This window comes from Mustela erminea, chromosome 4 (genome assembly GCF_009829155.1).
Source record: "Mustela erminea isolate mMusErm1 chromosome 4, mMusErm1.Pri, whole genome shotgun sequence".
Classification (NCBI taxonomy): domain Eukaryota; kingdom Metazoa; phylum Chordata; class Mammalia; order Carnivora; family Mustelidae; genus Mustela; species Mustela erminea.
The window spans coordinates 1841718-1982356 of NC_045617.1; the positions used below are offsets into that span (position 1 = coordinate 1841718).

General features: G+C 56.6%; 1 protein-coding gene, 3 long non-coding RNA genes and 2 pseudogenes across 6 annotated transcripts; 4 read left to right on the top strand and 2 right to left on the bottom strand.

Moving 5' to 3' along the window:
• Positions 1-22216: 22216 nt before the first annotated feature.
• LOC116587950 lies at positions 22217-35599 on the bottom strand. The gene is made up of 2 exons (XM_032338486.1): positions 35517-35599; positions 22217-26039 (listed from the first exon to the last, which is right to left on the bottom strand). The coding sequence occupies exon 2, from the start codon at positions 23826-23828 to the stop codon at positions 22752-22754; it is 1077 nt and encodes a 358-aa protein (XP_032194377.1). The 5' UTR covers positions 23829-26039; positions 35517-35599; the 3' UTR covers positions 22217-22751.
• LOC116587952 lies at positions 26023-28433 on the top strand (annotated as a pseudogene).
• Positions 35600-39411: 3812 nt separating the features above from the next.
• On the bottom strand, positions 39412-44194 carry LOC116587957. The gene is made up of 3 exons (XR_004284715.1): positions 43109-44194; positions 41620-41945; positions 39412-39548 (listed from the first exon to the last, which is right to left on the bottom strand). It is a non-coding gene; the product is annotated as an uncharacterized LOC116587957 (long non-coding RNA).
• A 5469-nt stretch (positions 44195-49663) lies between these two features.
• LOC116587953 lies at positions 49664-70110 on the top strand. Of its 3 annotated transcripts, none has more exons than XR_004284711.1 (3): positions 49664-50054; positions 67123-69749; positions 69838-70110. It is a non-coding gene; the product is annotated as an uncharacterized LOC116587953 (long non-coding RNA). The 3 variants fall into 3 exon arrangements; XR_004284712.1 differs by having other exon boundaries at positions 67123-68868; positions 69149-70110; XR_004284710.1 differs by having other exon boundaries at positions 49703-50054; positions 67123-68528; positions 68680-70110.
• Positions 70111-82069: 11959 nt separating this feature from the next.
• Positions 82070-82978, top strand: LOC116587954. Its single transcript, XR_004284713.1, has 2 exons — positions 82070-82107; positions 82536-82978. It is a non-coding gene; the product is annotated as an uncharacterized LOC116587954 (long non-coding RNA).
• A 13-nt stretch (positions 82979-82991) lies between these two features.
• On the top strand, positions 82992-83705 carry LOC116587915 (annotated as a pseudogene).
• Positions 83706-140639: the final 56934 nt, after the last annotated feature.

A 140639-nucleotide genomic window follows, 5' to 3' on the forward strand; every position in this document is an offset into this window, starting at 1 on the left:
GTGTAGACCCCGTGGGGAGCGGTTGTTCTAGTGTGTTCGGTGTTGTGCCTGGCACCCGGAAGACAGTACGCAGGCTCCGAATGAGCACAGGGGGTGAGTCATGATGGACGTCATCTCCGGAATTAGAGAGGAAGCCTGCATCCTGACCCAAAGTCTCCTGTTTATGGGACAGCTCTGTGACCTGGGCCTCTGGCCTCTCTCGACCGTGGTGGCTGCTGCCATTCCACAGGGACGATACTTTGCGGCTGAGGTCACATGTGCTCCCAGAGCCCCTGTGTGCAGTAAGGAAGGGGCCGCCCGGGCTGGGAAGCTAAGCAGGAGGAGGGGGTCCGTGCCTGGCGAGGTCCAGGAGAAGCGTTTGCACCCTCGACCCCAGGGAGGAGGACCACCCGCCCACACCTGTCGGCTGGGCCTCCCAACAGCAGGGAGCCCAAGGCGCCAAGTCCCTGGTGGCCCCAAGCCGGTGGCCTGCCCTGTCCACGAAGGCCCGTTGGCCCCGTACCGCGGGGTACCGCACGTACCCTCACGTGCGAAGAGTGACTGCGACCGACTCCGCTATCGGCCGTCTCGTGACATGAGCTGCGCTTCCTCCTTGTCTCCTCTGAGCCCGTGTGCGTCTATGGCACTGGGCAGCCGGGGGTGCCGCTCCTCACAGACGCCCCTGGAAAGACCGAATTCCGCAGGGTATGGACGGAGTCAACACGGCATGCTCGCTGGGAATGTCAAGGGTCAGGACGTCGTGTGCAGCGCGCCGTTTGCTCATTGAAACTGACTTTTCTCTTTAATTTCCGTCATGTCAGGTGAACCCTCTCCATCACCGACGGTCACAGAAGGTCAGACAACACCCACATCCCCTGAAACCTGTCATCCTACTTCAGTCTACAACCGACTCTGGAATCGGGTCTTGCTTGCCTGGTTTTCTGCGAGTTCCTAATGGCGACTCCTTTGTGAACCTGACGTGCGCCCTCGATAGCTTTCCCTCGGGATGCGGAGCAGGAGACTCCTTGTCCTCCACGCCGGCTGGCTGTGCGCCTCGGCTGTGGTGCAAAGTGCTGACAGTGTGTGAGGAAAGCTCCAGCTCAGCGGCATGTGGTGCAAAGGCCCTGGGGCAGCGGCCCTGCAGGGGGCAGGTGGAGGGCGCTAGGGTGTTGGCTCTGGAGTACAGTCCCTCTCGGTGGTTCGGCTTGTCGGTTTGTGAAGAGCTTCCGTTGGGGGGAATCTGCAGTGAATGTTTCTGTCATTCTAGCCGGACAGAGACGGGGACCGGAGCCACAGGGAGGCAGATGCCCCTGAGCCTCCGTCCCTCAGGCGGGAAGCCGGCAGGGTCACCTCAGCCCTCACCTGGCGCTGCCGGAACAGCCGGTGGGCGGGTTTGCTGCGGGTCACCTGTTCCCTGGGAAGGGCCTTCCAATTCACCTGTTCCTTGTGGAACAGACTTCCAACCCTGGGAATGGATTCCTGACCCACTGTTTCCCTGGGAGTGGCCTCCCCAAGTGCTGGGGAAGAGGCCGCCCAGCTCAGTTCCGATGGCTCCCAGCCGTTACAGCATAACCCATGGACTGGTTCAAGGCTTCTCTCCCCTTTAATCCAAAGGACACACCCTTTTTGAAAATAAAACTTGTGATGGGGCCCCTGGGCGGCTCAGTCAGTTAAGCGTCCTACTCTTGATTTCGGCTCAGGTCATGGTCTCAGGGTCGTGGGATCGCGTCGGGCCCTCTACTCGGTGTGGAGTCTGCTTGACATTCTCTCTGCCTCCCCTCTGCCCCTCCCCCAGCTGGCGTGCGCGCTCACTAAATACATAAAATCTTTTTCTAAAAAAAAAGAAAAGAAATCTTGTTATATGTGAAAAAGCAGTTATACACTGGTTCTGAGCCTATTGGGATATTTCCAGACTTGGTTCCCAGAGTGTGCCTTCAGGACAGGTGGACCCAGGGATGGTCCTGCCACACGAACCCAGAGGGTCCTTGTGTTTCTGGGTCCTGACACTGTGCCGGCCTCTGCCTCCCCCAACACGGTGGTGTGATTCCCTAAGAAACACATAGGCAGCCTCCGGGGGCCTGAGGTCCTACGCGCCACTTGGAACACGGGGCAGAATGGGACACGGGCCTGTCTCCTGGTGCCTCCCTCCCAGAACCCGTGAGCCCAGACGTCCCCTCCCCGCCACGCTCCACTCTGCTCGGATGGATGGGTTCCCAATCACCTCCTGCGCCCTCGGCCCCCACCTCATACCTCATCCTTGTGGATGGAGGCTGGACCTCGGGGCACATGTCTTTGAAAGCAGCTTCGTGTGAACAAACTCTTGCAGCAGGCGAAGGGCTCTGGGTGAGGCCCGTGTCCCAGTCCGTAACGCGCCAGTATTGTCGCCCTGTCTGCGCGCTGGCTTGGGTCCCTCCCGTCTGTTCTGCTTTTGTGGGACTGGGGTTTTCCTAGATGCCCGTTTCCGGTTCTCGATGAGCTCCTAGCTTGTAAATCCGGGGCCGCGGGGACCCGAGTGCCCGACCACACCCTACTGCGCCAAGTGTGGAGCGATTCTCTCTGAACGCGACGGGAGAGTTCTGGGGGTTCCCACGGCATTCGCACAGCTTTCTCGGGTCTGAGTCCGGAAACTCAGAGTGGCCAATGCAAATCGCCCCAACCTCTCCGGGATTTCTCCCACCAATGGGAAAGTCCTGGCTTTGGGGTCAGGATGACCTGCTTTGAGTGTCAGCTCCCATATTTTTGGCCAAATGTCTCCTCTTCTGAGACCTGCTTTCCTCCCCAAGTCTTCCCACGAAAGTCAGGACTGACCCAAGCAGTTGGGGCATCGGGCGAAGGCCCTGCGCTGCCCTGCCTGGCCTTGGGGGGCAGCGGGAAAAGTAGACGCTGTTCGCGGCCCTTGTGCAGATGCCACGGGCTCTCTCGCTTGGCCTGTTCCTGGGGTGGGGCCACAAAAAGACTGTCCAGGAGAAGGTGCGGACAGGAAGGAAAGAAATATCACGGTGAAGCCTGGCGGGTGTTCTCCGGGCTGTTGGCCGGGAAGGTGCTGCCGGGACTAATGCTGGTGCTCTGGGTGTCGGCCGGCTGCGTGCTGTGCTCCCCGGGGCTGCAGGCCAGCAGCTGGGGGTTGGGGTGGGGTGGGGCACGGCCTCTGGGTCGGCTCTGGGGTATCACTACAGCCATTCAGGTGCTGTCTCTGGAACGTGGGCGGCTTTCCAGGGGATTCCCAGAGCCTGCATTCCCCAAATGCATTGCTGGTGACTGTCCAGATGTTTTAAGCTTTTGGTCATTTTTGAGTTGGGGCGTTCTGGTGCTGAGCCCTGCCATGACCCTGTCGGTGTGCTGAGGGTGTCCGGGGGCCGGGGGCCAGCCCAATGCCAACTCTCTGTAGACCCATCGAGAGGGATCTCCTTACCTGGGACTGGGATCTGAGAGGCCTCTGACTTGCTGTGGCCATGGGCAGTGGGCTGCCCGGGCCTGACCAACTGTGTACTCCCCCTCCCCGTGGAGCCCTGCACCGGCACGGGGGGCTCAGCAGCTGGAGCCCGAGCCCCAGGGAGCCAAGCCATGCCCGGCACTAGTTCCAGCTGAGGGGTCGCTGCTCAGCAAGGCCCCCGGGCTGACCCCGAAGCTCGGATGCTCCCCCAGACCCCACCTAGAACTGCCCAGAGGGCTCCCAGGTTTGTGAGCGGAGCCAGGGCTCGTCTTGGGCTCATCTTGGGCTCGTCTTGGGCCTGGTCACTGAGGTTTTCTGGTTGTCTCCTGCGGTGGTCGCTGTGGCGAGGGACGGACCGCTCGCTGGTAGAGCATTTGGAAAGGATGAAATGTGCAAAGTGGGGAAGTCGCCCTAAAGCCCGCTGCGCGGAGAAAACGGCCGTGAACAGCTCCGTGCGCGGCAGGTTTTGTACGCGTGTTTACAGCCAGACAGAAAGCAAACGTCTCCTAACGGGCGGCTGCTGTGGGCGAGGCCGCGACCCCTTGTGCTCTGGCTGCATGGGAGCCCCGGGGCCCCTCCGGGCCCGACTTTGGGCACCGGGTGGACGTTTGTTCTGACCGCGTCCGTCTGCCGCTCTGCGTTCTCCTGCTGTACAAGCGGGGCACTTCCTTCCTTCCCGTTTCTCTGATTTCTCTACTTGGCTTTTATCGCATTTTATAACCTGCCTTTTCTGTGAAGTTCATGAGCTACACGGAAGACAACACAGTTTGGGCCGGCCGGTGCGACGCGACGCCCAGGCCCGACTCCCAGCCGAGTCCCTTTCTGCTTCCGGGTCAGCGTTCACTGTGCGTCCCCCGGCCTGGGGCGGGGTGGGCCTGGCCTGCAGGGGTGCCGCAGTCGTCCTACAGACTCCGCGATGAGGGGGCTCAGAGAGGGCCCTGAGGAGGGACATCGGATCCACAAAGCGACCAGGAAGTTTCTTGCTCTCGGAGGAGCTTCTGGAAGTTTCCCGAGGTCTGTCTTCAAACGCAGGAAGAGAACGGGGTTATCTCAGCGGGTGGGTCAGCGGCCCCAGCGGGAACTCCGACTCGGCGGGGGGTCGGGGGCCGTTCGTGGGTCCCACCCTCTGGCCAGACTGGCCGGGAGGCCCTGCTCTGTGCCGGAGTCTCCTGGGCCACCAAGTCCCCTTCAACTCTGGCTGCCGCAGGTGCTCTCAGCAGCTCTAGGCCTCGTCCTGTGCCCAGCAGTGTCTGGGGAAAGACTAGCGGACCATCCCCAGCTGCTTCCAGACACCGGGGGAGAAGCCCTGCACATCCTGCACATAGTACCTTGTGTGTCTATGGCCACAACAGGCCCAGAGCCCCTGGAACTTGTGGCCAGGGAGGGGCTGGGGGGCCCCTGTGTGGGGCTGAGCTTCCCGAGTGTGTGGGTGTGCGGGAGCCTGGGGCACCTGAGGGGGCAGGCAGCACCGACCGATGGGCTATGCACAGCGCCGGGCTGTGGGCCTCCGTCCCCTCCACCACACCCCGCTGGCCGGGCCCAGGGGGCTGCCGCACTCTCGGCCCCCACACTGCGCTCACAGGCCGTCGTGTCGACACACACGCTTGCACATACTCAACACACACTGACACACATGCACGCTCATGCGCTCAGAGTCACGCAGGCTGCGGCACGCATGTTCACACGCACTCGCACGCCCACGCTCACATGCGTGACCCACACCCCGGAGGCCCAGCTGAATTCCTTTTTTTAAAAAAGAACTCTAAGTACCGAGTGTAATTTTTAAAGGAACTCCAAGCACAAGGCTGAGATTGAGATCCACAAGCCTGTCTATACAGGAGTGAAAATTCGTCCCTTTGAGGTTTGAGGATCCCGGTTTTCGTCCTTGAAAAGCGACTCCGGACGGCCGCGCTCTCTTCGGGCACGTGGTGCCGCAGAGACCAAGACCATCTCGGCTTGCCTTTCTTGGCGCGTCATTTTTTTCTCTTCCTAAGAGCTTACGGCGCGTTGGCTGTCGCCCCCCCGCAGCCCGGGGATTCGGGACGGGGAGGCTGTCTGTACCCGTCCCCACCTCCACGGAGACAGATCGCGGCAGGATCCGTAAGAGGCCTGAGAACTTAAACTCCAATGTGCTAACCGTTCCCAAGTAAGACATTTTAAAGGAGAGACACTGAGGTAAGCAGATGGCCGTGGGGTTTTCTGTCCACCCGGTGACGCAGAGCGGGAGAGGTGCCGGGGCTGGGTTCCCGCCAGGGAAGGTCAGGGTGGGTGGGGCGGCCGGGCTGAAGCGCGTCGGGCTCGAGTTTATGGTTCCAGGACGACGGGTGAATGGATTCCGACCATGAAAGGAAATAGGTGGTACTTTCAGCTACAAGAAACAGAAACTCTGACTCAAAGGCTTTAAAAGAAAAAAGGAAATGTATTCGCTCACACACCAGGAAACGGGAAGTGTGGGGCGGGCGTGGACGTGGATGCCATGAATCAGTGGTTTAACGAGGCTCCGCTCTTCCTCCGGGGCTGGGCTGCCTTGTCCGAGGCCGAGGGCAGCTGGTCCCGGTGGTCAGCCGGACTGTCCCCAGAGGAGGCGCCTGCCACGCCCAGGGGCTCGGAGGACGTCCTGAGTCCCAAGCCCAGCCCAAGGCCCCGTGGCCCCGCCCACCAAGGCCCCCACTGGGTGTGTTGCACACCAGGGCGGGGACCCCAGCCCCGGCTGCCCAGCGTACTGCGCCCCCCCCCCCCCCCGGGGAAGGGAGCCCAGCAAAGCGAGGTTAGCAGGGCAGGGAGGGACAGAAGGGGAACAGAATCACAGTGCGACAGGCAGGGGAGAGACAGGCCTATGGAGAGTGAGCAGAGGGTTGGCACAGCCCCTGTGTTCTCCGTGCTGGAACCCAGAGAGCAGGGGGTAGGCGCTCCGGAAAGTAGGCTCTGGGAATCCAGACGGTCCGGGTTGGGGGTCTCCTGCCGTCTCCTGCTGCCCCCGCCCGCCTCAGGGCCACTTGTCAAAGCCTGCGTCCCGCAAAGCAGGGTCTAAGTAGGTCTGCCCAGCATGCAGGAGGCTTCCTGAGTGCAGCCCTCTGCACACCGGGTGGGGGTGGGGACGGGCAAAGGGAAGGGCGGACACGGGCAGCACAGGCTCCTGTGCACGAGCGGACATGTCCCTGGCAGGGAAGGGGGCCAGGTGGTGTGGTGGTCGGTAACCAGGGGGTTCTCTCGCACCTGCTGGGGGCCTTCATAGGGGACGCCGAGCATCCTGTGTAAGGGCTGCTTCTGGCGGTGGGGCCGGGAAGGGGACATCTCCCTCCACACCGCCAGACCCTGCTGCGTGGCACTTCCCCAGGATGGCCCCGGCAGGTCCCGGAGGCCAGCGCCTTCCTCACCGTCCCCAGCTTCCTGCTCTGCCTCCCCCGGCTCTCTTGGCCTCGTTCCCTTTCTCCCGGCTGCGGCTCCGGCCAATCATGTCCTCCTTGGCCTCCTCCCGGCACGTCCGGCGCGTCTTCCCCCAGACGCCCGCAGGGATGTGGCCGGGCAGTTAGAGACGGACCCGCAGCTGTGTGAGCTAGTCCCTTGCAGACGGCTCCCCACTCAACCCTGGCCTGCACGCAGCCGGGCTCCAGAAACAGCCTCCGTTCCCACCTCAGCCCAGCGCAGACCGGCCCTGGGGCCTCGGGAAGCTTCAGAGTCTCTGCTCTGTGACCCGGAAAAGGGGAGAAACTAGTCCTCATCTAAAGGCAGCCCAGCGGGCGCCCATCTTGATCTTGACTGTGATGTGCCTGAGCCCCTCCAGGCTCCACGCGCAGGGCAAGTCGCCCTTTTCCAGACGGAGAGCCGACCTCGGGAACCCTGCAGGGAGGGCCGTGGGGATCAGAGGACCCTTGGTGTCCACTGCCGGGCCTGCTGGAAAGGAATGGCTAGTAATCCTAAACCCTAAAAAAAGAAAGAGAGAAAAGAAGACAGAATCTCTAGGGTAGGAATAAGGCCACTCACCCTTGGAACGGCGGCCTAGAGCGGGGGCTGGTCCGTCAGCTGGAGGACACTGTAAGAAAGACAGACGGTAGTGTGACGCTGCGAGACGGCCGCCCAACGGCGTGAGCCCTGGACCGGTGCTGGGCGACCACATGGGTGTCCTTGTTGTCTACTCGACGCACACACATCCCCAGGGGCCGCGGTGGACGTCCCGGAGGAGAAGTGAACAGTCTCGTTAGTCTTCTGGATCGCAGTAAAAGCAGCTTGTCCATAAATGCTGTGAAAAGGGCCGTCAGTGCTGGATTTCTGAGTGTTCTATGAGCGAAACACCCCGCAGCGTTTCTTCAAGACTGATTCTTTCCTGACACAAAGAGAAATCTTTGCCAAGTGGGGGTTTCGCAGCCCACACTCTTGCTTCCCCCGAGAAGACCAAAGAAATAGAATAAGAAGGAAGCGAAACCGGTGCCGTTTTGCTGGGTAACAGCGGAGTGGAGCGGAAGGTTCCGGGGCAGAGACTCGCGGGCCGTCGCCTGAGCTGTCCGGGAAGCCCCTGCTTGGAGAAACCTGCGAGGAAACTGCACCGTAAAGAAACGTCCTTCCTTTCTGCTTCTTTCTCTCCGTAAAATGCTTACAGGCTAGTAAAGAAGAAAGAAAGAAGAGAAGCAACGGAAGGAAAATACAAATTTCCATGAGATCCACGGCCCCGCCCTCGTCCGGTCCACGAGCCACGGTCGGCGCCGCGCGAACGCCGTCTTGTTTTGCTTCTCCTTCTCCGTGCCTCACTGGACACAAAGCCCACGAATGAATTCTCTCGGAAGTTGAATCATGTTAAGGACGCCTGGGGGGCTCTGCTGGTGGAGCGTCGGCCTTCGGCTGGGGTCACCATCCCGGGGTCCTGGGATCAGCCCCACGTGGGTTCCCTGCTCAGCGGGGAGCCTGCTTCTCCCTCTGCCCCTCCCCCTGCTCGCGCACTCTCTCGCTGTCTCACAAATAGATAAAATCTTCAAAAGCCAAATCGGATTCTGTTATGCATGTGACTGTGTGGACCTTCTCTGCTGATCCTCGTGTCCAGGACACGGTGCTCCGCGAGCCCCGCCCCCATGGGAAGATGCAGGGTGGGCAGTGTTTGGGGGCCTCCCGCTCCCATGGGCCCGCTCCGAGGGCAGGGGAGAAGCACCCCGTGAAAGCAGCGTCCTTCTGCAGGGAACCCGGAGCACCGGCTCGTCTGCGCGAGGAGACCCTGCACATGCAGCCCTTAGACGTCCCTCCTCTCCGGGGTTCTGGGGGGCTTCTCAAGGCGCAGTGTCGGGACCACCCAAATCAGACTCTCGGGGGCACCGATTTCCAGGCTGCCTGTCTGACCCACCGCTGGTGATCTGGGCCGAGACTCTGGAAGTCCGTTTCCAGAGGATCCTCCGGGCCCACGCCGGGAGCACGGGTTCCGACGCTGCGGGGTCCTCCGACTCTCTCCGACGATCTCGGGGCTCCGCCTCTGTGTGCTCACGGTGGCCGTCCCACTTCGGGGCTTCTATCTGCCGTGGTGTCCCTTGTCTCCTCCGGATTTAACGTTCTTTTATCGAAACGGTCCGTTCCTCTTTGTCCCCCTTTCCCTCTGAGACGACACGTTACAGCGTCTGTCTCGTAGCCTTTATGCCCAGCGAGTCTGTTCCGCCCCAGACTGAAACCGTACCCAGCCCGCTGGGACCCCGCGAGCCCGGGGAGGGCTGGCGCGCTCGCCCCCGCGGCCCTCCTCCCGCGTTCCACATTGCCCTGCGGCTCTCGATTTTCAGCCCCAACGGTTATTACGCGCACCCCTGTGTGTACAGATCTCATGGCTCATCGCTCCTAGCAAAGTCCGATTCCGGCTGGTTCTAATTCTCTGCTCACGGGTGAGAGTGTCCGGTCATCGGTAGGGTTCCGAGGGGTCCGCGCTCTGTCCGTGCTCTTTCTCCCTTCATGTGCAGCCGTAGTGCAGCTCAGTAGCTGCCCGAGAAACTTGGTGGCAGGCCAACATTCAGTTACATAAAAGTCAGGTTTGCAGAAACGTCCACAACCGGGGACAGCAGCGGTGACACCTGCAGGTCACCCCAACAGTCTGCCACTATGCCCTGGAGAGGCTCATGCGGAGCGATCCCACTGACGGGGAAACCTGCTGCGCCTCACAGTGTCTTCTCCTGTTTTCCGACATCAGGCTCTGCGGCCGCCCCGGGGAGCAGGCAGCTGAGACGCGGTCGGGGTACAGGGCTCTGCCCGCACCCTCAGGGCCTCTGCTGTCCTGGGCATCTTCCGTGGGGAGTGAGGCCAGGAGAACTGGCCTCATTCCTACGCACCTTGCCCAGACTCTCAGAGGGCATTGCCCCTGCCTTACCTGACTGATGGGACTCTGTGAATAGCCATCGTGGGAGTGGTGTGTCCTGGCCCCCAGATGCTGGTCTGAGCCTGGTGGGTTTTGCATCGACTTGCCCTTGTAGCCCGCGTTGGGGCTGGTTGGCTGGGGCTCGCCCACAGCCCCGCGTCCCTGGGGCCCTCTGGAAGCAGGATGCAGAAGCCTCGTTCCCCGAAACGACATCACATCTACGAGCTAGAGCAGCGGCAGCCATCATCCTGTGTAGCCCTGCCACACGGACCCCGTTCCCGTGGACACGCAGGCGCCCGCGGCGAGAACGGCCACCTCGGCTGCTCACCGTCAGGGTTCCTAGGGCTGGAGCCAACAAGGGAGTGTCCTTCCAGGACAGGAGAATTCTCTGAGAATCTTATTTCTAATGAGGAGAGGGCCTCAGGGTCAGACCCTGAAAGAAGGGACAAGGAAGCTTTCAAGGAAACGCAGCCTAATGTCAGGACACTCTGATGTGGGCCAGTGGCTTGCAGTGGTGCCCATGAACCGGCCAGGGACGTGTCACTAGACAGTCGTACCCAACGGGAGGGTGACAGAGTCGAACTTTTTGTCATAAACCCCGTTTGCCCTCCACCACTCCTTTAGGGCGGCCTCACGACACACCTCACAGCGTCCTCCACGGCACAGGGATGTGGGGGGAGGAGGTGCAGGGGGAGGAGGTGCAGGGGGAGGAGGTGCAGAGGGACCCGCCTCGCTCCTCGTCCTCGCAGAGCCCCACCGTCCCGAATGACCCTCCGGGACGCCCACAGCCCACTCACCGGGGCCTCAGTGCTTCCTGATCGCAGCAGCCCCCGACCCAAAGCCGCTCTGTTCTTTGGGAGGTTCCGTCCCCAGCAGCGGTGATGCAGGCCGAGCGTCCACGCTTGATGGCACCCGGGGGTGCAGTTTCCCAGGCTCAGCCACCACTGTGAGCAGCACTGGGCAGAGGGCGCTGGGCGCCCCTCACAGATGGTTCCGGGGAAGCCCTGGCCCAACACAGTCCTCCTCCTCCATAGGACGGGGAGGTTTCACGGCAGCAGGATCCAGGCGTGGGATGGGTCCCTCCACCCAGCGGTGGTGGAGGCCACAGAGGAGACCCGTCCTTCTCTGGTGCCCAACTCTGGGGCAGGGTGTGGGCACTGGGAGCAGGTCAGCTGAAACAGGACACGTTGCCTCCCAAACCCAGCGCTGGCTGTTCCCTGCTAGACACAGTTCTGCCCCCAAGAAGGCAGATTCTTCCAGAGGGACCAGATGGGCATACGGGGGGAGCTTTTGGAGCCTCTCTCGGGGTCGGAGGGGAGAGGGCTGCTTCTGCTGCTGAGCGGACCTCCAGGGCGAGGTGTCCCCACGGCGCCCACAAAGCCCACGGCTCCTGCTTTCTACCTCGTCCTGTTGCAGAGGAAGGAAGGAAGGGCCGCGGCCGGCCAGGAGCATGGGACAGGGGTCGGGAGCGCAGGGACGCGTGGCCTTCAGGAATACAGGGGGACGGGGGAAGCCGGAGCATCAGCGTCGCTCGTGGCTGGGCGTAGCCTGGAGCTGGGGAGGCACACGGAAGCACGAGGCAAGGTCCAGCCCTGAAAGACACAGTTTGTCGGAGCCGTGGCGTGAGCGCGGTGGCCCTCGGGCCGCGAGGGACAGATGGGCAGACGGTCGGTGGGACAGTGATGCTCCGGGAGCCCCGGCGCTCGCCCCCAGTGACACCTTTCCCTCCTCCTGGACCCAGCGCCTGTGCGGCGCGTTAAGCGCGGATTTGGACGGGGCAGTGGAGAGAAGGCCCAGGACGCCCCGGGCTGGCGGGGCCCAGTCACGGTGGCCTGACGGGGTCCGCGTGGCCCCTTGAGGCCTGACGGAGGCAAGCAGTGCACCGTCCGCAGTCATCACAGCTGCCCCTTCCGTGCGGCGGGCTCACCCTGGTGAGACGTCACCACACGCTCGCGCTTACCCCGTCATGGCGCGCTGAGGGTTCGTGTTTCTTTGTAAGATGTTCTTTTTTCTTTTCACTTTCTTTTTAAACATTTTATTTATTTGACACAGAGAGAGAGAGTGAGAGAGAGCAGGAGAGGAAAGGTCGGGGGAGGAGCAGACGCCCCGCCGAGCAGGGAGCCAGACGCGGGACGTGATCCCAGGACACCGGGACCAGCGATCTGAGCCAAAGGCAGTCGCCCAACCCACCGAGCCACCCAGGTGCCCCTCAGATTTTCCAGCCACTATTTTTCAGGTGTTTCTACTGTTTGGGGTGTGGGGTTAATGTCCATCGGAACTTTCTGAAGGTGAGCAGGTGCGTTCTGGGTGCCCAAGCGAGACTCACTTATTTCAAAGGCACAAGCGTGAGTTTTGCCAACTGTCCCGGCTAGCCAGAGCAGGAGCGGATATTCCAGTCTGAGTTTATAGCCGGATTTGCCTCAACACCCTTCAGAGCCCAGGGCTGGGCTTCACCTGACGTGAGAACAGGACTCTTCTCAGAAAGGCCGGCGCCCGGGGGCGCTGGGACTTAGTCGGGGTCCCTGGCTCTCTCCGACTCCTGGTTTTCCCACACGTTCAGCGGCGAGGTGACCGTCTCACTTCTCCCATGGACTCCCTCTTGCTGACAGGGAGCGCTTCAAACTGCGGCGCGGACGGGGGGCCAAGCTGGCGCATCCGACTCCAGGAGGCAGGAGCGGACGCCCCTCGGGGCCGACGGACATATGCGCACTTGCCGGGTTCCGTTTCGGGCAGGAGCGGCAGGGGCGTCCCCTCAGCACAGTGATGTGCCATCCGGTTTCCCGTGCTCAGAAACGTCCTGGAGCAGTGGACACTCGGGGGCGGGGCTGAGAGCGGGGCCACCCGGGAGTGGCTCCCGGAGCCCGGGGAGCCGGTGGAGCGCCAGGGCTCCTTCTCCCGCGGGGGACGCGCGGCGCGTGCGCGGTCCCTGCCCACGGCGCTGCCCAGAGAGGGGCGGCTGAAGAAACTTGCATGGGAGAGTTGTCCTAGAAGGGAAAACCCACACGCCGCGGTGCTGGACCTTGACCTCCAGCCCCACCGGAAACAAGGCTCTCTTGTCCTCACTCTCCGGGACGCGGCCGGGCAAACACAGCGCGATTGTGTTTGCTGCTGACCCAGGCAACGCCGGCTGCAGTCCACAGCCACAGACGGCAGGACCCCCAGCTGGGACCCCCCAGTGCACCGACCGCACCCCTGAGTCCCTCCGGGCTGGCGCAACTCCCGGACAGCAGCTCCCCAGGGTGCGGAGCTCGGTACCCGTCAGAAGCACTTCTTTGAACGATCACGGAGTATTTTGGGAATCGAGTCCATATTTCCCATGTGTCTAATAAAATGAAATTGTTAAGAATGTTCTTTGTCCCAAACAACTCTGGAAGCAGATGTGGCCCAGGTTTGTCGTTGATCACGATGATCACGGCGCGTCTCAGAGTGTGGACCGCGTCATCACCTGGGACACGGGACGGGGAAACGGTGGGCTGTTCCGACCTTCCCCTGGCTGAGCCGTGCACACAGGAAGCCAGTCTGTTCTCTCCGAGCGGGGGCGGTGGATGCACCCTTCGGCTGACCCCTGGCCTCTGGGTTCCCCTGGGACTGAACGGGAAGCGCCCTATGGCGTGGGAGCTCCCTCCCCAGGCTCCCGGGAGCACCTGCAGGAAAACATCCCGCACCACGAGGACACGGGGTGGCGGAGCCCCTCTGAGGGCGTCCAGCTGACTCGGTCTGACAGCTCTGGCCGCCGAAGGCGTCCTTGGCTCCCCAGCCTGCGGGCTCAGTCCGTCCCGGGGAAGCCCTCCTTGGGCCCCAGCGTGTCTTCTGTACTGTGGGGACCAGCGCCCTTCCAGATGGCTCTGAGGGTTTGCGTGTTTTCGGGGTGGTGGGGGCAGCAGTGGGCTTGTGTCCTTCTAGATGCTTCTGGGTCCAGCCTCCAGCTTCGGTGGCTTCTTGGTTCTGACAATCGGAGCCTACAGGCTCGTCTGTGTCGCGAGCGGACAGCGCTCTGTTCCCTTCTCTGCCCTGAGCACCCCGGACGCCGGGCTGGATGCAGCAGGTGCTCAGGGAGGCCGTGAGGATGCCAGGACCGCGTCGTGTGCTCAGCGTTACGCTCCGCATCCTTCCCTGCTCCCCGCATTTCTGCCCAGGGCTCCGCTCCCTCCACACCTTTGCCCTCCTCCCTGTGCGCAGCACGGGCTGCTGACTCGGTCCCCCTACGGCCGCGGGTTGCTCGCTCCGCATTCGTGCCCGGAGCGGGTCCGTTTGGGTCTCTCAAGGACGCTCTCCCCAGACTGGCCCGCCCGCTGGCTTGCGAGGCCAGGACTCCACCACAGGGAAGGGGTCACGTCCCGTGAGCGGCACCGCCAGGAGCCTGAGGACGGCTGGCGGCCGGCTCTCCTTCCAACGCCCTCCTGAGGCTCACCCGTCGGGGCCCCGGATCGCGCCCTCAGCGGACGACGGTCTCTCTCTCCTGCAGTTCCCGTTCTGCAGACTTCAGCAGCTGCCACCTCAAACCAACAGGCGGGTCCCCAGCACCCTTTGTTCTGCCAACACCGTGACCCCGACTTTGCCCATGAGAGCTCACGCCCCTGGGCCCCCGAGGCACCTGCGCAGTTACCATCCTGTACGGCCCGGCCTGGCCGCCAAGCGGTCACATTCCCAACCGCTGTATCGCACTGGGTCCTTTTAAAAAAGATTTATTTATTTATGGCGGGGGTGGGGTGGGGTGGGGGAAACAGGGACAGAGAAGCTCAAGCAGACCCCACACTGAGCCCAGGGCCCCTCACAGGGCTGCACCTAACCACCCGGGATCATGACCTGAGCCGAAAGCAAGAGTCGGACGCTTAACCGCCCGAGCCCCCAGGTGCCCCCGTCACACTAGACTTTTCCCCTGGGGTCCAGGAAGCCTGTCCGTCCCTTCAAGCTAGGAGCTGGTGCCACTGTGTGAGGGGGTGGGGAACGGGGGTCGTCACAGTGCGTCTGCCGGCGTTGACTCCTCCGGCCCTCGCTGGTGGGACACCAGCTGAGCCTTCCCTGCACGGCTTCTCTTGCCCGGATCGTTCAGACGGGGTCCCCGGTCCGTGGGTTCTGATGTCTCTCCTGCTGCCGGGGCCTTTGTGCTTCTACAGCAGACACGGCGCAGGGCTCACCGCAGTGGCCTCGCTGACCTACCGGGGTTTTCTGGATTCCACGGACACGTCCGGAAACGCCGACTCTGATGTTGGAAGTGCGCTGTGGGTCAGCTTGGGACACGGTGGGGGCAGGGACGGCGAGCAGCCTGGAGCAGAGTGGTCCCCCCGCTCGGAGAAGATGTCCCTTGGAAAAAGCCGAGGAGGGGGCCCCGGCCGGCTGGCCACGATGGCCGACCTCACTCTCCTGCAGAAGGGGCCAGACATCCGCAGAAGCGCCCCTCACGCGGTGTTTACTCTCCTCGGACAGACGGGTGTGGGGGTCAGCAGAGCGGACTGCTGTGCCCTCCGGCCCGCACTGTGGGCGGCTCCCACGCCGCCCGGTTATCTGCTGAGCCAGCGGCACACCGGCGGGGGAACTGGGCCCTTCCCAGTCCCCGCAGTGGGCTCTCTAATCCCCACTTAATGTCCGGATGAGGACTTCCCAGCAGAAGCTGCGGCTCGCTGCCTCAGGCCCTGACAGGCGGGGGCCGTCACGTCCCATGCGCACAGACTGGGTCATGGGGATGGAGTGGAGCTGGTCCCTGCGGTCGCCAGACCTCCGGCCACAAGGACCCTCCGTCCTCTCCAGTCTCTGCTTCTTCAGAGCGGGGGAATGAAGGGCTGGCGTAAAGGGCTGGTTTACGGCAACATCGTCTCGTGGGACACTCAGGGGCCTTCGCAAGGGCAGTTCTAACGCGCATTCTTCACGCTGACCGCCAGGAAGGCCCCGGCTCCGCGCCGAGGAGAGTGAGGCTTCCTCACACTGCGGACACCTCCTTGCCTCACTCAGGACACATCCAGCCGTGTCATTAAAAATAATCCGCCGCGTATGTATTCCCGCGGCAACGGAAACGACGCTTCTTATTCTCCCCGAGTAGTGACAGGAGGAAGCCTCGGCCATGGGGTTTTTAGCAGGAAAGGAAACTCAGGGCCGCTGCGTTCCACAGGACAGTTTCTCCAGCCCTGCCACCCGCGTGAATCTGCAGACCCTTTCCCAAATCCTCTTTGGTTTAGAGTCTGAGGATGCCGGGGGTGGGCGAGGCCTCCCATTTTCTGGATATGCCATCAAAAGCGTCTTTCTCTGAGTTGGTGTGGACCCTGACCCACGGGAAGGTGGGGCCTGTGTAGCCTCCTGGCCACAGGCCCAGCTCCTGGGACCCAGGAGGCTGGACAGAGGGCGCCATCCCCAGGCCAGCAGGCAAGGGGCCGTCCCTGATGCCCGGGCCTCAGGCCTGCAGGGATGAGGCGAGTCCCAGGGCGCACAGAAGGGCGCTGCGGGAGCCTCTGAGAAATGGCTTCTGTGGGAGCCGTGGTGCATGTGGTTAGGCCGTGGACTCTGCTGTGGGCCAGGCCGAGGCGGGGTCTGGGCACTGCAGGAGAGCCGAGCCCAAACACCTGGGCAAATCCTGGTGGGGAGGACGCCCTGCTCCCGCCTCTGTCCTAGGAACCGGGGAGCAGCAGCCCGCAGGGGTGCAGAGGCCGGTGGAGAGCTGCAGGGGCGAGGCGTGCAGGGTCACGGGGTGAACACAGAGATAGGGAGTTCGCTGGCCCTGGCAGAATCCTGACTCCTAACGTGCCACCCAGGAGAGCCTCCGCGTCCTGCTCTGCGCTACGGGGACGAGAGGGCGCTCACCCTGCGGCGCGCGCGTGAATGGACACGTGTGACGGCCCCGCCCGCGCTTGCTGCTGGGCCTTCACCGCCCGCCCCTGGCACCACGGCGCGGGCTCCTGCCGGGGAGAAGCAGGCGGAGGAAAGCCCATCTGGGACTCGGACAGGACGCGGAAGGTCAGGCAGGTGGGACGCTGCTCCCTCCTGGCTCACCCCTCGGGCTCTGGCAGACTCTCTGGAGCTGGGGCTGCCCACAGGGAACCGAACCCGGACGCGCAGGGGCAGGAGGAAGACGCGGGCCTTCGGGTAGCTTGCCCTTTCCTCCTAGAGCTACTGAGGGAGGGAGTGGGAGGACCCGTCACCGGCTTCCAGCTCCAGCCGTCCTCGGGCGTGGCCACGCTGGGTGAGGGTCACTGTCTCCTTATCGGGGGCAAGTGGGGGGACCATGGGTGCTGGAGGCCGGACAGACTGCCGGCAGCGACGGCTGTGCTTCCTCTCAGGAGCAGAGATTAGGAACATCCACACAACGTGACTGGGTCTGTCAAACCTGGAGTAAGCAGCTTTTCTGACTCAGACTAGCATTTCTCTGCAATCTTTGCTCTGAAGAAAAGTCTGTGAATATTGTAGCAAAAAAGTCGCACTCGGTAGGAATGCAGGAACGGAGAGCTAGCGAGGCCGCTCTGAGAGGGGCCGGAGGGGCCGGAGCCGGAGGGGCCGGAGCCGGAGGGGCCGGAGCCGGTGCACGGCTTCCTCGCCAGCCCTGGCCCTTGCTGCGCTCTGCCGTCGGCCGGGTCACGCAGGGGAAATACTCGGAAAACCCCCCTTGCTGCCGAGCCCCGGGCCTGCCAACGTGACGCGCGACGTCCCCACGGCAGCGTGACCGCATCAGTCCTGTCAGCAGAGTGTGGAAAGTGACTTGACCTGCGGGTCACACCTGGTCCCGTGAGGCTCTGCCGCCACCTGGCTGCTCCCTTCATCCTCCTCGTCCCGGCGTCGGACACGCGGGATGCTTGTGCCCCACAGAAGCCGGGGCCGGACTGGAGCAGGTCCCAGGACACGGAGTCGGCGGGAGGGTAGCCCACGACCTTACAGGTGCGTGTGTCCGTGAGTCTGCGCACAGGTGAACGGAGACAGCGGGTGCGGCCCAGCAGGACCCCGTGCAGCCCGTGGATGCCGTGAGCTCATTGTGCGCCATTCCGGGCCACGCCCGGGCTTCTGTGGGGACACCGGGCGGCCTTTGTGTTTCCGCCTCGGGGAGCAGGCGGCTCTCGGTCACCTCACTCCCGCTCTGAAGCCAGAGGCGTTTGGGGCTGAGTGTCAGCCGCGGGGGGGGGGGGGGGTGTGAGCAGGGGTCTGCGGGGACGGGGGGCCTCGCTCAGCCACGCGGGCTCAGATCAAGAGAGCCAGCCTTTTGTTCCACGCCAGACTCCCTTCCTGCGCGGAGTGGTCGGGAGCTTTCCTGGGCCTTGACTGGTTTGAGGGAAATGACCCTGGGCCCCGTCGAGGGCACGGTGCCACACTTTAAATGACTTCCTTTGTCTAGATGTTACCAAGAGCAGCGGGACTTGAGCACACGGTAAAGCTGTGAAGGGAGGAAAAGCCACGGCGCAGAGTTCGTGTCCCGAGATCGGGGGCTAGTGGGTCCTTGACTCTCGTCTGGGTGATGGAACCGCGCCCGCTTGCAGATGAGGTCCCCAGGGCAGGGCTCATCCTAAAGGTCTTCAGCTGCAGCTGCAGGGTGAGGAGACCCTGAGCCGTGAGTCCCCTCCTGGTGTCCCTCCGCGGCCGCCTAGGCTCACTTCTGTGGAAACACAGTGAAAGCCGGAGCAGAGCGCGCAGTCCGGCAGCCCAAGACGCCTGGAAGGCCGGGGATGCGGGTCTGAGAGCAAACGGAGAATGCTGGTCCGTGGGCGGAACCAACATGGGCCCATCAGGCAGCGCACACCGGGGCTTCCTACGGACCGAGGAAGTGTGGTGCTGGCAACGCGTCCCTGTCCTCGATGCACAAGGGACGTGGGCTCACCGCGGCTCCCGGCGGCAGGTACCCGAGGCGCAGCAGATGCTGGAGCAAGTGAGGGGGCCTGGGAGGCGCAGGCTCAGTCTGCCGTGGCGACACTCAGCCCTGGCCACTGGTCCACACGGCCGGGGAGCTCGGCGCGCGTCCGGGCCAGGAATCCGAATTCTTGCACCGATCGCCTCCGGTGGTTCCAACGTGGGGCCAAGGTGGAGAACCACGGCTCTGGAGGCATGTCGTCGGGTAAAACCTCGGCCGTCCTGCTGGACGCTCTTGCTCGCCGTGTTTCCTCATGGATAACGTGTCATCAGCGCGGACTCCATACGCCGTGTGCAGGAGAAGACACTACCCGGGTTGTGCACGAGATGCGCCCTTGCCCGAAACGCTGCAGTCTGAGAAATACGTACGATCAGGGAAGTCGGGTGTTTAAGTAAAGAGGAAGGATGCGTGATTTCAAGGTCAGTGTGTCTTCGAGGGAGAGTCAGGGCAACAAATCGAGATGGACCGTAACGGGAGAGACCGAAACCACGATGACACAACGAGATGAAATTCAACGCAGACACGGCAGCACCGTCCTGGAAAGAAAATGCATGAAACGCAGCCCAGTGAAGGGGCAAGACCCGGGGGCTTAACGGACCGGCACTCGGAATACCTTTGTGCCCACCAGTGACAGCCAGTTTGTGGGCAGTGTTTGCTGTGAATAAGGCACGTTTGCAGGTGTTAGGAGTGTGTGTGTGTGTGTGTGTGTGAGTGTGTGTACCTGCAATCAAAAAATATATGCATCAATCACACACACACAGTTCATTTAATTCTTCCGAGGGAGGAAGCCCAGGCTTGAGAGAGGACGTCATCTGCTGAAAATCACACACTTGGGCCATCTGCTTCCACAGCCCACTCTGGAGTCCTAAAATGAGGCTGAACACGAACGCTTCACCTTCTTCAAGGGAAGCGCAGGGTCCGACCTGCTGTGATCAGCAGCACCGCAGGACCGCATGGAGTCCTCACCTCCCCCGTTCCGAGCAGTGGTCCTCGACGTCCGTGGGCCCCGTTAAGTACGGCTCCCCCGGAAAACGTCCACCAGCAAATGTACCCGATGCTTGATCTGCCGTTCAGTCCCTCCCCGCAGCAGCCGAGGACAAGGTCATCACTGCATTTCACGGGGACGTCGCTGACCTCAGGCTCATCCTCAGGGCTGGGTCCTGACGCCACTTCCCGGAAGGAAGGAGCAGTGCGTCACTGCTGTGTATCGGGGAGAAGACGAGAAAGGGAGGGTGGGTGGTAAAGTCAGGACTTTTTCCAAAATCTTCCAAGTTACCCCGTGAAAGAAGGAACAGAGTCTCTGTGGAGAAATTAGAGGGAATTTCACTTTCACCAAAAAGACAAATTCTTCCCCAATGACATTTGCCTCCAAATGGTAAGTCTAACGATGAGTGATAGGAGCCTCCCCAACCCCAGGTCTTCTAACTCCGAACAGCATCAAGCCGAGGTGTGGTGCGAGACCCGGGGGCGTTGGGGGACTCCAGTGAGGGCAGCGGGCCTGGGTCCTCTTCTGGGTCTTCTTCATAGATCACCGTCGTAAGCAGAATGAGGAAAGGACCTCGGCCCTTTGATGCCTCCTGCAGCCCCAGAGCTCAGTAAATCACGGGGGGATGATCCAACGGAGAAACACCTGTTGTGTCGACAGGGAGGTTTAGGGGAGGGACGTGGTGCTGGGTCAGGCATCTAGGATTGAATTCAGCCCCTCGGACTCCTGGAGACACAGGGCAGGTCCCGCGGCTGCATCTCGCTGGGCCCCATGCCCCACTGCACCGCGGGGTCTCACGATTCTTCCTACCTTCTGAGGATCAAATGAGCTACTCTAGGAAAGTCCTTGGGCGGGAGCTGGGAGCAAACGCCACGGCTCAGAGAGCGCGCGCGGTTTGTTTCCTATCGCAAGTGTCTGCGTGCCTCCCTCCCTCCCCGGCCCTCGGACGGCCGCCTCGGAGTGCAAGCCCTCCGCCCTATCCTCTTCCAGAGTCTGGCGCACGGAGGTGTTGCCGCGCACGCCGGCAGGACAGACGGACAGCAGGACAGACGAGGAACGGCAGGACAGACGGACGGCAGGACAGACGGACGGCAGGACAGACGGACGGCTGGACAGAAGAGGAACGGCAGGACAGACGGACGGCAGGACAGACGGACGGCTGGACAGAAGAGGAACGGCAGGACAGATGGACGGCAGGACAGACGGACGGCAGGACAGACAGACGGCTGGACAGAAGAGGAACGGCAGGACAGACGGATGGCAGGACAGACGGACGGCGGGACAGACGAGGAACGGCCTTGCTGTTTTCCAAGTTCTCCAACCCAGTCGGGACCTCAGTGTCTGGGATTCTTCCATTTTCTTCTCCCTGAAGATCGGAGACAGAGTCACTATTTTCACTGTTGATTTTATTCTCTTCCCCGTAGAGCAGGCTGGACGGAACATTGACCGCGCTGTGACTGCAGTGGTCTGTGACCAGTGCGCTGTGACCGCCCGGGTCTGCGGTGTCGGAACACGCCGTGGGGTCACGGACTCCGAGAAACGTACAAACAGACCTGGTCTCAACGTCACGGTCCGTTTCCAAGAATGGGTGGTTCCCTTCCTGACCGGTTTTGTGTTGGCTGCTCGGGTTCCACGGGAGCCCCCAGAGAGAGGGCCATGTCAGAAAAACGGTCCATGTTTAATATCAGCTGTCAGATGGGCTTCTGCTCAGACCTTGAGTGCTCTGAGCCTCTCAGACGTGAGTCAGTACCCGTATCTGCTGAGGCTTGGTTTTTCTTCTGGTTTTTTGTTTTGTTTTGTTTGCAGTAGAGAGCAGCTCACCCCGAGGCCTCCTGGGATCCTTCCGGGCCTCTTCAGAGCCTGGGGTCACGTCTGAGGTCAGGCTACAGCCTGGAGTGGAAGGTCATGGCTCTGGGTCACTTGTGCTCCTGGATTTCTGCCCTAGGGGCAGTGAGCAGGGGGACAAGACACCCCACAGGGCTGGAGGCCCCAGCGCAGGGGAGCCGTGTTTCAGCGGGGGGAAGGCCAGAGCCCCCTACCTCTACACGCAGCCCCGTGCATTCCGGAGAAGGAGCCACAGCCGCGAGGTTAGGCTGAGCCTCCGGTCCCGTGTGTCTTCCGCTGGGGCAGGAGAATGGACACCACAAGCGCCGCGGCCGCGAGAACAGGCTCCTCGTCCGTGCCTCCGCTTGTGTGATCGGAGTTTCATCAGTGCAGGGGCACTGGCCGCCCTCCTGGGGCACAGGACTAAGACAAGCGTAGCCACGAACCGTGCAGTGTCTGGGGGTGTGGGCATCCCATGGGCAGGCCCAGGACCTGCGGACCTGAAGCACCCAAGGTGTCTGAGGCCGGGGAGTCTCACCCCAGCCCTTGGGAGAGGGAGAAGGTCCGTTTCCTCACCTTGGGCTGTGGTCACTGCGTCCCCTTCTTGCCACGTCGGTGGGCGAGGGCCACGTCCACGGGCAGATGAGACAGAGAGGAGGGCGCTTGGGACTCCCAGGCAGGCGGCCCTCACGGCTCAGTGTCTGGTGTGCGCACGTCCTAGATGGAGGGACCCAGACCGCTCACTGGACCCTGTGGGGTCAGGAAGGTTCTGGCTTCCCCACCAACACCTGCAAGGGGCCTCAGCACATTCCCACAGCGGTCCTGGTCCTGCCTCCTTGAGAGGCGGGTGGGGGCTCCTGGCCTCCTGGGCTTTACTTAACCATAGGCCTAAGCTCAAGACAGGTGCGCCCTGGGTTCTGCCAGCCCCTGCCTGTCTTTGCTCCTTGGATGGGGGAGTCCAGCCCGGCGCCCAGGAGGACAGGAGGAAGCAGACCCCTTCCCGCGGGCCCCGAGACCCTGGAGGACCCGCTGGAGGGGGCTACCTGTGCTCTGTCCAGCGGGATGGAGGGGAGCCTCTGTAGTGTCCACGACCCGACTGTGGTCCTTGCTCAGCCACCCCCAGCCCCCGCTCTCTCGGCTTCACAGTCGTCCTGACAACACATTCCCATGGACATGTTTTCTGGAGAACATGTTGTGTTTGAAAAACGTGCCCAGGAGAGGGACTTCTCATGTGACCCGGCTTCCACTGGGCCCTGCGAGGGGGCTCGGGACGGGGAGCTGTGGCCTGGGGACAGCAGGGGCACACGGGCCTCGTCGGGGCTCCGGCCGGCCAGACAGTCGTCCACTTGTGTTTGGAAATTTGACTTGACACGCGCATCCCCTCAGGCGGTCAGCTTCTCCGTGATGGACGGAGTGTTTCCCCGGGGACCGCGCGTCCTCTGGGGCCCCAGATCGCCGTCCCTGGTGCCCTTGACTTGCGGTCGCTCCTGGGTCTCCCTGTTCCCCGCCAGCCCTGCCTCCCGGGAACCCTGCGGCCAGGACCCCGCCTTCCTCCAGACCCGGCGGCCATGCGGGGCCGCGGTGGGGAGCACAGCACCAGCAGACCGCGGAAGCACGGACTCGCCTGTCCGGGCTTTCTCCCGTTCCCGCTTCCCGGAGGACAAGAGGCGGGGGTGGAGAAGGGCCAGGCGAGAAGCCGCGCACGGAAGGACAGTCTTCTGGGGACAGCTGCGTCTCTGGGAGCAGCAAGAAAGCCCAGGTACGAGTGACGGTGACCAGAGGGAGCCTCTGCCTGGGGCTGCGGCATCCGGCGTCTGGCTCGTTGCACAGAGGCCGCAGAGCCCTGCGCCCAGCCTCCGCGGGAGAGCCGGCCGTCCCGCGCTGCTTCCCCGCTCCCAGTGCTGCTCTCTGACGGCATCTGCGGAGGCAAAAATAGCAGTTTCTCCCTCCGCAGGCGAGATGAATGATTGTCTCCAAACCCGACAAGCAGAGGCGGCTCAGTCTCCTTCTGGAAACAGCCCCACCAGCGTCTTCGCAGCCGGAGCAGACGTTTGTGGGTCCATCGAGGTCTTGAGCGCCGACCCCGGCCTCGCCCTTGGACCCTGGAGGGCTCAGAAGGGGCCGTGAGGGGACAATGGCGCGTCTCCGGCGCTGTGGTCAGCGTATGTAAATGTGCCAGAGCCGGGATGCCATGGCAACAGGGGTGAGCGCTGGGGCCCCGAGTCTGCTCTGGGACACGCAGAGGAAGGAGCCCGATCGGGAGACGCTGTCGGTGACCTGGACACGGAGCCCTGCTGAAGGCAAACCAGCCGAGCACCGGCTTCACTCCAGTCGCGGGGGGCGGACCGCGGGGTGGGGGCAACGGGATCCTGCTGCACGGAGACCCCAACAGGCCGGGACTGTGCCGGCCGGCCCAGAGGGCGTGGGCCCACCCGGGGCCACCCAGAGTGTGCATGTGCACGCGCATGTGTGTACAGCGCGTCTGGCATGGAACCGTTTTCACGCACACAGCCGTGCGACTGTCCGCGCCGCTCAACTCCAGAACCCTCGTGGCCCGATGGCAGCTGTCACCGGCCACCACCTCCCCTTCCTGCCGTTCGCCAGCCCCAGGCCTGCGCCGTTCTCTTGCTGTGTCTCAGGACCTGACTCCTCGAGGTGCTTCATGGGACTGGAGTCATTCAGCGCGTGTCCTCTGGGTCTGGCTAGTGCTCTTGGCACGGTGTCCTCAAGGTTCACCGGTGCTGCAGCTGGAGACAGGATCTTCCCCCGTTAAGGCTGAACAATCCTGCGGGTGTGGACGGGCCGATGGGATGGTCTCCTGATCCCCGCCTGGGTCCTCCTCTCTCTCAGGCTCTGCTTTCTCACGGTCCGGGGACATCAGGAGCGGAGCACGATGGGGACAGGCTGGTGGAGAGCGGAGGAGCCTGCGTGGGGACACGATGTCGGCGGGGGGGGGGACGAGACCCTCGGGAGGGAACCGTGGTACAGCAGCAAGAGGCAGGGAAGGCTTGTCGGGCTCAACCACGGACACCCGGTGTGGACGTGCTGCCTGGGACAGGTCCGTGCGCTGGGCGGGGGGAGCCGGCAGCGAGGGGTCTTAGCCCCAGGGAGGTAGGGAGCCCTCGCTGACGAGCAGGGAAGTGGCGGCGTCTGATCTCTGGTTCCTACCTCGGGCCAGTATGGGACGGATACTCTGCGCAGAGAGCTGCGGCAGACCCGTGTGGCCGTCCAGCGCCAGGTGCTGGGGCTCGGGGTGCAGCCGTGGTGTGGGCTGGGGAGAGGGCGGTGGGCAGTGGGCGCCGGGAGTGGAGCTCAGGGGCCTCCAGGCTCTTGAGCTGAGAAAGTGGGCAAGCCGGGGGGGCGTCCGGTGGGGCATGACTGCTGACGGGGTAGGAGTCCAACTTGGGCAGACGCACCGGGAGGCAGTGCAGGAAGGTATGAGAATGGTGTGGACGGCAGGTGTGGCTTGAAAATCAGCCTTGGAGATGGTATGGACGCCATGGCATGGAGGGGGCCCAGGGAGACCACAGAGGTGGGGGGTGGGGGACGTGGGACGACTGAGTCTGTGACCAGGCTGCTCAAAGAAGCGGTAGGGACACGGACGCAGCAGAGGACCCCAAGCAGCCTCGTGGACCCGTGGCTCGGCTCCTGGTCCCAGGACCTGTGGTCCGGCGGGTGCCAAGGCTGTCACTGGAGCGGGTTGTCTCATCCTTCGGGAATGCGGCTGGAATTTGCAGTCTTGGAGCCAGCGTCAAAGGCCCTTTGTTAATCGGAAAGCTGGCGCATGTCCAGCCCCTGGTGAGGCGGCCAGCAGGGGCACCCGGCCCTGCAGGTGGGCGAAGGAGGAGCAGGCAGGGGTGAAGTGTGGCCGCCGCCCTGACTCCAGGTGGCTCCCAGATCGGGGCTCACGAGCCTCTCCCGGAGCGCGAGGTCGTTCTGTTCCTGAGACCGAGCAGGAGCAGGACACACCCTCACACAGATCTCAGCCTCCACCCCTGCGACCCGGCCAAGACGTCAGATAACCGTGGCCAAGCCTCGCCGGGGAGCAAACCTGCTTGGGAGCCCTGGATTCCGGAGCCGGCCCCACTGCCGAAGACGGTCCTTCCGTGGAAATGCGCTTCCCACCTCAGTTTCCCCCTCGGGAAAAGGCAGGAAGGAAGAAGGCAGGATTGTGCCGAGCTTTAAACGAGTCCGAACACAGGAACATCTCCCTTTGCCGGGAGCCGTGGTACCCCCGAAGCTGTTACTGGAGCATACGCTACGTCCAGACAACGGTGAACGGAGGACAAGGACCGGCTCAGCTCCTTACGAGGGACGGGCTAACCCGCAAGGTCACTCCGGTGACTCACTCCGCACAGTCTTACAGACAAAAGCTTCAGTCCCCCCAGATTCCTGTGCTGAAGCCCTAACCTCCGGCTCCCTCTGCCGCATGGTGGCTGGGTTTGGAGGTGGGGGGAAGAAATGAAGGTCACATGTGGCCCCGCGGTGGGCCCGGGCGCAGCCGTGTTGCTTCCTTGCAGAGGGAGAGCCCGAGGGCGGCTCCGTCCAGACCCCGCGTGGGTAAGGAAGGCAGGGGGTGGCCGTCCGCCTGACCCGCGCAGCCGGCCTCTCGATCGGGGACCTGCGTGAGTCTCTGCTGCTGTCTCCGTGCCCGGCCGGCAGCATCTGGTGGCCCAAGCTGACGGATACAACAAGCATTTAATAAACAATAAATCACAGAGAGAAAAGGAAAACCCCAGTTTGGAAAGCCGGGTCTACGTGAGGCCTTTCGGCAGGGATGGAGGACCACGGGCGACCCCCCAGCGACCGAGTGAGTCAGGGCACGGCCTACCAGCCCACCCTGTCCTGGGCCACGAAGCCAGCACAGAGCCACACGCACAGGCTAAGGGCAGTCACCATCACTCCAGTGGTGTCCCCGAGAGCACGCAGGCCGCGTTCCTGCGACCGCCGCACCCGGTTTCCGGCCAGGCTCTTCTCCCCTCTGGGCATCAGCTGCGTCGCGTCGTCTCGACTCCGTAGGGTCTCACGTGCGCCTGATGCACCGTGGGGGCGACGAGACGCTGACCTCTGGGTCCTTGCTGCATTTGAGGATTGCTTCGAACGCGATTTCTTCCGAAACCACAGCTGCTCCTCACCCTGTCCTCGAGGCCGGCATCGCTGGATTGAATTACAAATTCCCGTCAGACCGTCCAACAACCCGATGGTGATTCGAAGCACCTCGTTCATTTTCTGAACCTTCCGCGAGCACAGGTGGCCTGTTTCTCTGAACTTCATCCCAGCCCTGCATTTCCTTTGGGTATTTTTTTCAGGATGGCGCTTTGAAGAGTCTCTCTCCCCTTCTGGGCAAGGTTGCTCAGAGTTTCTGGGAGCTCGGGCTGAGCGGGAGCAGTCGGTCGGCTCGCGTGTTCCAGGGCGCCCCTGCAAACCTTTCCCTGGCTGTGGGTGTCGGGGGACCTGGCCTGTCCCCCACACAGCAGCCGTCCCAAGGCTTATGCTCCCTCCTGGGACCCATTAAAGGAAGGAGGCAGGATGGGGAAAGGCCAAACCCTGAAATGCCCTCCCTGAATGTCAGAGCACGAAGGGCTCGCGGAGAAGCGTCAGAGGACAGCTTCCGTCTGCCCGGAGCCTGGTCGGGGCGGGCGAGTGTGAGTCGGACGGAGAGAACAGCCTGGGAGGAGCTGCTGTGGCCTCCTTTTGAGTTCAGAGTGACTTCTGTGTTCGGCATCATTGGATTTCCATTCCTTCCCCTGCACTGAGCAGACACCCAGTGCAGTGGTGAGTTTGGGGCTCCCCCTTGCCCGCCGTGGAGCGGGGGCCCAGGGGTGGGGGCAGGGGGCGCAGGGGTGGGGGGTGCAGGGCAGACACGGCCGATGCTCTGCCCTCTGCCTCTGCCAGACCAGGAGGGCTTGGTGCCCCGTTCACCCCTGCCTGGACGAGCCCAGAAGGATGTGGTCAGAACACCTTTGCCGAGCAGGGGAGAGGCAGTCCGTGCAAGGAAACCTCACGACGGAGCCCTGACACGTGGTCCCCACAGGTGACATCGTGGAGCAGCATGAAGGCGACGGGAGCTCGCGAGGTCATGCCTGGCGACGCAGCGGGGACCTGTGGCTGTGTGTGGGCGAGCCGACACCCCCCACCCCCACCCCGGCGAGCCGACACCCCCCACCCCCACCCCGGCGAGCCGACATCTGCCACCCCGCCAGCGCATTCTGCATTTTCGCTGGGAGCAAGGTTCCGGGGATGGACTCCAGGATCAGGAGGAGAGGGGGACTTGCACGATGCCAGCGCGGACCTCTAGGCTCCGAGGGTCGCCACACCCACCCCCTCAAGGTGCCGCTGAGACAGGGGCCGGCGTCTGGGAAGAGAGCACTTTGCCGATTGCCTCTGCACCTGTCGGACGGCGGCCAAGCGCCCCCGGCTGGGGCCCTGCCGAGAGAAAGAGGAAGTGCACCGCCGGCCAAGGTCAACCTTTCCTGTCCGTGCCTGCCGGTGCTCCTGGCACCTGACCCCACCCACTGGCTCTCAGCAAGGGGTGCCACCCTCCCCCGCTGGGCTCCCTACTGCCTGCGACACCCCAGTCCCATCGGGCCCCAACCTGGGCCTGGTGTGCATGGTGGAGGCGGAGAGAGCCCCAGGGGTCTGCACGCAGCAGGCCCAGGCTGCAAGCCCTGGTGGAGTAAAGGGGCCCCGGGTTTGGCGTCCCACTGCGGCCATCTCTCGGAGGGGGAGGTCACACCCTGTGACAAGGGCTCGGCTCAGCAACATTGCCAAGTTCTTCTGAAATTTCCCCAGAACGTGTTTAATTTCGGCCGTGTGGCCAGGGTGAGGCCGGCCGAGACCAGGTGTCCGCTGCCGTCCAGGCCGCCCTCGTCTGTGGGCTGCGATTTATCTCTGAAGGTGGGTTTTCCTTCTACAAACAGGCAGACTGTGGGAGGTTTTGGGTAAACCGAGTGAGTGCAGCTGCTGGATAATACCGTCTGGGGGGAGTCCAGACAGAAGACCGGCTCCGTCGGGTGCCTCCCAAGCTGCCCCAGAGCAGGGCCCAACGGGCGGGGGGGGGGGGTAGGGGAGGGGAGGGGGAGAGAAGGGGAGAGGAGAGGCTCCAGCAACGTTTCTGGCTTCGGTGGCATCCACGAGCCGCTCCGGACCAACTCTCTGAGAGGCCGGCGAGGGCTTGGACGTGAAGTTCTGAGAGCAGGTTCTGGGCGTCTGCGCCCTCCTGCCCGAATCTTCCTGAAGCCCCGCGGCCCGCGGCCGGCCAGCCTTGTGCCCGGGGCAGGCTCCGCAAGGACTGAGTAGGTGTGTTTCTGCCTCTGGAAGATTTCCAGGGAAGACAATGGCCCCTTTACCCCGGATCCTCGAAACTTGGATAGGATTTCTCCCGGCTCTGATACAGGACATTTATTTTTAGATCAGGGAAGAGTGTGTGTGGGAGAAGAGGAGGGAGGCGGGGGCGGGCGGGCAGAGCTGGCAGATGATTAACAGCCGGCTTCACATACATGCCTGCGCGTGCCCGTGTGTGTCTGTGGGCCTGCGCGTGCCCATATGTGCCCATGTGTGCCTCTGTGCCTGTGTGCCCGTGTGTGTCTGTGTGCTGTGTGTGCACATGTGTGTGCCTGTGTGTGTATAAAATACATCTTCCTGGCAGAAGGGATCTGAGGCTTACAGTCGCGAATACTGGTCAATGCCCAACAGTCCTTTCTGTGTGTCCCCGATCCCCGGGACGCCCCGTGATTCCCGCCGGCTCCCATGTCCGCAGGGAGCCTGTGGCACGGCTCCCCGCAGATGGGACAGAGGGAGCTGCCTCGGCGCGCCCCCTCCCCACAATGAACGCGTCACTCTTACGTCTGACACGCGACCTACCCTTGCATCATCTCTCACCGTTGCCTTGCACAACCGATGTTGGTTCAAACAAAACCGCTCTCAGCTGCGGCACGGCTGACGTCAGACTTGTCGGGGCTGATGTAACCCTGGAACGGCGCCAAGGTCGTTCAGCACGTCCCTGCCCCTGGTTTAGGGCGGTGGTGGTGCATGGGCGGGGGGCGGCCCTACAAAATGCAGGGACAGATTTGGGACCATCGGGAAGAGATTTACCTGGTCGCTCTCTGCCTGGTTTACCTCTCCACCACTTGCCGACAGAGCAGCGTTCTTGCCATTTACAGAGAAGAGAGATCTCTCCGGGGCCCGGGAACCAGCGCAAGCTGTTCAGCTTAATAAATATTCCCGTTAGAACCAGCGCCTCTCCCATTTGCTGTTATCTTTCTGTACTAAGGGAGATTCTACAGCACTCAGAATAAGAAAAGAATTTAAATATCTCTCCCCCCTGCACAACCCAAATCCCTCTGCCTGGCAGACTGCTCCCCGAGTGTAGACGGCTCACAGAGCACCTACAGTTATTTTAAGCTTCCGCTTTCTCTTGCTCTGTGAGCGCCGTCCTGGCTATAGTCAGGAAGCCTCCGGGTACCGCAGCTTGCTTCTGACCCTCAGTGAGAATTCATTGGTTAGATAGGAAATCTGGTCCCTTGGAACCAGCAGGTGTCTGTCCCCTTTGTGCTTAAGGCTCACAGTGACGTGGTGTAAGGAACAGTGTGCACATGCACACGTATGTGCACTCGCACACACCCACATGTGTTCACACGTATGCACGTGCTTGCCTGTGTCCACACATGTGCACATACGCTCACCTGTGTATTGTGTGTTCACGTGTCTGTGTTCACAGGCATGTGTACGTCTCAGCCCATTTGTCAAGTCAGCGAGCGAGGAGAGGGCTCCCCGGCACGGAGCCCTGGGCCCCTTTCCCAGATGCACCCTGGAGGGCCGAGCTCGTCAGGAACCAGCTGCGCTCCGGGGCTTAGGTCATGAGCTAGTTAGGGCTGGGCACGGCTACAACGGATGCGCGTGCACACACCTGTGTCCTTGAACCGCCCGGGGCTGCCGCGCCGGCTGCTTAGACATCTCCGACATCTTAGGACCGCTCAAGCTGGAGCCGGCGTTCCAGCTTCCGACAGTGGGACGGAGGTGGGAGGGGGTCTCCTTCTTGCAAGGAGGCCCCTGTGGTTGCTCCCCGCTGGTCTGGGTTCTGCACCGGTGCCCCGTGCTGCAAGGGAGGCTGGGGAAGCCGTCCTGCCCTCCAGCATGCCGGGTGCTCCGCACAAGTACCGTCACGGGGTCCTGTTCCTGAGCAAGAGGGGAGCGTGGGGGCTCCTGGGTCCTCACTCAGCCCTACAGTCCGGCCGGTCCCCACGCAGCCCTACAATCCGGCCGGCCGTCGGCCCGGCTCCTCCGCCACCGCTGCGTGCGCTTCTCAGCCTCCCCCACCACGGCCTCTGGGCCCCGGCCCCATTTCCCTGCCCTTGCGGGGCTGAACGAAGCAGCTTGCTTGGTCCCTCCCTTCTTTGGGCCCTTCCCGGTCCCGGTGCGGCAACCAGAAGGAAGTGTGCGACGCACTTTTCCATACGTATTTTCACTCCGGGGGGCTTTCCCCATCGGTTTCCGTGTGTGGCTTCTTCGGCGAGCTCACGGGGCCGGGTCGCAGGGGCAGTGATCGGGCCCTGATGCAGCTGTGGAATTCTTTGGAAGAATTGTTTTTCTATTTTCCCGTATCCATTTTTTTAATGTGTCAAAGACTCCTGCTTTCTGTGTCTGTGTTTAACAAACATAAGCGTGAACTGTACTTAAGAGTAACCGTGCGTCACATAATATTTTGTGTTTCACATTCAAAAACAACCATAGCCAGGGCGCCTGGGTGGCCGAGTCGGCGAAGCGTCCGGCACTTGGTTTCGGCTCAGGTCATGATCTCAGGGTCGTGCGACTGAGCCCGGCGCGGAGCTGCGTGCTCGGTGGGGGGGGTCTGCTGGAGGTTCTGTCTCTCCCTCGGCCCCTCCCCCCACCTGCGCGTGTGCACACTCTCAAAATAGATAAATAAATCTTAAAATAATGAAAAAGAAGAAAAAACAACCATCACGAAGATGAATATCCTACCAGGAAAAACAAAATCTCAAAGATGGAAAAATTCACAAAAAATAAACATTTTTCTCATTATATAAAATATTTGAAATAATCCATCCTTGTAATCACTTATTTCTAAATAATCAGAAAACAGTGGTCAGTGCCAAGGCTAAGGGAACTCAAGCCGTCTGAATGCAGGCTGCGGGGTAAACGCCGCTGACGCGCTGGCCCTGGTGTTTCATTTCCGAGTTACACCTTCACTCTCCAACGCGCGCCGTCTCCGTGCCGTGGGCCCCACGCAGCCTCACGAGTGCCAGAGCTTTACAATTTGTCCTTCTCAGTCTTGAGCGAAAACACTCTTCTTAGCAACTCATTGGCAAACGTGCTTGACGTCCACACTGCATTACGCAGAATTATGTTCCGAGGGCAGGAAAGGGTCACCCGTGACGGTCGGGACGCAGGGTTTTGAAGCCGAGTGAGTGTTCAGAAAGGAGGACCCCGTGACAGGAGCCGGGCCGTGCGCGCGGGACAAAGCAGGTTTAGGAAACGGATTAAGATACGCATTTTGAGGGCATCTACGGTCTGTGGAATGAAAGCCGTGACTGGTTGCAACTGTCTGAATGGATCTTATCGACTGTGGCTGACACGACCCACATCACTCGGGGGTCGTGGGGAACGTGGGCTGCGTCCGCAAACTTGATTTCACTTGTTTCTCCCTCCCACTATTTCAATCGCAACGTGCGCACGCTGCGTCCTTGCCCAGGTTCTCTTCCTCTGTAGCTCCGTGAAAGATTCCGTCTCCACCCAGTAATTCAAGTCAGAAACCTCTCACTCTGTTCCTGACTCCTAGCTCAAGAGTTAATTGACAATTTATCCATCCATCATCCATCCACCTGTCTGTCTGTCCGTCCATCCTTCCACCCATCCACCCTTCCGTCCATCCATCCATCCATCCATCCATCCACCATCCATCCACCTGTCCATCCACCTGTCTGTCCGTCCATCCATCCATCGATCCATCATCCATCCACCTGTCCATCCACCTGTCTGTCTGTCCGTCCATCCATCTATCCACCAACAGGCGCTTTTCAGCACCTACTATGTGCCGCTGTGGTAGGTGTCACGGACGCAGCTGTGAGCAGGAGACCTCCCTGGGGCCTCACACAGCTTCCCTGGGACTCACACAGCTTCCCTGGGACTCACACAGCTTCCCGGGGACTCACACAGCTTCCCTGGGACTCACACAGCTTCCCGGGGACTCACACAGCTTGCCACCTGGGGCAGACAATGAAACAGTCAAACTGAGCAGTACTTAATTACCAGCCGTGGAAGGCATTTTGGGGGGAAGAGCCATGGCTCTATAAAGCATGTCATAGGAATCTAACGTTGCCCAGCTCCCTGGAGGAAAAGACGAGTCACCTGGGTGGTGATGGGTAAGTGACAGCATTGAAGACCAAAAGTTAAGCCCACAGATGTTACAGTATGAAGGAACGTGGTAAGGGAGCTGAGATGACTTCTGTGCGGTCGGAGTGCCGAGAGCGATGTGTGGATGTGACTGGAAAGGCAAACGGAGGAGATCAGGGCCGCGGAGACCCTACTAAAAATGTCTGGGTTTTACCATAAGAACAATGAGTAACAGAACACTTGACGAATTTTTGCCAATAGGGTAATGATCTCCGATCACCCGTATGTTAACTGTAACAGTTAGGATGCTTTTGCTCTATTTTACAGAAAACCCGAATCAAATTGTTTTGAGAAAACAAAGTGGTGAGATTATTAGCCAAGGTCACTAAATACATTTCAGGGATACTGGATCCAGGCTAAAATAGTGTGACCTGGTTTGTGTCTCTAACTTTGGGCTCTGGTTCTTGGAACGGTTTCTGTTACCAGGCCGTCTCTCCCTTCCCGATGGAGACAGGAGGTGGGGAGGTTTGTTCCAAAATGGCCATCTGCGTACAAGCTCTGTTTTCTTGGCCAGTGGGGAAGAAAAGTCTGCTTCCTTGAGACGTTTTTAAAAGTCTCAGGATTTAATTTAAATAATCTTGATTGGATTGTCTTGGAATGTGTCCCTACCTTGAAAGAATCCCTGCGGGCTACGCCAGTTAGGCTCTGGGGCCATCACACCCAAGAGCGTGGCTGAGCATCTAGCTTGAAGTTAGGAAGGGAGTCCCCATGGTCACTCTTGCTGGAACCCCTGCGCGGGTCAGAAGGAAGCAGAGCCATGTGGAGTCAGGGGTGGTCAGTGTCCTTGAGGAGGACTGATGGGCACAGGGAGCTTGGACCAGAGGAGCAGCAGGACAGATGGAGGAAAGTGGGTGAATCCCAGTGGCACTTGGGCATAACTAGCACGTGCTGAGCACAGATTGGGGTGAGGCTGCTGGAGTCGGCCCAGTTTGGTCAGCAGCACTGCCCTGATGGTGGGACCCTGGGCCAGCACGGAGAGCCCAGAAGATGACCACGTGGGGGTGAAGTCTATCACGTCTGCCTTGAGTGCACTGAATCTGAGTCATGACGTCCACGAGGAAACGCTGAGCAGCAGTCGTGTGCACAGGTCCCGCTGGCGAGGGAGAAGGATTCGAGAGTTGGTCCTTGGAAGGCCGGCTGGAGGTGTGGTCGCAGAAGGAGCCGTGGGGATGAGGTCCAGCGAGTGTAGCCCTGGCGAGACGAGAGCTGGAGGATGAGCCGGAAAGGAAGCAGACAGCGGGCGGCCGGATCGTCCCTGAGGCCAAAGGGAGAGAGTGAGGAGGCACGGCCGTGTCTGCCCCTGCGTGAGATGTGCCACACCAGACTTCGTAAATGCGTCTTTGCTCAGAGTCACCAGCAGGCCAGGCTGCCTTTCCGCACGACCAGAGCCCGTCACTGCTTACCCGGTCTCCTGCCACGGCAACACCATTGCCTTCTGCGCAGGACGGCTCGTCTCCCTTACTACCCTCCCTTCCTGCCGCCAGCCACAGCCCTGCCCCACGGCTCTCTCCTGGTGAGGGCCACCCTCCAGGACCAGAGGGGGTTTCCCTCTGGTCCTGGAGACGTGCTTCTGCCCAGACCCAGTCCGGCTCTCCACGCGGCGCTTCCTGGTCTCCATGTGAGGCTCTGGTGTTCCCCGTTTCCACGGTATTTCTGATCTGTTCTGTCCAGCCCTCTGGTTGTTCGGACGTGGTGCAGATGGCATTTTTTCTGCTTCCATTCTCCTTAAGATGGTTCAGGTTTCCTCTGAGCTATAGCTGAAGCACCGGGGTTTCCTGTTTTTCCCCTTTTGTGTAGTCTGAGTCCTGGGGGGCTGGTGGTGAAGGGCGAAGGTGGATTCCTCTCTCGTAGTGGTGGTGTGGAGGGTGTTTCTTGGCCATCAGGAGGTCCTTCTCCCGATTTTCCCTTCCCGGTTGCACTCTGCTCTCCCACTGGAGGGAGAGGCTCGGCGAGCGGCCTCCCCCACGGCCCTCCAGCTAGTAAAGCTCTTAAGCTGCTCGACAGCTCGTGGGTACATGAGTCTCTACACGGGCGTGCTGGGCGTCGTGCGTCTGTGTGAGCATGTGGGCACTTTCCGGGGAGGGTGCGTAACTCTCATCCAGCTCGGAGAGGGCCAGGCCTTACCCCACATTTTAACACTGACCTGAGGGTGTCGTCGCAGTTCAAGAACGATGCGCAGAGTTCCCGCGCGTGACCTTTGCCCTCTTCTGCCCTTCATCTCCGACTCCTGTCCGTCTAGCACGACTCACGCTGTCCACACCGTGCCTTGCAAACCCACCTACACAGACGCACGCACGCTCGCACTGGGCTCCCTCGTCTCCGTGGCTTCCTCCACCCAGAACTGGTCTCTCCTGACACAGGGCTTCCCGCGCGGTTTATAGCCCTGCTGACTCCCCCGTCCAGACACAGAACGCCTTCTCGGGGCCTCCCGGCCCTACCGGCCAGCGGAACTCGGGGGGAAACACGTTTTCTGTCCCTGAGAAGTGACCGGCACCTGCTGTCGTCACTAGACGTCACACCTGGACTGACGGATTGGATTTCAAACAAGGAAAAGTACCAAGTACCGGAACGTTCCTGCGGTGTAAGTGTGAAGCAGCCGCCGCCGCCTCCCTCTTCCCTCCCCCTCCCTCCCCCTCCCCCCTCCCTCCCCCTCCCCCCTCCCTCCCCCCTCGCTTCTTTCTTTCTTTTGCAACAACCCCGTTCAATGGCTCCTCCGCTACACTCACGCCGAGGCGACAAGGACGCGAGCGGAGAGCAGGGCCGGCTGCGACCCTTCGCCGTGTGTGCAGATGGGGGCTCCTGCCTCTCCTTGGTCTCTACAGCACCTGATGCAACTCCTTGAGGAGAGTTAATTATATCCCTTCCGCGCAGGTTAATTTTCCTGCACAAATATGACATTCTTCTGCGTTTGTTCCTCCTCCTCTTATGTAACCCAGCCTGGATTCCAGCCAGAACAGGTGGAGCGATCGTCCGAAACGTGTAGGCTGCCTTGGTTCAGCACACTTGCTTAATTTACTTATGTGAACTTTACTATAATTAGAAAACCTAAAATAATACATAAAATTATAAAGAGACGAAGCAGGATTTTAAACACAGACTTCGGTGGCCTGGAAATCTTGATAGCGAAACCTATCATTTTCTGAGACTTCTCCACGCTGCGTGTTGTGTTTGCTGCCGTCAGGGAGAGGTGGGCAAGGGGCTCCGCCACAGCCAGGCCGGACAACACGCCCAAAGTCGCAGAAGCCACCGAGCTGCCACAGACCCTGACCTTCGAGCCTGAATCTCCTGGTCTCTGAGCCTAAGACCCAAGCCCTATTCAGAAGGTCCTCGTGATCCATTTAAAGTGAATTTGCTTAACATGGGGGCACCAAACATTCAAAATAAATGGTGTAAAGCGTTTTGGTTGGGGACATTATCTTCAAAGATAAAACCAGGAGAGTGACTAATACATCTATTTCCTCACACATAGAATAAAATGTAGGTTCTCACTGCATTAGTGACTAATCCTTATTAAAACGAAGGAAAGAATCAAGTGTCACGTGGGGTTCCGGGGGTAATTTCTCAGCAGAACGTGACGCGGCACCACCCCTCCCCCCGCGCCCAGGAGGGTCACAGGGAAGGTCGGCTTTGCAAATGGTAGGTCGGGTTCCCGAAGGCCACTCTGACACTCAAGAATTTCCTTTGGCGTCTGTGCATTCCGTGATCTATGCGCGTCTCTTTTTAAGAAAGATTATTTATTTATTTATTTATTTGAGAGAGAGAAAGAGAGAAAACCTGGAAAAGTTGAGGGGGGAGGGGCAGAGAGAGGAGGAAGCAGGCTCCCTGCCGAGCAGAAAGCCCGACGCGGGCTCGATCCCAGGACCCTGAGATCACGACCTGAGCTGCAGGCAGAGGCTTTAACCCACTGAGCCCCCCAGGAGCTCCTGCGCCTTCCCTTCCGGTGGCCAACTGGAGATGGTCCCCATGGACTCAGCGTGTGCGTGAGAGAAGCCTTGTCTGCACTGATCCACGGGAGAGCAGCTCCTGCAAAGTCTGTGGTTTTGTCGTGCGTCATTTCGCCTTGTGTTGAGGTGTTCCACGTTCGGCGGTGGGTGGCGAGCTCCTGTGACAGCACCCGGGAGCCACGGGGTGTTCTGCACATACCCGCCGTCGTTGGGCCAATGTGGAAGCCCCTGCAGGCTGGCATCGGGCCCTGGGATGTGTTCTGGCCGACGGAGCGGGAGCGGTCGTGGTGTCCCTCCAAGCTTTATAGGAGCCGAGGGTTTGCTTGGGCCCAGGTGCCCCGGCTGTCCGTCAGGAGGTGGTCACCTAAGGCATAGCTCCGTGTCCTAAGAAGGTCTTCAAATGTCCCGACATGTCTCCAAGGCAGGCGGGTCCCTGTGCTGCCAGCCTTCCTCCCTCCGCCCCCAAGAATGGGCTGAACTCTGCGGTCGTGGTTATTGGGGAGGAAGCAGACGGGGAAGGCGAGAGGGCCTCGGGCGGAAGGGACGGTGCTCAGGGTGCGGTGGCTGTGGCATCGTGTCCTTGCCGGGACGACAAGCGACCTTCATGGAGGTCATCACCTGTGGCGGCGCTTCTCCCGCACGGATTCAGTAGCCAAACGGAAACTGCGTGGCTTCAGTGAGACAGTGACCCTGCGGAGCCACGGGCCGCGGAGGTGGGCAAGTCCACGGGCGCCGCTAGTGCCGGCTCCGGGCCGACGGAGAGCGACGGTCGATGAGCCTGTTCCAGTCTTGGCAAAACCACATCCTGCTGTGGGGGTTTCCCTCGGTCCCCACGTCGCCCCGAGGAAAGTGACGGTTTCCTCCACCCTCGCTGTGACATGATCCTGGATGGCAGCGTCGGTCGTGGTCATGGCTTCCCGCAACAAACTCCGTCGATGTGAGCATTCGCTTCTCCATTTTCCCACAGCGTGTTTCCCGAACGAGCAGTGTTGGTTTCATGAGGACACGTCGGCTTCTGAGTGTGGACCGGAAGTGCCTTCGAGTCACTGCAGGGGAGGGCGTGTCGTGGCACCCCCGTGACCTGGCTGGTGGCCCCGCCGTGTGGGCGCCTTCGCGAGGTCTCCTGGCACCTGAACCAGGTTGTGGACATTTTATGACCCAAAGAAACATTCGATTTGAAATCCAGGGGACTGATTTAAATACCCACACGGATGATTTTTACTGTTTAGTCGGTGGAATTCTGGAACCTCTTTACACGGTGTGCGGGGAGGCCCGAAGGCAACGCCACGGCCTTGAGACTTACTGATCAAACAGCCCTGAAGAGAGTGTGGCGCAACATTAGAGTTTTCTGTGATAACAAAAACCGAACAGCGATTCAAACCCCTAGGAAGTGAAATGCTGGAAAACTTGAGAACAATATTAACAAATTCTTACGTTTATCCGTCTTGCCCGTTTGCCAACGTGTCTTTGGGATTACATGGATCCTCTCTCCGGTGCTGGGGGTTCCGTCTGTGTCCGTATTTTTCTTTTGAAATCTGTGGAACATAAGGAATAGCGCAGCGGACCCCAGGGGAAGGGACAGAAAACCGAGTGGGAAGAAATCAGAGAGGGAGACAAGCCATGAGACTCTGGACCCCGGGGAACACACTGAGGGTTTCAGAGGGGAGCCGGGTTGGGGGATGGGGTGACCCAGTGACGGGCATGACGAGGGCACGTGTGATGGTGGGCGCTGGGTGTCGCACACAACTCACGGACCACCGAACACTGCATCAAACCCTAATGTCGTCCTACGCAGTGGCCAACTAGACACAATAATAAAAAATCAATAAATAACAAGTAGAACATGTTCCAGGACATGTGGACAGCTGTGCTGTGATCACCCAGGGTTGTCGCCCAGGGTGTTGGGGAGAGGCCAGCGCTCCAGCCGCCCCCAGGGAAGCGCTGACCTCATCCCCGGGAGAGTTATTTCTTGCTTTACTTTAGAGCGTCCCGCCTGGGCTGTGCGTCTCAGCCCATCTGGTCCCGTCTGTGAGGGAGACCGCCGCGTGCGCCCTGGGGGCATGTGTCCTCCGCTGCGAGCTCCGCTTCTGAGATTCGTCTGTTTTCTGCGCATGGAAGCGAGTGGTTCAAGGGCACTGGGGCGTGTGTATCTTTTCCCCATGGGGTATGTGTCCATTAGCATCCTTTTGAGTAAAGTTCAAATTCCCTTTTGGGTTTAGCTAATTGGAGCTAAATGACGCTGCCTTTAGACGGTCGTGGGGACCTGTACACGTGGGAACAAATGCCAGGAAGCCTGAACTGGGGCAGAACAAAAGACGGAAAAGAAAACATGGCGCTTCCTAGTCCGTGTGGGGGGTTCTGCGGGTGGAACAGACGGTTAATAATGTTCATCAGGGCATCTCAGAACGAGAGGAAAAATGAACCTTCACGTGCTCTTGTCCTTGAGTGAAGTCCGCAGAGACTTGGGTGAGTTGGGTTGGCCCGGGTCTGGGCTGGGGACTGGCCCTGGGCTCCAGATGCGACAGAAAGGCAGAGAGGGGTCGGCGCGGGCGGCCGGTCTGCGTGCTGCGGCGCAAGGAGCCGGAAACGCGGGGGTGGGCTCGCCACATGCATGCCATCCTGCTCAGACCACGAGGCTGTGCGCAGTTTGCAGATCCTGAAATTGTGTGAGTGAATCTGTGGATGCCAAAATACCTCTTGAAAGACGCAGGAGAAGCCGGCTCCGTGGGTCGCATCCAGGGAAGGAATGTGGGTGGCTGGGGATGGCAGTGGGAGGCAGACCGCCCCGGTACCCGTTGTAGCTCAACGTCTTGAACTATGTACTGATTCCCCTTAAAGAAAAACTGTTAATGTAACAAATTGTCAGCACATGCACATGACTCATGCTTTAGGCCCCGTTAGCATCAGGTAACTTTATAATCAGGAAAGCAGGGGCTCCGTGGGTTAAGCCTCTGCCTTCAGCTCAGGTCATGATCCCAGGGTCCTGGGATCGAGCCCCGCATCGGGCTCTCTGCTCAGCAGGGAGCCTGCTTCCCCCCTCTCTCTCTGCCTGCCTCTCTGCCTACTTGTGATCTCTGTCAAATAAATAAAATCTTTAAACAAAAGCAGAGACAAGAAGAGCATTTCTGCAGCCGACCCGGGGAGAAGCAGATTCTCATGACATGACCTGGAGGTGATTCTGATTGGAGCAGCTGGGATCTTCTCCGTTCGGGGACCCATGGAGCTGCCTCAGGAGAGGGGCCCAGGGGAGCCGGGGTCCTCAGAGACAAGGGGGAGAGAGAACCAACACGCTGAAGAAGCCAGGGCCCTCCGCAGAGGGACACCCCCACACAGGAGCTGGGCTTTGGAGCCTGAAGGCTTCGCTGCAAATAAAAAGTGCTGAAAGAACGTTTTCGTGGCTTCAAATAACTGTGATGTGTGATAATTTTCTGTGTTATTTAGGGCTGTGATGAAAACCTATAAATAACTTGAAGTGTGAGGTCTGCAAGCCATGTTGGTGCCCAGTCCCAGCACAGGTGACGCTAAGGACACGTTTTGGGGTGTAAAACAGGGGCAGGAAAAGTGGGCTGGCCGACGGGAGCCTGAGTCACGGGTCCTGCTCCCTGGGACGGCGGCCAGGACGCTGCCAGCACTGACGTGACCCACGGGGACAACCTGGGCGGGACACGGCTGGTGCGGAGCAGAACGCCCTGGCCTGCGGGGGTGCGCGGCCCATGCAGCAGGCCCACGGAACCCCCCATACATGTCCACCCCAAGCCCCTTTCCTCTCTTCCTTCTAGAGACAGAAGCCGTCTTGGGTTTGACCCTCCGTCCTGACTGTGCCCTGCTCACATCCCGGGTCTTAGTGGGGACCAGAGAAGCTCCCACCCCAGTTCCTCTCTGCTACGGTACATGCACCCCTACCCGCTCTCTGGGAGACGCCTCTGCTTTGTAACGGAAGTCAGGAGCCACTATGGGAGCTATGACAGTCAACCAAAGTGACCCATTCCCCTAGCCCAGGAGAGTCCCCAGTCCACCCCTCCTGGCCCCTGAAGTCTAGACAGCAAATAACCCCCAGGCCCCTAGTATTCCAACACGGATTTTAAAATGTGTGTAGCTAACATCTACAATGTAGCTGTATATAATATGCTATACTAGGTGGCTGTTACGTATTTTAAAATAATATACACCAATGGTATTTTAGTATACACACGTGCTATGTGTTCAACCACATCTGTGGTTCTTGTCTGCACGCGTCCATGTAGGTGATGCAATCGCTGGCCCTTGGAGCGAGCCGTGCACCCCACGAACAGGCCTGATTCTTATTTTCTGGCTAAAGTTGCTGAAGAGGATCCCACACTGGTTACCGGGTCTATCAAAGCGGATACGGCTGAGACCACGGCTGAGGCCAAGGCTGACGCGTGTCAGTTTTGATTCCCAGCAAGGGCCTTTGTCCCGGGAGCTCACCGGTAGCGGCAAGGTCAATAAGTGGCGGTGAATCCCATCCAAGTCCCCGCGTTTCCTAGGAGAGGCGAGGAGGGGGCATCCTGCGCTGAGCGGGGGTCAGGCTCCCGTCCTGAGTCTAGGCTGCAGTGCAGATGCCCTTGGGCTTCCCGTTATTTTAGGGGGAAACTCACAGCAGGAGGTAAGACTCATGGCTCAGCACAGGTGCCGAGATTTTCAGTCATTGCTGTGATGTCGTGAACCGGCACGGGAGACTGTCGGTGAAATGCTCCTAGTGACGTGACGGGCGCCGCGGTGGCTTCGAGCCCTGCTCTCAGCCCCGGGGAAGCTTCTGTGTTTTGGGAAGAGTCGGAGAGCGTCCCACCCCGCAGGCTAGAGGGATGGGCGTGCGGACACGGAGGCCGACGGGGGAAGGGCCCCCTTGTCACCTGGCAAACCGGCCGCCACTTGGCATCTTACCTTCTTCACTCGTCATGGGGTCACCCACGTCCCACAGAGCCAGCGCGCCTCGCTCAGGGTGGACACTGCAGTGCTTTCTGCGAGGCGGGGGCATCTCCCGAAGCCATGCCCCCTTGGCTCCTCCGTCGGGGCAGCTCTGAGCAGCGTCTGGGTGAACGCAGAGGGCAGGAGAGGGACGGCGGGAGCCAGCGCGGAAGAGATCGAGCCGCTCTGCTTCCTGCGTTCTGGGGCTGACGACACGGATGACATCCGTGGTGCGAGGCTCCGGGAACCGTGTCATTCTGCTTGACCTCCAGTGTCCCAAATACTGTGTTAGATTATACTGTCTTTAAGAGAAAAGGACAAGAAACCCCAGCCTTAAGTGATGTGGATTTAAAAAAAAAAAGCTTTTTCCAGAAGCATGCATGTCTCTATTTCCAAAATGGAAAAAAAGGAAGTCCTAGCAACCACTACGGAGCAGGTAGGACATGGTAACGGACTTCTCATCCGATCCCAAATACACGTCCATGCGAGGTGCTCTTGTGACTTACGTTTCACAGCTGAGGGCATCAAGGTTCAAGCAGTGACTGTTGAAGAGCGAATTTGATGGTTTCAGAACCAGGATTTGACCTCTGGTTGCTCTGGCTCCAAATCCTATACTCTGGGGGTGCCTGGGTGGCTCTTTAGTTAAGCATCCACTGTTTTTGTTGTTGTTGTTTTTGTTTTTAAGATTTTATTTATTTATTTATTTGGCGGAGACCCAGCGAGAGAGGGAACACAGGCAGGGGGAGTGGGAGAGGGGGAAGCAGGCTTCCTTCTGAGCAGGGAGTCCGACGGGGGGCTGGATCCCAGGACCCCGGGATCAGGACCTGAGCCGGAGGCAGCTGCCCGGCCCGCTGAGCCACCAGGCGCCCCCGCATCGCACTCTTGGTTTCGGCTCAGGTTGTGACCCCAGGGCGGAGAGATGGAGCCCCATGCTGGGCTCTGCGTTTGCAGGGCGTCCACCGAAGCTTCTCTCCCGCTGCCCCTCCCCCACCCCACCCCCACTCTCTCTGAAATAAATGCACACATAAATCTTAAAAAAAATCCTGTACTCTTAACAGCCGTGGAGCAAGAACTCTCCCCCCACACCCAGTTTCATCCACCAAGAGAGCTGTCATCCACGCTTTACAGGACTTCCTTCCTGTTCCGTCCTCTGCTCTCGCGCACACACACTCACACACTCACACTCAGTTCTGGGTAGGCAGGCTCTGTACACATGCACACACACACGTGCACACACTCACGCACGTGCACACACTCACGCACATACACCCACACGCACATACACACTCACAGACACAGGCACGCTCACACACTCAGTTCCGGATAGGTAGGTTCGGACAAGTCATCCCGTTTGACAGCTGGTCTTTCTCACTCAGCCCCGTACCACGCAGATCTGGACGTGTCGGTCTGGTCGCGTAGCACTGAGGTTAGTGTGGGGAACAGTGCAGGAGTTTGGTTCACTCACCTAGAGAGACGAGCTCCTGGCACCTGTCATGTCAAGAGCATTACTTGGGCCCATTACGGCATTTTGAGACTGTTCTTTGTCCGCTGTGAAGGTGCCGCCATGGCTTTCCGCGTGCAGTGACCCTGCGGGTGAAGAGGGACAGCCGAGCTCGGGGTGCGCCGTGGTTTCTACGGACGGTGGAGCCTTGTTGACCGCTCCAAAAAGGAGACACTCTTCTGAAAAAGTTCACTTGACTAACACGAGCTCTGCACGTGACCTCGTGACCCTGGAGACGGATCTGCCGATCCGTTTCCAATCTGTCTCTGCGACGGTCTGATGAACGAACTCCCAGACCCCCCCTTCCCTGCAGGGAGGCCGAGTGTGGTCGGGAGGCTGGTATTTCATGCCGATGTGGCTAGACGAAGAGCATTCCATTAGCTCCCGGGGGAATGTGTCATTAGGTACATTCTTAGAAATTCCGTAAGCTTCCTGGGACCTGGTGGCCAGTCCCTGTGATGAGCAGCACCTTCCCAAACCCACCTCCTGAGGAACACACCTAGGCCAGCCCCGATCTCAGTGTGGGCGCCTTCCTGGTGATGAGACCTCAGCCCCCACGAGTGTTCTGCCGGGGCATCGAGATCCATGCTGGAGGGTGGGGGTGAGGAGGGGTGTTTCTCAGCTTGCTGGGTTTTGTTCCCTCAGCCAGGGAGTACCACTCCTTGTCTAAACACTGGAGCTCTCTTTCAGAGCTCGCTACCCTGGTTTCTAGAGTCTGACTTATATAGGAAAGTGCATTTTTACAGTAAGGCTAAGTTTATTTTTCTGTGTCCCTTATATCCCTTACAGTCTATGAGACCTAAGAACAGGGATTATGGGCTATTTATTTCTGTCTCTCCACAGCCCAGCAAAGTGATGCATACCTATAGGAAGCAGTTAATTAATGCTGAATTAAGGGGGAAGGCCAGTGTGTGAAAGGAATAAGTGCTGAATGAATGAGTGCAAAAACAACCCAAGGTAGTGGAGATATTGACAATATGATGGTGACGGTGGTGATGGTGATGATGGTGATGGTGATGGTGATGGTGATGGTGGTGATGACGGTGATGATGGTGGTGATGCTGATAGTAGTGATGATGGTGGTGATGGTGATGGTGGTGATGGTGATGCTGATGGTGATGATAGTGGTGACGATGGTGGTGATGGTGGTGATGATGGTGGTGATGGTGATGATGGTGGTGATGATAGTGATGCTGATGGTGATGGTGGTGATGACGGTGATGATGATAGTGATGGTGATGATGGTGGTGATGGTAGTGATGGTGGTGGTGGTGATAATGGTGATGATGGTGGTGGTGATGGTGATGCTGATGGTGGTGATGACAGTGATGGTGGTTTTGGTGATGATGGTGGTGATGGTGGTGATGACAGTGGTGATGGTGATGCTGATGGTGGTGATGATAGTGATGGTGGTTTTGGTGACGATGGTGGTGATGGTGGTGATGACGGTGGTGATGGTGATGATGATGGTGGTGATGATAGTGATGGTGGTTTTGGTGATGATGGTGGTGATGGTGGTGATGGTGATGGTGTTATTGATGATGATGATGGTGATGATGGTGAGGATGCTGGTAGTGGTGATGATGGTGCTGATGGTGGTGATGGTGGTGATGGTGGTAACAGGGGTGGTGGTGGTGGCACTGGTGGTAGTGGTGGTGGTAGTGTACATGTGTGTGTTCTCTGAGAAGGGAGGCGATGGTAGTGTTTTGGTGTGTGTGTGTCCATGTGTGTGTACACACACACCCAGCGGTCTTTTGGGCGATGTCAGTAGGGAGGGCACAGTGTGGTTTGCTGGCAGCACATGGCACTCCTGCCCCAGCACACAGAAAGGATTACTAGCTTCGACTCCTGGGTTCAGCTTTGGGAATATGGAGTGAGAATTTTTTTCTTATACTCTGATTTCTGTTGGTTTGTTCTTGGAAGTCAGTGAGTCTTTTCTTGCACTGGCTTGCTGAGCTGAGCAAGTGGGCTGGTGGTAAAGCCGACTGCAGGGACAGTGGGGAACAATAACTAATGGAAGGTGATTGCCTGTAATGACACTCTTTGAAAGTGTCAGATGCTTACACACTAGAGGAGGAGAGAATAATGGTCCGTATTTCAATGAAACTCTCTTCATGGTACCAGAGGCGTGAGCAGTCTAATGTCGCACCCTTCCCGGGCTCCCAGCTCCATGACCCATTAGAAACTCCTACGGGATTGGGTCTCAGGAGCTCCGTACTGCTGAATTCCATCACCAGGTGGGTGCTTGGTGTCCGTGGTCATATGCCTCTGGACGGAAGTGCTGAGTTGGCTGACTGATCCTTTACATTATGAATTAACACCTTAAAAGATCTTGATTCTTAAGGAAAATGTGGTAGAACTTCCAGTAACTGTGGAGAAGGTGTAAGGAAACTCTGATGGTTTCTGATCTTGCTCACATTCAGCTGCCCCTTTCTGGGCAGGCAGTCGGACAACCTCTCAGCCACTGAGCTTGTGAACCCTTGCACTGAGACCCCAACCCCATTCACAGGTCATAGTGTCAGACCTTTGGGGCCACATACCACGAGCTTCCTGTCCTAGCCACACTATGTTCCACAGGGACCCAGCTCACCATCCAAGCCCAAGGCTGCCAGCCTGCTGCAGGAGAGGAGCTCTTGTCGGCAGGGGGAGTTCTTGATGTTTCCGACTCTGGTGACTTCGGTACGACATCACATGTAACATGGGACACCAGCTCTGGGCTCACCTGTGGACACTCACAGACCCCTGGGCAGCGGGGCCTCTCCTGGGCAACTTTGTGGGAGGGCACCGGTGCTTCTAAAAGGCACCAGCCCTCGGGAGGACCAGAAGGAGCCCCAGGACCGTAGCTAGGCCCATTTATAGGTTTAAAACTTTCTTTGCATCTAGCACAGTCTGATTTTTGTCTGCTCCCCGCACTGGTTTTTTGACAGCATGTAATACATTCTCCATTCCAAGACACACATGGACAGAAGTTGATAAATGAGACATTAACATTGTCAGACTATTTGTCTGAAATCAAAGTCCAGAGAGAAACATGCATTGTGAGTGCTGCTGGGGGCTCCTTGTGCCCTCCCCACCTCAACGTGGAGTGTCCTGGGGTCTGGAGAAGGAGAGCCTGTGTCTGTGACGCGCTCCCGCCCTGGGGAGCTGAGGGGAGGGTGAGTGTCTCCATCTGTTCCAGCTGTGGTCCCAGCCAGAGGCCACGCGGGCCCAGTGACTGCGGCAGTTCCCACCTGTCGGCTGAGCCCAGGGAATCAGAAGTGAAATCCAAGATCAGCTCAAAGAATCCGGTCCCGTCATCTTTGCTTATGAAGCCAAGACTCGCGAGGGGGTTTGACACCGAACACTGAACACGCAAATGTACAAAAATCACATCCCCCCATCAGACAAATGATCTGAAGCAGCAATGCCTCACTCGAAAATTCCGTCAAGCTGTGTCTTTGAACAGAGAACGCATTACAGACTGTCAGGACCCGGCGTCAGAAGTCGTAAACCCACAGTCAATGCTAAATGCAGACGAGACTTTCACCCACAGATAAACTTTCAAACTCACATCATTTAAAAACCAACCTGGAACTCTTTCAGATCCTAAATACATACACTTTATTGAAAAAACAATCTTAGAGGGTTTTTTTTGTTTGTTTTTTGTTTTTTTAAGTTCTTTCCTACGCGATGAAATTCCTAGACAAAGCAACGTGCTCCTTAGGGCCCATCCAGACTCTGTCACGTGGGGCCCGCGTGGATGGCGCTCCTCGCTTGCTGTGAGCGGAAGTCCTGCGCCGTCAGTGTTGGCTCTGTAACGAGCTCTCTTCCGCTCTGTCCTCGCGTCTGTCATCCTGCCCCCCGCCTTCCGGGCGATGTCCAAGCACCCACCTCTTCAGCAGAAACCCGTGAGCCGGCTCCTCCCGGTTGTCAGTTAGGGGGAGGCACGACCGCATGCACAGATCACCGTTCCCCAACAGAGATCCTGAAGGAGGGCGTTTGACGGGCACCAGCCTCCGGGTGGGCACCCTCAGGGCAGGGACCCTGCAGAGGGCAGCCCGACAGGGAAGGTCGCGCCCTACGTGTGCGCCCATCTGCGGGAAATGGCTGTTTTCTCAGCTTTCTCTGATGGGCTCTTTCGGTCTTTACGCCTGTTTTGAACAGAATAGAAGGTTATACTCAGCAATCTCGGGGAGGGGGGGCGTCTGTTTTGGAGTTATTCTGTGAGATCGCGTATCCGCTACTGTGGTTCTGGGCTGTTCAACCTTCTCGCTCGGGGGACACAGTCAGTCTTGCTGTGTTCAGTCTGGGGGTCCCCCTGCTTGTTTTCAAATCAGCCCTAAAAAAGGAGTCTTTCATTTTCTAGTCTTCATCTGGTGACGGCTTGCATTTTTTTAAAGCACTCAGTGTCCTCGTGAATTAATTTCTCTTCTATCTCTTTCTTTCCAGAAAAACAAAAAGCAAAAAACAAAAAACCTCGCAGTGTCATTTTTGACATTGACTTTGTTTGAAATGGCGACGTGTGGCTCGTGCTGCCTGAAGCATCTAAGACCCCCACAGGACCAGAGGAAATCCTGGGAGTTGATGTGAATATTTCGTCTCCCGCTGAGACAAACCCCTTTATTTTCAACTAAAGCAGTCTTCCCTTCCCCCCCCCCCGCATTGTGAGCGGTTCTTTATCAGCATCTCTCATGAATGACGTGCGCATGAGGACCGTGTCAGTCATAGGGAACATGGATATTTATTTTCTCCTCCTGCTCCGCACTGAGGCCAAGCGGCAGCCAGCGTTCCCCTCCTGCTAACTCTCCGCCTGCAGGGTGGCTGGTGCCAGCCCTTTTGTGGCGGGATCTGACACCCAGGGCCGGTCAGTGGTGGGGGCTTCTTACTCCCCTGTTCCTCCCAACCACAGCCCCCCCCATCCAGCTGTCTGTCCCCACGCAACCCTGGGGCCCTCCCAGCGCTCCTGGGGGGCAGCTCAACTCCGAGCCACGGGAGCTCACGCTGACGGAGCTTCCTCCGAGAAAGAACCATCCAGCGGAAGACTCTGAACGTGGGGCTTGGGCTCTGGGCTGGCCCTCCAGAGGGCGGTCTCGGTAACAAGCCGGGAACCGCACACCGAGCTCGGGGCTGGGGTGGTTTCGGTGGGAAGCCAGAGGGATGTCGTTGCTTGCTCTGTGCCCTGAAGGGACTTGAATTAACCAGGCGTGAGATGAAAAACAGAACAGGCAAGTTCAAGTAGATTCTGGGCCTTGGAGGAAGAGCCACAGGGTGCGTCTATTTTTAAAAATACCTCAAATTTGAGCTTGTCATTGCTAGGGGTAGAACTGTGCCCCCCCCCCCCCAGGTTCTGAGCCCTGTACCTGGGAAGTGACCTCGTTCGTGGGGTCTCTGTGGCATAACCAAGTCCAGAGTGACTGAGTCCTTACAGGAAGGGGAAATGCCACGTGAGCACCCAGGGGTGACTCGGGCAGGTGCAGGGGTGGGGCGGCTGGGCGGAGGAGGCCAGCCTCCCCTCGGCCCCTCCCGGAGAGTGCGGCCCTGCCCACACCCAGACCTTTGGCCTTCCCACCTGGGAGGGACGGGTTTCTGTTGTTCTAAGCCGCCCAGGCGGAGATGCTGGGGAGGCAGCCCCAGGACACCCACCCAGCCCCAGCGAAACCCTGGACTGAAATGAACCCGAACCGGGGCTGATGTGGGGTGACTCAGCTTGAGATGTTTTCCATCAGCAGCTTTGGAGATAGAAGACAAAGGACATGACATGGCCCCTGTGCGCGTTAACACTGAAGGGAATTAAAATCTGTTTTGTCTGGGGCTTCCTGCTGAAATCCCAGTTGAAAATCAGAGATCTACGGAATTAACTCCTTTGTTCTCAGCAGACTCTCATTACCCAGTGCCGCGCCAGCAATGTGGGCACCGGCGGATGGGAGGCCCTTTGTCCCCAGACCTTTCCAGACGATGCCCTGGACCACTCCTGCGCCGGGCGGGCCCCTGTGCGGCCACTGGGGAAGCAGAAGGGGTTTAGGTGTCGATCCCACTGCCTTCATGGGCTTTGGGCAGAACAATGTGAGTGCTACCCCTTCACATCTTTCCTGCTTTAGAATCAGACCATCGCGGTTGTAAAGCAGCCTCCAGACTTTCTTCTGGCAGGTCCTGTCCAACGTGCCGACGCCCCTGGGAGAGGCAGGTCCGTGTGTCCCCACACGCTCAGCCCTGACCTTCCTGGGGCGCGCCTCTGGCAGGCCCGCCCACTAACGCAAACCTGGGTGATTTGGTGCCAGCCTCCTGTCCCCACGCCTGCAGGGCTGGGTCTCAGATGAAGGTCGACACACACACTATCTCAAAGCAGGTGTATCCTGCGCTTCTAGGCGGACCCTGATGTCAGCCCAGCGCCAGGCCCACACGTCCCGAGCTGTGTGCCCCTTGGGGCCGTGGGATGAATGCGTGCTCTGTGCGCCCGTGTCCTGGGCTGGGGAGAGGGTGGGAACCCGATCCCCTTTGTTAAAGGTCTGGGGGAATGTCAGCTGCTGACGGCCGGGGCGAACGTCCAGAACCATTCTCTGCTCAGCCTGGGCTTCTCTTGGCCTTTGCCCACCGCTGGTCTGTAACCAGACACCAAGGACACAACAAGGTTGGCCTTTCTGCTTGTTTTTCACTTGAAAGGCCCTGTGAAACTGGAATTTGAAAAAAAAAAACATATATTTGTTTTTAAATGGCACTCCCTACCCTGGAGAAGGTTCTCCAGATCTGGCATTAACTCCTTCCCTTCCGAAGCCCCGGACCCTTCTGAGAACTTATTGCTCGCCGGCACGGGGCGAGCCGCCTTCCTTCCGTTGCGTCCTTCATGGTCACTAGGGTTTCGTCGGATGGTTTCATCGCCAGCACTTAATAGATGGACAGACAGACTCAGAGAGGACGCACAACGTGGCAGGTGGTAAGACTGGGGGCCTAGAGGGGCAGGGGAGAGACAGCGACGGAAACAAGACAAAGACAGAGAGGGACAGACAGAGCAGGGGAGAGGTGGCGGCGCTGTGGCCGGGGCGGGCTTGAGGGGGGGGCCCTGCGGGAAGGCATTCGGGGCCACCTTCCGAGGGCTCCGTGTCGCCGGCACGTCCTCTCCACGGGGTTCCTGCTCTTTGGTGCCCACCCGGCGGTGTCTTCTGGCTGGTCTCAGGCCACAGAGGTCAAGCCAGCAGGTCTCTATCACCCTGGCCCCCGCGGATGAGCCCAGGACCTGTCTGAGAAGAAGCCTATTTCCCAGCTTTGTGGCTTTTCCGCAGGGACCCACTCCGCGGCCTTGGAGGAGCCGCACCCCGTCAACACGGAGGCTTTCCTGCACCGGCGAGCCCAGCCCCTCCGTGGGCCTCTCCGTGGGGCCTGGGCGCAGGGCTGGGCCTGCCGGTGGGGGAGGCCCCAGAGGGGCAAGGTGACTGTGACCTTCCCGGGTGCCCTTCCCGTTCTCCTGGAGAGGAGGCTTAGGGTCTGTGTGAGTGTCGCCGCTTGTCAGTTTTAGAGGAAATACAGCAAGACCTGTGTACTCCTGTTTCCTCCGGAAGGAAGGGTGCCGTGCACTTGTCCCCGATGACCCCGGACCTCCGATGCGTGGCCTCCAGACCCAGGGACACCGTCCTACCTACCGGTCTGTGCAAAGTGTTGTGGTGGCCCTGGGAACCGAGCGTGGAGGTCTTCCTTGACTGATGAGGGGGTGACCTCCTGATAAGTCCGTGTCGGCCGTGGCCCCCCGTGGTCACGTGGCCGGCATGGAGCTGCTGCTCGGGGCCATGGCCCAGTGCCCCGAGTGAGGATCTGAGTGTCTGTGGCGGGGACAAGGTCCAGATTCAAAACTCCAAGTACGATTTGTAGTGAAATGCATTGATTCTGTACCGCTGTGAAGTCCAAACATCGTCAAGGTGAACTTGGAAAACCGCGGGCATCTGTAGGAGGGACAGTGGGACTAAAAGTGTATTTAGGAACGTCGTCGCCTACATTAATGTTTATCGTCTGTTCTACGCGAACGCTTGTTTGCTGTGCAAACTTAGTTTTTAAAACAACCCCCTTTGCCTGTCTTCTGGTCAAAGGGCTGCTCCCTAGTCTAAGCCCCTTGGGGTAGAGGTGCTGGAGCCACAGCCACAGGAGCTACGGCCACGAGGAGCCACGGCCACGGGAGCCACGGCCACGAGTCTGTGGGCCCCTGCTTAGGGGCCCACAGTGCCCCAAGAGAGAAACCGCCAGGCGGTCTGGACGTGGAGGGGCAAAAGAGTAGTGATGAGGGTGCATGTGGCGCAGAAGCTCGTACACTGAACCTGCAAATACCTTCCTCTCGGCTCCTGGGAAGCAGCTCTCCCTCTGTGGGTCCTTGGGTCCCGAGGTTCGAGGTTCGAGGTCTGGACTCTGGGCCCTCAAGTCCCGGGCTCTGTCTCTCCGGGCTGGGCCAGGCTTGGACATCGAGAAGCTTCCAGGCCATTCTGACGGGCGCTGGAGGCTGGAGCTGCAGCTGCGGACTCCCCAGGCACGGCCTGGCTAAGGGAGCCGAGGTGGACCCAGGCCAGCACCATGCAGACCCCATGGGGGCACGCCCACAGCCCCCCACGCAGGCCACAGTCAAGGGACGAGCCCTCTCAGAGCGGAGCGGGGGCTCATTCTAGCGGTGCCGGAGGGAAGGCCTGATGATCTCCCCGCAGGAAACGCTTCAGAACGCTAGTCATCATCAGGCACTTAATTAGCAAAAAGGGGGGTTTTCTCTTTTCTTCCGGTGCTCACTGCGTTTGCCAGGGTTTGTTTGGGATTCCTCTTCTGTTCTAAATACCTCTCATTCTTCTTCCCTCGGTGCCTGTGTTTTTACTCTTTCTCTTGAAGAAGGTCCCCACGCTGTGCACCGTCCCTGCACGGGGAGGTCTCCCGGCGGGGGGTGGGGGACCCCAGGCCTCAGAGCCCCCAGAGGGACGGACGATAGTGCATGGTCGGTGGGGGCGGACCGTGGCCACAACGTGACCCGCGAAGAGGTTTAAGAGCACAAAGAAAAGCACAGATCTGTAGCAGTTGCTGTGAGTCTGGAATTTTAGGGAGTGGCAGGGATGTCGGCACGGAATGTTCAGGAGTGCTGCGGGGCGGTCGGCCTGGATTCCCGCCGTGCGCGTGCGTGTGCGCGTGCGTGTGGGCGCGCGAGCGTGTGCGTGTGTTGGTGGGAGCGGGAGGGAGGTGGGAGGCTGAGAAAGACGAAACCCACCGCTCCTTCCCTCGAGCACTTTCCTTCTCGGCAGCGAGCCTTTGTGACGTGAATGTGACTGGATTTATTTATTCGTTTTAAAGATCTTTATTTCTTTATGTGAGAGGGAAAGAGAGCACAGCAGGGACGGAGACGCAGACGCCCCGCTGAGCGGGGAGCCCCACGCGGGGCTCGATCCCAGGACCCGTGGACCGTGACCTGAGCCCAAAGCAGACACTCAGCCCCCTGAGCCACCCAGGCATCCCCCGAGTGTGACTTTCAACAAGGACTGAGCCACAGGGGACCCAGGTTCTTCTCAGGTCACACCGGGATCAATGGCCAGGAATCTCGTCCTTCCCTTTCTGGACTCCCGGGCGCCCTTTGCAGCACGGGCTTTGCTGCCGTGTCCTCCCAGGAACACCCCTGGTCCCTCCCGGCATCACGCAGGCCACCCCTGTGCCGAGTCCCCGCAGGTAACGGCTGTGCCCACCCTGTGTCTAGCCAGACAGGTGCCGTTTCCAGAACATACTTGCACTTTCCACTCCCTGCCCCTTTGTTGTGAGTTTGTTCTTCCCGTGGGCCTCCCCTTCTCTACCAAGGGGCCCTCGGGGGCACAGCAGCATCAGGATGTGCCCCCGGCCCCTCCTCACCCCAGGGCTGGTGCTTTCCTCACCGGCCGCTCCGCGGTCCTCGTCTGTGGGCAGCTGGTGCTCTGGGCGAATGCCGTGTGCAGGGAGGGGAGCCTGGGATCCGCAGCAGCGACCTGTCCCTGCGTGGACCTGGCTGACCCCTCATGGACGGGGTCACGCCTGCTCCGTGTCATGACCCCGGCACCCGGCCAGAGCCTGGCTCGCAGGCGGTGCTCCAGGGAAGAGCAGGACGGCGAGTGTGGCCGCTGCGTGTCTCAGTCCTTCCTTTTCTCTTCGGGGGCACACGTCCCATGGCGCGGAGGAGACCTTGGTTCCCGTGGGGGCAGGTGAGGCTCGCAGCCATGTCCCTTGTCTGTGTCTCCAGTTGGCAGGCGTGGGGCAGGAATCCCACAGGGCGTCTCCCTGTGGCCTCGAGAAAGGCTCCCCTGCCTCAGAGCAGAGGGGTATCGCGGCGCAGGGGCCGTTCCAGTTCTCCCTGAGGGTCTCTGAGGGTTTCCAGCCACCAAATGTGCCCGGGGCACGTATGTTGGTGGGTGCGAGTCTCGCGGGGTGTCCTGGCGTGTGCATGTTTTGGAACAAGTCCTCAGGCTCTCCCAGTCCATCCTTCTGTGCGTCAGGACAAGAGGTAACCGTGTTCCCGTGGCTGGCACAGCCGTGCTCTGACCGCAGGGCTGTGGCCGTGTTCCCGCCCCTCCCGCGAGGCAGCCCCTGGGCGTGCGTCCCCACAAGCACGCACCGTGCCCTAACCACAGACCAAGAAGCCGCAGCTCTGGGTACGCGTGGAGGAACGGGGTAGGTTTGCCGTCTCGCTGCCTGGGGACCCGCAGAGGGTGTGGAAGGAGCCCAGGGCGCCGTGGCCCTCGGTGGGAGCCGTGGAGTGGCCTTCGTGACGGGGACAGCACTGCTCAGCACGGGGGAGGGGGCTCCCCAGGACACTGCAGGAGGACAGCGCGGAGCCTGCTGACGGGTTAGCTTGAGGTCGCCACGGGCTTATCGTGGTCACTCGCAGCCTCACTGGGATGAGCCCCTGGTTCCTGCGAGGTTTTGCTGCCCGACACTCTGGAAGGAGTGATGGGGCTGGACAGAGAGCAAGCGAGCAAGCCCCGGCTTGCAGTCAGGAGCCTGGAGGCGTCGGGAGCCCGTCTGTTTGGGGCCACAGCAGCTGGCCTCGGGTCTTTTCTGTGGCCACTGCGGTGGGACACCACAAAGGCAGGCGTGGCCTGCAGCGGGCGGGCCGGGCACGACGCCACCGGCACGTGGTGGGGAGCCGCCTCCGGGCTCGCTGGCCAGAACCACAGGCCTTCCAGTCTTCCGGGCTCTGAGGATCCATGGGGCCACGGACCCAGGCCCGGCACAGAGCTGCAGCTCAGGAGGGCAGGGGTGGGGACGGCTCGCGGGCTGCTGCCCGGCCGCCTCCTCTTCCAGGCCTGTCCCGCCACGGTCCTCGGCAAACAGGCGCAGCGCAACCAGTCTCCAGGAGGTCAGGTGGGGGCTCCCGCGCCTGCCCCCAGACTCCCCATGACAGACGTGCTACAGTGCGGCGCCTTCTGTCCTCCACCAACCCCGCGGGGTGCTCGGAGGCGACGGATCCGCGCTCGGTCCCACGATGCTGGCCGCCGACGTGGGCGAGTGGCCCGCACGCAGCCTCGGGCCCGGCTGGAGAGGGACGCGGCTGCCTGCACTTCGGACCAGAGGCAGGGAGGCTGGTGTCCCCTCTCAGGGCCACGCTGTCCGGGGAGCGGCCGCAGAGCCTGCCCGGAAGCTGGACCTGTCCTCTGCCTGCAGGGCTGGCCCCAGAGCCCGGCTGTTCCCTCCCGAGTCACCCCCGGGGCCCAGCAGTGACAGGCGCCTGCTCTACCGGTCAGGTGACCCAGCCCCCACCGCCCTCCCGTCCACCAGAGCCATCGGGTGGCCCCTTCTTGCCTTGACGCGATCTGCGGGCAAAGTGGGGGCTTGACCTCCTAGGCAGCAGGGGCCACCAAGAAACGCTTCAGACGAGACCGCCCGAGGAGGGCCCCAGTCCAGGGCTGGTCTCATTCCTGCAGGGCCGTCCTCAGCCTCACCTCGGCTCTGACCTAGGCCCTTGTCTGTCTCTCGGGCTCTGGCCGTGAGGGGACATCAGTGGTGTTGTGTCCCCCAGTGCTGGTCAGCACTTTCCCTGAGGGGACAGTGAGTCAGGGCCACAGGACCGGACCTGGGGGTCCCAGGGCCCCCCGCCCCTCCTCGGAGGGCTGACGGGGCCTGCCGCGCCGTGGCCACACGCGCTCCCTGGGCCTGCACACGGCTGCTCTCGGAAAACACCAATTAATTCTCTTTGCCAACCTGGCCTCCCGAGCTCCCGTCTTGGGGCGACACTTCGGGAAGGAAACCCAGCTCAGTCTGGCCCAAGGGAACTAGAGGAGGCGTAGGAGCGTAGCCTCTGTCCCCACGCACGTCCTCCAGACACATTGTCATCTCGCTCAGGCCCTCGGCAGAGCGGCCCCACTCGGGAGGAGGCGGGCACCCCGGTGTCCTCTCCAGGGTCTCTGTGGACCCCTGCGATGTGCCAGCCTCTCCTTCCTGGCGGCGCGACAGCCCGCCCGACCTCTGGGGCTGGTCACTGTCCCCAGGGCCCATCCTGCCAGGAGCCGGGGTGTGCGGCTCTGTCGCTTCCCGGGGCACGAGGCCGCCGTCGGAGAAAGGTGAAGCTGAGGTCAGAGGCCGCCGTCGCTGCGGAAGTCTGTCGGTCTGTCCTCACCCTGTCCTCATCCTTCCGCTCCCCGCTCGCGGTCCGCCGGCATCACGCACTCGTGAACGCACTGTGTGTGCAAATACGGCGCACCAACATCTAAATCGCACGTTCACTGTTTAACCCTCTGCTTTCCAGACTGCACTGAGGCTTTTCTTCCGTGTGACTGAGGGTTTGTTAAAGTGTTTGCTCAGCCGGAGATCGTGACCCTTCCAGACAATCCGCCTCCTCCGCGCCTTTCCACTCCGCCCACCTCCCTCCTGCGCGCAGAAGGGTCCCTCAGCTTTCTCTTCACTGAGTTTTCTGGTGTTTCTTTCAAGCATCAAAGGAGTCGTAGTGACCCAGAGCGGAGAGATTTGACCCGTGCCGGGCACTGATTCGGAAGAGAGCAGGAAAGTGTGCTCTGCGGAGTGCGGGTCAGCAGCGGGGGCAGGAGGTGGCCAGGACCGGCGGCCTCAATCCGGTCCCGAGACGGCGAGCCGTCCCTCCCTAGCGATGGTCCGTGCGGCCTTCGTGCACCGGCAGTGCCTGGAAAACGCGGGACGCTGGTGGCATCCTTGCTCTGTACAGATGCGCCTCCCGAGTCTCCCGGGGCCTTCTCCTGTCGGGTCATTCACTGCAGGCCGGACTGTGCTCTTGCTGCTTCTGGACCGTACTTTCGTCCCATCTAGAGCCGTAACTCACTGCTCACGCTGCTGTGGAGGGACTCGCCCGGACGGATTTCAGCCTTCACCCGGCTGGGATCGCACCAGGAAGGCAGCCGAAGACGCTGGACGGGACCAGAGGAAGCTGCTCTCCTCGGCGGCGGCTGGCGGGTCCTGACCCCTGGCTTTCGGGTCGGCTCTGCCTCGTGTCCTCCTGCGTCCAGACTCTGGGAGAACAGCACGCCATCTCTTGTTTGCCCCCATCTGTGACCACGATTTTGATGGTTGTGCTAAGTTCCCTGCTGTGATGTGTATATTTGGACCCAGAAACTGCAGAGGTGCTGGGCCCGAGGCACCGCAGACATGATGGGGACCCTCAGAGCAAAGGAGCATTTCCGTGTCGTGCCCACGGCACGTGGACGTGGCAATGTGGGCCCCACTTCCCGGCTGAGAACAGAGGCACAGAAAGGGCGTGGGAACTCGCGTGCTTGTGCAAGAAGACGTGAGGAGCCAGGACCAGAACCAGGTGAACTGAGGCCAGACTCTGCTCTTCCCCGACCCTGATGCCGTTGATCTCAGTCATTTGTCCCAGTGTGGGAGCGTCTGTGGGGTGTTCCGGGTCTGAACGTGTGGGGCGCCACGAACATGCTCATGGCGGGTGGGGGGCAGAGGCTGGGGGAGGCAGACGCTGGGGGGGCAGAGGCTGGCGGCAGCTGCCTGAGACACAAGGGTGTGTTGCTTCTGGTCATCCTGTAAGTCCCAGCCATGGGGTGAGGATGCCGGTGCTGAGGAAGCCCTGAGAAAACTGTCTTCTGAGACTCGTGTCGTTGTGGCTCTTACAGGGGTGGCGTTGATCCGTTGATCACGTGTCTCAGGCAGTCCACGTTCTGGGGCCGGAAGTCTGAGCTCGGGATGCGGGCAGAGCGGGTGACGGGTGGGGGCCTGCTTCCCGGCTTGCTGGTGGTCTCCACTTGCTGTGAACTCAGGTAGTGGGGAGGGGTGGGTAGGGAGGGGGAAGGAGAGGGTGGGAGGAGTGAGGAAGGGGGAGAGGGAGGGAATGGCGGGGGCGGTGGGACAGGGGGAGGGCCATCCCAGAGCGACGCAGCACGTCCCCGTCCCATGCGCTGCAGGAAAGCTGGAGGGACCTCGGCCCCCCGCAGCCCCTCTGGAGGGAACCGGCTCACAGGCTGCGTCAGGATGCGCCGCAGCTTCTGGCCTCCCTTGCCCTGCCGGCCTGCAGCGGTGAGACGGGGCAGCCAGGAAGATGCTGCAGGGGGAGGCCCCCGACGACAGAGGAACAGGGACGGGGGCAGAGGCTCCGGGAGAGGCCGCCCAGACACGCGCTGGAAGGGAAGCTCAAGCTGGAGGGGAAGCAGCACGGAGGGGCCCCGAGTCCGCAGATGTGGCTCCAGAGCCTCTGGGAAGCGCGGGAGAGGCCGAGCCGGGGTCCGGACGCCTGGCCGTTCCCTGTGGTCAGGTAGCTTCGCGGGAGTCACCGGAGAACGGGAGCTCCGTGGGAGCCGTCCCTCGCCACCCGATTCGCCGCTGCCGGCGTGGAGGCCCCAGTGCCATGGAGCCCCGGGTCTGCCAGGGATCGGGACGCGGTCCTCGTTCTGTCTTTGTGTGAAGCCCTCGCACTGTTCCTGCGAGCGGAGCTCCACCGCGGACGACGACATGACGACACGCTCGGTCCGCTGGCACCAACCCTTCCCTGTCAGGGCAACTTTTACAGGTCAGGGGCATCTTCTCTCTGACCGGGTGAGGTCAGAGATGGGTCAGTCTTGTGCCTGGATGCACGGGGACATTCTTTAGCCTTTGCACTTTCTGAACTTTGAAATGCCCGAAGACACCCCAGAAACACATGGCACGAAGGTGTTGTGGTAATTGCTGCGTTCTGTGCCCACTTGTGTCCCCTATGGCTAAACTTGTCTCCATACCCCCCAGCACACACCCTCTGCACACAGTTGCCCCCCGAAGTGGGCACGGAGCCACGCAGCAGGCCGAGTGACCCGTCTCCCGAACTTCGTCCTTGAACATGTCCACGCTTGACCAGTTCGGCTCGCAGCCCCTCAAGGGCTGCCCCGGTCTGAGGCCTAACCAGGCCCTAGAACTCGCAGGAAATGCCTCGTGCCTCCGGATCAGAAGGAGGAGGCAATGGCAGCTCTTGTCCCGTAACCCTGATTTCCGGGGTTGGACCAGGAAGCTGCTGCCTTCCTGCTGAGGCCACGTGCTGCGAGGACAGACGCGGACCTCGGTTCCGCCAGCCGCCTTCGGTCCGCACGTTCGATGCTGTTAATTTGATCATCCCCACCCTACCTCATCCGCGGGCTTTTTGGACTCAAGGTGACATTAGTTTCCCTTCGATTCGTCTCATCATTTCTACCTGTCAAGATCATGGGCTCCTAAGGGCACAGATTGTCCTAACTTACCTGTACTCCTGGGAGGAAGCCTTACAAACACTAACACTTGGTCACGGGACGTGTGCAAACCTGCAGCAGATAAGCACTGCCGGACCTCATTGCATTCTTACTGACTTTGAGTACGGACTTGGAAGACCCCTCGGCCTGCTGGGTGTGGAGCCTCAACACAGACTTCTTCCCCCAGACCGACGGGTTTCATGGGGGGCCCTAGAAGAATCACCCCAGTCTTGTCCGTGAAATGAAGGGGTTGTCCCGATGGACTGTGAGGTCCTTCCACTTGTAGCAATCCACTCGCTGTGATTCCGGGTGCCCTCGCCCCTTTGGGGATGGGGTCACGTGGACAGAAGCATCCGTGGCTGAGAGCACCCCCACGCTGCCGTCAGGAATCGTGGTCTGTCCTCAGAGACCCGCACCGGGCAGGGCTTCCTGGGAAGAAGCCCCAGATCTGTGCGTTTCTCCAACAGCCTCAAAACAGCTCCTCTATTACAGTGTTTTCAGGCCCGCACCTGCGTGTTAATCTACACATGAGGGGCGCCTGGGTGGCGCAGTGGGTTAAAGCCTCTGCCTTCGGCTCAGGTCACGATCCCAGGGTCCTGGGATGGAGGCCTGCATCGGGCTCTCTGCTCAGCGCGGAGCCTGCTTCCCTTCCTCTCTCTCTGTCTGCCTCTCTGCCTACTTGTGATCTCTGTCTGTCAAATAAATAAAAATTAAAAAAAAAAATCTTAAAAAAAATAATGAAATCCACACACGAAACGGTGAAAACAGATAGAAATGTCGCCAGCCATTTAAACCTCTGGATTTTCCAAGTTAACTATTCCCAGCAAGATGATATTTTGCTGATATTTTTGAAAGAAAAGAAAGAAGTATGTGTACGTATACATGTCCCCATGACGCACGCTGTCTGGGCACAGGGTTGCAGACAGATCAGGGGAGGAGAGGGCGCAGTACGTCAGGGTTGCAGTGGGATGAAGATCTTGGACTGGACGTCGGCCTTTCTCGGGGGAGACAGTGGTGGTTTAAAGCTACTTCAGGACGGTCTGCTTACTCAAGAGCGAGCAGAGAACTCACAAGCCTGAGTTTCCATCAGGAGCAGGAGTGACAGTCCCCCTGAAGAAAGGGACAGCAGGACAGGGAAGCTAATGTTCCGTTTGGTCGTCTCGCAAGGCCTTGCCTGTTCAAGGTGCTGTTTAACATGCGTCCAGCCCCTGCGAGCCCATAATACAGCAACCAGGACATGCCCTTCACCTTCGCAGAAGTCATTACGATTTTCATCTTACACGCCAGGATGCCAAGGCCCGCAAAGACTGTCTCTTGCCCGAAGAGTGAAGCTGATACTCCCGAGTGCCTGTGGTTTGCTAGGATCTGTACTTTGTCTCACTCACTGTCCCAAACTACTCTTGGACCGAGATATTACTAATTCTGTCAAAGGTTCAGGCAAATCGAGTCACTTGCCTGGATTATCGTGCAAGGGAATGCTAGAACTCAGGTTTGTTGTGGAAAAGTGACCTTTCCAGTAGAGCTGACTATATCCCATACATCTTCTTCGTATCCGTTTGCACCGCGGTGGGGAGCTTTAGTGCTGAGAAATACGAGGTGAGTGTGTTCTATGCGGGAAAGTGTCAGAGTAGGAGAGAAATTATAAATCTAAGTGCCTCACTGTGCTTACTTCTGTGGGATTTCGGGAGGTTTGGGGCATCGAGCTGCGTGGCCCTTCAGCCGTCTTGGGTCGGTAGACAGAGAAGGTCAGAAGTCCCTTTAGTTATGTGTCTAGGAGGCTAGACGGTGTGGAGTTCAAAGGAAAATTCAGTATAAGAGGAGAATATCTCTGGCGGTTGGGAATTCTGCAAAGGAAAGAGGGTGTCAGATGTGTTTATGGCTGCCATAGTGTGAGTCTTCGAAAGCAGGGTATGGTACTTATGTATATATCTTCAAGGCTGTAGGGTGAATATTTTAAAAGTGGAACTCAAGGCTGCTTGGGACCCCATGTATATGGGCGTCACCTGGCAAAGCTTCGGAAGGAAAGCTACGCAGAGGGGTTGGCCTTAGGTGTTACAGCAAGACGGAATCCAACATTCAGATCTGGGATCCGGGATAGGAAAAGAGCAACTTCCTTTTTCTTTTCTTTGTTCTCTTCCTTGACTCTAAACATGCGGTTTGAAGGATCACATCAGTCTTGTTTACACCATCGATAACATCTACGACAATTTCTGCTCATAAGAGGGTCTCAGTAAACACATGATTATTACAAAGTCACTGAATAATTTAATGAATAAGTGAGGGATAAATGAAATAAAGAATGAGTGAATGCTATACTCTTGTTCTTTTATCGTTTATATAACTGTAGTCAAAGCTTCATTCACAAAAGTCTCATTGGGCACCACCATTTGTGTTTACAATTTAACAACAACAAAATGACCCAATTAAAAAATGAGCAAAGTACTTGAGTAGACATTTCTCCAAAGAAGATCTGCAAATACCCAATAAGGACAGACAAAGATGCTCAACATCACTAATCACTCGGGAAATGCAAATCCACGCCGACAACGTGGCTTCTAGCAAAGGACAGAAAATAGCGAATGTTGAAGAGGAGGTGCAGAGGTTGGGGCCCTGCGCCGTAGCACGGAAAGTGGTGCCGCCATTATGGAAAACAGTTTTCAGGTTTCTTAAAATTTTAAAAATAGAATTACTATTATGGAAATCCCACTTTTGGATCTGTATTCAAAAGAATTTAAAACAGGATCTTGGAGCGATATTCGCACACCTGTGTTAACACAACACCATTCACAATAGCCAAGAGGTAGAAGCAGTACAGAGATCCATCACCTGGTAAGTGGAGAAACAAAATGCGACATATGTATAGAAACACATATACACACACAACGGAATATTATTCAGCCTTGGAAAAAAAGAAGGACATTTCATCACGTGCCATAACCCGGCTCAACTTGGAGGACATGATACTAAGCCAAATAAGCCAGTTAAAAAAGAACAAATACTATATGTTCTAATGCATATGAAATACCTAAAGGAGTCAGCATGGGAGAAACTGAAAGGAGAAAGGTGGTTATGAGGGGCTGGGGACCAGGAAAAAGGAGGCAAATTGGTGTTCAACTGGCACAGAGTTTCAGAGTTACAAGATGAGAAGGTTCTAGAGATCTGCGGTAGAGTCATGTGAATACAACTGTCATCATTGACCTGCGTGCTTGAAATGCTTACGATGGGAAAGGTAATGTTGTCTTTTTTACCATGATAATAATGTAAAAAATGGATAAATTCCTTAACCAACACAGTTTTCCAAAACTAAGTCAAGAAAAGATTTCAAAAACCCTGAATATTAAATATTCTATTAAATAAATAAAGGTCATAATGATAAATCGTTTCACAAAGAAAACTCCGGGCCAAGGTGGCTTCACTTTATTCCTCATATTACCATCAGATTTCTGAGGAAAAGTAAAATAATTCCACCATCCATTTAAGAAAAGGAAGAAGAAGCATTTCCGAATCATTCGATGAGGTTAGCGTGACACTGGTCACCATCTGAGAAAGTCACAAGCACATATTCCTCAGGAACAGACTTGTAAAAATATTTAGAAAATATTAGATAATAAAACTCGGCAGCATATAAAAAGGATAATGCATCATGTCCAAATAGAATTAATCCCAGAAATTCAAGACTGATTTAACATTCGAAAATCAGTTAGTGAACTGGAAACAAACAAAATGACCCCAACTAGTTAATGATAAACAAATTTGGTGTCTCCATAAAAACGGAACACTGCTCAGCGATGATAGAAATGTGCCAACAATATGCATTTCAATACGCATTGCGGCAAGTCACCATAGCCAAACCCTGTGCACAGTATGATTGTATGAGTAGGATAGACAGAAAATGGAAAAGTTCGAGAAGAAAACACAGATGAGTGTTGCTAGAGGCAGCAGGTGGGGGAAGGAGCTGATTACTAAGGCGTAGGAGGGCATTTCTTTTGGGTGATGTAACGGTTTTATCTTGATTGTGGTAATAGTTAAAACCTGTGTGTGTCAAAATCATAGAACTTTATAGCAGAAACAAAGTGAGTTTTACTATATGTAAGCTACACCTCAACAAAAATTTAAACAATGTAATTCACTATTTAATAAGATAAGGGAGAAAAATCATATATTTATCTCAATAGATACAAGAAAGACATTTGTAATCCTTCAGCGCCCATGCATGAAAAACTCTGAACGAATGAAAAATAAATGAAACATCTCCAACCTATTAAAGGACATCCACACTGAACATCCTTCTAATGGTCAAAGATTCAGTGTTTTTTCGCAAAGACTGGAAAAAGGCGAGAATGTTCGTCCTTATCACCTCTATTTAATATTATCCTGGAAATATTAGTCAATGCCAACGTCACGAAATGACACGCATACAGATAAATAAGTAAACTTGTGTCTTTTTCTCAGATAACGTGATCCTATACATAAAAAGCCCAATGAATCCATAGACACAAAATCTACTAGAATTAATAAATGAAATTAATAATGTCATAGAACACAAGACCAAGATAGAAAAATTTACTTCTGTACGCTCGCCATGGATGATTGGAAAGTAAAACAAAAATATTTCTATTTTGTAATAGCATCAAAAACATAAAATAATTCAGAATAAATATGATGAAAGATGCTTACAACTTGCACCTGGTAACTCTAAAACACTGCCAACAGAAATTACAGAAAGCCTAAATAAATGGAGAGGTATACAGTATTCATGGGTTGAAAGCACCAATAATGTTATGAGGTCAGTTCTGCCCAGATTTATCTAGGTAAGCAATGCAATCTTAATCAGAACAACAGCAAGCAATTTTTAGTGGAAATTAATGAGTTGTTTCTATATTATTTAAAGAAACTCATAAAGGACCTAGAAGATTCAAAATAAATTTGATAAAGAACAAAATTGGAGGACTTGCATTACCTGATTTCAAGACTGACTATAAATCACCTGTAGTCCCATAGGGTATTATTGGCATACAGAGAGCCACATAGATTATGGAATCTCTTCCAGTGAATACACCTGCATGTATATGGCTAACATACTTTCAGTAAAGGTGTCCAGGTTCTTCAACGCGGATGGGGTAGTCGCTTTTCAACCACTCTTGTTAGAACAACCAGATCTCCACATGTCTCCTTGGCCCTCACCTCAGAACAAACACAAAGATTAACTTGAAATGGAAAAAATCCTAAATATAAAAGTTTAAACTGTAAAATGTTTAAAGACAATTTTTTTTTTTTTGCAAGATTGAAGAGGCTGACATTTCCTTAGGACACAAAACTCACTAAATGTAAGAGAAAAGAATTGGTAAGTTAGACTTCATTCAGATTAAAAACCTACTCTTCAAAAAGCACTGTTCAGATAAAAAGTCAAGTCACAGATTTGGAGGAAACATTGGCAGCACATCTATCCAACAAAAGGATTTGTGACAAAAATACATCCCAACTCCAACAAATCATTCATCAAATAAGATGAACAACCATACAATAAACAGAGGAAAGACCTGAGCAGAAACTTCACAAGAACGTCTATGATAATGGACCCTAAGCCCATGAAAGGTACCTTACATCGCTATCATTGAAATAAGAATTAAAACCACAGTGAAATACCACCTCACTAGAATGACTAAAAGAAAAAAGGTGGGCCATTCCCTATGTTGGTGAAGAGGGGCAGTTGGAACTCACATGCCCCTATTGAGCATATAAAACCTCACAACCACTTTGGGAAAGGGTTTATCGGCTTTTTATGAAGTTACACGCACAGCAATCTCACTCCCAGCTGGATGCCCAGAGGCAAGAAAACATACGCCCATATAAACTTGGTAAACGATTGTAAACAGCAGCTTTATTCATAATAGTTCCAAACTAGAAACAGCCCACTGACCAAGACAGAGGAACACACAAGCGTGTCATTGTACACCCACGCAATGAAGGGAACATAACCCCTGACAGATACAAGACGAATCAATTTCAGAAGTTTTTATTGCACAAAATGAGGCAGACACGAAAGAATGTTTACGTGTGACTCCAGTGATACGATTCCAGAGCAGCAACACTAACCTGCGGTGAGAGCTTTGAGACCAGGGGTGAAGTACGGACCCAACGGCAAAGAGGAACAAGGAACTTTCCAGAACATCTTGATGGTGGTGTTTACCCAGGTGAGGACTTTGCCCCCAAATTAACAAATTCTGCACTTAACAGGAGTGCATCTGCGGATACAAGGCCGTTATGAAGCGTGAGTGTCATGAAATTCAATGAGACACAGCAAGGTCCTCCGTGGGGGGAGTCAGGGGTGTCAAAAAAACACCAAACACACATTGGAAGATTATGTCACCTAAACAGCAAGAAGTCTGCAGTTTTCTGCTGACAATATACACTCATATTTTTCTTAATTTGTAACCCCAATGCTTTTTATTTTTTAGAATTTACCTTAGTTTCTGCAAGAGTGAAAAGCATGTTGGGAAACCCCTTCTCACTCGCTCCACGGTTCTTTTCCGGACTCATGACCTAGAAAATTTGTTCTTCACCACATTTGACAAAGGCTTTGTGAAGCAAGGTGTGAGCAGTTCTGATAGCTTGCAAGTGGGAGGTGCCTTGCGTGTAGGAAGACCTGCCTCTGTCACCCCAGGAGGGACTTACGGACATGCCCCCCACAGCCTGCCGCCACAGCCCCTGGAAAGGCCGTGCCGGCCACGCGGCCAACCACAGTGTCGGTTCTCCACATGTGCGCAGGCTCTAGCGTGCCACTCCCGTGCATTGCGGAGACCTCACTGGTTGTGGGGACCATCCCTAATGCACAAAAGCCACGATTCCCTTGAATTCTCCTCTGCCTGCTTCTGTGGCTGCAGAAAGGATTCACACCTACCTCCCTTGTGGCGCCTCATGGCTCATCAGTCTGCGCCCTGGCAAGACGCTGTGGCCTCCGTGCGGCCGCCGTGGGACTGTCTCCCGGGACGCGGTGCCAGGACCCAAGCCCAGGGCAGCCTGCCCACGCCCATCAGCCCTTCAGTCCCATTGTAGGGGTTCTGGCTGCAGCGCACACGTGTGCGTGTCCACACATGAGCGTGCTCTAGTGCCCAGGCACACACAGGGCACACGCAGAGGCCACCGTCCTGGCCTGCCTCTCCCCCGCAGCCCCACGCAGCCTCAACGACAATGCTTCTCCCTTTCTTCACCGGAAATCTGGGAAATAGCTTAAATTCGGAAGATAATTCTACTTTAAGCCAGGCAGCCCTTTGTCTGATTACTTAGCATGCCTTGTACAAGAGCGCAGCGAGATTTACAGAATGAAATGGACGGAACGGGGAAGCACCCGGGACGCAGGGACCCACGCGGGGTCTGGGAAGCCCAGGGCAGCTCGCTGGTGTAGGTGGTGCCTGGCGGAGGGAGGGCGCTCCCGGGCGGGGTGACAGAAGGCCCAGAGCCCAGAGGTACCGGCTGTGTTTGGGAATCAGTAACTTCTTTTTATGACCTCCTTCAGAGTTGGCCCTAAAGGCTGCCTGCAAAGCTGTTTTGCTCTTTGAAGAGAAACAGGATCGCTAACGGTTTTTTTCGTTTTATTTTTTATTAAAAAAAAAAGAAAAGAAAAGAAATACAACTATTATTATTCCTGCCCTTCCCAAGAATGTGAGGCTGGGCTAGTTCAACATCCGGGGTGTATTTGAGGAATCCTGCTAACAGGGAGAGTTGTTATTCTTGTTTTTTAAAGAGCTGCTAAATTTTATTTTATTTTTTTTTTTTTTTTTTTTTTTTTTTTTAGAACGGCTTATTTGTTTGGGAGAGAGAGAGCAGAGGGAAAGGCAGAGGGAGAGAGAGAGAGAATCTCAAAAGGCCTTCAGCTGAGCGCGGAGCCTGGTGCGGGGCTCGATCCCATGACCCCGAGATCATGATCCGACCTGAAATCAAGAGATGGGCACTTAGCCGATGGTGCCAGCCAGGTGTCCCAAACATGAATCACTTTTAAAAGAAAAAGAAAAAGTCAAATGATTTAGCAGAAGCAAGTCACAGCAGTAACGACTCAGAAGGGGGGAAAGACAGCCGAGCGCAGGTGTTTTGGCCGGTCCAGGTCCGCGGATTCCTGTCCTGGGACAGAGCAAGCACTTGGGCCGGGTGCGGCCTCGAGGTCCCCGCAGCCCCCACCCCCCGCCTGCTGTTTGCCGCGCCACAGGTGCCGTTCGTCAAGGACACGCAACACGGTCCACGCCATGGGGCCAAAGACATGTTCCAATGAAACTTTATTTTGGGACGCTGAGATCTGAATTTTTTACAAGTTTCATATATCAAGAAATAGTCTTCTTCTTCTGACTTTTCAACCTCTTACAGGTATGAGAAACTGCAGGCTCCTGGTGTTAGGACATCAAGTGTGATCAGCACATTCGGCTCTAGGAAGACGCCGCCTTTCCTCCCCGCTCGGATGAAGGGAACAGAAGACCAGGGCTCATGCCTCCCGTGGCTGCGAGGCTGGAAGACACAGACGCTGAGCCTGGGGCACCCACGTACGCGGCCGTGAACACGCGACGTGGGGGTCACCCGCCTTCCCCACTCGGAACATGTGGGATTGGAGACAATGGCTTAGACCTGACTTTATCCGGATACCGTGTCTCTGAAAAGGGAGAGCAGACAGGTCATTCTTCTGCTCAGACCGTGTATTTTGCACGGATATCACCTTGAGGAAAATCGGCACGACCTCCGGGGATCTCTGCTGACCCCTTTGAGGGAAGACACGGCCGAGCGGCGAGGAGCGGGGCGGCACCGCCTCGCTGCCGAGTCCCCGTAAGACAGGAATCGCCCGCCAAAGCCTCGTTCAGCGCAGACGGGATCTGGGATCGCCATGGCGACCGTGTTTGCTCAGGTTCAAGGCCTGTTCCTCAGGAAAGAAATAGGGTTGTTTGCTTGAAATTCTCAAAGCCGCCTGTAACTTCAAAGCCATGCTCATTGTGTTTGAACTTTCTCGAATTATTGATACGCTTTGTAAGGAATATAGATCTGCTCTGGAAAACGGAGCAAGACCCAAACTGCAGAATGTCCCGTGTGAGCCCGTGTCAGCGGGACAAGAGCAGCGGGAGGGGCGCTGGCCTGGCTCGTCTTGGGGAGCCAGGTGGGCGGAGGGGGCGGGGCACTGCAGGTGCCGTGCTCTCGGGGCGGCTCCCTGTGGCGGCGGACACCAAGGGGGGACAGCCCTCAGCACGACTCGGAGCACAGCTGACCCCACACTGGCTTGTCCAGGCAACCCGAACAGGACCTCGAGGTGCAGGCTGTGGGGCCCCCGCCACCCCGGGGTCAAGGTCGGTCTGCGGGAGGATGGAGCGTCACAGCGCGGGAACGTCTGTCCCGGGATCTGACTGCTGGTTCCCGATTCGATTTAGGGTGAGGCGCATGTTAGCAGGCTGAGAAAGGTTTGTTTGATCTTAAGTGAACATTTCTCCTTAAATCGCCCGCAGGGTCCTTCCTGTCTTTCCTCTTGTGAGGCTGGGGACCATCCGGGCGAGGCTGGATGTGGCGGAGGACAGGGCCTTGACCGGGCCTCGGTCCCAGATACGGGCCACGGCAGTGGCCACCCCAGTTAGGGCACCCGCGGACCAGCTCAGGGCACCTCATGGCCACAACCATGTAGGAAAAGCCCGAGACACAAGTCTGGAGGTAAACCTGCAGCGCCGGCCTCAACGGGTGTGAACGCCCCTAGGGCGACAGAGCACGGAGCGCGGGAACGTCGTCCCCTGGGGTTCCAGGTGGGTCGGAGTCTCACTGGTGCTCCCAGAGCTCTCCGGTGCTGGGGGACCCAGTGCGGGGGGGGGGGGGGGTGAGGGGGGCCGGCCCGGATCCCAGTTCTCACCCATCCCGTCCCCGCGGCCACAAAGCAACGCCGACTTCCTTCCCTAGTTCACAGCATCGTTGATGAAGGAAGGAACCCAAACGGCGTAACACAGGGCTCGTGCTTGCCTCAGCAGCCGGACACTTCTCTCCTCACGTTCTGAGCAGACAAGCGGACACCGAGGAACACTGCTGACTCCGCTGCGTCCTCCTCCTCCCGCTGGGGAGGTCTCTCTGGGACACCTGCTCTACCAGCAGGTCGGCGGCAGGCCCGAGTGCCCCCTGCCCTGCCCTGGGCCTGACCCTAGCCAGGGCACTTACCTGAGCCCTGTCCCTGACCCCTGCCCTGACCCTGATCCCAGCCCTGACCTGACCCTGACTCTGGCCCTGACCTCTCCCTGACTCCAGCCCTGACTCTGACCCCAGCCCTGAGCCAGGCTTGAAGGTGGGCACCGTGGCCAGAGACGCTGCAGGAAGTAGGCAGAGTGCTGGGCCGCTCTCAGGCTCGGGGAGCCGTTGAGTCTCACTCCCTCTCCAGGTTAGGTGGACACAGGACCCCGAGGGTCGTTCACCTCTAACTGACACCTGCCTTGGGTTTGGAAAACCCAGACTTGCCGAGAGCTTGGTTCTCCCTTGGCTGCTGCTGCCCCTTCCTCGGCCAGACCCGAGGGCCTCCCCCAGTGGTCGGCTGTGAGCACGGGCCAAGATGACACAAAGACAGCCTCTGCCCGCGCTGACCTGCAGGATGAACTCCTGGTCTCCCGGCAGATGCACGCTGGCTCCGAAGACCCCCCCCCCAATCTGACGACTCCCGCAGGGGGACCTCGTGTTGCTGGAGGACGCACGGTCCCTGCCCGTCTGCCGTGGGCGTGGTCACTTGACTGGCGGCGGGGCTTCGGCGGGGCTTCGGTGGGGCCCCACGTTCTTGGCTGCCATCCTTAAATCCCAGCCCCCAGCCCAGCTCTCACATGAAAAGGAGCAGTGGGTCAGAGAGGACCCCAGGCAGCCGCAGTGGGGATAACTGGAGCGTGGGTGGGCTTTAGAGGAACGATCCGACACCGCCATGTGCCTGCGGGGGAGCCGGCTACTGGGTTCCGGGCTTCTCCACCCAGCCGCTCCCGGGAGAAGGCAGGACAGGGGTGAGTTGTGGGCTGGAACTTCAGGTAGAGTAGAAAGCTTCTATTTTTAAAGGATATTTGATGATCCAGGAGCATAATGTACTTCCAGGTGATTCACTCAGGATGGGCCGGATGTGCCGGTAACAAACACGTGCAGATCTCAGCGGCAAATGGCAATGGACACGTCCGTGTGTGTCCACGCGTGTCACGCATCTGTCCGGGGACCGCGGGGCCCGGCTGACCGGGACGCCCCCTTGCTGCGTGACGTAGGGCATCAGCAAGTCCTGCCAGAGGTCAAGGGGAGCTTAGGAATTCACAGGCCTCCCTCTGCCCGATTTTAACATTTTAACAAATTAAGCTTTTTTTTTTTTTAAGATTTTATTTATTTATTTGACAGACAGAGATCACAAGTAGGCAGAGGCAGGCAGAGAGAGAGGGAAGCAGGCTCCCTGCTGAGCAGAGAGCCCGATGCAGGGCTTGATCCCAGGACCCTGAGATCATGACCTGAGCTGAAGGCAGAGGCTTAACCCACTGAGCCACCCAGGTGCCCCTAATCCAGCTTTATTTTTTTAATTTATTTTTTATTTTCAGCATAACAGAATTCACTGTTTTTGCACCACACCCAGTGCTCCATGCAATCCGTGCCCTCTCTAATACCCACCACCTGGTACCCCGACCTCCCACCCCCGACCCCTTCAAACCCCTCAGATTGTTTTTCAGAGTCCACAGTCTCTCATGGTTCACCTCCCCTTCCAATTTCCCCCAACTCCCTTCTCCTCTCCATCTCCCCATGTCCTCCATGCTATTCCTTATGCTCCACAAATCAGTGAAACCATGTGATAATTGACTCTCTCTGCTTGACTTATTTCACTCAGCATCATCTCCTCCAGTCCCGTCCGTGCTGATACAAAAGTTGGGTATTCGTCCGTTCTGATGGAGGCATCATACTCCATAGTGTATATGGACCACATCTTCCTTATCCACTCGTCCGTTGAAGGGCATCTTGGTTCTTTCCACAGTTTGGCGACCGTGGCCATTGCTGCTATAAACATTGGGGTACAGGTGGCCCTTCTTTTCACTCCGTCTGTATCTTTGGGGTAAATACCCAGGAGTGCAATGGCAGGGTCATAGGGAAGCTCTATTTTTAATTTCTTAAGGAATCTCCACACTGTTCTCCAAAGTAGCTGCACCAACTTGCATTCCCAAGCTTTTTAACTCCTGTATCCCCGTCAGAAGGAAGGAGCGCAGTCACGGCCCTCAGGCTCGAACGGTCTCTGTCTGGAAGCAACGGACATCACCTCCCCTCGAACTCACTGACCCAAGCCTGGCTCCCGGCCACGTCCACCTTCACCGAGGGTGGCTGCGCAGCCCCTTGAATTAGCCTCTGGAGAACAGGACAATCAAGGTGTCCTGTGGCCCCTACGGCCGCAAGTCTCTGCGGCGGAATCAGCCCTGCCAGCAGCCTACCAGCTTCGTGAAGGAGAAAAACTAGTCTGAAGGTGTTTTAAGAACCAGATTTATACATAAGAAATGTATCTGAGGGGCGCCTGGGTGGCTCCGTGGGTTGAGCCTCTGCCTTCGGCTCAGGTCATGATCTCAGGGTCCTGGGATCGAGACCCGCATCGGGCTCTCTGCTCAGTAGGGAGCCTGCTTCCCTCTCCCCTCTGCTGCTGCTCTGCCTACTTGTGATCTCTGTCAAATAAATAAATAAAATCTTGAAAAAATAAAAAAGAAACGTGTCTTAGTGTTCATGTTATTGGAAGTGATTTCCACATTCTTTTAAACGTTCTGTACTCGATGTATTTTTATAGTAAACATTATTTTATAATTTGAATTGAATTTGTTTTTCTAAAGACCCCGAAGACTGTTGCAGACAGGAGATCTACGTAGCTGCGAGCAGGGTTGATAAGGGAGAAACCTGACTCATCCGCAGTTGTCACAAGTAACGTCAGGACAGCGTTCCCCGAGGACACCCGTGTCCCTCGCAGAGGCCTGCGGCGCCCGGCCAGGTGCGGGTCTCACTCAGCACGAGTGTCCCGAGCCTCTGCTCAACGTCTGCAGTCCTGCTGTTAACCACAAGATAAGGGTAAGATAAGGAAGAAATCACTTAGAAGGTTTGGGTTTAGTTTTGTGAACTCCTGGCCCTCGGCAGCCAGCGTTGGAGGGTCTACACGACTTCTGGTTTGCGAGCGTTACCGAAGCGAGGCCAGTCTCAAACCTATGTTTTCTGCTGGGCAGAAAAGGGAGAAAGTGTGATTTTTTTATTTTTCTTTTTTTTCTCTTGTTGGGAACAGAGGAGTCCCTTAATTGTCCTGTTCCCCAGAGGCTAATTCAAGTCCCTCCACTTGCTCCCAAGCGGAGAGTGACCCGTGTAGTGACGGAGACTGCCGAGCGGGGGTTCATAACAAAGGCTTTTGCTTGTCTCTCAATGCAGTTTTGCCTCGAAAAGAAAGAAATAAAAAGCAGCTTTCAGCTCAAGGCAGACCAGTGTTGGGATACGGATTCGGAGGGTTGGAGACACGCAGGCTGGCGGGGTGGACGGGCGGGGTCTCGGGCCCGAGGTCCGTCTCCCCCGGGCGTGACCGCGGCGCCCGCCCCTCCCCAGACAGACTTTCCTGGGGAGTGACCTGGAGATCTGCCGTGCGAGTCTGAACTTGACTTTTTCCTGGAAGTGTCTGTGCGCCGAGTGAAGTGTTTGGCTCTTCCTCGCCCTCCTCACGCCTCTTACCCGCTGGGTCCTGACTCTTCGGGTCACCGCTGCAAGGGGGTCTGAAGATGTTTGGGAGCCTCGCTCGGGACAAAGGCCACGCAGGGAGGATCCTTTTTTTTTTTTTTTTAATTTGAAGGGAGGGTTCCTAAGGGCAGATGCCCACTAAGGAATCAAATTCAACTCTGACTTGGGGACATCTCTATAAACAGTCCCACTCATGGGGTGGAGGTGCCCTGCCCAGGGGGTCCCAGAAAGGGGCTTTTTGGTGAGCTGCGGTGTCCTGGGGTCCCCTGGTGCTGGCCAGACCTGTCTCAGTAGAAGGCACCTGCTCAATTCCAGAATCGTGATTCCTTTGTCATGATTATTTCAGGCCACAGAGAAGGGTGGAAAAGGTTGTACATAATGCGTAATAGAACACAGAAGAGGTATGTAGTCTATCGTGATAGGAATAACTGGGTTCTAGACTGACCCACTGCTGCTTTAGCTTTTCATTTCCAACCTGTGTTCTCATTCTCTGAGCATTCACAGAAAATAGTGCACAGCTGTATTTCTTTATATTTATTATATTTATTCACTGTAAATAGTGCACAGCTGTATGTATTGCTCTTCTTTTCTAAACTCTCCAGTGTGAAGGGGCCTGGGGGGGCTCAGTTGGTTAAGCGTCTGCCTTCAGCTCAGGCCGTGATCCCGGGCTCCCGGGATCCAAGCCCGTGTCGGGCTCTCTGCTCAGTGGGGAGCCTGTCTCTCCCTCTCCCTCTGCCGCTCCCCTGCTTGTGCTCTCTCTCCCTCTGCCAAATATATAAATAAAATCTTAAAAAAAAAATCCAATGTGAGACTCTCTGCCTTTTCACGGATGAAGGCAAAACATTCACATTTTTAATTCCTAAAAATCTGGCTTCATTTCTACCCCCTTGTTTTCGGTTTACACTGATTGCTCCGCTGCTTTGGGTCTCCCTCAGCCCATGTTTTCCTCTTTTCCAATCTGCTTGATCGACTATTCTATATTTCTTCTCCTCTTTGCTCTGCTTTGGAGGTGTATTTTCTACAAACACAGACAAATTTTCACTCTTGAAATATTAACGCGCCTTTTGAAGTTAACAAAGCCAAGCGCCATCACACCCTCCAACCTCTCACACCTGCAAACTCCTCTCCAGAGCTGGTCCTCCTGGTTTCATCACCCCCAATGCTCCTCTTTCTTTCTTTCTTTCTTTTTTTTTTTTAAAGTATGTCTTTATTTTATTATCACTCTTGAAATATAGCTTGTTGGGACATGGAATTCCATGATAACATTTATGTATTTTTGTTCTATTAATTAATTATTCTGACAACCGTACTTGTAGACGAGACAGTCACTGTTTTCTGGATTGATGCAGGTACATTACTTTCTTTCTTCAGCTTTAATTTTTTCAACCTTTAAAAAACTCTTGTCTGTTTATGACTTTGGATCGTGAGCCCCTCTTCTGTGACGATGTTTCTGAGAAAGTCTGTGCAGGTTTGGTAAGGACGTGTCTGCCCAGAAAATCCCGTGACTGCTTTTGCCACAGACCCAGAATTATTATCCTTGGATAAGTCTTACAAAATTTTCAGCTTGGAAGTCTTCAGTATCAATGTTTTTATATGTGTTAATTTATTTTTAAAACATTTATTATTATAAAACAGTAAGAATATATTTGAAATTAGAGAATAAGAGACAAGAGATAAGAAAAAGAAAACACTATTTCTACCATCCTGAGTTCATCACTATTACTACACATCTCAGTATATATAGTCAGTCTTCTCTTAACGTCCTTTTTTTTTTTTTTAAAAAAAAGATTTTATTTATTTATTTGACAGACAGAGATCACAAGCAGGCAGAGAGGCAGGCAGAGAGAGAGGAGGAAGCAGGCTCCCCGTTGAGCAGAGAGCCCGATGAGGGGCTCGATCCCAGGACCCTGAGATCATGACCTGAGCCGAAGGCAGAGGCTTAACCCTCTGAGCCACCCAGGTGGCCTTAAAGTCCTTTTTTTAAAAAGGAGGTTTATTTATTTATTTGAGAGAGGGAGAGACAGAGTGCACTTGGGGGGGAAGGGCAGAGGGAGAGGGAGAGAGAGAATCCCAAGCAGACTCCCCACTGAGCCCAGAGCCCAAGGTGGGATTCAATCCCACGACCTTTAGATCATGACTTGAGATGAAATCAAGAATCTGAGGCTTGACCAGCTGAGACCCCAAGTGTCCCTTGTACCATCCCTTCTACCCTCAGCCTGTGTCCCCAGTCTGCACTCTCTCTGTTTTTTATTAAGTTGAGATCATAATCCTATTTATTGATAGTTATTATACTATTAATTATTATATTGTATGTCACTCTGATTATAATATGACATATTAATTCTATTATGTTATCTACATTATTATATAAGGCTGTCATATTATTTTATATATTTATTATAATGTATAAGATAATTGTCATGGTAATATAATGATAGATAATAAAATAATGAAATAATATAATAAATGTAACAAGTTTATTACGTACACAAGAACTTCTCTTGGTTAATTATCTCTACTTTTGCACAAAATCACATCTTCATCTTATTATATCCACTGTCCATCTCCAATTTTCCACACTGTTCCAAAGCATTATTTGCAATTGGTGTCTTTAAACTAGGACCCAGGAACTGTATCTGATCATTACAGACTTAAAACTCGATTCTTCTGGCATAGTGCCCATTGTATTTTCAAACTGGAATTTACACAGATATTTGTGGAGGGTGTGTCCAGTCAGGGACACAAAACATCTGCACCATCCACGGGGCTCAGAGTGACTTAAGACAGATTAGGACGGGGCGCCCGGGTGGCTCAGTGGGTTAAACCTCTGCCTTCAGCTCGGGTCATGATCCCAGGGTCCTAGGATCGAGCCCCACATCGGGCTCTCTGCTCAGCGGGGAGCCTGCTTCCTCCTCTTTCTCTCTCTGCCTGCCTCTCTGCCTGCCTGTGATCTCTGTCTGTCAAATAAATAAATAAAATATTAAAAAAAAAGACGATAAGATGATGCCATCATAAAATTCTGCTTTGCCGATAGAGTTTTCCAAAAATTAGAAACACGACTCTTACAAACAGGAGGTGAGTGACCGAGATTTGTTTAACTCATTAATAAGGCCACAAAGAGGGTGACGATCTTTGCTCAAAGGGTTCTAGAAAAGATGGAAGAATTTATGGCCACTGAGGGAGACCGTCTCGTCGTGAGAGCGCTGAGTAGGTTAAGCCCTGTCGTGTGCCGAAACTGGACGGTTTAGGGGTATCTTTTTTACCAGAAAGGCTTTTTTTAGTATTTCTACCAGACCAGATTCGTTTGCGCTGCTGTGAGGAAAGGGTCATTTGCATTGAATCCATTTCTGCAGCTTAACATCTTTCCTTACTATAACTTCCTTACGAAGTTCTAAAATATCCTAATCAATAGCAAACTGTGGACAAAGAAGGTAGCCCCCTCCAGGGAAGGAGATACCCGGGGGGCGGGGGCGGGGGCAGGACCCGGTGCTCCGGAGGCCCGCAGGTCCGATGCTGGGCATCTGCCCCTCACCCCCGCCTCGCCCCGTCTGACCAGAAAGCAGTGTGTGTGGCTCCTTTGCTGCTCTGTGGCTTTCTGGTTCCTTCCGTCTTACGCCTGATCGTGGCACCCACAGCGGATAGCCCTGGCTTGAGGCTGTCACTTCCACAGTGTTCCAGAAAGCTGACTTCCCATGTCCGCCTTTCCCTTTCATCACCCGCCGGCATTCCTTTTATAAGGAATGTTCCCTCACCGAAAAAGTAGTAAGTCTGAACCCCAGTCCCAGCTGAGAACAGGCCGGCGGTGATGGATCTTCTGGGAAGCCTTCCCAGAAGAGCCACATCAGAGCCCATGGAAAGAGGTAAGCTCGGCTGCGATCTCTTCTTGTCAGAAAGGGTTTTTTTCCCGGAGTGTGCTATTGCTGAGGGGAAATCTTTGAGGGTCCTGTCTTTGTGGTTGGGTTTTGGTTTTAATTCCCAACCTCCCAGCGACCTCCGAGTCCCAGAGCTGGCGTCCCAGGCGCCGACAGAGCCCCCGGGGCTGCCGTGGCACGTCCCTCTGGGAGGTTCTGGTCTCTGCGGGATTTGCTCCTTACATATTTAAAAGGATGATTGACATATTTTATTCAGCATTTCTAGGTGTCGCTATGAAGTAGGTGCAGCCTATTTGATCCAAAATATTGTTGGAAATCACAGTCACGGCTCAGACTCTTCGAGTATTCTCCTGCGTCTAGAGGTGCTGGGTAAACTGCTGCCCTTGGGGTCCCCCCCGCCCCCCGCCACCCCCGCCCTCCCCCAACCCGCCACCCCCACCCCCGGCGGACGACTCAGACTCTCTCACCGTCCCCGAGAGACGGCGCCGCCACATAATTCTGCCGCCTTGGGGGGACCCTGTAATTGCGACTGTGTATGGGGACCTGAACCGATCTTACCGGTGGGGCTCTGTTATCCTGTCGCTACCGCCGGGTTTGCCGACCTCGCACTCTCCGGGGAGCCAGAGCGAAGCTTCACGTTCGTTATCACACTTAGTCCTCCCAACCCGGTGAGGTGGGACCGATGCTCTCGTTTTGTCCCGGGAGAAACGAGGCACACCGAAGTGGCTTCTCTTCCAGGAACGCTCGTGTCACCACATCTCCCCTGGGCTGGTGACCGGGTCTGCGACCCGCGAGGAAAGGTCATTTGAATCTGCTGCAGCCGGAGTCTCGTTTTAAATACGAACGGGATGGGGATTTGACCGACGCTCGACCAGACTTTATTCAACACGGGGCAGGGGCGAGGCCTCGTCTCCCCGCACCCTCCGGTCCAGAGCTCCACGGGACAGACGGACGCCCCCGTTTGGCGACCCGGGAGGCAGAGCGCAGAGACTCCCTCCTCCCGCAGCGGAGGCGCAGCTGTGTCCACCCCCGCCCGTCGCAGACCCGCCACCCCCGGCAAGCAGCCCTCGGTGCCTGGGGGAGCGGACTTCCTTCTAGACTTATCTTCGTGGCCTCGGGGCAAAATGGGCTCCTGCGGGCGTTCCGGGGCTCGCGAGGGCTGCGTCCCTCCGGCTTCAGGCCCTGCACAGACTCATCTTCCTCAGCCGCCGCTCACTGGGGGAGTCTCCGCGGGCGGAGAAGGCCGGGGGCGTCCGTCGGCCAAGTTCTCGGATGCACTGGCGACCTGGGAGAGTGCGGGGCAGCCACGCGCAGCGTACCCAGCTGGCTTTCCTTTTCTTTCTTTTTTCTCGTTTTTGCTTGGAGGGCAGAGAACCGCCTAGAATTACTGATTAGCCCTTGTCCACTTGTCCACTTGTCGAATATTGGGTTGAGGTTAGAATCCTGGGTGTTTTCAGTCCAAGGAAAACAGACGGAAATTGAACGGGCTTCCTCAGCCGTGCGTCTGGGCCTTGGTTTTCTTGTCGGAAATGAAAGTGGGAACCGGGTGGACCAGGTGCGGAGCTGACGGGCTGTGTATGAAGGCGAGGGTGTCTGCTCTCCTCCGGAGTGACTTGTTACACAAAAATCTTCTGGTTTGAGGGGGAAAATAGGGAATATCCTATGTGCTCCCAACAGAGCGTCTTCCCCCAGAAATTCTCTCTCTAAACCACACAACGCATTTTGGCAGAACCTTCCTTTTAGTCTGAAAGTGGCAGGCACTGACCTTTCTCTGGGGACTTTCTGAGACCTCTGCTTATCCGGGAGTCTGGGAACTCAGATGACATTTAAAATCGTCTCTCCCTCTAAAAGCCTGCCAGCCTGACCTTCGGGTTTGACCTTGGAATAGCTGACGTGTATAAAACAGGCTGCTTCTTGCTTCCTTAAAGGTCCTCCTCTCTGTTTATCTCTCGAGTTCACGGAGTGTTTCTGTAGATACACCCTTTAAGGAAAGACGGGAGGAGGCCGAAGGCAGCGTCCCAGGCGAGAGTGACGGCACCGGGCGAGTTATCGGGCAGCACCTGAGGTGACTGAAGCTTCTGCCGCGCAGTCACAGCTTCCAGGGTGGCCGCGGGACAAAAGGGACTTTCATCTTGAATGCTCGAGCCTGACTTCCCACTGAAACCAGCAGCAGGCAAGATATTCAGGAATAGAATTTCTAGAAATGCAGTCGAAGGGTTTAAAGACGGCGTCTTGGGGCGCCTGGGTGGCTCAGTGGATTAAAGCCTCTGCCTTCGGCTCAGGTCATGATCTCAGGGTCCTGGGATCGAGTCCCACATCGGGCTCTCTGCTCAGCAGGGAGCCTGCTTTCTCCTCTCTCTCTGCCTGCCTCTCTGCCTACTTGTAATCTGTCTGTCAAATGAATAAATAAAATCTTTTTAAAAAAAATAAATAAATAAAGATGGCGTCTTGACCCCAGCTTTCATTCTGAGGGGACTCCAAGGAGGCTCAGGTGGTAAGAGCCATGGACAAAAGCTCGGCGGTTAGCTCTCTGCCGGAGGCTGTAGCGCACGGGAAGGTAAAGGAAGAGACAGGCGCTGTGTGCGGCTAACCTGAGAGAGCCGCACCTTCAACTGACCAGCACGTTGACAGCTAGTCAAGAAAAGATTTTTTAAACATTATGTCATGTTAGCCACCATACAGGGCATTATTAGTTTTTGATGTAGTGTCCGTGATTCCTTGTTTAAGTGAAACACCCAGCGCTCCATGCAGTCCGTGGCCTCCTTGGTGCCCACCACCGGGCTCACCCATCCCCCCACCCGCTCCCCTCTAAAACCCCAGTTTGTTTCCCAGAGTCCACAGTCTCTCGTGGTTCGTCTCCTCCTCCGATGTCGCCCCCTTTATGGAGGACATTAGGAGAAGGAAGAAAAGATGTTGATTGGACATCAGCAAGACAGAAAAAGGTAGTTTACATTATATTTTGTAAGACTATTTTTTTCAGAGCGGTTTGAAAGTCAGAGCAAAGTCGAGAGGCAGGTGTCACCGTTTCCCACCGCTGCTCACCCCCTCGCGGGCGCAGCCTCCCCCCCAGCAACAACCACCGCTAGGGTAGTGCACCGTTCCAGCCGGCGGGCCCCACGGACACATCACAACCACCCAAGGACCACGGTTGACCTTAGGGTTGACTCCTGTATGTTCTTTGGGTTCGGAGGAACGTACGATGATGTTCGCCCGCCGTTACCGTAGCGTTCGGAGCCGTGGCCCCGCCCCAGTCCTCCACGCGCTGCCCGTTCGTCCCTCCCGCCTGCTCAGGTAACCCCCGGTCATTCCGTGGTCTCTGCAGTCCTGTCTGTTCCAGGACGGCACATGCTTGGAACCATCCATAATGCAGACTTTTTCAGGTTGACGTCTCTGGCTTCGTGAGGTGCGTTTAGTGCTCCTCCGTGTCTTTCCACAGCCCGACAGCTCGTTTCTCTTCAGCACCCGAGAATGCTCCCTTGTCTGAACGTGTTGGCTTCCTTATCCACTCACCTGCTGAAGAATACCTTGATGGCTTCGGAGCTTGGACGACATTGAATAAGGGGGTTATAGACACCCACGTGCAAGTTTTTGTGTAGACATAAGCTTTCAGCTCCTTTGGGGAAGTACCAAAAAGGTCAGTTGGTTTGAAGGTGTGGTAAGAGTGTGTTTAGTTTTGTAAGAAGTAACCAAACTGTCTTCCAAAGGGGCTGCAGCGTTGGCACTCCCCCCGGCGATGAGAGAGAGCTCCTGCCGCTCTGTGCCCCACCAGCCTGTGGGGTGTGGGTGCTCCGGGTTCTGGCTGTTCTCCTGGGGTGCCATGGTATCTCACTGTTGCCATTTCCCAATGGCACATGATATGACGCCTTTTCTCATACATTTTTCTTCTACCTTTATTATCTTCAGTGAGGAGCCTGTTAGAGTCTTGGGCCCATTGTTAAATCCGTTTCTCTGTTTTCTTATTGTTGAATTGAAGAGTTCCTCACATACTTTGGATAACAGTCCTCTGTCAGGTGTGCCTTTTGCAAGTACTTTCCCCAGCCTGTGGTGTGTCTTCTCATTCTCTTGACATTATATCTTAGGGCGCAGAAGGTTCTAATTTAATCAAGTCCAGCTTGCCCATTCCTTATTTCATTGATTGCGCTTTTCGTGTCTTTTCTACAAAGTCGTCGCTGTACAAGGGCCATCTACCTGTTCTACTCTGTCATCTTCCAAGGGTTGTATAGTTTTGTGTTTTACATGTAGGTCTGTGATCCACTTTGAGTTTTTTGTTTGTTTGGTTGGTTGTTTGTGAAGGGTGTAAAGCCCATGTCTAGGATCATTTTTCTTTTTTATTTGCACGCGGATGCCCAGTTATTACAACAGTTTCTTGAAAAAATTCTGTGTGCCCCATTGTTGCCTATGTTCTTTGTCACAGATCAGTTGTCCGTGCTTATGTGAGTCTATTTCAGGGTTCCATTCTGCGTATCGACATGTTTGTCGCTTCTTTTACCAACAGCACACTGTCTTGATTACGCAGCTTTCCAGGAGGTCCTAACTTGGAGTCCCGTCAGTCCTCACACTTTCCACATCGTGTGGCTGTTCAGAACCTTTCGCCTCTCCCTACAAATGTCCGGGTTAGCTTGTTGATGCCCACAAACAGCCCGCTGGGATTTTGATTGGAATTGCAGTGAATCTATAGGTCAGCATGAGAAGAGCTGACATCTTGGCAGTATTAGCTTTTTCTTTCTATGAACATAGGACATCTTTTCATTTAATTAGTTCTTTTTTTCTTTTTCTTTTTTTTTTTAAACTTATTTCATTGGAGTATTGTAGTTTTCCTCATACAGATATTCTCTCTCTCTCTCTCTCTCTCTCTCTCTATATATATATATATATATATTTAACCTAAGTGACAATGACTTACCTAAGTGTTTCATTTTGGGGGTGTGAATGTAAATGATATTGTGTCTTAAATTCCACCTGTTCATTGCTGATGTGTAGGAACGTGATTGACTTGTGTATCAGCCTTGTGTCCTGCAAACTTGCTAGGATTCCTGACTAGTTCTAGGAGTTTACGGATCCTTTTGGATTTTCTACAGAGCTGATCATAACACCTGAAAACAAAGCTTTATTTCTTTCTTCCCAGTTGTATACCTTTAATATCCTTTTCTTGTCTTATCACAGAGGCAAAGGCTTCCCATACAATGTTGAAAAGAATGCCACAATTTGTTTTTCCATTCAGCAACTTTTGGGCATGCCTGTGTTTTCTAGTTTCTGCTGGTAATGGACGAAGCTGCTTTATGTTTATACAGAGAACTTGTGTGGACATGTGTTCTCGTGTCCCATGGATATTGCTGAAGTATGGACGCCGTATTGCAGGAAGAGAATGTGCTACTCTGTGAGATGCTGCCAAGATGCCTTCCAAGTCAGCTTTCTGACCAGCAGGATACAGGTGGCCTTAACTCTTTTAATCCAGTCTGATAGTCTCTGACTTTAACTGGAACATGCAGACCATGGTGTTTTGTATGATCATGGACACGGTAGGGTTTAAATCTGTCTTCTTCTTAATGCTCTTTACTTGTGGTATTTGCTCCCCCCCCCCCTTTTTTTGGCCTACCTTTGGATTGAGTATATATTTTTTAAAGATTCTAAAAATTTACATATTTATTTATAGAAAGAGCACATGAGGACGGGCAAAGGGAGGACTGAGCGCAGAGCCTGATGTAGGGGCTCCATCTCACGACCCTGAGATCATGACCTGAGCTGAAATCAAGAGTTGGACGCTTCGCTGACAGTTACCCAGGTGCCCTCAGATTGGGTATGTATATATATATTTTTATAATTCCTTTTTATTTAACTTATCAGCTGACCAGTTACCCCTTTGGGGAATTTTTTAGTAATTACGCAGAGGCAGTGGGTTTTCACTCAGATACAGCAGAGCTTTGCCTAGACTTGGGCCCAGCAGGACTTCCGCCCGCTCAGCAGTTTATAGCTTACATTTCTTACCAGAGAAAGGCCTGGTGACCGGGCTGGGTTTCCTGCCAATGTGCCCATTGGGGGGCATTTCCACTTGCTCTTGGGAGTGCCTGGTCACTGGTTCAAGTCTGGGAAAGAGCTGGAGACAACAGCAGACCGTCCTTTGTCTAAGCCAGCACGCTAGCTGATATTGTGCCTTTAGGAATCCACAAATCCCTCAGTTGCTTTCCTTCTGTCTGATTTCAGGGCCATGATGCTCTAGTCCAGAATCGTCTTGGGCTTTTTGTTTTGCTTCATTTTGTTTGGTGCAAGAAACAAGGAGCAGAAGGTATCATGTTAACAGATGGAAAAGAAGCCAGAATGACTCAGTTTGAACTTTATTTTTCACTTCCTTTATATGAAAATGGTGTTCAGACAGAAAGGACAGAGTAAACTTATAGGGACTAAAATCCCAAATAGTCAGAAAATAAATGAGAATACCTGCTTTCCACAAGACAGTATGAGCTGTGTGACTCAGATGATCTAAAGGATCTTGGAAATGAGATTGCGAGCGTCTTGGAGGAAACCTTAGTGCGGTCGTGAGAATGAGGGAGACACCAGGAGAAAAGGATGGAGAGACGCCCTCACTTTCAAAACGGGGCTCAGGGGCCCTTTGGAAGCAAGTGAACTGGCTATCTATAGGTTAGATTTAAAAACCAGTAAACCAAGACCATTTGCAGGGGTGGCTGTCACCTGGGGGCAGCACCAGAGGAAGAATCTGCCTATGTGGCAGGAGAAAGGAGGTGGCATTCCGGCCAGGATGTTCATGTAGTATTGAAGCTCCGGAAGAGTGGGTTCAGCCTGGACAATGGCGAACTCAGAAGCTACCAAGACCCATCCAATGCCCAGTTTCTGGAGTCTATCCGCAGAGGGGAGGTGCCAGCAGAGCTGCGGAGGTTAGCTCACGGTGGGCGGGTGAATTTGGACATGGAAGACCATCGGGATGAGGATTTTGTGAAGCCCAAGGGAGCCCTCAAGCCTTCACTGGAGAGGGTCAGAAACTGGGCAGCACGGCCCCCCAAGTGTTGAATACCAGCTCTTCAGCCCAACAGGCAGAAAACGAAGCCAAAGCCAGCTCTTCCGTCTCAGTCGACGAGTCACAGCCCACCACAAACATCCAAATACGGCTCACTGACGGCGGGAGGCTGGTGCAGAAGTTCAACCACAGCCACAGGATCAGTGACATCCGACTCTTCATTGTGGACGCCCGGCCGGCCATGGCTGCTACCAGCTTTGTCCTCATGACTACCTTCCCGAACAAAGAGCTGGCTGATGAGAGCCAAACCCTGAAGGAAGCCAACCTCCTCAACGCCGTCATCGTGCAGCGGTTAACATAGCCGCCCGCCGGGCTGGCGGCCTCATCTCCCTCCCGCGTCCTGCAGGGCCAGCTGCCCCGCGGGGACCACCCCTCCCACCCCTCCGTCCCGCAACCCAGCAGTCCAGTGCCACGTCTCCTCCGTAGCTCTGGGTTCTTAGATCTCGGTTGGACATTTGTTTTCTCCTTAGTTGCATTTCCTGGGTTTTTGTGAACGATCAATGGACTTTAAAGAAAAAAATAAAAATAACCAAAAAAATTGAAAAATCTATAGGTTAGATTTAAAAAGATGTTTGGGGACTGCCTGAGGAAGAAAGAAATTTGCATCAGCTTACCTAAAAGAAAACACCACCCCAAAGCTGCATTATTTCTTGAGTGTGATCTCTTACCAGGTGGGGAAACTGTGTGTGTCGTAACTTAGGTCAGGTTTTGATGTCCCTTGATATACTCAGATGAATTCAAAGCTGGCTGAAGACTTACACCGCACGAGTTGTGAGGTCAACTAATTACCAGTCCCCTGAGTACTGAAGTGGACCAGCGTGCATGGGAAGGGCCCTGTGTCTAAGTCATAAAACGGAGGTCAGGAGCCGTCTACATGGAAAAGATCAGGCAGCAGCGTGGACGTGTAACACAATTTTTTCTTTTTTAAAAAATGTGTTTCTGGGAGCGCCGGGTGGCTCAGTCGTTAAGCGTCTGCTTCGGCTCAGGTCATGATCTCAGGGTCCTGGGATCGAGCCCCGCATCGGGCTCTCCCCTCGGCAGGAAGCCTGCTTCTCCCTCTCCCACTCCCCCTGCTTGTGTTCCCTCTCTTGCTGTGTCTCTCTCTGTCAAATAAATAAATAAAATCTTAAAAACAAAATGTGTTTCTGATGGAACTGGCGATAAAGCATCTGACGGGGGTCGGCCAGAACTTCACTTTCTACTGAGTCCTCGCCGCCTCTGGGAGTGGGGTGAGGACCATGCCGGGAGCAGAGGGAGGCGGTGGAAAATTAAACCGTAACATCTGAACTCAAAAAAATATAAAACCTTCTCAACTGTGAACTATTTGTGAAGTCAAAACTGGACATGCAGCACATCCTGCAGGAAATCTTTGCGATTGGATGGACTGCAGAGCCGAGAGGCCTCCTGAGGGCCGGGCAGGATCGCCTCGGCATTGTCTACGCTGGAAAAGACCGCGACCTCTCAGGAGGTGTCAGGGCTCAGCGGTCCTGCAGGAGGGAGTGATGGGCTGTGCGTGTAGGACAGCAGCTTGGACCCAGGGGCCAACGTTCCCATGGTACCCGCAGTTCCTTACAACTCAGTTAAGTGCCCTTGGTGAGATCTCTTAATTGTTTGCAGGTCTTTGTGGAACCCCAGTCTTGTTACGTGCTTTCACTGACGCAGATGTACTGAGCAGAAGCCTCGGCCTGCGTCTCAAACACGAGGTTTCGATGAGTGGGCTCTGGCGAGTCTGCGGGTCAACGGAGAAGCGACAGTGGGTTTCCAAGCTACGGTGGCAAGGACAACCCCGTAAGCAAAAAGGACACTCTGTGACTGGCCTGCCATTCACCCGGGAAGTCGGGTAGATGATGGGACCCCGTTTTGTAAAGAATTTTGGTCCAATTCATCAAACACTGGGATAGTTGAGAAGTTTTACTACACCCAAAAGACAACGAGGGAGGGCCAGTCCAGTCCTACAGACCTGTTGTCAGAGCCGTGGTCTTCCTTCCGGCGGCTTCGGGAAGCTCCCTCCTCACTCCCGGGGCTCCCCGCACCACTCCCTGCTGCAGGGGCCGACGCTGCCCTGCCTAAGGGTCAGGCTTGCAGAGCGGCAGGGAGGCTGTGTGTCCTGTTCGCACACGGAGAGCGGGACGCATGCTTGGAACGCCCACGCTCCGCTCCACAGGGCGATTCTCCGCACCTCCCCCCACAGCCGACCCCAGCAAATGAGCCGGGCCAGTAAGTCTCCCCTTGATGTTATTGAAGGGAATTCTGCTGCCTCCTGGCAGACTTATTGTTTCCAAAATCATCTGGACAAGCTTGCTCAACGACCTCAAGAAACTCAGAGAGAAATGCGTCGACTTGCCTGTAGAACACGGGATAACCATCGTTTCAAGGATCTGTTGCTGTCTTATGCCAAATCAGACTGCGTTCCTTTTATAGCATTTTAGAAACTTTTCCCAGAAAACATCAGCATTACCCTGTGTCATGTTGTATTTAATTGTACAGTGTCAGCTTCCCTTAAAAGAATGTTGGGAAGACTATATTTTGACATACTAAGCGTGAGCAGGTGACTGATTTGAAATATTAAATAGTTACGAATTAGTTGTAGTTTATAATAGTTACAAACTCCTGCAACATAAATCAGTCTGCTTATTTGTTGAGCCCAGGACATGCAATGCAACAGTAACCTTGAAGGAAATTCTAAGTTACGATCTCCCTGACTCCCACGGGGCACCCAACAGGAGGTACTTAACACCAACTCACCCAGTTCCAAATGTCCCCGGTGCTGCGTGTGCAGACGTCGTGAGCTCTGACAGCGTCCAGCGTAACTCACCCTCCTGCGTGTCACTCTGGCAGACATCTGGGGCCACACCGCATCCGTCTGTTCCTCTGTTTAATGACGGCCTGAGGATACCACAGCGAAAGGAATCACAACGCATATTCTGGTCACGGCAAAACTGTGCCAGCATCCTTCTGTGATCTGGAAACAATTTCCACCCTGCCATAATGTGATTTGAAGCGAAATCTCATCGGGTTGCACGGGACGGTGAAGAGGAGGTAAGCCTGCCCGAGTGCGGCCAAGGTTGCCCTCCTCTGCTCTGCCGGGTGTTGATGGACCCCCTGGGAGGGGCCGGCGAGACTACCCTGCTCACCTCAGGGGTTTGTCACCTGCTTCGGAACACGAGACCCGAGCCAGAATCGGTTATGTGACCTTAAGGCAGTGTGGGATTTTGAAATATTACAGACAATAAACTTGTCCCGAGGTGGAGAATTTTACCTACTAGAATTATCCATGAGGTAACAGAAGACTGTTTCCAGAGGAGGCCCCTCCCCTGCAGAGAGCGGGGCCACCAGCAGGCTGGGGTCTAGCAGTCCTCCTGGGGGTCTGGGACGGGTGTTGGTGGCCGCTCCAGGCTGGGCGCGCTGGGGACGCGGGCAGGCTTCGAAGGAGAAGCGCCTGCGGGGCATCAGCGGGCATCTGACGGGGAGTGAGTTCAGAGGCGGGCCCGGGAGCCTCCAGGCTGTGAGGGGACCCCCCAGGACGAAAAAGGGAACCTGTCGCGAGAGTGAACTGGAATTCCTTTCCTGTCCTTTGGGAGACGTTGACAGGACCCAGCTTGGCATTTGGACGTGGTCTGTGTTTTGGGCTCCCTTGCTGTTCGGACACAAGGCAGAGCGGTCTGCGGTCCGAGGGCGCCAGCGCGAGCAGCTCTGGAGCAGGGAGCTGGGCCCCCGGCAGGCAGGCCCCGGGGTAGGGGCTGCTCGGGAGAAACCAGGGAAAAGCAGTTTGAGTCTCCAGAGTCAAGTCCAGTTCTAGAAGTTCTTGACTACCGGCTGGGGTGCTGGCCTTTTAATCTGTACCGGACGAGGAGCCATTCGGAAGTCCACAACGCGGAGGACCGGTGACGGCAAGGGGGCGGCTGGAAGCCAGGGTCCTCAGCCCTGCAGCTGCGGGAGCCTGGACGGACCGGCCGGCGGAGAGTTTGGGGCGAGGCCCATGGGTTCCGGCTTTCCTTCCTCTTCCCTTCCACCAGCCCCTCCCACCAGCACCTTCAAAGCCTTCTCCTGAGCTTTATTTATGTGTGTTTTCATGAGAGGAGTTGGTTTGAACACAAGACTTCCTGCAGTCCCGTCTCCCCAGACTGGACACGGCTAGGCCGGGTGGTTCAGACCTTCCCCATCTGACCCGGCGCTCGGCACTGACCGGATCCTCCTGGAAGGACCAGGCAAGTCCACCGGAGAGAGAAGGACCCATCCATCCTGCAGACATGCCTCCCCTCTCCCGCCAGGGGCTGGGGAACGGGCACTTGTAACAGCCTCGGCTGTTCTGTAATCGCCCCTAAGTCAGGCAGCCCATGTCCTGGGGGGAGGGAAGGCATAACACCAGGGGGTTCTGTGCACGGGGAGGGGCTGTCCCTGTGGCCTCTGCCCCAGTGGCCTCCCACAGAGGCTGGGCCACCTTTCGAGACAGGCGTCTACACAAGAGCCCTCAGTCGAGCGCTGGGTGCCAACGGTCGCCTTTCCCTAGCCCCAGAGCATGCGTGTTTGTGGGGTCAGCTTCAAGGCACAAGGCTCACAGGGGTCTCTGGGGCAGCGTGATCGATGCGCGTGCTGGGAGAGGGGACATCCCGCCCACGACACACACGCACCCCCCCGTACACCCGCCCCCGGGCTCGTGGCCACCCGAGGGACGGCTGAGGGTCTCAGAGGTTTTCCATCTCTGCCGCATCTCACCCACGCGGGCACTCGGGCAGATGGTGGAGCAGGAGACCGTGACCTTGCCTGGAGAGAGATGTGGTGCCCACGGCCATCTTGGAGCCTTGGTGGCAGGACAGGCACAAATTCACTGACTTCAGCCGCCGCCAGAGCGCCTCGGCTCAAGGGCAGGGTCCTTCTCGCCTCTTCCTGCTTCTGGCCGTGGCAGGGTTTGGCCTCTGCCGCGGGGCGAGTCTGCCTCCGTGGCGCACCACCCGCCGTGGGAGTCTGTGTCTCTCCCTCTTCTCGTGAAAGCCCCAGTCCCAGGGGTCCGAGGCCTCCTCGTTTCACAGGATCCGTTAGCTCCGGAGTGACCCTAATTACCGGTAGGCCCCGTCCTGAGGCTCCAGGAGGGACATGAGCGTTGGAAGGGTGTGTGGGCTACAGGGCTCCCCCGAGGCTTGGGGACATGGTGGAAAGCTCAGTTCTGCCTTCTACGGATCCGGCCGGGAGAAGGTGGGGCTGCTCCGTGTGCGGTGGGGGGTGCGAGAGCTCAGGTCCTGGTCCCGGGACAGATGCCCCCGCAGCTGGGCCGAGGCCACGGGAGCCAGCCTCCTGCTGAGCTCTTCTGGGGGAAGTCCCCCTCGAGGACAGGGAACAAAAACAAGTTATATTTTCATTAAAACAGCTGGAAACACAAGTTCTTTGACTCTCAGTTTCCAAGGCCACTTTAGGGACTGCCACAAGGTTCACCTTTTGCTCAGAATATTGGCGCAGTCTAGGGGGGAGAGAGGAGCAGCAAACAGAGGGAGCCATGCGCCACACTGTCCTGAGTGCGGTCAGGAGGCGGTGTGTCCCCCAGCGCCCCAGCGACCTTGAGTAAGCTGTTGTGACACTCCAGCCTCCTCGGCTGCGTTCATAGGACCCTTGCTGGCCGGGGCACATGAACAGGCTGAAGTCAAACTCCCACCCCGCGCCCCGCGCCCGGCGGTCTGTGCCGCGCGGGGGGCACCTGCACGCGCCCTTGCACACTGTCCACGGCTCAGCGCGCCCCTCTGCGTGTATACGTCACCCCCTCCCCGCTGCGTCCTTCTGTCCAGACTGTCCCAGACGCCGAGTCCATTGCAGCCGGCCACAGGGCTCTTTGCGCATCTCGGGCTCCACGCTGGCCGCAAGGGGCGGCTGGGCCCCGGCCTCTCAGAGATGCTCTGCTCTGTGTCCTTCCGTCATTCTAACTGATCTCTGTGACCCAAATTCTGCCACCAGCGGGGTGGGGCTCCAGGGAGCGGGCATTGTGTTTTCCTCATGGCTCTGAGATCCCTCCTTCTGACCTGCAGATTAGAAGGTTAATTGAGATTTCTGTGTTTACATTCTAATCTCCATGTCTAATGCATTCTAAATCTTTGCCTCTTTTAGCTGGGTGGTGCTTAATTACTTTTCCGAAGGTAAACCTGATGGGTTCGGGATGAATTACAGGGCAAGGATGACCCTGATAAGCCCAGGATGGCAGAAGGAGAGGCTGATTTATGTGGCATAGGGTGACGCCCGCGACCCAGGCAGATGCATCTTGAATTCCAGCTTGTCAGACCTGGTCATCCTCATCATTCTCAAGTATTGCAAGGCTTGCTTTACACAGATTTTTATTTCAACTTTGTGCATGGCGCTGATGAAATGAGAAGATAGAATTTTTTTAAATAAATTGTTTAGATGTAATTGATTTTTTTTAGTCAAAAATTAAAGAGCTGGTAGCATAGAAAACAGTGCAGGTGTTCACTGTTTACATATTTAGAGAAAATAATTTTCCTATTGTTACCATTGCTTTCTTTTTGTCAACCTTGAGCAAGGAGCTCTCCTGGGGACATTGCATGCTGGAGAGAGGAAGCAGAGCGGTTAGGAACACGGGCTCTGGAGTCAGGCCAACCCTGGCTCGACTCCCAGATCTAATGACAACCAGCTGGTGATCTTGGTCCAGTAGTGAGCTCCTTTGTCTTTGTCATCTTATCTACGAAAGGCCGAGCTGAAGGTATAAGGTCTTTGTGAAGCCCAGATGCTCCAGTGCCTGGCAACAGGAGGTGCTAGTCAGGGTAGTGATGATGATGTCATCATGATGGTGGTGTTGCTGATAAAGATGATGGTGATGATGATGATGATGGTGATGATGGTGGTGATGAGGATGGTGAGGATGGTGAGGATGATGGTGTTGATGGTGATGGATGTGTCGGTGATGGAGGTGATGATGATGGTGGTGATAGTGATGGTGATGGTGATGATGGTGATGATGATGGTGATGATGATGATGACGGTGATGATGGTGATGATGATGATGATGGTGAGGATGGTGAGGATGGTGAGGATGATGGTGTTGATGGTGATGGATGTGTTGGTGATGGAGGTGATGGTGATGATGGTGATGGTGATGATGGTGATGATGATGGTGATGGTGATGGTGATGGTGATGATGGTGATGGTGATGATGGTGATGGTGATGATGGTGATGATGGTGATGGTGATGATGGTGATGATGATGGTGATGGTGATGGTGATGGTGATGATGGTGATGGTGATGATGGTGATGGTGATGATGGTGATGATGGTGATGGTGATGGTGATGATGATGGTGATGATGGTGATGATGATGGTGATGGTGATGGTGATGATGGTGATGATGGTGATGATGATGGTGATGATGATGATGACGGTGATGATGGTGATGATGATGATGATGGTGAGGATGGTGAGGATGGTGAGGATGATGGTGTTGATGGTGATGGATGTGTTGGTGATGGAGGTGATGGTGATGATGGTGATGGTGATGATGGTGATGATGATGGTGATGGTGATGGTGATGGTGATGATGGTGATGGTGATGATGGTGATGATGGTGATGATGGTGATGGTGATGATGGTGATGATGATGGTGATGGTGATGGTGATGGTGATGATGGTGATGGTGATGATGGTGATGGTGATGATGGTGATGATGGTGATGGTGATGGTGATGATGATGGTGATGATGGTGATGATGATGGTGATGGTGATGGTGATGATGGTGATGATGGTGATGATGATGGTGATGGTGATGGTGATGGTGATGATGGTGATGGTGATGATGGTGATGGTGATGATGGTGATGGTGATGGTAATGATGGTGATGGTGATTGATTTTTAATGTCTTTTCAGTATAAATTTTACCTTTCCAACTAGAGATTTGAGGACCAGCCCCCTCTGCAGGTTGATTTTTCTACCTCTACCGTACCCAGCATGTAGCTGGCATGGAGCACTTGTTGTTAAAGACTTCAGCACTCCGACTGTAGCCCTATTTTTCTTAGACCCTTTGTTTTTTTCTCATTTCTCTTGATCCTTTCAAGCCAGGGCCTCTGAAGATAATGCTGAGTTTGGGCCATTTTGCGGGGTGTTCCTACATATCGAGTGGCCGCATGGAGGACAGGGAGGAGGAAAGCTCCTTTTGAGAGTATCTGCGTGGCCCATGTGTGACTCACCACCTCCAGAAGTTGTCTCTCTCCTGATGAATGGCTAAGGAGTTTTGACCCCTCGTTGTCTGCAACCCCCCGTTCGATGGTGTCCTTCTTACTGTAGTTGACAGAGGGTCCTTAAAAGTGACCTCTATTAAAGCAGAGTGAAGGCTGGTCCATGACTGGCCCAGTCTGGTCTAGCGCTGCTGGTTTTGCACTACGCTAGTGACAAGCGGACCCTTACCTCCTTCCCGGGTCCAGTACGCAGCCCCACAGCACGGGCAGCCCTGCCCCCTTCATTTCCTCGGCTCCCGTCCAGCCTCTGTCCTTGCACCCCCACCAGTCCCCACCGTCTGTTCACCAGCACGTCCTTGGCCCGGAGCCTGAGTGCCAGGAACACAGCGCTTCAATTGACTACATCTTGGGGGAAAACATTTTTTTTTTAAAACATTTTTTTAAAAAATGATTTATCAATACTATTGAAGGGAATGTGAAGAGGAGAAAACTGCTATTTTCATTCACGGTTTTCACTGATTCTGGCCCACCGCCAGGCCCATCCTTGCCTCCCATGGCAGGTGACAAGTGTGACAGCCGTGTTTTGCTGTCCCGGACTGAGGGGTGTTCCCGGTCCCGCTCAGTCGGGTTGGGCCGGCCTTGCAGCTTGCCCCACAGATTGCAGCAAAACGGTGTCACACGTGTCTTGCAGCTGAGGCCACTGTGTTGTGAAGCCCAAGAGGAGGGGCTCAGCCTTCTCCGCTGACCCTGCGGATCCCCCCAACAGAACGCCATGACAGGACAGCCTACGAGGAGGAGGTCAGCCCTGACCACAGAGCCCTGGGAAGTCATCCGTTGTCGTGGCTTGTTAGCAAGCAGCGCAGAACCGAAAGACACAGAACGTTTCCTTCTTCCCACGTCTACAAGCGCGTGTCCCTTTGAGGTGTTTCTACCTCACCCCCCCACCCCCACCGCTGTGCTCTTACAGACAAGGTGCTGGGAAGACGGAAACAATTGTTCTAACCTTAGGACCCTTAACGGAATGCGTGCGGTATGCTATTTTGTTTTCGTAGGTAGTAATACTCCCCTCGCTCTTGGGCTGAGTTAAAGAGGCTTACCAAGCCGCACTGACTATGTTAAGACAAAGATAAAAAATTGGGGGAAACCCAGGCCCAGGACATGTGGGGCGAGAAAGAAGACAAGGCCAGGGGCTGGCCTGCCGTAAGACCCAGCAAGTGGCCAACACCAGCTTTTTCATAACGATAAACCTGCCCTATCTGCGAGTTCTTCTGGGAATTCTCACACTGGATAAAATCGCTCTTGCATCCAGAGCCTGCCCGTGCTGGAGGCGGTGTGAGCCAGTTACTTACGTGCACAGGGGGTCCCAGGCACTCATGACCTTCCCACCGCTGAGGTCTCCTATTTTCAGGTTTCAGGTGGGACAAGCAGAAAGACCTAGTGCTGTGGGTGTGTAAGCTCCTGGCTTAGGTAGCCTGAATCCAAACCCTAAATTTGCCCTTTGCTAGCACACCCTTCCCATGAGACCTTTAACCTCTCTGTGCCCGAGACTCCCCATCTGTAAAATGGGACTGATAACGGCATCTACTTCAAGGTCACTGTAAAGACTTGGTGAGTCAGTATACAGAGTCCTTGTCACCGTGCCTGGAGCGGAGCACGCTTGTCGTTAACTATGATGACATGAATTGGAGTCGTGGCTCTTGCTACTTCTCATCCAGGGACCACCCGTGAGCCAACGTCAGCTTCCCTCAATCTTGGGCCCTTTCCGGTGACTGAGCCAACTGTCTCCCACTCTCATGCCGCTCCCTCCCCAGCCAGCAACGACCCGTTGGTGCCAGGGGGACCGTTCTGCACTTTCCCGGCTGCATTGGATTCTGTGGGTTAATACAAAGCTATGACACCCATTGGTGTAGTTTTGAGATCCCAGATCCCAGCAAGACACCAATATTTTTAATCTCCAAGTGACGGTCCAGTCTGGAAGGGAAGAGCAGGTTGTTTCTGTTGTCGTAGTGGGCAGATGGGAAAGGAGACACAAAGCAAGACTGGCTTCTGAGGCTGTCATGAATGAAAAGTGATGGCAGCTCCTCACGGACTGTCTTATCCTGCACCGCAGCCCCCACGGGAGGCAGTCCCCGGTGCGTCCCCGGGGGCTCTGTCTTCGGGAATCCACAGCCGGAGCGCCGCCTCTCACACTGAGCTGGTGATGGTCTACACAATCCATATGTTGCAGTGGGGTGACGTGTGACGTGTGTGCCCTTGGAACGTCGATCATGAAGAATGCTGAGCCCCCACCTCCATCTCTCAGATCAGGTGCCCAGGGGACAGCCGCTGCCGTGCGTGAGGATGCGCAGGTAGTGCCGGGCGAGGCCAGCGTGGAGAGGCCTCCTGCCAACAGCCGGCACCTGCTTGCCAGCCACGAGAGTGAGTGTGAGACGGTAAAAATCTCTGTATTGGTCTCTGCCCCGATCCCCAGCAGAAGGATCCTGAAGCCCTTGGAATCTCCTAATGGACAAGAGCACTAGAAGCTTCTCTCGTTCTATTGGGGCGACTCTGGAGGGCTCCTGGACGCAGCTTGGTCACTGGGAAGAGCCACCATGGCTATGGCGGGGGTGGGGGTGGCAGGAAAGGGGGTTAATGGCCCGTCGTCCGTGAGGAAGCCTCCATAAAGCCCCCCTCGCGTGGGATCTGGGAGCTCTGGGTGAGTGCGCGCGCAGATTCGGGGAGCGCGGTGCTCCCGGAGAAGGTCCCATGACCTCTCGCGGCTCCTCTCTCCCATCTGCGTGTTCACCGGTGCCTCTGTCGCGTCCTTTAATAGGCTGGTAAATGCAATGCTACGCATCTCTGCGTTCTGTGAGCTGCTCTAGCAAGTTCATCAAACCCGAGGTCGGGGTCGTGGGACCTCCTCCTTGCGGCCGGCTGGTCCGAAACACGGGACCGTCTGCACTCGGGACTGGGGTCTGAAGGCAGGGGCAGTCTTGTGGCACGGAGCCCTCAGCCTGCGGCACTGGACGCTCCTTCTGAGTAGCGTGAGAATCGGGCTGAATTGTGGGACACCCAGCAGGTGTTGGAGAATTGTTTGTTGGTGGCGGAGTAGGGGTGCCCCCGCCACACACACATACACACACACACACACACACACATGCACACACGCACGGACTGTCTTCATGCTGTGTTTCGTGTCACCCGAACTCTCAGGAAATGTGCCTATTGGAGTCACCCCACAGGCCGTCTTGGGCACAGTCATTTCTAAAGACCCAGGAAGGCGAGAGAAATCTACTTTCCATATAAACAGCCCCCTGCTCCCCTCAGCCCGTGGGTGGGTATGGAAAACTTTTCTCTTTTTCAGGCACAGAGGGGAAGGAGAGTTCGGGGCAGCAGAGCGTCTCTGCTCGGGAGAACAAGGAGGGCCGGGGAAACTTGTCACAGACGGCAAGCGTTCGACGGTCTATTTCTCAGCATTTGTCTCCACTGGAATTGGGCTCCATTTACTAAGAAATATCTGAAAGGAAACCCAGTGGAGAACACGGGGTCAAAGCCAGGCCCTGGCTCCCGACACAAGAATCTCAGTATTGTTTGCACGGCCGTGGGTTTTGTTTTCACAAAACACGGTGCGGGCCAGCTCACCCACAGGGCGCGTCACCACAGGCCTGGGGACGAAGACGTGGGTGGCCGGGGAGGGGCTGCTCTGGGAACCCCATGCAGCTCTGTGTTGGGGAGGGGGACAGCCCCGCTCTCGGGGAGCTAGGGTGCGCTGCGGGGAGAGCCCGGTCGGAACGCACTCAAGGGTGGTCTGCTTAGGAGCCCGATCCGGTGCCCGAGCCATCCCACCGCCGCGCCTCCGACCTTGGCTCCGTGGGGGAAGGGTCGTGTGGCTCCCCTGTGGCCCCATCCCGGCTCCTACCGCGGTCCAGAAGGTGGCAGAGGCGTCCTTGGAGATGAGAACAGTTGGCGCTCACCCCCTTCCCGGCCGGTGCCCTGGGGCTTCTGCCTCCGGCCCACTTGGACCCTTGTCAATCCCCTTCTCCAGGCCATGCCGGCTCCACACCTTTCCCCGAGGCTCGCAGTCCCCGGGACCCCACCCTGCCGAGCTGGGAGACCGTCTTGTTCCCTGGGGCCTCCGTCCCTGCCCCAGGGCTTCGGTCCCAGAAGGGTCGTCGCAGGAGGTGCCCGGGCGGCCTCACAGCACGGCCCACTGCCTTCCTTCCCTGTCTCCCTTGAGGAAGGAGCTCGGTGGACCCGGCACCCATCACGCCCAGGGCTCTGCTTCCTCCTGCAACGGCCTCCCTCTGAGCTCACTGTTTACACTCACAGCACGGCTCTCAGAATCCCAAGAAAAACCTTTCCTGGCTCAGCAGAGCCTGGATCTTACACATCAAAAGCATTTTAGCTCTCAGACTAATGCCTTCGTCACACAAGCACACAAGTATTCAAGATCTCAAAAGCCAAAAATGACTTTCTCTTCCCTGGGGCAAAGCCTCAGACACAAAAACAGTAACGTTGTGGGGGGCGGGGGGGGGAGAGGAAACCTCCAGTGTCAGGTAATAGTTGAGAACATTTTCCATTTCCTGCGTAGCCCACACTGCCTCCCGCAGCTCTCGAAGCCCTTGTCACCCTATCACCTGCTCTTTCCTGTCATTTTGCCCACAAACGCCCACTGTCTGCCGGCCAGTCCTCCCAGGTAGTCCCCACCTGCAGGGGGGCCTGGACTGACCCTGAATGAAAGACCCTGAATGAAAACCGAGCGCTCCATCCTGGTAACGACCTCCAGACTCGCTCTGGCAGGAGGGCTGGAGTGGGGTCCCCAGCCGTGGGTGTCAGCCGGCCGCGGGGGGCTGTGGGAGCTGGGGGGAGGGGCGAAGCAGGTGGGCATGGGAAGGTCCCGCTCCGCAAGGCTCCGGGCAGAGGAGGATCGTCCTCATTCACACCAGTGAGGCTCTGGGGCGGAACCCCTAAGCTCCAGCTCTCTGGGGTCCCAGGGCAGGTGTGCCTCGGAGTTCTCGGGGGAGCCGTGTTGTGAGGGCGTGCAGGAGGGAAGAGGTCAAGCCGGAGATGTTTGTCCGCCCAGAGACGGACCCCCGAAGGGCCTAGTGGGGCAGCCAGAGCAGTCTCTGAAGCACAGGCGGGAGGCGGAGGCGGGGCAGAACCTTTCTGGCACATTCTTCCTGCGCGCATTCGTCCGAAAGCAACTAGAAGCGAGTTTGTTGTCGGTCCTCCTCTCCAAGAAGTGTGCCCACGCCCATGTGTGGCCTCGGGCGACCCAGGCTGGTCCCAGAGCGGGGGCAGGGGAGCCTGGGCCCTCCGTGGCCGAGGTTGCTGGACCCCCTGGGCCACACAGCACTTGCCGCTTCAACCTTCAACCTCTGGCTGCCAGGAAAGCGTCGTCGCTGGAATGTAGCCCTTTGGTCAGTTCTTGCCTCACTGTGTGTCTCAGATCGTCCCAAGCCAGGGCCCCACTGGGCCTTCGCCGGCTCCCCCCGTCCATGGCACCAAGCCCTGGGGAGGGGCCCAGGCCTCCTCCTGTCCCTTCTCCGCATTAACATCTTCTGATGTCCTGGCTTCACCCCTTACTCAAGTGGGCACCCCCGAGGCAGGGTGCCCTCCTAAAAAACTGCAGGGACCAGAACTCACCAGGTTGTTAGCCAAAGCTGCGGTGACTCGACTTCCCCAGAGGCACGCGCCCAGCTGATGTGTGGTGCCAAGGAGAGTCCGCGTGCCCCCAAGCTATTTCTCTGAGTCACAGTTTTATTTTGGTCGTCCCAAAAGATACATTGTTAACTAATCAGAGCACAAGTACACTTGCGAGAGCTTTTCTTCTTTCGTTTTGGATGAAATAGGAATCACTGGTGATCCGATGAGATCACATGCGCCCTCTCGTGCGAGCTCGAAGCGAGCCAGCGAGACGCATCTCAATGTCCCAGGCGACGCCGCTGGCGGGTTCTAGACACGTGGCCAGCGAGCCTCCCCGGGGGAGCACAGCCGTCCCCATGACCGCCGCGGCCCGCCCGCTTGGCCACAGGAGCCCCGGAGCCGTGGTGCCTCCCCGAGACGACTTACGGTCTGCGGGGACGTGGCAGCGGGGAAAGGGCGGTCCCCATGAGCCCGCGCCAGGAAAGGAGGACCTAGTGGAGTCCACTGCCAAAGTCGCCCTGACTCCGAGGGACGCCCTGAGCCCGGGTGTCTCCCGCACCCCGAGCTGAAATGTGTGGACCGTGAACAGGCCATGGGCTGGCGCGTCTTCCCCACGTACGCAGTGTGGACCCTGGGACTCCTCCCGCTCCCTGGCGCTCATCGTGTGTGGAAGCAGGTGGAAGCCGCGGTGTGGAGCGTGGGTTTCCGAGTCTGGCGGATCTGGCTTCGAATCCGTGTTCCGCTGCGTGTTAGCCGCGTGACCCCAGGTCAGCCACTTACTACCTTCCGGCTCAGCTCTCAACCAGGTCGCTGGGCGCCTGCAGGCGGGTTGCCCCAGTTCTGGGCCATATGGTGCCTGGCACAGCCCCAGAATTTGGGGGTGGTTATGCGGGGTGGGGGGGAGACATTGGTAAACCAAAGGAAGATTCCACTTACAACTGCGGTGGTTCCTCAGTGACATCAGCGACTCGGTGGTCTCCCAGTATCGCTTTGTATTGACGACACTCTCGAAGGAGGAGCGCCCTAGAGAAAAGCCTTCTGGCCTTTTCTCCCAAAGGAGAATTTCACTGATGGGGGAATTCGGACAACAAAAGATGGTCTCCAACTTATGACATTTTGACTTAGGATTTTTTGACTACATAATGGCACAAAAGCAATCTATTTCAGTACAAACTGTGCCGGAATTTTGAATTTGGATCCTGTCCTGGGCTAGCGACATGCAGTCTGGTCCTCACTCCTGATGCTGGCTGTGGCCCCCAGACCAGGTGATTCCGAGGGAACCCAAGCAACACTGACAAGCATGCTCGTACCCACGGACCACAAGTCGCCCACTCTCAGCACAGTCCTCCGTACGTCCCACAAGGTAGTCGAGACTTCCTTATAAGATGGGCTTCGTGGGACGTGACTCTGCCAGACTGTGGGTTCATGGGGGCCTTCTGACGTTTGCAGGCAGCTTGGCTAAGCGAGGGTGTCAGCTGAGGTGCATGAGGGGCATTTGTGACTTTACAGCATGTTCTGCTCCCAACAGGTTCATCAGGATGTAAGCCCGTCACAGGTTCCGGGGAGGATCTGAATGTGAAAATGAAAAGAGAACATGTCAGAACGTATGGGGTACGCGATGGGAACGCTTAGACGGATACTTAGAGCTTTAAATGCTCGTCTTAGAAGAGGAGACACAATTAAGCCAGTAATTAAGTTTCTACCGAGAGAATCTCGGAAAACAAGCGGAGACTAAATCCGAGGCCAGAAGAGAAATTAAATCGTGAATATTCAGTGAGAGTCAGTGATAGTAAAACAGAAAAACAAGAGAAAATCAATGAAATCAAAAGTCATTTGTCTGAAAACCAACAAAGTGGAAAACCTCAAGCTAGATTACACAAGAACGAGTGAGAAAAGGCACGGAGCACCGAAACCATGAACGGAGGCGAGGACATTGCCACGGACAGCTCGGAATGAAAAAGATGGCAAGGGAAGACTTTGAACAACTTCACGCCAGCAGATCCGGGCAGACGAATCCCTAAAAAACACGAATTACAGGAACTTACTCAAGAAGAGGTAGAAAATCTGAAAGGATCCATTACAAGCTTAAAAAAAATTAAACAAGCAATTAAATGTCTTCTCGCAGAGAAATGCCAGGCCCACGTACGTTCCTGGTGAATTCTGTCAAACATTTAGAAGGAGAAACTCCACGAACTCTTCCAGAAAACAGAGGAGGAGAGAGCACTCCCCAGCTCCTTCGGTCAGGCCAGGATCAGCCCGACCCCGAAGCCAGACGGAGACTCGCAAAGGCAAGGGAAGTACATATCGATCCCTCGTAAATTCAGAGGCAAAACGGCTCCAGGGCTCCCTCCGCCCGCAGTGACTTGGGTGGGGGTGGGGACAAACCCAAGCAGAGGCCACCTGGCCGGTGGTGTGCACGTGGGGGCTCTTTCCTCCTGCATCAAGACTGGGGCAGCGGTCTGGCGAGGAAGTGCTTTGATCTCCGTGGACCCTACAGGGGAAGCCAGCACGTACGTGTCTACACGGCCTGCTGTGCTCTAAGGAAGCACCTTTGTTTGCCTTGATGTAAGGAACACAGGAGCCCCGGCTCACCTCCAGACGGTGCTGTCCTCATCGTGACATCAGGCATGGTCCCGCCGCAGAGGATGTGAAGCCTAGGGGCCCCCGACCGGCCGTCCCAGGCCCCCAGCAAGAAGGCTGCAGTGAGAAGCCAGGGGGTGTTTTTCTCTAGAGCTGGTGAAATCCCCGCTCAGCCCTGACTTGAGAAAGGGGGTGCTTTCTCTCTGGGGCAAGGCTTCCTCTCTCCGTGGGAGGGGGGTTCTTTAGAGCAGGACCAGGGTCCTCCGTGAGACTGAGACACAGCGCTCTGAGATGCCGAGCTCCCCAGCAGCTCAGGGGGACCCAAGGAGGCTTGACAGAGCCCTGGGCAGCAGGGCATCTACCCCAGCAGCCCCTCAAAGGACAGGAGCCTGGGTGCCTGGGGCCCAAAGCCCAGCCCTGCCGGAGAGCTGGCACTGGCCACCGTCCTGCTGGTAGGCGGAGCAACGGGTCCCTGGTAGGGGAGCATGCCGGGTAGTTAAGCCACGATCTCTGTGTCAGCAGGGGCTGCCCACACTTCCCGACTGAGAGACAGTCTTCGGGTCGTAAGATAAATAATAAGAACAGGGAAACCCATAGTCTGCTGGACCCCAGGTCGATGTCTACCATCACTGTGGGGGGCAATGTCATCTCTTCACTGCTCCTGTGCACGCCCGGGCGACCCCAACGCTCTCCGCTCTGTGCCCCAGCCCGACCTGGCTCCAGCGGCCCGGGCCTGCTGCCCCCGAGCTCTCCGAAGCCCATCACTGGTTCTGATGAAGCCAAAGCTGTGCTTCTCCAGTCTCTGATGTCTCCCGATGCAGCCCTGCAAGGGGACAGTCACACCGAGGCTGCTGCACGCGAGCAGTGAATGGAGACACAGGATCCGGGCAGGTCGCAGAGGGCCCTGCACACGCAGGACCCGGGCAGGTCGCAGAGGGCCCTGCACACGCAGGACCCGGGCAGGTCGCAGAGGGCCCTGCACACGCAGGACCCGGGCAGGTCGCAGAGGACCCTGCACACGCAGGACCCGGGCAGGTGGGGGCGAGGAGACAGGACCTGGGCAGGCGAAGGAGGGAGATCAGCACAGCGGGGCGCTGTGGCCCTGGGGTCTCGGCTGACTTTGGCTGAGGATCCAGTCTTTTGGAGCAGGAAGATGCTTGTCCTTTTCCTGGCTGGGTCCCTCCCGCTTCTCCTCTCTCCTGTTCTCCAAACCAGGCCCCCAGGGACCCGCTGATGGAAAGGAGGGGGCAGTGTGGCCAGAGGCACCCGCTCAGGGCACCCGGGCCACAGGTGCTCATCTCCCGCCAGTGGTCCCAATCTAAGATGGACGACCCCTGGAGCTTGAGTCCCCGTTTCTCGGGGTTGGTCGGAGGTGGGGGAGGGGGTCGATGGAGCGCTGTAGAGCCCTGCAAGGGGGCAAGCTAAAGGTCAGTAGGGCCCTGCCACACGCACCTGTCCCCCGTTTCTTGGGCTCACATTCAGCCACACCTGCCAGCCCCACCTGCTGGGCCACAGGGACGCGTGGACCCTGCCTGCGTAGCACGACCCAAGCAGACATGGGCTGTGCGCCCTACGACGTGCTGAATCAGGGGTAGGAGGTAGAATTAGCACCTGTCCTGACCTGTCCGCCGACCCCCACAGCCCCTGCGGGGCATGGGGAGGTCTTCCCCGACCTTCCCCACGGCCTAGACCATGAGGGTGTTCGTGAGGTCACACAGGATGGGAGCCGCACGCAGGCATGCGCAGGGTGACTGTGTTCGGAGAAATGAGGGGTGCCCGGCGCGTGTGGCCAGCGGAGTCCTGCAGGACGAGGAAGGGTGAGGGAGAGGCGCCCAGCGAGCGCTCCTGGCCTTCGTGCCGCTGGGGTCCAAGGCCAGCTGGGAGACGGTGTTCGGTGGGGTTCATGAGCCACTTCTGGATGTGCCCGAGCTGACTGGAATCCTGGGAGGGAACCAGGTACTGGTGTCCGGTGAGCGGGCCCTGGCTTTGGACCCTCAGCCCCTAGCAGCAGCCACAGTGCCCCCTGTGCCCCAGGTCCCCACGGTAGGAGACGCTCCCACAGAGTCCCGGGGGCCCTGCTGGCTGTGGTTTGGACCGGGCCGTCTGCGGGCCTTCTCTCCAGTGGGCTCCTCAGACGCCGGCCCCGACAGGCCGGCCATTGCTTCCTCCCGTATCAGGACTAGAATTCTCCGTCCGCGTCTGCAGGCGAGGCCCGTGTATCTCCGCCGCTAAACCGACGCCCAATCCAACAGCTGCCCCCACCGTGTCTACGGGATCAAGAGCCTCCCAGGAAGGTGACCTGTGTATCTTCCTAACCGGTCTGTCAGAGGGGGCGGCCACCGCGGAACACCCAGGTGCGTGGCTGGGGAGCGCAGGGACCAGGCATGGGGCCGGTCGGGTCCCGCCCTCCACGGGCGGGAGGAGGCGGCCGGCAGGGCTGGCGGGACTGGAGTCGCTGGGAGGTCAGCGGAAAACAGCCCAGGCCACGTGGAGAGCTGTGAGTTCACTGGGACCCAGACCACCTGGCGGAGGAGGGAGGGTTGCCGTGCGGGCTGGGTGGCTTGGTGGCCGCAGGCAGACGGGGCCTGGCTGCCGGTGCACCTGCTGGTGGGGTTTCCATGCTGACGGCCAAGGTTCTGGTCAGAAGGGATGGACGGAGCGGCCGCTTCACCCGCGTCTCCAGCCAGCACGTGTGCCCGCTCCACAGCTCAAACCCCTTGGCCTCCAAGCACAGTCCCAGAATGAAAGTAAGGTCCCCTTTTCCTGTACAGGGTACAAAATTGAGGACTTTTGGGAGCCTTCTTGGGGGACAGTTTATAAACTGGAGACTGCTGAGAAGGCCGACCCTTGGGAAAGTTCCAGAAACCACATCTCTCTTCTCAGCGACAGGTCCTGGTACAGGAAGTTACCCTTGAGAGCTACTCGTTTTGGAAAATCCGTGTGTGAAAAAGAAAGGGGCGATGGGCCCTCCTTTCTACAAGGGCAGGAGCGAAGCTGGCCAAGGCTGCCCTTGTCGATGTGGCTGCTCGCATGGGGAGCCTTGGATGAGACGAACACACAGGTCCGCACCCAGCCGATGGCCCTCCCCGTGTTGGCCGAGCTGTCCGCGGCAGAAATGTAGGCGCCAGCGTGCTGTGTCTTCCCGTTAGGATGACGACCGTCCTCGCCTCACAGTCTTCAGAACACCTGTCCGGGCGGCCGGATGGATCGGATCAAGTCTCCGAGCTCCACCTCCAGCGGCTTGGGCTGGGTCCCGTCGGGGCAGGATGGGACGCAGCCGTAGAGCGTGACTCTGCTTTCAGGGCCGGGGGCCCCTGAGGTGTCCCGGGGGCAGGGAAATCTGCGTAGTCCATGAACACCCCCAGTCCCCAAGGACATAGCAGGACGTTAGGAGTGACGGCGCGGGGACACCAGTCCTGGACTCAAATTGACCACCCCGAGCCTCGGCGGCCGGTCACCGAGCAGACGTATTTACCGGCTGCGGAACATCGCGCCGAGTTACTACACAGCGAGGAACTCGCTTGTGGTTATTTGTGCTGGAACCTGACTCCCTTTTCCTATGCAAACATGAAGTGTTTTTGCATGGTTTTAACGTGTCCTGAAGACTGAACTTTATTTTGTCTGGATGTTTTCTGGGAATTATTCCCGATGTTGGAAAACCGGGTCACCGCAGCACACGAGCCGTCCACGCACGGCCCTTCCACACGCGTGCGTCTCGCATCCCCGAGGTGCTGTGTGTGGCGAGAGCACAGGGCCGCTGACCCACAAAGCCGCACTGGCAGTTCTGACCTCTGGAAGGCTCGAAACCCCGTGGTTATTTCCGCGGTCCATCTGGCGCCGCAATCTGACTTGAGCCGGCACCAGGCCCCTGAGTCCAGCACAATGCAAGGGACCCCAAATCAGAACATGGCATCATTCCGGCATCATTCTGGCACTCACAGGCCTGTGCAGAAGAAACGGCCTGCCTGCCAGGGAGCAATCTGCCAGCCTAAAACGGGAGTCAGCCATGGGGGCTCAGGGCAAAGGCACAGGCAGATCCCAGAGGTTTCAGGGGCCCAGGCACCTGGGCTGTGGAGCAGAGGGTCAGAGTGGGCCACAAAGGGAGCGCAGATTCCATGCGGCTAAGCGGTATCAAAAAGTGTGGGAGGTCAGACTCGGAGGAGAGGGCTGGGGAGGGGCCGGGGTTCACTGCTGGAGCCGGGATCAGGGGCCACAGCCGGAGGCGTCCCAGGGAATCCTGGCTTGGTCGCCCAGACCTGGCTTTGAGGGACATCAAGCTGGACAGAACCTGGTGACTGTTCCATGCTGGGGCCTTTGTGCAGTAATCCTGGGGGGCCCGAGGGACAGGTTACTGGGGGATGCTGTGGTACAGTGATGCCTGGATTGGAGGCGTCCCCCCTCCCCCCGCCCCAGGCCCTGCGACAGGGCGGTCTGTTCCTTTTGGACACGTGGGAGGGGCATTGCTATTTTGGACAGTGACTGGGGTGTGGGAGACACGTAATGGCAGGCCCCAGGGGGACTCAACGTTCTGCTGTCCAAGGATTTCTGCAAAATGAAGGAGTGTCCTGCCAAAACACCCACTGAGCTCCTCATGAAAAACACTGGTTTTTCATTAAGAAAGGAGAGAGACAAAGCAAGAAACAATAATAGCAAAATGTTGTTTTCTTTTCTCTTCATAAGCAAGTGCCCTCCTTAGGCAAGGCTGCCAAAGGGCACTGGGGGAACCTGGAGTTTCAAGTCCATTATCCGCCCTCGGGGCAGCCGCTCCTTCCTTCTGAAAGGCTGGGGTGACCACTCACGGTCCCGCCACCACCGAAACGAAGCCTCGGCGGGTCCTCAGCCAGATCCACCCTCAAGGGCCTTAGCCACACGGTGAGATGTGCACTGATCCTGGAAAAGCTCCCGGAGCCCATCTCCTCTGTCGGGCCCCGAGCTGCTCCTGCTGGGGCGGCAGCGTGTGTCCGAGAATGGGGCGGGAATCTGCAGGCCAGCATCGGGAGTCCACCGGGGCGAGCAAGCGGACAGACCCCGATCCGCCGGCGCAGCAGGAGCTCAGAGGACAAAGAGGAAGAGGGAGGAGGAGGAGGAAGCCTCACACCCTTCATCGTGGAGGAGAAGGACTTCGCGGGCGACAGCAGAGTGCGTGACCTTGCGAAGGTCAGGGCGCGGTGGAGGCCAGAGACGGAGCTCCTTCCTCCTCCCCCCTCAGTGTGTCCACTATGGTCGGGGTAGTATGCTGGGGAGCAGCGCGTGCCTGCTCCATGGGGAGGTCTGTGGGAAGCCACAGCCTGGATCCTTCTAAGGCCCCATCGCAGACGTTCTGCGCTGCGACGCCCGTAGATCTCCTGGAATGCCTCAGAGCAGATGAGGCTTTATTTGCTCAGAAAAAGAGCTGCTGTGTCCATGCTGAAAAGCAGCGCAGTTTCATGCTTTCCCCGGGTGTCACTGCAGACACCCGGCCGTGGGCCGTCGCCGAGTCTCCAGAAGGAATGGCCCTGAACACATCCTGGCCCCGGCCTCCTGATTTCAGAACCACTGAAGTGCACGTCTTCGCTGTTTTAAAATGCTAAGTTTGTGGTGATTTTTAAAGAAACAAAAGGGAATGTATGCAAAACAGTACAGGAACCCCATAGCTCGCCCTGGGCCTAAAGGCGAAGAAATGGTGATTCCCCCCAGGTTGGGCAGAAGGCGAGGAGGCCTTCCCGCTCAAGGCAGTACTGGAAGCTGGTGCTAAAGCAATACGGCAAGAAAAAAACCCACATATGGACAGAAAGGAAGAGCCTCTACTTGCAGACGACAAGATCACCTACATGACGGATCCCAAGGGATCCACGACGAAGCTCTGAGCCCTTACAGGTGAGCTCAGCAAGGACTCAGGGCGTGAGATCTCACAGGTCAACCGCCTTGCACAGGCAGACGGCCGTCATGTGGAAACGGAAATTAAAAACAATGCCATTTACGACTGCTCCAGGGAATGAGCTTCCAGATACCCGTGGAACAAAACACGCAGGGTGCACATGCTGGACATCAGGGAATGACAGGGGAAGACACGCCAAAGCCGGTGTGAGGTGCTGCAGGGTTTGCCACGTTCGTGACCTGAAGTCAACGTAATAAAGCCGTCAGTTCCCAAATGGACCTACAGATCCTACCCAGATCCAGGCATGGTTTATGTAGACATAAACAAGCTTATCTAAAAACTTGAAACGAAAAGGACCTAGAATAGCTAAACCATTTTTTGAAAGAGAACTAAAATGGGAGGAAGCTACCAGGCGTTCAGGCTAATTGTGTAGCTGGAGCAATCAAGACAGAGCAGCGCCCGGGAGAGAACGTGTCCACGGCAGAGAACCCAGAGCCCAGCAACGCAGCCACGCAAGCACGACCGCCGGAGATTCGGCAAAGTCGCAAAAGCAGTTCAGCGGGGGAATGACCGCCTTTTGAACAAAGGGTTCTGGAACAAGTGGACATCTCTAGGGAAAAATGAACCTTGACACACTTCATACAAGGTTGAGTGTAAAGCCATAAAATTTTTAAAAGAAAACAGGAGAATCCACAGCAGGCTCAGGGTAGGGACCATAACTTATAAAATAGAAATTGGTAAATGAGACCTCATCCATATTAAAAACTTTCTTTATGCAAAAGGTTCTGATTGAAGAGGCTGGAAAGACAATCTACTGATTAGAATTAATTACTTGCAAACTAGGTATCCAATAGATTTTCTATCTACAAAATATGAAGAACTCAAAGCTCAACAGCAAAACCAAACAATCCGATTAGAAAATGGGATAAAGACAGGAACGGACATTTCACCGAGGAGGACGCACAGGTGGCAAATAAGCATATGAAAGGACATTCAGTTACATCCGCACAAGGGCGGGCGGACGGAAGCCATGTGACCCGTCATCAGAACGGCCAAGATAAGACACAATGAGAAGACCATTGCTGGCATGGCTGTGGGGAAACGAAACTGCTCCCAAGCTACTGACGGGAATACAGAATGCCACGGCCACTCTGGGAAACAGTTTGACAGTCTCTTAAAATCAAAACTGAAGGTGCACTTGTCATTTGGCCCAGCAATTACATTCTCGGAGATTTATCTCAGAGAAACGAAACCCAGGTTCCTACGAACCTTCACGAAAGCTTTATTCACAATAACCCCAAACAGCAAGCAATCCAAGCGCCTTTCCGAGATGGATGCTGGACTGACACGGCTCCCCGCCCTGTGGGACAGCAGGCAGCCGTCGGAGGAACGAACTCTCGGGCGCATACAGCTTCGAGGGATCTCGAGAGAGTCCTGCCGAGTGGAAAAGCCCGTCGACTATGGTATCATCTCACTCTTAGAACGCTCTTGATAAAACAGGATTACGGAGACGGGAACAGACTCTGTGGTTGCCTGAGGGAGGGTCGGGGAAGAAGGTGCGGCCACAGCGTGGGCAGGAAGGAGCCGTTCTCACGACTGGGATGACAGGCATGAATCCGCACGTGCGATAAAACTGCACGAAACTGGGCAAGCGGCGCAGGTTCACCTTCTCCATGGTGACGCCGGCGGCCCGGGATAATGCAAGAATAAAGACTATTTGACGGGGGTGGGGGGCGGATTGCATGGAACCACACGCGCGTACGCACCACTAGCGAGGTCAGAATAAACTGGAGCTTGCCGCTCCGGGAGCTTCCGGGTGGGACACCGCGCCGCGGCTCTGCCAGGCTCTCCCGCTGGAGGACCCGTGAGAAGCCCAGGGGAACCCCTCTACGTAGTTGTCAGCCTCCATGAGTTTACAACTATTTCAAAAACTGAAAACAAATACCACGTGGGTGGGCAGAGGACACATTAAGGGCCATGGATGAAACACTAAGCCTGGGGTGTGGGCCCCCCTGAACTGATCCGGAAGGTCCAGCAGGTCACGGTTTGGGAGACCTGCAGGGGCCCCTGGGCGGGATGAGCCAGACGGGCCTGTAACTCAGGCTTGCAGAGGCGGCCCCGGCAGGTCTGAGGGAAGGCTCCGCCCCAAAGGTCCCCAGGCAGAGCAGGGAGGTCGAGGCAGGCGGGGGCAGTGGGGACTCAGTCACGGGGGCTCCTTCGATCAGACGAGTTCAACCTTCAGGCTCCTTCCTGCCCTGAGACTCTGCCTCCCAGATTCCAGGACTCGCTGGAGACGGAGCGTTTCGGACAGCCCGTCACCGCGCAAGGACGCCGGGCCGCAGCGACAAAGCTGGAAGCTTGCTAGTGCCCTCCGGTCCCAGGGGAGGGTCTGGGGAAGGCGCCGGCCCTCCCTGAAGTCAGGCTGGTGCCTCATGGAGGCCGAGCCCCTCGGACTCCGGCCAGGATGGCCGCTCAGCTCCCGGTTTGCACAGGATCCACCGGTCCCCGACTTACCGGATGAGGTCACAGACCTCAGCAGCAGAGGTGACACCCCGTGTCCACACAGCAGAGCCACATGCTCTGAACAGCCATGACAGCTCGAGCTCGTGGCCCTGCTGTAATTCGTGAAAATGCCATCAGCATAAATTAAAAAAAAATTTTTTAAAGCTTTTGAGCTCTTAAAAAGTTTGTTCTATGAACACCGTGTATTTTTTATTTCCATCTCTAGGTTAGGTTGAAGCAGACTTGGTGGCCCAGTTACGGGGGTGTGTGTGCACAGCTCCCCTGTGACACCGTCTGTCCCTGGGACGAGGGCACGTTAGGAGGGCCGGCCTGTGCCGCAGAAAGCTCAACAGTCCTCGCAAGAATACACCTTAGCTTCTACAGCAGTGTAGGAGACAAGGTGTCTGTGAACCCACCCACAGTCCCAATCTGGTCTGCAGATAGGACCATCCTCGCTAAATGATCCCAGCCTTAATTAACTGGTCCTTCAAAGTGTACTGAGCCTGACCGTGTCCTGAGAGCCAGGGGTCTGGACCGCAACTCTGGTCCGCCAGCAGGCCTCTGATGGGTGTAAGTGGTCATGGTTTCTGGTCATGGTCATGGTTTCTGGGCCAAGCCCTGTGCCGAGGCCCTTATGCTCACTGCCTCCAGGAAGCCTGCAAGCCATGAGCCGGCAGGGAACCAGGTGTGCATGGCTGCAGAGCCCATGAAAATGAGGCCTCTTATTCAAAGTCAACACGCAGGGCGCCTGGGGGTCTCAGCCTTTGACTCAGGTCAGGATCCCAGGGTCCTGGGACCAAGCCCCGCATCTGCTCCCTGCTCAGTGGGGAGCCTGCTTCTCCCTCTCCCTCTGCCGCTCCCCCTACTTGCGCGCTCTTTCTCTCAGACAAATAAATGAATAAAATCTTCAAACAAACAAACAAAAACAAAGTCAATATGAACAAAGGACCTTTACCATCAAAAGTCCGTGTCAGGAGCCTCAGCGCGGGGAGGAATGACGACCTTTGTTGGCGTCTGAGGCAGCTCTCAGGAGGGTTTTGAGGGATGCGTAGGAGTACCCAGACGCACAGGCGAAGAGCATCCAAGGTTTGCTTCGGTGGTTGCCTGCGACCTCACTTATCCGGTGGCTCAAGAGAAGTCATTAATTTACGCTTTCCCCAGCATTTTCCTTGTGACAAAGTGGGGGACACTCAGCTTTCTGACTCACAGCCCCACCAGCCAGGAGGGGCCTGAGAGCAGTGGAGACAGCTTGGGGATTGGGGAGAGGTAGGAGCAGCCAGCCCTGCGCACAGCGAGTGCCCTCGTCGTCAGCACGGCTGTGTCCAAGCACTTCAGACTGTGTGACTCCACACAGCAGCCGCGTATCCCCTCACAGTTCCGGGGCCAGAAGTTCAAAATCAAGGTGTGGGCAGGGCCACACTCTCTCTGAGCAGGGGGGCATCTGCATGTGGTCATCCTCTGTGTGTGTATGTGTGTGTGTGTATGTGTGTTTGTGTCTGTGTGTTCATGTGTGTACGTGCATGTGTGTCCGTGTGTGCGAGTACACGTGTGTGTGTGTGTCTTCTGCTCTTCTTACGAGGACCAAGTCGTGTTGCGCCCAGGCCACCCCAGTGACCTCATCTGAACTTGATCCCCTCTGCAAAAACCCTCTATAAAGTCAGTCACAAGCCCCGGGGCTTAGGACTTGGACACATCTTTCCGGGGGGACACGACACAACTGAAGAGTTTGTTTTGAGTAATAGCCAAAAAGAAAAAGAAAGAAGGAACGTAGAAAAGAAAAGAGAAAGAAAAGGCGAGGTCTTGGCAAAAACAAATGGGTTCTGCGCAGCGTCCCCCCGTTCCCGGGAAGGACATGGCGCGTCCCTCAGATGCGGTCTTGGAGGTGAGTGGGGGAAGGGGAGGCGTACGTTGATCCTTAAATCCCACAAGAGAGAAGGAACCGAACGACCAGATCCCGGGGGCGCAGCCTTGCCGACGGGGACGCGCCGTGTGAGGCTGAAAGCTGGAGGCCTGGGCGTGGGCAGACACAGGCACGGGGAGCCCCAGGAGAGGGGCCGGCGTCCTCAGATGCGGGTTAGCGCAGCCGCTCCAGGCCCCGCGGCGGTTGGACTGGCTGGATGTGGCAGACAGAGAGAGGCTGCTTCCGCAGAGACGGGCGTCAGCTCCGGGTGTCGGCGCGCTGGGTCGGGCCCCCGCTGAGCCACCCGGCGGGTCCGCAGGTCCTGGCATTTCCATTTTGGAAGTGATTCACTCCTTACGGAAGCAGGACGGAAAATCGGATACAGGGGTTCGGAGGTGTGCGTGAAGTTCACCAAAGAGTCTGTTTTGAGGGTCATGTAAAAGGAAGAGGAGCTCGGACGTGGCCGCAGCCAGTGCGATGTCACAGCGTCCTACATTCCCGACGCAGAAATGCCGGTGACCTCACGCGCGGTCTCAGAGCAGGAGGGAGAGGGTCACAAAGGCTAACGTACCTGAATCCCTATAACGGTTTTCCATCCTGGTCTATGACGTCGCAGGATCTTCCAGAACTTTCTCCCCGTCGTTTGAAAACAGCAGAGTCACGAGAGAAACTTACCAAAAGCCAAATCATATCCCTGTGTCAGCGCACGGCGAGCTCCGGTCCGGACAGCCCTCTCGTCCCAGAGTTTGCGGTGACATCCCCCGCCCCAGGCTGCAAGTCTGCGGGCCGAACGCCCAGGCAGTGCCCAGCGGGGCGCGAAGGTCTGGGGTTTCCACGGGGAGAGTTTTCCTCTGCCTTCGAGATGGACTTGAGTACGGAGGACCAGCAGGGAGCGTCAGCTCTCAAGGGCTCATGCCCGTGGCGGGGGGAACGGGAGGAGGACTCTGAGGTGTGCCCGGCGGACCGTCTGTCCTCAGAGCAGAGCGAAGGAAGTAGTGGCGGCCGTGCGGGACGGGGAGGGGCAGGTGCAAGGTTGCTCGGGGAAAAGGGGACAGACCCAGCCTGGGGACAGCTTGTGGGGACTCTGTGGGCCACAACCCCGCACCCTGCATGTTCTCAGAAAAGAGTGGCTGTTTCTCTTGCTTCTAGAAACAAAGTCAAACTGTCTGCAGACGCACGACCACCTAGAAACCAGAGATGACCTTTCCCAATGTGAAGGGCACACAGATCCACCGGAGATCTTGCAGAAACATGGGGTCTGGCTTGGGGTCAGAGAAGAGCCAGGCTGCCCCACGGGCATGCTGTGGGTGCCATGAGAAGCCGGGCCAGAGGAGATTCGGCGACAGGAGCTCACCCACCCTGGCGCCATCGGCAGAACTGGCCTAAAACCCAGGTTTGTGGACTCTTCCCTTCGAAGTCAAAGGGTGGGCTCCACCCTGGAGGGCACACGGGGCTCCCTCTCGGGCAGCTCCTCAAACTCAGAATCCCTTAGCTCCTCTCCACCCTGGAATCGGCCTCGTGCTCTCAGGAATCAACCTCCAGGAAGTGCGAAGATATTACCGACATTTTATTTTCTGAGCTCAAGTCACAGAAACTGTCAGAGCATCTTAACCTCTGCTCACTGGCTGCATCCACAAAAAATTCACACATTTCCTTTTTTTCCCCAATAAAAACACTTCTAAAACACAACAGAGGAGTGTCCTGACAGCATATTCCAAAAGGCAACAGCTCCTCGCACACGCAACCAGGAGTGAGACCCCGAGACAAAAGGCGTCTCCGGTCCTCGTGCTCCCTGCCCGGCCCCCAGGGGTCCCTTCCTCTCGGTATCGGCTCTGACAGCTTGCCTCAATCTCGGCTGCCCACCTCCACGGGCCCCTGCCCACGTGAGCACAGCCTCCCCCTGCCCTGCGCGTGGTAGCCTGGTGTCCCGGCACCCGGATCTGTCAGCTGAGGTCACGACTCCGTCGCCGTCTGAAGGCTCCCAGGACCTGAAGCAACATGGACAGCCAGTGGAGCTCCAGGCAGCCCCCGAAGGCATCGCTGGGCCATAAAACCCCATCGGAGCTTGTGCACCTCCAAGCCTTCCTCCGCAGAACCAAGAAAAGATGAAGCAGACCCGTCGTCACCACAGGCCCAGATGTACCGTGACGGAATGTTTTGAGAAGAATTTTCTAACTTGGAACCCAAAGAACAATGGAATTATGTTCACGGGCTCTGCCCCATATGGCTGTTATTGGGAAAAAAAAAATTAGTTTTAACTTCCTTTGTACAGAATAGACCCCACCATCAACTTCCAAAATCACCGACTTGAATGTTAGCGCGGAACACAAAATGCCGTCGGCCCCGCGTGCGGCTGGGCTTACTCTGGCCGCTGCTCCGGCTCGGGCGAGGCGTCTGATTTGGTGTGCGCGGAGTGTGTACAGTCCATAAACGACACCTTTACGGGACCCAGAGCATGCCTCACTATTTTAAAGGGTCGTAAAGACTTGTCGCTTCTGTATCTTTGTCGGTTGTGCTGGTGTCGGTCTGGCTGTGCTTCCTGGCCGTGGGACCAGAGACCAGAGGGCCAGCCCAGCTACAGCCTGATTCCTGTGGGGAAACGCTTTCCTCTGTGAGCTTTGCTTGATAACGAGGATTTCATTAACACGTTGTGGGGGTGTGAAGCCTGCATGGGGGGTGTGAGGCCTGTGGTGGGAATGAGCCAGAGGGCCCCTCCCTCCCAACAGCAGGTGCTTTCTCCAACATCCGAAGGCAAGGGGGGCGCAGAATCTGCAGCTTTCCCCTGGCCAGGCTAGAAAGGGAGGAGCCCACGTGTGCAGAGCCGAGAGAGAAGCCAGAAGTCCGGGTGGAAACACGCAGCCCCCGGTGCCTCCGCGAGGAGTCAGAGATGCAGTGGGGAAGGCCGGGCGAGTGGCTCTCTGCGCCCCGCCCCAGGCCCGTCGCAGGTTCCCCCAGTCCGCACGCCGCAGCCTCACCCCCTCCGACACCGCTGTTGTCTGTCTGCCCAGGAGAGGAGCTTGCTCTGCTCTGGCCAAGTGTGATCAGTAGGCACTTCGCCAGCCTGGGGCTTCAGCATGCTCCTGCAGCCTGGTGGAAAACAGGCTTTGTTCTATTATTTACAAACGGCATCAAAGAAACCCAGCTGTGGAGGCTGCCTCACTCCTGCGCCTCTGGGGCTCGGCCCAGCAGATGCGCAGGGTGTGGAGACCCTGTTCTGCCAGACAGGGAGGTGCCTCCCGTGGTAGGAGCCCTCCCGTGGGATCCGGCACCCGTGTGCCCTGAGCCCCTGCACCAGGAGGAAGGCGGGCCGCAGGGGGTGGCCCAGGCCCTGCCTGACCCTGGGACACGGCGCCCAGCACGAGTTTCAGGCTTTCCCACGGAAGGCGGCCCGTGAGAGCAGTGGCCTCTGTGCCCGGCTCCTGCTGTCTCCTTTTGAGAATTAAGGCTGCCACAGTGAGGCTGTGTTGCAGAATGAGCCAGCGCCTGCAGACTGTCATTGGGTTTACAGTGCAGCCTGAAGCCCTCCACTGGAAAGGACTCAGAAAGCTCTCGGCCTGAAGCTGGCGGCGGACAGCCCGTGCGCCCTGGGACAAGAATGTAACTGCAGACAGATGTGGAAAGGTGTGTTTTGCACTTAAACTTTCTCTCTTGCCAAAGGTACTACTCAAGATGGTTCCAGAAAACAGGCTTTGAGAGTTCAATAGTGGCCTGGGAGGGGCACTTCCCTCACCCAGTGTCCCTCGCTAAGCATGAGCCGGACTCTGCTACGGGCTTCTCGCTGGGTCGTGACAAGCCACGCCTTTCGGTCGGATGATACCGAACATTGCTTCATTCACTGAAATAGCAAACAGAGCGGTGACCCCGAAGGCCGACTACCCCTTCCTCCAGCCTGGCACCCGTCCATCCATCCGTCATCCATCCGTCCATCCATCCGTCCATCCGTCTTCTCTTTTGTCTCAATAAAAAATGAAACAAACCAGACAAACAAGCAAACAAACAAGCCTTCAGACCAGAATTGTTGAGGTACTTGAAGCAGGGAAAGAGGGCGGCGGAGGGACAAATAGGGACGGAAAACAGTGGACGAGCAGATAAAGGTGTGGTCTGTGAGGCGACGACTGTGTCCTTTCCGGTCCGGGAGGCTGACCAGGAAATACACATTCCATTCCGGCCTGGCACTTGGCTCAGAAGTGGTCATGGGACCCGAGTAGATCCGGTCAGCGTTTGCCCTGGGACTTCACACAGAGCAAGCGGGAAGGCGGTGAGGGAGCGGGAGGCTGCCGCTGGGGGGATGCCGCGAGGGGGGACGCCGCGAGGGGGGGACGCCGCGAGGGAGAGGACACTGCGAGGTGCCGCCTGCTCCAGAAGGGAGCAAAGCAGCGTCAGGAGAAGTGGGAGAGTGACACGGGGTCCTAGCGACACCGTCCGGGCTCACGGGTCCAACCGCATCCAGTCTCTCGGCTGCGGGAGCTGAGGCATCCTGCTCGTCTTACGGAAGGCCGTCGAACCTGGGACTTGGCTTCTAGATCCAGCAGTCCGGGTGGGTCCAGCCAGCACGGGGGGTTCCCTCCTCTGGCTAGAGCAGCCCCCTCAGCCGTGGCAGGGAGCAGAGACGAGGACGGCCGCGTCCCTGGCCGCTCTGACGAACCCTCAGAGTTCGCTCCGGAGTCACCGGATGACTTTGGAGATGGTGCTGCTGGGGATTCCACAACAGCAAGGCTGGACATGGCCAGATCTCACCCCAGGGTCCTTTGTGACCAGAGGCGTGTGTCCTGTCCTTTGCTAGTTTTCCAGGAGTGGCGGTGTTTGGTGCCGGAGTGACACCTGCTGCTTCACAGACAAGGATGCTTTCATCTACTTAAAGTAAAAACATCAGAGGCTAAAAAAAAAAAAAGAAATCACACTCCCAGGAAACATGTCATTTTTGCTCACTGTTGTGTTACATTGTAGCTTTGGAAGTCATTAGCTACTTGACAGTCGAGAAGCTCCATCTCCATGGAAATGATTTTCCAGTGAGCTCCGAAGTCCGAGACCAAGGTTGGAAGAGCCGCCCTCTCACCCCCAGGAGGAGAGAAGGTTTTGTTTTATTTTTAGAAGCGAGATAGCCTGGATTACAGGTCCCGGTCACAATGATTTAGGCAGCCATGAAACATGAATTCAATAAATAATGGAAATCCCATATTTTACTTCCCTTTGTTCAATAGACTGTCAGCAATCTCTGAAAAATGTCTTCCTAGAATCTTCTTTAACGTCTTGAAATATAACACCGACATTTTCAGAACATTTTTCAACATGCCAGACAGTATGTTAGCTACTTGGATTCAAATGAAAATATTGCCACTGTCTCTGCCTCTGCCTTTAAGGGGATAACAGCTTCATCGGAAGCGGGAGGAGGGGCTGATGTGAGGAGGCGGCCGCAGGCGTGCGTGATAAATGCCAGAGCAAAGTGCGAGCGTGGAACGGGAGACCTCGGGCTTCTCCGCAAATCGAGGCCACGGGTGGAGTTCCAGAAAGAAGGTCTCCATAAAGCACCCGGTCACCCTGCCGGGGAAGGGGAGTAGATTCTGAAGATGCTGATGTTGAACCACTCGTGCCTGGCCCCACTTTTTAGTCCTTAAGGGTTGTGGGACGCCGTGACGTCATACAAGGAGGATGGTCACCCACATGTGAGGCCGCTGTGGGCCGGTTTCCAGGCCAGCGCCATGCCCCGGCGACACTGGGGTTCTGTGGCGTTGGTTGTGAGTGGCCTATGCCCATGTGCCGGAGGTTACACCCGGGGGCTCTCTCCTGGAGTCGGGACACGCTGATTTTTTTAGCCGGTCATACTAATAAGGTTGAATGTTGCTTTGAAATATCAAATCAGACCAAGAAACACTTATTTAGAAAGCAAGCTGGTGTGCCTCCAAAATCCTCCAGAAGAGGCAGAAACTGGTGACGGTCAAAGCCAAGCGTCTAGTACAAGAAGATTTTTCCCTCTCACCCAGGCTATTTCCGCAGAGTGGAGTGTCACTGCGGCAGTGGTCCCGCACCGGATCTGTCGGTCGTCGTGACGACTGGGAAGACGAAGTGAGGATCCAGAGGACTGGGTCCCCTGGGGGCGCCCCGCCGCTGGGGACAATTCACATCATGTGTTTGTCACAACACCGGCTGCCCAGATGTGCTCTGACATGAGGTCCCCTTGTGAGGAAATATGTCACAGGACTTCCTTTCCCACTGAGAAGTTGTTGTTCATTTTGGCGACATGTTTAGCACATTTTTAAATACTATTTAAAAAAAAAAAAAACAGTAGGACTGAGCGTGGCGGGTGAGCGTTCACTCGCCCTGGGTGGACTCAGGGGCTCTGTCTGCCGGCGGGACAGTGCTGCCCCTTCCAGAAGGCGTGGGCCTGCTCCTTCACGTCCCGAGCACAGACCAAGGGCCCACTGTGGGCCTCCTCGTCCCTTGGAAACTGTAACCCTAACGGAAGGAAAGCCCCATAAACAAGTGAGTAAGTAAGTGAACAGAACGCTTTCACTTACTGCCAGACATACCTTGAAAATAAGAGGTTGCTGTGTAGGATGCCATGTGTGGGGCTGGGACACTATTTCCAAGGTGGGCGGGGAGGGTCTCTTAGGGTTAGTGACCTGTGAGCAACAGGCAGAGCAGGAGAAGATCCCAGGCAGGACGCTCCAGGAGCAGATGGCAAGTGCAAAGGCCCGGGGGCTGGCGTGGTCCACACTGTGAAGAGAAAGGTGCCAGCGGGGCTGGGGAGGGCGCAGGGAGGGCACGCGTGAGGGTGGGTGGGCGCCGGCCAGAGAGTCTTACTCGAGCTGTTCCTCACAGGGGCTCAGGGCTCAGCTGCCCCAGCAACACTTTCTTTCCTAGGAATTTGAATCGGACTGGGACCCATCCCAAAACGGGGCTCCGAATGCTTTCCAGCAGGTCCGGGACAAGCCCAGGTGCGCAGGGCCGGGCGAGGCAAAGAGGGCCCGTGGTGAGACACAGCAGAAGTGGACGGAACAGGCCACACGCGTCTCCGACGCCCTTCCCTTCCTGCCCTCACAGCACACGGAGCCCGCTGGGCGGCTCTGGATCCGGGAACCGAGCTGTCCCTGTGCCCCAGCAGGTTGGACAGGTGCACCTGAGCTTCAGCCACGACACCCCGAAGTGTAGAGGAGGGCCACTGTCACTGGAGGTTCCTCTGTTGGCCCAAAAGTGCCCCTGGCAGGAGGGAGTCTGGTGGGGAGCTGGCAGGTGCCAGGAGCCAGAGCAGGCTGCTGGGCGGCCCCAGGAAGCAAAGGCACGAGCCCCCGGGCCCCGCACAGCTGTCGGCAGCAGGCTGGGTGTTGCGCAGCCCCCAGTGGGACGCAGTCTGTGATGGTGCTGGGGCCGCTGCTGGAGCGTCTGAGAGCCGAGCCCTGGGCATGGGAAGGGCGCGTCGGGAGCTATCTGGGTGCGTCTGGGAGTCCCAGAGTTTTCGGGGGGAGAACCGGGAAGGAGTGATCAGGCTTTGGGGTCAAGTCTCAGGACCCCAATGCACCCTCTGCTGCCAGTGCACCTCTGGGGGGTGGGGCGGACAGCACCAGGCAGAGGCCCGGTGGCGGGCAGGGGTTGCTGGGCAGACACACAACCACAGAAGGGCTTGGCGCTCTGAGACAAGAGGCCCCTCTGAGACCTGCACCCGCCCGGCGGAGCAGCCCGGCTCTTGCCTTCCGTCCACCCAGTGTTCCCCCCACCTACCATGTGCACCCACGCCAGACCTGGTCACGCTCAGGACCGGGACCAGCTGAACCAAACCCTACCACCTGGGGCTCCGGTCCCCCAATGTGGCACTGGACTGGGATTCTGCTTGGACTCCTGGAGCTTTTGGACATGACCCAGGCTGGCCCCAGGCTGCTGCTGCCCCTCCAGTGGGGGAGCGGGCTTTCCGCCCCCCTGCACTCAGCCGGGCGGGGTCCCTCGCGGTCCCTGCAGGGCCACAGCACGCCCTCCTGGCCCTGAAGGGAATCCAGGCTGTCAGGTACAGGGCCAGACTGAGCAGGGCTCCCTCTGCTGCTGTGTCTGGTTCCGGGAAACCCCGGCTCCTGAAGTAGGGCGGTGGGGATCCCCTGTTCCCCCAACCCAGGCAGCAATTACATCTGCGGGCACTTGAACCTTGACAAGGTGGGTTTGGGCCTTTCTGCTTGGAGGTGCCTGGGCCGCCACCCAAACCAGGCGCTGCAGACAGGGTCCGAGGGAAGGGTCCGAGGCCACGCTCCCCAGCCGCACCGGAGGCCCTGCTCAGCTCTGCCTGGCACAGCGCCCCCATCAGCGTCATCCCTGTGGGATGGACCCTTGGCTTATATCTTCAAAGTCCAGGAAAACCGAGACTCAGGCCATTGTGTCCAGTTAGAAAAGCGGGGAATTCCCAGAAAACAGGGAGATGCCTTGAGGGATACGAGCAGCTTAGGGCGCCGAGGGCCACAGAAGGGCGCGTGGAACCTCGGGGGGCTATGCCAGCCCGCAGAAGAGGGTGTGCACAGCCGTAGCCGCTCATCACACACCAGGTTCAGCGCGGAGCCTTGGACCCTCCTCCAGATGCTATCACCGGGCCGAGCCGGTCTGCGTGACACCGCGTCCCCGGGGCTCACGCTGGCCTGGTCCTGGCATTGCCTGGGGAGGTGAAGACTGCGTGCCTGGAACTCGGCCGTCTGCCTCCCGGGAAAGACCCAGTCGTTTCCGTGCCCCACTCCTCGGCCGCAGCTCTGCTCCGAGCTCCTGGGGCAGAGCCGTGTCCTTGCTCTCGACACCGACACTGATACCTATAGAGGATCGGGGGAGGGTGGCCAGCCAGGGACAGGCTGGCACTGCTGAAGAGAGCCACCGCCCGGAGCCCGGGGACCGGGGCCTCCCGTCCACCCGAGGGGCCGCGGCCTGGGACGAGAAAGTGCGGGCCGTCCGGGGACAGGAGCTGCAGAGGCCGCCCGTGCACGTCCTCCAGGCTTTCGTTTTGGTGACCCCTCAACACTGGCGACACGCGACCCTCCTCTGGTAGGACACATGTTTCCCCAAAGAGGGTGAACTGCCTCTGGTCAGCCAAGAGCGCGAGCTGCCTTACGTGGCCGCAGGTGATCTCACATCCGCTTTCCGGGGTTCCCAGCCTCAGTTCTCATCAGGGGTCCTGTGGGCTCCCGGCGGGTGTTCGCCAGCGCGGTGTCTGCCGCGGCTGCTCACGGCTTCCTCTGGGCTCCAAACACCGTCCCCCGCACTTAGCGACCGGGCGCTCCGGGGCTGCCCTCCACGCCCTGTGCCGGAGAAAAGCATCTCCAGGATTGGCGGACCCTCGCCCGTCAAATCCCCAAAACCCCCCGCGGCGGTGACACGGACCTCTCCCTGCCGCACCCGAGGAACCCGCACAAGGCGACGGGGACCTGCGCGGTCGGGGCGCACCCCCACCCGAAGCACAGGTGCGTGAAGCCACGGGACAGCCGTGACCAAAGCCGACATCAATGGTGCCACAGGGAAGCAAGCAGGCAGAATCCATCTCACACGGTCCGTGCTGGAAGAAAACCACATCCGTCTTTCAAAATCGAGACACTCTAGAAGTATCTTTGCTTTTGTGTGATTTAGTAACAGTGCTTCATTTACTCTTCAGTTCAAAATTATAGTAAAAGAAAGTTCGTAATTTTCATGATTAACCCAGGAGAAGCTACAGTCGAAAAGGAGAGAAGTGTCCAAGGGACACGTGCGTCGGGCCCTGTGTTACTCGTCCCCACGTAACCGCCGCGTACTTACGTAGAGAGCAGATTGAGGGATGAAGACCGGAGCAGAGGCCCAGCCGGCATCACAGCAGGCCCAGGACCGGGCATGAGCTTGAACGAGTCTGTGACAGCGGCTTCAGGGTCAGCAGTGAACAGCGGCTTCAGGGTCAGTAGTGAACCTAACCACGTGTGTCTCGCGCTCCTCCAGAACCTCCTCCAGAACGCTGGGGCCAAGGAGTCGGGGCAACGACCGCATCAGCTTGGGAAAGGCTGGGAAGACTCGTGGAGCCGTGGCTGGCAGCTTGGCGCGCGCGAGGTGCTGTGGCTGTGGGCTGTGGCCGTCCGTCCAACGTGGCGGCTTGCCGTATGGCTACAAGGTGCTCATTTTCACTTGGGCTGTTTGAAATGGAGACCAAAGTAATTTTGAAATTTAGATGGGTGGGACATTTTTGTTAAATAAAGCATCTTAAAATTTAGGTTGTGAATGTGTAATATGGAGGAAGAAATAATGATGTCGCCTGAGATGTTACACGTCTAAGACCAGGTGATACAACACCATGAACTACGTGTCGGAAACAACGTTGTTCAGCGGCTGGATTCTGGGTGCGTGAGCTCACATGTAGGAGGTATTTGAAAACACCCAGATGGAAATAAATCCACAGAGAAAAAAGAGCATTTCCAAAGTGCAGAAGCAGGCATAGCCCCCACGATCCACCTGCAGCCCTGGTCCCGGCCCAGGGGAACCACCTGGCTGTGGGGAAGTTTCTCTCTCATGGGGATTGATCAGACCCATGCGGAGAAGAGAAGACAGCATCGCAGGAATTAGTCACATGAAATGCTTCACAGTAAAAAGTAAAGGTTTAATGGGTTCAGGAGCGCCGACCAGTCTGGGAGAAGGGCGGCATTCAGGAGACATTGTCGAGGTGGCCGTGCTCACATGGTGACTAGGATTGCACAGGCTGGAAGCTAGAGTTACTGTATGACGTGGTATTATTATTGTTTTTAACAGTGACTATTTATTCAAGATCTACAACAGGATAACCATTTTTCTACGCATTCCTTCACTTTGTTCTCAGAATCACCTTACGAAATAGGTTAAAAGTTTGTGTTTACATGAATTAACTGATTAATTAATTCTTTCCCCAGAGAACCCAAAGACATGACACACAATTCTAAAGGGACGAAGGGTACCATGAAAGGGAAACCCACGGCCGCCTCCTTGCGCCAGTCCCTTCTGGGGAGGCAGCATCAGGAATGCTTCTGTGAATTCCTCCGGATACGGCTGGTGTGTTTGTTGATGAGTGATAAAGACCGCCACGGCCCTCGGCAGCTTATTTGTGACTTTGCACTCAACAGTGCTTCTTGGGCGATGACACCTGGTCCTTTGGAGCTGGCCCATCTCAGCACATACGACCCCTCATTTCAAATTGACGGTTGCGTAGAATTTCGCTTACTTTATCAGCCCCTCCCGAGGGACCCTCTGCTGCCATGTTTTGTTATTACAGATAATACCTCCGGGAACAAGCTGGTGTGAGTCCTTCCACACGGGTGTGAACGTCTGGGATGCACGGCTTCTCAGCGTGTGGCCACTGCAGCTCTGAGACCCTTCCCGGGGCCCGGCAAGGGGCTTCCTTGTCCAGCTTCATTCTGGAGTGCGGCCAGTTCTGCACATTCTTCAACCAAAGCGACATATCACATGCCACACAGGCTGAACGCAGACGCAGATTTGGGGGCCCAGGTCTCTTTTCTCAGGCCAGACATCAAAGAAATTTGCAATAAAATAAAATAAAATAAAACGAGGCCCTCTTTCACTAATTGTTTTGAAAATATAGTTTTTAATAAAGTATGTGCTATTTATGTTCTCATGCAATGGGTTTATTGTTATTTTATAACATAATAGATAGCTTTTAAAATTCAGTTTTAAATTCTAATATGGTAAATACCAGTCATTTTCAGGATCCTCAGTAATTTTTAGTGTGTGAAGTAGAAAGTTGGAGAACTGCGGCTGTAATATTCTATTCTAGAACTGGCGGATAAAGTATGTGCTTTCACATATTGATAGATATTGTCAAATATCCCTTCATGTAAGTTCTATCAATTTGTATTCCTCCCAGGGATGTATAAAGGTGCCTGTTGCCTCAAAGCCTGCCCAGCGGGTGTTAGCAAGCTTCTTGATCTTTGCCCACCTGATGCTCAAGAACTACCTCCTTGTAGTTTAATTCTGCATTAACTTGAGTGTAACTTTATTTGGTTAAGAATCAGTGATATTCTCTTTTTGGTAAATTATGTGTTCATGCTCTTTGTCCATTTTGCACTAGATTATTTGTAGTTTTCTTGATTTATAAGTGCTCGATTTATAAGGTTAAGGACCTTGCCCATTTGTCTGGATATACATTGTACTTTCTTACTGGATCCATTTCTGGATCCATCTTACTGGATCCATTCCTGTTCTATTCCAATAGCTTTCAACAATCAAGCAAAGAAGACTTTTCCAACCACTTGAGTTATTTATGGGCTGGCTTTCTTGCTAAGACATGGGCATGTTCTCAAAGGAAAAGGTTTGCACCAAACAAACAAAATGTTTGCCACCAAAACCCCCAGCTTCCGGAGAGAAGGGGAGTCCAGGAGGAAAGGCTTCCATCTTGCCACAGGACTGCTCTAGAGTCAAGTGTATCCATGTCCTAGTGCTGTTGTAACAAAGAATCACAAAGTTTGTCTCCCTGGGTTCCCATTCCAAACATGTATATGTGGCTTATCAGAAATTCACATTTAACCCAGCATCATGAATTTTTTATTTACTAAATCCAGCGACCCTACCTCTGGTCTCACATTTGTTCTACAAGTGAAAAATTCAGGCATAGGCTAGTTCTAAAAAATAACAGACAAAAATGGAGGCGGGGGGTGGATTTTATTTGAGGTCATTCGCTGTATTGTTAAGGGCTGCACTTAACTTCTGTGGGTTTTGATTTTTCAATAAAGGAAGAATTGGAGGCTACAAACACCTGCCTCTAATCAATTCCCAAATCCGTCATGAGATGAATAGAAGCAAAGTATGCAATAGTTCTCTGAGCTCCTGGGGAAACTGCATTTCATAATCAAAGGTATTTATTACAGCAATTCCTCCAGAAGCCTGCGTTCCTGGACTTCCCTCTGGCCTCCTGGCGTGCTGCAGTCACTGTCCACCAGCCTCCCAGCCCCGCTGACAAGTCCCCGGAGGAGGCAATTATGCCCTAACCTTCCACCCGAGAGACCAGAGTTCAGGCTCTGTTTCTGTTTTACTTCCCCTCTGGGGCCTGCACTGCTTCTGAAGTCAGCTCTCTCCTTCTGCACACGACTGTTTAACTCTTTGAAGGGAATTCCGCAGCAAGCCTCGGAAAGATGCTGCATAAACAGATTTCGGGCCCCTCCTTCGGAGCCCATCTGTGAGCATTCAGAAACATGCTCTGTCTTCCCCAGCCACAGTGTGCAACGAACAATGCTCGTGTTTTCATTTCTGATCTCACAGTGAGAACTGCATAAAAAATGAATGCAAATGAGTATTCTGATGGACAAGAGCTCAGGCTCCTCGTTACTACTGATTCGCTCAAGGGCAGGGATCTGGACTTGTCGGTTTTCTTTGAGACCTTGCCTCTTCCTTCTCTGTTCTGCCCGTTCTCGGCGCTGTCATCAAAGGGGGCAAGCAAGGGCAGCTTCTGGTTCTCAGAGTTCAGGAAATGTATTTCATTTCCTTTGGAAGTAGATGGGTCTTATCAAAACAGGCGGTAGCTTCACAATCACTAGCCAGACTCAGCGGGGAAGCCTCCAACAAGTAATCTAATCCATGAGTCACATGCTCTGCCTCTTCAGGAAGGAAGGAGTGGTTAAGATTTTTAAAAAAAAACAACAAAACCCTGGACCTTTTATGGCCCTTTGTCCAAGAGAGGAGTTAAACCACCGTCTCCCATCAGACGTTTGTGTCCTGGCGGCCACACTTCCTGTGGGTTGTTTGTAAACAGATCGGATCACGTGTGAGTGTGAATGACCAACTAGTAGACAGCCCGACACCCAGACGGTCATGGTGGGGGCCACAGAATTACCCCAGCTTCTGCGGGGCCTGGCACTGAGTAAGTCAGCTATAAAGTAATAATCACCAAGGCCAGGAGAGTTCTCAAAGTTGATTCATCTGTCCTTTTTCATAGGATGGATTTCAACAGACACCTTCTCTCCCTAGAATATTTTCAGAAACATGTGACCCCTGGTTGTAACACTTACTTGCATTTCTTCACTTCCTTTTCTAGAAGCAAACTTCTTCAGGAAACATTCCTTTTGTTAGCAACAATCTCTATTTCATATGTCTTAATGGTTGTTGCTGTCATTTTGGTCATTCTGAAAAACCCACCCAGAATTCCATTAAATCAGCGCAAAACAGAGGCCCTTTCCTCCCCCGGCACTTGTGCGGAACGCACGACCTCCTACTTTTTCTCTCCCTTTTTCTGTAAATTGAGTACTGTTTTCAATGTAAACAGATTCCTTGTGGTAGGGATGTGTAAAGGATTCTTTGGAAGAGCATATACTCTTTTTTCTAACCTGCATTTAAGGGTCACCTCCTAATTTGTGTGTCTTGTGACCTTCAGTGTTCATTCCTTTGGCTCTCTGGAAATGGAGCACCCCAGTATTGGACTTTTCTTCCCGTTTCCATCATAAAACGCTACCATGGTGCAATGTTACAGGCAATGTTTTGTGAGGATAGCGCCCAAACACTCCAGGCGAGTGCTCAAGGACTGGTCTAAAACCAGATGTAATACTTAAGATCAGAAGAGCGATGACCCGCATCTCCACAAATACATCAAACCTGTTGCTCCCTTTGGCTAGAATGTCGAGACCGTCAGAGTGGTCCCCGTTTGACATAGTGAGACTTCACGACTGCGACGGAGCCAGCCTCCCTGACTCAATGAAGTTATGCCATGTTCTGCGGTTTCTGGAACAAAAGATAGGATTCTTACTACCAAATAGTAGACGGATATGGCATTTCGGTAGACATTTCCTATCCATCTTTTTTTATTCCCTCACTCAGCAGTGTCTTTCCTGCCCAACTCCTTGTTTTTCATGTGCATTTCTCGGTTCTCCTGCATCCACCTCCTGGGGAAAGGGAGAGACGCGTTTGCTGACTGTCTCATGACGCAGCTAATAAAGGACTGACGGTCCATCCCCACGGTAGCGCGGGGGGCAGGTCGTTTTTAACGACATTGGGAGGCGCCTTGCATTCTTTCCCATTTCAGCTCTCCAAAGGTCAGGCGGATCACCCTTATCTTGGAGATAAATAACCAAGGCACAACAGATGCATAACATTTTCTACAAACCAAGACGCATCACTCATCAGTATATGAGTTGATGCAGAATCCAGCCATCAGAAAGAAAGAGCAGGATATTTTAAAATATTACCTGGGGATGACCTTGTCAATGAGGAGACCGCCGAGGCCTCTGGCTGTGTAGCTTGAAGGCAGGGCCTGAGCTGTGTTCGTCTTCAGAGCCTAGTGCCACACCTGACCAGGCCTACAGTGAATGTTTGCCAAATTGACTTACATTTTTGAGATTATGATACAGTTTTCAAATCATGAAAGTCTATGAGATAGAATTGTTTTTAGTTTAGTGTTAGAGTATTTAATAAATTCTTTTTTTTTTAAGATTTTATTTATTTATTTGACAGAGAGAGACAGATCACAAGTAAGCAGAGAGACAGGCAGAGAGAGGAGGAAGCAGGCTCCCTGCTGAGCAGAGAGCCCGATGTGGGGCTCGATCCCAGGACCCTGAGATCATGACCTGAGCCAAAGGCAGAGGCTTTACCCACCGATTCACCCAGGGGCCCCGAGTATTTAATGAATTCTTACCCCTTGACAATCGGCGATCTGTGCAGCATTTGGGATGACTCTTCAGTAACCCTCGCTCTGGTGGAGGGAAATTTACAAAGGATTCAAGTCCAAGATTTTTTTCCTTTTATTACATCAATTACCATGACTTGGTCCTGGGATTAAGACGAGACTTGGCAATTCTCTTTGATCTACAAGTCTCTCCTCTGCGCCCCAAGTAATTTACTTTTATACTGAAGAAAGCTGAATGACACTGGGCCTTAATCCCGTCTCAGTGAACGATCCCAGAAGCACAGACAGACGCTTGCCAAGCTTTACTTCAACACATAACCCGTGAAGCTGTAAAATTTGACTGCGGGTTTTCTCATTTAGCATTTCAGATAACCCTGACCGGATCACTTACATGGCAGTCAAAAAGTAGGTGTGTTTGTTTTGGAGACAAAACCAATGACACTAGAGCAGCACATTTAGTAATTCCGGCACAAACAGAAACAGAAAATACGGGCCGCGCTCACTGTGTCTTTACTGCGTCTACGCTGACCCATTCCAGTGTGCGCTCCAAGTCCTCAGGTCTGGTGCTCTGTGTATTGCGCAGAGATAACACTTTCAGAAAGGGACCGGTTGTTCGTGGACCAGATTCCACTTCAAAAATATTCAGAATCTACTCCAGGGATGATATGGGAAAATGCCATCGACTGAGTTGGGATAAGATAGTAGCAGGCGGCAGCCCCGCCCAGCCCCCGGTTTTAACAACTTACTGGGGAAGCTGGGAAAGTCTGCTTAGAAGTCACTCCGTGCCCCTCTTCGCTTTGGTTTCAGATAATAACAGGACACTTGAAGAATCAGAGTAATTTGGGGAAATGTTTTAAAGTACGAGGAAATAAATTGCCTTCCGAAAAATACCTCACAGTGAATCAGGGAACTAGTGATGTGTGACTGTTGTGCGTGCTGACCTGGAAGACAGCTTGCTTCTCCAGGGACCGCCGCATGCTGGGACAGAGACGTCCCTGGGCCTCAGCCCTCAGAAGGGGCCTCCCGACGGAGGCAAGACCTGGGTTCTCCGTTGTGGGGCGGAGGACACCTGTGAGGAATCCGGGGGGCATCGTGAGCAACGCCGCCACGATGAGGCTGGCGGCCTGAACAGGAGTCCCGGATTTCTGCGGGCGGCACTGGGACATAGAGCCGGAGGTGCTAAGTCCTCCAGATTTGGCCTATCGATTTAATGCAAACCCAATCAAGTCCCCCCCGACACCGAGTTTTTCATGGAGCTTTACAAGCTGATTCTAAAACAAAACCAAACAAAATGATGAAAAATTAAAGGCCCAGGAATGGTTAACACATGCAGGAAGAGGGAATGTGAGAACCGCATAGCAACATTTATTATGAGCTATCGGGATGCAAACATAGGGACCTGTAGGGGCACGTGCACCGCAACGTTCATAGCAGCGATGCCCACAATAGCCCAACTATGGAAAGAGCCCAGATGACCCTCGACACATCAATGGATAAAGAAGATGTGGTTCATACACGCAATGGAATATTACTCAGCCGTCAAAAAGAATGAAATCTTGCCATTTGCAATGACGTGGATGGGACGAGAGGGCGCTATGCTGAGTGAAATAAGTCAGTCAGAGAAAGACAACTGTCACATGATTTCACTCATATGTGGAATTTAAGAAACAAAACAGAGGAGCATAGGGGAAGGGAAGAAAAATATACAATAAGATAAAAACAGAGAGAGGAGACCCCTAAGAGATTTTTTTTTTTAAGAATTCATTTATTTATTTGACAGAGATCACAAGTAGGCAGAGAGGCAGGCAGAGAGAGGAGGAAGCAGGCTCCCCACTGAGCAGAGAGCCCGATGCGGGGCTCGATCCCAGGACCCTGAGATCATGACCTGAGCCAAAGGCAGAGGCTTCAAACCACTGAGCCACCCAGGAGTTAAGAGTCTCCAGGAAACAAACGGGGGTTACCTGAGGACAGGGGGATGGGCATTAAGGAGGGCACGTGATGTGATGAGTTCTGGGTGTTGTATGCTACAGAGAAATCACTAGATTCTACCCCTGTACACTATGTGTTAACTAAATTGAATTTAAAATTTAAAAAATCTTAAAAATAGGGAAAAAAGCCAGTTGCTGCTGATTGGTCAGTGGATTACAGGGGCCAGCCCAGACACAAGCCCACACCCGCAAGACCTTAGACTTATGTCACTGCGCTTCCAACACTGCAGAGGTTTGGAGAGGAATGACCCACCTCAGGAAGTCAGGAAAGGCAAGTGTTCGTTTGGAAAATCTGGTGAGCAAGGGTGCCTGCTTCACACCTCACCCAAAGCAATCCGTCAAATGAAAACACTCCAAAGCCCCTCGTAGAAAATACCGGTAGATTTCTCTCTGTCCTCGTGGTAAAGAAGGAATCTTAAATAAGAATCATAAGTGTTAATCACAAAAAATAATATGCTACATTCTATTAAAATTAGAAATTCTGCTCATCGTAAAGACAACATAGAGAAAACACACACTGTAAATGGGAGAAAATGTTCTTGGTGCATTTAACCTGAAGGAATCAGTGTCAAGAATATGTAAATAACTAGAAATCCATAAAAAATGATAAACAACCCTGTAGCAAAAAGGGGCAAAAACCCGCCAGGCATTTCAGAAAAGAGAGAACTCAACACCCAACAAGAAAATTAAGAGGTTGTTGGCCTCCTTAGTAATCAGAGAAATGCAAATCACCCTTTCTGGTTCCAGAGGTCTGGGGTGGGGGTGGGCAGTGGGGATTCCAGGATTTGCATTTCCAAAGAGTCCCTGTCCCCGATGATGCCGCAGTGCAGAGATGGGACTTTCGTAACTGCTGGCGGAAAGCGTATCTTTTAATACAGAAAGTACAAAAGCAACAAAACCCAAATGAAATGCTCCTCCTTGGCTTGAGTGCACACACGCACCTGCTCTCGCCACGAAACCAAGCCACCAGGGGGGCTGGAGCCCGGGATGCAGGCAGTGCGCCCCGCTGGGTGTGTGGGGGAGGGGGCACAGACGGGGTCATCCCTGTGGAAGGTGTGGGTTGCGGGGAGGTGAGTGTAGGGTTTTCTTCACTATATGACTCCAAACAGGGAAGGGAACACGTGAAGTAAATAAAAGGCAAGGGGGCAGGAGAGTCGAGGATGAACCCGTCGCGAGTGCCCTGAGTCCAGAACTAATTCAGTGATGTGAACTGGAGTTCCGTTTAAAACATATAAACAAGAGAAAACAAACGTGGTTGCGAACAGCAAGGGAGGAAGGTCCCAGCGGCATGTTTGAGGAGTCCCACGATGGGGCCCAGGAAGCGCTGAAAGAGGACAGGTCGGGAGTGGCTCTGCGCAGCAGGGGGTCTGCAGGCTACAGTGGGGCCGGGGTGGGGGGTGGGGGGGTGGAGGTGGGGGAGGCAGCGGGAGGCAGGCTCCCTGCTGGGCTGCCTCCCTTCAGGCTTTTGTGGGGTACCAGGTGAGGGCGAGGCGGGGAGCCGGGCAGGAGGGAGCCCCTCCCAGCACATCCCTGAGTGGCCTGGGCAGGTTTGTCTTCTGCCGAGTAGGGACCCACCCCACCTCGCGGTCAGTGCGGGCGTGACCTCGAGCAGGGGACGAGGGCTGTTCTGCAAACGGCCGAGCTAAGGAAACACCAGCACTCGTGATAAGAAGGAGGTGACATCTAACAACAGGCTTTGGCGGTGTCTCCTTCCGATCGGGTGTCCTTGGTCACCTAGGTAAAACAGAGCCCTCCACAGCCCACCTGCCTTTTCTCTGTCCACTGACCCAGCTCTGCTTTCTGCACGGCGTTTCTCACCATCTGAAGCTGACACGCATGGACTCATTAGCTTACTTACCGCACATCTGCTCCAAACATAGGCTCCAGGAGGGCAGGGTCTGGTCTGTCCCACTCTGAGGGCCCTGGCCGCTTTGACCCAGAAGTGCAGGGTCTCCATGCCCGGTGCCGGCCAGCAGCTCCCTGGAGACGCTGAAGGCTTTGCTGGCAAGACCCTGGGGGGCGAGTCCCCCGCTGGCAGCAGGGGCCCCGGACCTTCCCCACAGCAGGCACTGGGATGAGGGTCTCTTCGGGGTCCACTGCAGAGAGGGCCATCGTGTGGTTCGTTACGGAGACGATTTTCTAACTTCGCTCCAGCGTTCTGGTTCTGACTCCTCCAAACTCAGGACGACTCAGGAATCACAAGGCCCTGAAGTTCTGATCCAGTAGAGACCGTCAGTCCTGCTGGGGTTCTGCACTCACGGAAGCGCTGACACTGGCCCAGGCCTGGACCGCATTCCCACGGCTTCTGACGTGGTGAGCTGTGTGTGGCCTGGGCACCAGGATTCTTTAAAAAAGTCACCGAGAACTGTTCAAACGGCAGGCAAGATCGAGAGCCCCGGCTGGACGGCAAGGCAGCGACTTCCGATTCTTGGAAAGAAGACATGAAAGCGTGAGCATCGCTGGCCATGTCCGTTCTGTTACGGGCTGACTTGTGTCCCTCCAGATTCCCGTGTCGAAGCTCTCACCAAGGACCTCACTGTATTTGGAAATAGGGTCTTTACATGGGTAATCAAGCCAAAATGACGTCGTCGGGGAGGATCCCACACGACTCACAACAAGAGGCAGTGTGGACATAGACGTTCACAGAACGAAGATGATGCGGAGACAGGGGAGGAGGGGTCAGCCCCCCAGGAGCCTCCCGGAGAACGCGCCTGCAGACAGCGAGGGGACCCGCTCCTGGGCTTGGGCCCCCGTTTGCTCAGTTCCCACAGCGACGGCCCAGCCGCGCACACACGCACGGCACACGCACATCTCTGGCTAGACGGTGCGCAGGGCCTCAGGGCTTGAGAGCCCAGTTCCTGGCCCCAACTATTTCACCTTCCAAGCGCCCACGCCGTGCAATGGGCCTGTCATTACCACCCTTCCCGGTGACAGTGCTGAGGTCCAGAGAACCAGAGCCCCCGTCGACACAGGTGCGGCCGGGGGTCCCAACCCTGGTCTGTGTCCCGCCCCTCGAGAGCCAGGGTGCTGGGGTCCAAGGGGAGCAGGGATGAGACAGGCGGGGACAGCTCCCTGGTCTGACCCTGGTGCTCAGTACGTTGGTGGCCCCCGCTCGCTCCCGCCACCCTATGGTGGGAACCTCAGGGCTGCCGGTGGCCTTCCTCCCTGCCTCCCCACAGCTCTCCCTGGCAGCTCCCGAAAGTCAGGGGCAGGTCAGGACCCACATGATTTCTAGGTGCCGGGAGCTGGTGACACGGCCTGTGCCGGGAGGACCTTCGTCCCTGCAAGGGAAACATTCCCTTTTCCTTAAATGGAAGTCAATAGAGCCGCAAAATCTCTCTTTCAAATTAGAGGTTCCAGACTGTAGTCCCTGAATCCTCTGGGGTGAGCTAATGCGGCTTGACACCCTGCCTTGAAGCTCCTTCTTTGCTTGACCTCTTTTTCCAACTAAGTCACGGCTTGTGAGCTCAGCCGGCGTGAGGAGGGCCGGCGGACCCCCGCCCCCACGCCCATCCAGGGGACCGTGCTGAGGAAGGCACCGGTGCCCTGCCTGGTTTGAAATCATATTTGATGAAGGCTTTCATGCAACTCTAGCTCCACGGGTTATAGCTCAGACTCTGAATTAAAACGCAGAGGGGGGCCCCTGGGGGGCTCCATCCGTGATGCGCCTGCTGCGGCTCAGGTCATGATCCCGGCGTCCTGAGATCGAGTCTTGCCTCGGACTCCCTGCTCAGCTGAACCTGCTTCTCACTCTGCCCGCAGCTCCCCTGCTTGTGCTCGCTCTCTCTCTCTCACTGACAAATAATCAAATAAATAGTCTTTAAAAATAAATAAATACAATAAAATGCGGAGAGGAAACGTTGACACTTCAGTGATTGCACAGCCTGGTTCCAGAATACTGTAGTGGCTCCCGCCGTCTTCCTGCAGACTTAGGAACACAAGCCGCGCTTGCTCCTTGACCGGAGCCCCCCCCAAGCCGCGCTTGCTCCTTGACCGGAGCCCCCCCCAAGCCGCGCTTGCTCCTTGACCGGAGCCTCCCCCAAGCCGCACTTGCTCCTTGACCGGAGCCCCCCCAAGCCGCGCTTGCTCCTTGACCGGAGCCCCCCCAAGCCGCACTTGCTCCTTGACCGGAGCCCCGCCCCCGCCCTCCCAGCCTCGTCCTCCCCCATCCCCTGCCGGGACCGAGAACGGGACTTCCCTCCTCCTTGCTTCCTCCTCTACCTCAGTTCAGGGAGCACGTGTGTGCACGAATGCACACATCTGTGTGAGCACACGCGTGTTGGTGAGAAAGGCGAGGGCCGTGTGGGGAAAGCACGTGGATGCTGAGTCGGCCGTGAGACAGAGGAGCCCCGTCTGCGTCCTGGGATTCCCACCAGTCTCCGGGGGCTGCCACGGACATCACCACAGACTCGGGGCTTGCAAGAAGGGGAGCGTGTCCCTTGTGGTCTGGACGCAAGGGTCTGAAATCCAGCTGTCAGCAGGGCTGCCTCGGAGGGCTCTAGGGGAGTAGCCCTGCTGCCTCTCGCGCTCCTGCTGCTGGGACCACCAGGCCTTGCTGGTGGGGAAGGCGGCGGCTGGGTCCCACCCCTGCTTCGGTCTTCATGGGCCTCCTTCTGGGAGTGTCTGTGCCTCCCATCTTCCCCGCCTTGTGTTTTAGGACACCTGCTGTCGGATTCAGATCCCAGCCTAAATCCAGGGAGGCCTCGTCCTGAGAGCCTCAAATCCGGCTGCAAAGGCCCTTTGCCCAATGAGGCTCTATTTGCAGGTACTAAGGGCGAGGACGCGGACACATCCTTTGAAGGGCCCGGAGCTGAGGACGACACGGCCGACAAGAGATCCCCAGTGGTGGAGAGCAGGGCAGAGGTCTCCACAGCGCCAGGAGCACAGCCCCAAAGAAAGGTGCACACACGTGCTCCCCTGCCGGTGCACAGAGCCTCAGGCCAGACTACCGCCGCCCCGAGACCTCCACTCTCCCCTGCCGCCTCTGCTGGGAGCCTCACTCCAGAGGCGGTGTCGGCCGCCCTGCACGGGGTGCGTGGGAGAGGAGAACCGTCTGGCTGAGACTTGAAGACGGGACTGTTGGATGGGGTGGGCTTCTTCATAGCTAAGCAGCCTGTGCTTGTGATTAAAACGAACATCTTAGAGCTTGAGAATGACCAGAAAAATCTTGGGATTTGTCCAAGTAATCTGTCCAAATTTCATCCAAGTAAATAGGAAGAAAAAAATCATCGCAAAATCAATTTTAAGAGAAAGTGGGAAACCAGAAGAGAAAAAGGAAAGGAAAAGAAAAGAAAAGAAAAATGTTTGTCATTCACTGTAACGCTTTGAAATACACTGTGGTGGGATTGACTGTCGGGACATTGCCTGCCCCAGGGCCAGGAAGGGACTGACCCTGGTGTACCCCTGAAATGTGACTCGAAGACAAGAAAATTGCTGATGTTTCTGTGTCCCAGTGTCAGTGTCCTGAAGGAGCTGACACGCGGTGCTGGGAGTGATACCCAGTTCCTGACCTTTCTGACCTTGCTGTCCCGGTTCCTTTGAGCCTGTGTGTCGCCCTGGAAATGCCCTTCCTGCCCCGGGCCGCAGCGGTCTGTTGCGTGCGGTCAAAGAGCCCTCGCTGGCCCACGGCATTCCGCCTCCCAGCTGTCCTTGGGGAGACGACTCGGGGAACAGCTTCCCACCGTGGGATGCAGAAGGCCACCTCGTGCTGCAGGCAGCTGGAGACGCGAACCCCGTACTCACAGGCCGAACGGAATAACCCGTGTCTTTGTCCGTCTGGGCCGCTGTAAGAACCACACAGACTTGGCGACTCACCACAACAGAATCTCATCCTCATATCCCGGGTGAGGGCGTCATGACACTGGGGCAAGTGCTCCCCCCTGGGGACAGAGGTGGTCTCCCTGCTCTGCGATCCCAGAGCGCAAGGGTCCCCTTGAGGGACCTCCATTATCAGGCACAAGTCCCATCGGTAAGGGCCACACCCTCATGACCCAATCACCTCCCAAGGACCCACTGCCTATACTCACCTTGGGAGGTAGCCTTTCAGCTTATGTATTTGGGGGAACACAAAGATCCAGACTGTAGTCATGGGTGAGCTTTCCAAACTACAGACCATTCTCCAGATCCACCCGATACACTTGCATTTGTGTGCCGTGTGGTCCCCCCATGACACCACTCGGTCCTTCGATTTAATCCAGGCAGCAGCGAGGGCCGCTCCTGGGGAGGGCGGGTTCCCGTTGGACCCTGAAGTCCGACACGACTGCCTCGGAGCAGATTTTCACAAGAATGGCTGAGTCGAGCGGATTCGGGAAAGGCAAGGTCTTCCCGTCATGGGAAGTGAGGTTCTGTGTGGTTGTGTGTCTGCGGTGACCCCAGCGGAGAATGCCGTCCTGGGACACGGTTCCCCTGTGGGGAACAAAGCGTGGCTTTCAGGAGAGAGGTATTAAGTCCAGAAAAGTCACCAGCAACCGGAACACAACGTGAAGATGCCGCGGCTTCCCCAGATCTTTGCTGGAGACGTCAGCCGAGGTCCACCTGCAGCCACGCCGAGGTCCCCCTGCAGCCACGCCGAGGTCCCCCTGCAGCCACGCCGAGGTCCCCCTGCAGCCACGCCGAGGTCCCCCTGCAGCCACGCCGAGGTCCCCCTGCAGCCACGCCGAGGTCCCCCTGCAGCCACGGTCCTCCCGCGGCCGCCACACGCGGCCCGGAGGGCTGCCCTGGAGAGGAGGGCCTGGAAGGCGCTTCGGGTTCCTCCCACTTCTTCTCCTACGTGGTGACCTGTCGCGGTCACAGGCGGCCAGCAGTTAGGGTGCGACTCTGTGCAGCACCTGCTGAGACGCGCGGAGGGACCGTCTACGCAGGCGGTTCAGGGTTCAGGAAACCTGCCCAGACCGTGTATGCAGTTCAGCCCGCTCACCGAGGCCTGGCTGTGGGGCCGAGCTCTGCGCGCAGGGTCTGCTGCGCTTGCCCGCGTCTCCGTCTCGGTCGAGGCGACGGCGGGAGACGGCGTTTCCCGGGACCCGCTCGTGCGCTTCCTCCCGGCCCGGCGGTGGAGACGAGGCTGCCCAGGCGCTCCCGTCCTGACCGTGGTCCCAGCTCTCTGACCACGCCCCGACCACGCCCCGGTCCGCTTCGGCCACGCCCGGCCACGCCCCTGGCCTACCCGGGCCACGCCCTCCGGCCACGCCCCGACCCGTCGCCCGGAGCACCCGCGGGGGCCGGTCGGTGCCGGCCGAGGGGCCCTCCCGGGGTCTCCCTACCGCCCCGAGTCCCGGCGCACGTTCGCGGTCCGCAGCGGGTCCCGAAGCCCGAGCCGTCCCGGAGGGAGCGAGTCAGGACGCGGAGCGGGGGCGACGCCTCAGGGACGGGGACCCGAGACCCGAGAGCCGGACGGTCCCAGGCCCGAGTCCTTCCCGCCCGTGGGCGACCGGCGGCTCAGCGGGCCGCGAGCACGCCCCGAACCCGGGCCGCGGGAAAGGCTCTCCGGCCCGCAGGCGGCCAGGGAGGGCGTCCCCCGACCCCCGGGAAGCGGCGGAGCTGGGGCCGCCCGTGGGGTCGTCGGCTCAGAGCCGCGCCGCGTGTCGGGCGTGACGTGAGGACGGCGGCTCTCGGTGCGGTCCGCGCTGCTGCGTCCGCAGTTTGGGGCCTTTGTTCCGTGCGCTCCTCTGCGACTCTGTATCAACACATGCACGTGCGTGCCCGCGTGTGCGCGCGTGTGTGCGTGTGTGCCTGCGCGAGTGTGCGTGTGTGTCTGCGCGTGTGTGCGTGCGCATGTGTGAGCGTGTGTGTGCGCGTGTATGTCTGCACGTGTGTGCGTGTGTGTGCCTGCGCGAGTGTGCGTGTGTGCCTGCGCGAGTGCGCGTGCGCATGTGTGCGCGTGTGTGTGCGCGTGTATGTCTGCGCATGTGGGCGTGTGTGTGCCTGCGCGTGTGTGCGTGCGCATGTGTGCGCATGTGTGTGCGCGTGTATGTCTGCACATGTGTGCGTGTGCCTGCGCGTGTGTGCGTGTGTGTGCCTGCGCATGTGTGCGTGTGTGTGCGTGCGCGCGTGTGTGCGCGTGTATGTCTGCGCATGTGTGCATGTGTGTGTGCCTGCGCGTGTGTGCGTGCGCATGTGTGCACGCGTGTGTGTGCACGTGTATGCACATGTATATGTGTGCGTGCCTGCGTGTGTGTGTACGTGTGTGTGGGCATGTGCGTGCATGTGTGTGTGCCTCCACGTATTTGTGTGTGTACATGTGTGTACATGTGTGCGTTGCATGTGTGCATACATGTGCACGTACATCGGCACATGTGCACACACAGACGTGCATTCGCTTTGCTCAGCGGTACCACCTTCCACGTGTCTCTGACACCGACTTCAACCACTGCTCAGGGAGAATGGGTGCTTTCCTCATAGGGACGCCCCACTTGATATACATCCATGGGGACCATCCGTGTCTTTCAGGGGCGGTTAACTTACAAAATGTTACGGGTGCAGGTCACCCCAGAACATCCTAATGTTTCCAGAAAATCATCAAGTCTAGGCAGCAGAGCAGTCCTGCCTCCTTCTTGGCAAAGCCTCCCACATTGCAAGCAGCCCAGCACAGTGCCACCAAGGCGGGGCAGACCAGTCCATGCCTTTTGGGGTCTCAGGTGGACGTGCTGGGATGGCCGTGCTGGGGTAGGGGAAGAATCCGGGCCCTGGCCCATCCGTGGAGACCCGGCAAAGGAAACTGGAGGTTGGCTTGCTGAGGACTTTTCTCAGAGACCGTCACGTCCCAGCTTCTGGGGGTCACTGAGCCCACCTCCCCTCCACTCCCACTTGGCCATCATCGACAACAGCAGTGCTCTACGGCTCCTCTGGATTGCTGAGGCATTAAGAAAATATAAGGATTTCTGCAAAATGATAAAATTTGCATGAGAAAGAGAATCATCAATAATTAAGGTGCTCTGGGTTGTCATCTTCCAAAAGAGGAACAGAAGCAGAAAGAAAATTTGCAAGACTGCACGTCAGGGCAACCAGCCATGATTATTAGTTAGGGAAAATTATGGCAAAAACATTTAAAACTGAAAGCCCACAGGGAGACTAGGGACCTTCTAAGCCATTTTATTAAATGCCAATGAAAGAAGGTACACCATACGTCAAAACGCGAAGCGAAAGTCCCGCTAATTTTTATAAATATGTGCCACATGGCGCCTGGGTGGCCCAGTTAGTTAAGGGACTGCCTTTGGCTCAGGTCATGATCCCAGGGTCATGGGATTGAGCCCCAATCCAGCTCCTTGCTCAGTGGGGAGCCTGCTTTTCCCTCTCCCTCTGCTGTTCTGCCTGCTTGTGCTCTCTCACTCTCTCTGTCAGATAAATAAATAAAATCTTTAAATATATATATATAAGTATGTGCCACAGATAAGAGAAGCCGACAAAATCTTTCCTACAGTGGCATAGAAGTGACATTGGCAGCATCCTTTCTTTGTCCAACAGGCGTGTGCTGGCACTTAGGTTCAGGATCCGTGCTATGTGCCGGCACCAGGTCAAGCCCCCAGCCCAGCGAGGAGATGGGCGTCCACCCCAAGGTGCGCTGGGCAGGGTGGGGGGGTGGCACCCCACTGGGATCTGAAGAGGCTCGCTGCCGCCCAGGGGATGGCGGGAGGGGAGGGGGCACCCCAGGCGGCGTTACGGAGCTCCAAATTGAATCCATCAGGAGGAAACGAACGCTGCCGGAGACGGGGGGGGGGGGGGGGGGGGGGGGGACTGGTTTCCTGCATGCGGACGGAACAAAAGACTCGATATTCACAGAAGGACACAACTGAAACGGCGGGGGGGTGGGGTGCTCTGCTCCTCCTTCTTAAACACATAAAATGGCTCCTACGAGGAGGTGTAGACAGACCCCATGACCTCTCGGAGGCTCTTTCTGCTCTCAGCAAAGAGCCCACAAAACAAAGCACAGGACCCTCAGGCAGGTTCAGGAAGGATCCCTACAAACACCTTAGCAGCAGTGTGTGACCGGTTATTCACTGGAGCAGGCAGTACCCGGGCAGGGGCCCCAGCGCCCCAAACTGGAGTGTCTTCTGTTGGTGGGGCTTGGAGAGCAGAACGCTCTGCCTTCAGGAATGACCTGACTCACTGTGGCGCCGACTCTGCCCTTGGGAGGCTCCGCTGGTCTCCGGAGCCCCCAGCGAGCCCCCATCAGCCGGCGGCAGTCCCTCCTGGTGGCGGGCGCTCCCTGGGGCTCCCCGAGCTCCGGGCCTCCGTCTGCCTGCTGGTCTGGGCCGATCGCAAGCTCACAACCATTGTGCCACCAGCCGGCAGACGCCTGGAGGGCACTTCAGAATCTGCTTTATGGGAGTGGCTGGAAAGACAGCCAAGTCTAGAGGATTCCCGACACAGACTGCCATCAGTGTTTGCAGGACAGATACTGAGGGCTGGCTGTCTCCTGGCAAGCCGAACACGCCAGCTTCGTGCTCCGGGGGCTTCCAGTATGGTGAGACATTCACAAGCAGGGCTTGAAAACGTCCCGGAGGCTTGAGCTGGCTTATGGGGACGACGTCATTTCTTTGTTCCTACTATGAACATGCGGTCCAGAGGTTGTGAAAAAAACCCTCAACCCCTTTTTCCCCCAATGGAAGGCAGGTTTTTTGGTTTTTCTTTTTCAGACTGTAGCAATTATCCATATAAAAAATATCCCATATTTTTTATATATAAAAAATATCCGGGTGCCTAAAATGCGTAATACATGTGCTTCCCTAAACTGTTGAGGTGCAAAACGAGTTCACTGCAGCCTTGCTTTCTGACGCTGGTGGTGGAGGCAGCACAAGCCAGCAGCCCGGAGGTCCCCCGCACCCGGGGGCTTTGTCTGCGGTCGTGTCCCTCCCTGGAAGCACCCCATCTTCCTCCCCTTCCTCGGCTTTGAGCTCCCATCCACGCCCCAAGCAGAGCCTCCAACAGGCAGGAAATAATTCATCCATCTCATGCCTCAAAGCCACACTAATCCAAGACATGACTGGTTTTTAAATGTCTGTCTTGTCTGTCAGGCAGTGCTGTGCGTGGCGGCGGAGGGAGGGTAGGCAGATGCTGGGGGGGGTTCGGAGTCTGGGAGCAGAGCGAGGCTCTGGAAGGCAGGCGGGGCCTCGTCGGGAGGGCGCGGGGGAGGCAGGGGACCGCGGACAGACGCTGGGCGCTGTGAGTTATATTTGAATTTCAGGCATTTGACACCCTCCGACAGGCACCCAGTGAAATGCTGAGCTTCTGGCTCAAAATTCATTTCCAGTTCGTGTCTGTGCTGCGGCGTGTAATTACTCGGCGGCGCGCCCAAACGACTGTGTGTTCTTCTTTGGCTCTATTTATCTCGCACAGATTTCATGTTTTTGAAGGATTCTGCCATCTTGTTGGTTTTAATGATTTTGTTACCTAATCAACCCAGGCTGGTCCACCGCCGGGACTCAGGGGTTTACAAATAGGTCCATCATTCAGCAGGCAGGCAGAGAGCAGGAGCCATCCCTGTAGCCCGCAGCAGCAGTGGCCACCGCCTTCCTGGAGGAGGTGGCGGGGCCTCCCTCCTTCACTGTAAGACGGCGGCCGGCCATGAGCAGTCTCCCTCCCTCGGCTTCCCAACCCCGCTCTCCTGACAGGACCCCATCTCCCGCGGCACCTTGCTTCCCAGCCTCCCGTTGCCTAGGAGATGAGAGGGGCTGCGGCTGCGCTCTGTGCTCAGAGCCAGGTGGAGGAAGCCCCTCTTTCTCCAACAGGGTTTCTGCCGTGGGGCGGCTCCTTCCGCTTTTTCCCAGGCCACACCACAAAAGATGGCTGGCGGCCACAAAAGCGGGATGCCGGCGGCGGCACTCCTTTGTCCCTGGACCCGCTGGCTCTGTCTGCAGGCGACAACGCATGCATAATCGTGCCAGCCTGATGAGCCGCATTGTGCCTCCCCAGAGAGGCTGCCTGGGCCAGGGGTCGGGACACCAGGCTGGTCCGATCAGGAATACCGGGATTTACAGAATGCGGAGTAAAAATTTTCTCAGGTTGTAGAGCAGAGGACCAAGTCTGCACTTAATCTCTCAGAACAAAGAAGCGGGAAGGAGGCAGGAACGCCACCCTCTCGAGACAGCCCTCCGTCTGTGTGAGTCGAAGCAGAAGCGGCAAGATGCTTGGCCGGACGGTGGCGGTGTCTGTCCCCAGCACTTCGTGTCCATGCGGCTTGCCAGGTTATGTCCTTGAATCCTGGAAGCGGTCCTGTCCTTGCAAACAGAAATTGCAAATGAAGCTGGGACGCTTCCTCTCCTGCAGACCTGGCCCGGAGACAGACTTTGCAGGCCTTCCTTCAATCGACCTGTCACATCAGCCTCCCTGCCCTCGCTTCCCGGAGCAAACAGGAGTTCCCGTGCCGGATGAGTGAAAAGCCCATGAGGAAAGCCGACACAGAGCTTTTGCAGCAAAGAAAGAGAGGGGGTTTATGGGTGCAGTGCCATCCCGGAGGACAGGGAACGGACGCCCCAAATCCCGAATTCCCGGATGTCTGCCAAGGGAGGGTTTTTAAAGGCGAGACTTAGAGGTGGGGTCCCCAGGTGGCGTGACATCCAGTGACCAGCAGAGAGCTGAGTCACATTCTTAAGATGTCATCTTCGCTCTTTGGTTCCCTCGTGCCTGGCTGGGGGGTGGCGATCTGTCCCACTTCTGGACTGCAGCTTAGAGAAGCATCTGTTCCTGGTGCACTGGGACAGTCCCTCCTGTGGTTCCTATCCCCACTAATTATCACGTGACACTCTGAGTGTCCCCTAACCATTTACATACGCAGTTACGTTCAGCAACGCACACCTGAGACTCCGCCACAGTGATGGGCGGCGGCCCACCTGCAGCCCGTTCCCAGAGGGACTCCTTCTGTCCCTGCTTTTCTCTGTTGACTGGCTCTAGCCTGTGCCCCTGAAGGCCTGGGTAGTTGGAGAAAGACAAAGAAGAAAAAAACCTCTCTTTGGAAATTCTATAGGACTCCCAATCTAGAGCCATGGCAGCCCTGTCCTTTAGGTCTTAAATTTTAAGAATTCAAGAGGAGGCGATCTTGTGCCTTCAACAGGACATCCCAGTGTCTGATTCAGAGCCACCAGTTTTCTCC

What these genes read in the sequence shown, in the direction of transcription:
- LOC116587950 (XM_032338486.1), bottom strand. Translation starts at nt 23,828, where the DNA reads ATGCGCGTGCACATGCACACTCTGGGTGGCCCCGGGTGGGCCCACGCC.